Genomic DNA, 144,179 nt, shown 5'->3' on the forward strand with positions numbered 1-144,179 from the left:
ACATCGGTGCCATTCTTTGCGAGGCATTGAAAAACTTCCCTGGTATTTGTGGTTGAATCCATGCTTGAAACTCACTACTCAATGGAGGGAATTTACAGATAAAATTATCTGTGGGATACAGCGATGGGGTAGTTATTCAAAAATCATGTTAACCACTATTATTGAACATGGAATACGAACATGCAACTTATTATGTGATTTGTTAATTAAGCAAAAAAAAAAACGTTTTACTGCTGAACTTACATGTTTAATTAATTTAAAACCTCTCTGGGATATGTGGGACGCGTCCCACCTGGCCAAAAGCCAGTGAAAATGCAGAGCACCAAATTCAAATAAATTACTATAAAAATAAAACTTTCATGAAATCACACACGCAATATAGCAAATTAAAGCTACACGTGTTGTGAATCCAGCCAACATGTCAGATTTCAAAAAGGCTTTTCGGCAAAAGAAAACAATGCTATTATCTGAGAGTAGCACCTCTGTAAACAAAGAGAGAAATTGGGAGAGGGTGTGGTGATTGCCATCTAAGAGCTAACATCATTTTTGCGGCATTGCTGATTGATTGAGAGATTCAAGGAGTAACATCATTAAAACTTGTTAGGGATAGGGGGCAGTATTTTCACTTTGGATGAATTGCGTGCCCATAGTGAACTGCATCCTACTCTGTCCTAGATTGCTAATATATGCATATTATTATTACTATTGGATAGAAAACACTCTGACATTTCTAAAACTGTTTGAATTATGTCTGTGAGTATAACAGAACTCATAGGGCAGGCAATCTTCCAAACAGGAAGTGAAATTCTGAATACATGTCTATTTTCAAGTCATCGCCTATCCACTTCCAAATAAGATATGGATCTGGTAGCACTTCCTACGCCTTCCACTAGATGTCCTCATTCAGTAGAACGTGGAATGGAGCTTCTGGTGTGAACTTTTGTCTGTGGGTGTCACCATTGTTCCATTTGGCTGCAGATGAAAACGTATGCTCCGGTTGGAACGTTATTGGATATATATGAAAATAACATCCTGAAGATTGATTCTCTACTTAGTTTGACCAGTTTATTCGACCTGGAATATATATTTTTGAAGTTTTCGTCCGAGTTCTCCTGGACCAGCGTCAGCTTTTGGGCACGTGAGCTGAAAGTGCTAGCAAATGCAGCTAATTGGACACTAGTATTGGACATTATGGAACAAAACAACGATTTATTGTGGAACTAGGACTCCTTGCACTGCATTCTGATGAAAGAGCATCAAAGGTAAGGGAATATTTATGATGTAATTTCGTATTTCTGTTGACTCCAACATGGCGGAGAAATATATTTACGTCTGAGCGCTGTCTCAGATTATTGCATGATAGGCTTTTTTCATAACGTTTAAAAAAGATCTGACACAGCGGTTGCATTAAGAACCAGTGTATATTTAATTATATGTAGAACATGTATCTTTAGTCAAAGTTTATGATGAGTATTTCTGTTATCTGGCGTAGCTTTCTATAATTCCTCTGGATATTTTGGAGGCATTTCTGAACATGGCGTCAATGTAAACCGAGATTTGTGGATATAAATATGCATCTTATTGAACAAAACATAAATGTATTGTGTAACTTGTCATATGAGTGTCATCTGATGAAGATTTTCAAAAGGTCTTTGGCTGGGAATTTTTTCTTTTTTTTTTTCCTTTTGGTGGTGGTCTAACATAAATATATGTTGTGTTTTCGCTGTAAAACATTTTAAAAATCGGACATGATGGGTAGATGAACAAGATGTTTACCTTTCATTTTCTGTATTGGACTTGTTAATGTGTGAAAGTTAAATATTTCTAAAGAATATTTTTGAATTCCCTGCGCCACCTTTTCAGCTGAATGGGAGGGGGGGGGGGGGGGGGGGGGGAGTTCCCCTAGGGGATCACCTTGCTATAACAGGTTTTAAGTAACATAATAGATGCAAAGCATTGCATATTTACATTCATGTACTTCGAAATTACTTTTTTGCTTTGCCCCTGAAGCATTTAAATGCATGGCACTCCCACATCATATGAATGAATGTGCCTAGCCTACCTGATTTAGGGCACACAGTGAACAGTTGAGAGTTGCGATCAATTTAATTGGAAAACATTTTCTTGGTGTTAAATACAGTCTGTGAACAAACTTAAAATGTATACATTTATGGTTCGGATTATGGGATGCCAAGGTCTTATTTTAGAAATAGAAATTGTGTGAGCAATAATAGGACCAAAGAGTAGTTTACATTATTTAAGGGGTATATGACTGTGTCACGGACCCCTCTGGAACATTCATCACGCACACCTGTCCCCTATTCTCAATGATTAGTATATATGTTACCTTTGTTTTCCATGGTCTTGTCGGTTGTTGTTACAATGTCCGTTTGTGCGTGTGAATGCCTGTGCTGTGTGTTTTGGGCTTTCGTGCCCTTGTGGATTGCGCAGATGATTACGGATCTCGTCCCGTGCGTTAATCATTGTGCGCATGTCTATTTATTCGAGGAACTCCTCGCTCTTTAGTTTGCGTTTCAACCCTGTGTTTTGTGTACGTGTTTGTTTAGTCTTTGTCCCCGTGTCTTTACACGGTACGCCGTAATTTGGGCTGAATAAAAACCCTATTTCGCATTCCTTTGTCTGTCTCCCAAATCTCTGCATGCCAACATGACAGACTGAAGACCACCTCTAGGAGGTACCATTCTCTCTTTACTCAGCCAGGGGCAGAAGAATCATGTCTAAACCAATTTTGGATGGGGAGAAATGCTAGTGAAATGCTGGAAATGTCTGGAAATACAATTCAAAGTTTGGTGCAGATAGTCCTTCTACGTCTTTCTCTATGTGAGTTTGTACATTTTATCAGGAAACGTTTACTTTGCCCTATACATTTTAAAACCACACTATGAATTTTAGCCCAATAGCCAGATTTGGGAGCCATGGAAAGCATTGAGCTACAAAAATTCAGCTGTGGCAATATATTAGTATTGACAATAGATATTCTGCTGGTTAAAGCAACTGGTATATTATTTCATCTATCTTTCATCTACCAGGTGGCGTAGCGGGCAGCGGTTGTGAGTTGATGGGAGTAAATAGGTGGATCCAATGGGGTAGCGGAATCCTCCGACGACCAGGCGGGAATGGGGTAAATGATCCGGGTGAGTAACTGAAGACAGAACAAACGGAGGTAAGTTTAAGGCAAGCAATACGTAAAAAACAACAAAACAAATTCTATCCAACTTGAGGCTGATACTATGGCACAACATACTGTTCATGGCTAACGATCCGGCAGGGAATGGATGTCAGGTCAGAGCTTTTGAAGGGGAGAGGTGATGATCAGGACAGGTGTGCAGATTACTGATGGGATACAGGTGCGGGTGAACATCGATCTCCCAACAAGCTAATTCGCCCGGCAACCAGACAGGGTGCGTTCCAGGACACCGGAGACACACTCCAGGACAGAAACACAGGCAAACACAGACTCAGGAAGCGGGATTCGTGACAGGTACGACAGTTGAACTAAGCTCATGTGTCGTTTATAAGTTTATAAGTTATATTCATTAATGGGCGCATATCATTAATGTATAAGTCCAAAAATATATTTAGCAACACATTTAAATAGACCACACAGGCTGATATAGGAAATATGGCAACTAGACACAAACTGGCACCCAAGTCCTATTTTCCAGTCCACAAAAAAATCAAAAAATCATTACAAATATTCTCAAATTCAAATAGGTTCAAACTCCACAGAAAACAGTATATATCAGCCTTTGGTATAGAGTTTACAGTAAAACTCGGAAATGCTTAACATTAAATTATCATGCAATAAATAGAAGCTCTTCAATTGTCATGCAGTCAATAAAAGCTTCAATAATTATGCAATAAATAATCAAGTTATATGTGCTCTATGGAGTGGGCAAAGAAACAGTAACAGCGAGAAACCGGACTGTACTGTATGCCCTGGGCCAGTTTTCTACGAGCAGCACCACTCGCTAGTCTACAAGCAACACCAAAGAAGAAAACAAAAACAAAGTAAAGCTAAAGCATTTACAAAATAGCTTTGATGCATATATCCTAGTGTCCTCCTGCAGGCTGGACCGAAGTTTCCAATATTCCACGGCCTTAGCAGTCCATTGTTCTCAGATGCGCATGACCCCGTCTCTCTCCTGAGAGAGGACGAAGTGAGGGAGAGACCACACTGCTGCAACTAGACCCTAGGAGAAGCGGAAAAGACCACAGGATGAGTGCCATTGTCTGGATGAATACTAGTAACTCACTCACTCCAAAATTGTAGGTAATCTGAAGATCGTCCCTTAATAGTACGGCTATAGAGGGTTGTCTGGAAGGCTGTAGTCACGGGTAGTATTGGCATCGAAGATTCGAGGTGAAGATGCTCTACTTGGAGCTTCCGGTGTCTGGGCTGGGAGAAGCGGTCAGGTTTCTCCTCCCCGGAGTTGCTTGGCTCTGTTTTGAATCGCTACTTTTTTATGCAGGTAACCAGCCAATGTAGAAACGCCAGGTGGAGGTCAGCTAACAATACTTCTGTGTCGAAACCTGCAGAGGGGAAAAGTTCTCCAAACAATAGCACAAGCACTATACCTCAATCATTCATAGGAGTCTATGCTCAGTTCATAGTAGGTGATTGTTTGTTAATCAGTTCATGTCAGATCAATCAGGCCTGGGTACGGTTAGAGTGTTGGGCCAGTAACTGAAAGGTCGCTCGTTCAAATCCCCGAGCCGACATGATATAACAATCTGTCAATCTGCTCTTGGGCAAGGCACTTAAGTCTAATTGCTCCAGGGTCACTGTTGATAATGGTTGACATTGGCTGTGACCCCACTCTCCAAGGGTGTATAAGGGGGAGTTGGGATATGCAATAAACACACACCAAATGATTATCAGTTCCATTCATTCTCAGTCTATGCATTACCCACTGAGCAAAAACTGTTTGAATCAACATTGTTTCCACATCATTTCAACACAAAAATGTAATGCGATAACGTAGGGGGATTTCGTCTTTTTTTTACCCAACCTTTAAACCTACATTAATGACATGGTAAAATGTTTTGTTGATTTCACGTTGAATTCACGTTGGTTGACAACTCAACCAAATGTAAATTAAAACTAAACGTTGAACTGAAGTCTGTGCCAATGTAACAGGGTTGGTTATGTTTCCACTTGCCTCTAAAGAAATGTTTATTTAATGTTCAAGCATTCAACTCTGATGACAATAAGGTGTGTTGTGATTGGCCCCGCTTGCAGATAGGGGGAGATCGTGAACGTCAGGTCTTCCCAGTATGAAAATGTGATGCAAGGGGTAGGTCACGTTCTGAATACTGTTTTCTATTTTCTATTTTACAATGTGTACAAGTTTGCTGTACGTTACTGATTTATACATGTGTGGGCATATGGTACCTGTTAGGGATTGAGGGGCTTTCTGGGATGTGCTTTGGCATATGATTGCTGTAAATAAGTGTGTTAGCTAGCGTACACTGATGTAATGGTCACATAAGCCACTGCTAACACAGTTGTCTTCATGCTACAGATTTGGCCATCGACAGCCATCAATACCGTTAAGCCCTGCACAACTAATGTGCTGTTTCCCATTTAACAACAGGTATTTACACACGTTATATTTTGTATTGTATTTTTGTATTTTGTTCGCCCAGTATGAAAATGTGATGCAAGGGATTTTGCCATCGACAGCCATCAATACCGTTAAGCCCTGCACAACTAACGTGCTGTTTCCCATTTAACAACAGCAGAAATAAATTATGCTCAACTGGGACCACTGGTCGAAGTGATTTATTTTGAGAAAACACAACGCATGGAGAGTACATATACATCTGTTACACCCAGTGGGTAGTTGATCACATTAGTTGATCTTTCATGTCTAAAGCGTAACGGCGCATACCAAAGTAGCACCAGAGCTTGGACCTCCTGATCCTCTTCAAACTCTGGGGTGTGACTCAACTCAGACCCTGACCCTTCTGACACAGACCCCACCTGTGGAACTCAACCTCCCAGGCCTATGTGGCTTAGCTACGGGATGTGTGCAGGCTGGCTCAGGAGAGGCAGAGGTTACAGAGGGCCCTACTGGAGGCACTATAAAGGAACCTCCAGGGGGCGCTATAGTCAGTGCTACAGGTGAGATTGCTACAGATGGCCCTACACAGGGTGCTAAAGGGGGCCTTACAGGGGGCTCTACAGTTGATGGTACAGGTGGCCCTACACAGGGTGCTAAAGGGGGCCTTACAGGGGGCTCTACAGTTGATGGTACAGGTGGCCCTACAGGGGATGCAAGAGCAGGAAGTGTGGCAAGTGGCAGCTCCCTAACAGCAGGTCCTGGTGGAGGCAGTACTAGGAAAGGAAGTGCAGTGGTACAGGTAACTGGCAAAATAATGGGAACAATCGAGTAACTGAGATATCCAAAGTATATTGAAAGCAGGTTTTTCCACATAGGTGTGGTTCCTGAGTGAATTAAGCAATTAACATCCCATCATGCTTATGTATAGAAATGCTGGGCAAGCCATTATTTTGGCTACGCCCCATAGGAAGGCAATGCCCCTATCCACAAAGCACGAGTGGTCACTGAATGGTTTGATGAGCAGGAAAATGATGTAAACTATATGCCATGGCCATCTGAGTCACCGGAGGTCAACCAAATTGAACATTTATGGGATATTCTTGAGCGGCGCCTGAGACATTGCATTTTCCATCACCATCAACAAAACACCAAATTATGGAATTTCTCGTGGAAGAAAGGTGTCCATCCCTCCAATAGAGCTCCAGACACTTGTAGATATGCCAAGGTGCATTGAAGCTGTTCTGGATTGTGGTGGCTCAACGCCTTATTAGGACACTTTATGCTGGCGTTTCCTTTATTTTGGCAGTTACCTGTACCTGTTCCTGAAGGACAGTGATGCTGTCTCATTGCAACCTGATGGGGCTCCACTGGTTCAGCTGGCAGATGTTCTACTTCAGCATAACATGGGCGGAGATTGTTGCGATGGATGGTACCGGTCCGACCCTCCCTCCCTTCAGGGCGAAGTGTATAGCAAGCACTATACCTCAATCATTCATAATAGAGTCTTTGCTCAGTTCATAGTAGGTGATTGTTCGTTAATCAGTTTGTCAAGTTAATCAGTTCTATTCATTCTCAGCCTATGCAAATTAGTTAATCTTTCATATCAGACGGTGAGAGCAAAACAGTAGATGTCATTTGATAAGTATTGTTGATTTACCAAAATAGATTTCAATTGCAATATTTATAGTATTTTTTTATGACCACTGTGGAATTTCTTCTGATAATTGGGTATATTCCGCTGGAAGGTGACTTCCATGTATTTCTGATCACGGAAACAATCAAGTATTTTTTGGTGAGGTGGGGAGATACACTTTTTCTATGGGTTTTCCTTAAATATGGGTATGAGTGATCATCAATCATGCAATAGTCCATTTGTCCAGTAATTTAATGGTCCAAAAATTACTAATCGATTGTATTCATTAGGTTGTGTAATAATTACATAGTTTCCATGTTTATGTGTTTCCACTTTTATGTGTCCAGCATTCCTGGATTAGTAATAATTGTTGATTAGAATGTGTGTGTGTGCGCGTGCTTGCACTTCACTTCAGACAAACTCCTCATGAGGGCGCCAAATAACTACAGAGCGCCAAACTACCATGGCTGACCCTGTAAAACAACACATTTCATACCACCTCATACTACCAGACTGTAGCATGGCTATACCACACAACCCAAACAAGTGCATTACTCATGCAATGTACTGTCCATGTTATGATGGCCCACATTTCTTCAAAAACAATCATCTACATTGTGTACATCTACATTTTATCTTGGAATGTTTGTCAAATTCGATTGTGATCCATCATTAGATTAGATTCAAAATGTATACGGTAGAGGCAGACGTTCTAGTCTTGAAACACATCTGAGAAGCAATCCATTCTGTATCCATGATTGAGAACTACTTTGTTCGGCATTATAAACTTAGTACGGTATGTAAATAAAAAACATGTCAAGGTAAAGGAAACTAATAATCAACTGTTGATTGACAGATGAACAGCCCACCTTTTCTGCATAATCCATCACATGTGATCCATCCAGTACATATACTGTAAGATATGGGAGTCTGGTTCCACTTCCAGCACAGTGGTCTACTCTGTCTGAACTGAGGAACGCCACATAATATAGTATTTATTAGGATCCTCTGACTCTGTCTTTACTAGCTCACAGCTCATTTCAACTAAGTAAGAGCAAATCATAACGGTAAGTTAGGAAGCAGACATTTTATATACATGCATTTTGATATATTGTTTTTAAATGCTTCTCTCGGATTCTCCAGTGAATTTTACAGATGATAACACACAATAGATGGGGATTTATGTGACATTGCTGTTGTTTGCTTTTACTTGAGTTGAGTGCAACACATATCTATGTCATTTCACATTCTGGATTGTTTGGTGCAATCTTTATTATGCTGCGCTAAATGTGAATGTAGAGATAACAATTTCATTGCAAATGTGGTCGAACTATCAAAAATTCCTAGAATTGCATTCATATAACTGAACATATAAATCCTATAATTGCATGTGTGGTTGAACTATCATATAATACGTATATGATGATGCCTCAATTAGAGTGTTATGTATTTTCTTCCTACCTCGTATGATTCTTGTTATTTGTTGCACTGCACCTTTTCCCCCCATTCTCCTTAAAGTGATCAGGTAAAAACAGTTTGAGAAACCATGAAAGGTCAAACTATTTAGAAAGCATTAGCTGAAGGAGATGATATGGTAAATCACACTATTGTTTTTTTACCACACAGTAGAATTGTATGGGTTGATAATACAACCATGCTCCTTCGTTGAGCAAGGGTTTTATTTCACTCACAGTGTCAGTCGTGTCAAGCGTTAGCATATAGTTGTCTAGTACAATTTTGAAATGAGGAATTATTACGCACACCCAGATGGGTGACACACCCTGTGTGTTACTATCTTCACAATACATACCTGTGTGTTACTATCTTTACAATACATGCCTGTGTGTTACTATCTTTACTATACATACCTGTGTGTTACTATCTTTACAATACATACCTGTGTGTTACTATCTTTACAATACATACCTGTGTGTTACTATCTTTACAATACATACCTGTGTGTTACTATCTTTACTATACATACTGTACCTGGGTGATACTATCTTTACAATACATACCTGTGTGTTACTATCTTTACAATACATACCTGTGTGTTACTATCTTTACTATACATACTGTACCTGGGTGATACTATCTTTACAATACATACCTGTGTGTTACTATCTTTACAATACATACCTGTGTGTTACTATCTTCACAATACATACCTGTGTGTTACTATCTTCACAATACATACCTGTGTGTTACTATCTTTACAATACATACCTGTGTGTTACTATCTTTACTATAGATACCTGTGTGTTACTATCTTTACTATACATACTGTACCTGGGTGATACTATCTTTACAATACATGCCTGTGTGATACTATCTTTACTATACATGCCTCTTGTGGCTTGATTATACCACCGAGTCGATGATGAGGCTGCTTTAAGATACTTGAGGAGGTTGTTGTTGACCTTCTGTCTTGTCGCGGTGTTCTTGTTCTTTTGTTTTCCTGTTGCCTGGGCCCTAATTCTATCACCAGAAGGTTGGAGAGTCAAGCATCTACTGTGTCTTCACTGAAGGTTGTGATGCGTGTGTGTGTGTGTGTGTGTGTAAGAGAGGGAGAGAGGAAGTGTGTGTGTGCACGCACACATATATGTGTGTTAGAGACCATCTACCAGGTGCATAGGATTAGGCTCTTGGCAGCCATTCAAAAATGATTAAATCAGCGTTTTGCTTAATTGCTAATTAACTCAACTAGGCTTACTTTGTGCAGGGCACTTGAGTCCAAGCCGGGTCTTTGTGGGGTTATTAGAGGTTGTGTTGTAAGTCATTGGGATCATGCTAACTAAGGTGGCAGTCCAATTGACTGGCAAGTACATGTCCTTCAAGGTGTAATATTTCAAAGGTATCAATCTACTAACCATGTTGAATAGGTCATGTTTATCTTCTGAGGTGGTTAGCATACAAGATTTGCTATTGTCCTAGGTTTGAATTAGACATTGACTGTCGGACGTACTAATGGACTGAACCAATGCTAACCCACTCACGGGGTGCCGGCGCTAATACTCTGATATTTGTTGGGTTTCTGTCATTGGTCATTCACTTTGTGAATGCCTATCCCCCCTGAAATAAGTTTTAATACTGATGTTTTAATTTGGTTTCATTACGATAGGAAAGAATGAAAGTCGACTATCTACAGAACGTGCCTTCATCAGATGCAACCAGAAGCTACACCTTCACCAGCAATGAGGGGAAGCGCTGTGTGGCATGGAGACGCTATGATGGGTCTATGTATTTCACTGCTGAGCCTGAAGAGTGAGTATGCCTCAACCTTACTATAGTATGTTCCCATATTACAGTATTTTAAGTACACCATAAAGGAGCAATCACCTAACCATGGATCTGTTAAAACTACCTCGACAACATCCGCTGAAAAGGCAGAGCGCCAAATTCAAAAATATTTTTGGGAAATATTTAACTTTCATACATTCACAAGTGCAATACACCAAATTAAAGCTTAACTTCTTGTTAATCTACCCATCGTGTCCGATTTCAAAAAGGCTTTACAGCAAAAGCACACCATATGATTATGTTAGGTCAGAGCCAAGTCACAAAAACACTTACAGCCATTTTCCAGCCAAAGAGAGGGGGGGGAAAAAGCAGAAATAGAGATAAAATTAATCACTAACCTTTGATGATCTTCATCAGATGACATCATAGAACTTCATGTTACACAATACATGTATGTTTTGTTTGATGAAGTTCATATTTATATCCAAAAATCTCAGTTTACATTGGCGCGTTATTTCCAGTAATGTTGTGCCTCGAAAACATCCGGCGAATTTGCAGAGAGCAACATCAATTTACAGGGGGCGGCAGGGTAGCCTAGTGGTTGGACGCGTAACCGAAAGGTTGCAAGTTCATATCCCCGAGCTGACAAGGTACAAATCTGTCGTTCTGCCTCTGAACAGGCAGTTAACCCACTGTTCCTAGGCCGTCATTGAAAATAAGAATTTGTTCTTAACTGACTTGCCTAGTTAAATAAAGGTTAAATAAAAAAAATAAAAAAATACTCATCATACACTTTGATAAAATATACAAGTGTTATGCACAGAATTATAGATATACTTCTCCTTAATGCAACCGCTGTATCAGATTTCAAAAAAGCTTTACGGAAAAAGCAAACCATGCTATAATCTGAGTACGGCACTCAGACACAAAAACAAGCCATACAGATACCCGCCATGTTGTGGAGTCAGTAAAAGTCAGAAATAGCATTATAAATATTAACTTACCTTTGATGATCTTCATCAGAATGCACTCCCAGGAATCCCAGTTCCACAACAAATGTTTATTTTACAGTTCTATTACAGTTCGTATGTCCAACGATGTATAGAATCAATCTTTAGAATGTTTTTAACATAAATCTTCAATTATGTTCCAACCGGAGAATTCCTTTGTCTTTAGAAATGCAACGGAACACAGGTCGCTCTCACGGGCGCACGGTCAGCTCATGGTCTTCTGCCAGACCTCTACAATCCTCAGATTTCCCACTTCCTGGTTGGATATTTCTCAGGTTTTCATCTGCCATATGAGTTCTGTTATACTCACAGACATCATTCAAACAGTTTTAGAAACTTCAGAGTGTTTTCTATCCAAATCTACTAACTACTAATATGCATATATTAGCTTCTGGGCCTGAGTAGCAGGCAGTTTACTCTGGGCGCGCTTTTTATCCGAACGTGAACGTGCTGCCCCCTGTCCCAAACAGGTTTTAACTGAAAGTTTCATAGCTACCATAGCACTTAACTCCTCTTGAATACCCAGCCCCACATCAGCAAGGGAGTAACAATTGTCAAATCAATGTTGACGGTCAATCGTCTGTGAACTGAAAAAACTGAACTGAACAAAATTAGCCAGATTAGGTACTTGGCTCTTCTATGAGTGTGAAAGTGTTTGTCTGTGTGCAAATGTCTATGTTCTATTCTTCGCATCACTTGTTATTGAATACAACTCAAGTAGAGAACCTGCACTTAATTTTCTCGATTCTCTTTGAGGCTGGTCGACCCGGTCGTCAAAGCCATTAAGGTTGGTGCTGTGGGTGCTCTGACGGAGATGGTGAAGACTGGGAGAAACCTGACGGAGAGGAATAAATTGGGGTGGCTGCCTCTGCACGAGGCCGCAACCCATGGGAAGAAGGAATGCCTTGATATCTTACTGGAAGGTGAGCCACAAAGTGTTGGGATTGTGCCAATCCCCATACCATCACACCCGATTAAATATCAAAACTGTTTTTGGAATTCCTGTTGCATCTGTTATTAGCCCCCTTCAACCAGGCATTGAATGTAAATAAATTAGCACTAGTGTCGAAAGAGACCTTTCACAATACTTACTGCATTAATTTCAAAACGACTTCTTGCTGAATACCCATGAGGGATAAGCTAGCGATAATGTATGAAGGTTTACTGTGCTAATAAAGTGCCATGCCAGGTTTTTGACTTGACACGGTCTGATTTCACAGTATCTTCTCAATTCTGCAACGTCTAAATGTCTAAATGCCATGTGATTCTTAAACACCCAACATTTTAAACTGTCATTATGATCACACTTGTTCATACAACTACTAATCCTGTCCTGTCATTGAATCCAGCCCACCCTGAGGTGATTAACAGGTGCACAATGAAGGGCCAGACTCCTCTCTTCCTAGCTGTGGTGGCTGAACATGTGTCCTGTGTCCAGTGCCTGCTGGAGAAAGGAGCTAACCCCGTCATCGCTGACAAGGACAGGGAAACCCCTCTATATAAAGGTACATACTGTACCTATGCATAAAGGACACCCGCATGCCATTCTTTGAGACAATGATTGCAAGTTTGGGTAATGTGAAGTTATTTTGTCACATAACCAAATCTTACAGTGTCCATATTAAGACAGCATCAATCTAGCTCATTTAGTTTTTTAACATTCAGATTTATAGCCATAGGATGATCGGGCTGTATTCAACAAAACATGTGTTCACTGTTTCTCTCCCTCTCTCTAACAATCCATCCATATGTCCCGTTCAAAGCTTGCGAGGGAGAGAATGTTGAGATCGTGGCAATGCTTTTGGGCTTCGGGGCCGGGGTGAACAAGCATTGTATTCAGGGCTGGACCGCCCTCCACGAGGCTGTGATCCGCAACAACATGGAGATATGTGTGCTGCTGATGAAGGCGGGGGCCAAGCTCAGTCCAGTCAACATGTATGGTATCACTCCCCTGTTCGCTGCAGCCCAGACTGGACATGCTGAAGTACTGAACTTCCTCATCACCAATGGTAACCAGTATGCTGGCTTGGGCGTTGATTTGTGTGTTGATTGGCTTAAGTGCAGATAAAAGCTTTTGTCATCAGCTTTATTAGATATGTGATTCCTATCACATTCCAGGTTGAATTTATTATATTTTTCAAAGTATTTTTTCTCCCGCAAGACAATGTGATTGTGTTAATTAAACCGAACGGCATGCCACTGAAGTCGTACATCCTAAATGCTAAAGAAAGTTCCTAGTGACATTTGTCTCGTGTAAAAAGTCTGTGTGGGCCCTTTGATGATACAGGTGCAGACGTTAACAGCCAGGCGAACGATGGGGCAACACCGCTCTATGAAGCCTGTAAGAATGGACATGGGGAGATCGTGGAGCTCCTGCTGTCTCAGAAAGCAGATGCCAACAAACCCACCAAAGCTGGACTTCTGCCCATTCATATCGCTGCCCAACGTGGATATGATGAGTAGGTGGAAATATCATACATTCTCATACAATAACTACATTGTTACGACAATATGAATGGATTTGATGACAATGAAATCTTCATTCAAAGATTTTGTGGGAGTAAAGGTATCTATTCTGGTCTCCATTTTCACTTTATGGTGTTATGTGTAACGTCACTAACGTTTGTGAGGAAAGACCACACCTTGAAACATTTACATCTCCTCCCCTCTCGACAATCAATGGCTGTATATATATATACCACAGTTTACCCATTATATAACCAGATACTCTAGTGGCCGCTCTAACAATGAAAATAAATGTCTTCAAAAATGGAAGGCAGACGGGAGGCAAGGTCAAGTGGGAACAACAGGCACTATGGTTTTCACTAGTTACCACAGCAACAAAGTCAAAATGGACTATATCCTAAAAATGTATGAAAACAAAAATGTGCTTTTTGGTTTTAATTTAAGGTTAGGGTTAGGCATAAGGTTTGCAGTGTAGTTAGGGTTAGGTTTAGAAATCACAGAAATTGTAGAATCAGGTCAGGTTTATGACTTTATGACCAGGCACAATTCTGATATAAAGTGTTATTTCTCAAAGTTGCCACGATGTCACGTTTCCTACTGATATCAGTATACTCGTACTTGTAAGCTAATGCACTTCTTAACATAGTAACAACCAAAACATCACAAAACTTATATTCGATCAAATCAAATCAAACTTGATTTGTCACATGCGCCGAATACAACAAGGTGTAGACCTTACCGTAAAATGCTTACTTACAAGCCGATAACCAACAGTGCAGTTCAAGAAGAGCTAAGAAAATATTTAATAAACTAAAGTAAAAAAATAATAAAAAGTAACACAATAACATAACAATAACGAGGCAATATACAGGGGGTACCGTGAGGTAATTTTTACATGTAGGTAGGGGTGAAGTGACTATGCATAAATAATAAACAGCGAGTAGCAGCAGTGTACAAAACAAATGTAATAGTACAGTGGCCATTTGATTCATTGTTCAGCAGTCTTATGGCTGGGGGGTAAGCCAAACGTAGCAAATCAGCCATTACATTTTATGTTAACTAAATTCGACACCCTCATGAACATCCATACAAAAACTTGTTTAAATGGAAAGAAAACGTATCGTACTGGAGAAGACATATTTTGGGTTGAGATATCTTGGGATTCATGCTTTACAGTTTTATTTTGGTTCGTTTGCTACCTTCAGGCTCTTTAACCTCTCATTTCACGATTTACTCTTCGGCTCAGGGAGTATGCAGCCCACTCTCAAGACCACGCTTTCCACGAGCACGTCTACCTACCGACACCTCCATAGCCCTGCTTCAACAAACACAAAAGATTATCTCCCGGCATCGTGCAAGCCTCACTCCTTGGTGGACACATGAAACTTTTCTGAAAACAGCATACAAGTCCCGGCAATTCATTTATAATTCATTTTTATATATTTATTTTTATTTCACCTTTATTTAACCAGGTTGAGAACAAGTTCTCATTTACAACTAGGACCTGGCCAAGATAAAGCAAAGCAGTGCGAAAAAAAAAAAAAAAAAAACAACAACACAGACTTACACATTAACAAACGTACAGTCGGGCCTCCCGGGTGGCGCAGTGGTTAAGGGCGCTGTACTGCAGCGCCAGCTGTGCCATCAGAGTCCCTGGGTTCGCGCCCAGGCTCTGTCGTAACCGGCCGCGACCGGGAGGTCCGTGGGGTGACGCACAATTGGCCTAGCGTAGTCCGAGATAGGGAGGGATTGGTCGGTAGGGATCTCCTTGTCTCATCGCGCACCAGCGACTCCTGTGGCGGGCCGGGCGCAGTGCGCGCTAGCCAAGGTTGCCAGGTGCACGGTGTAGCCTCCGACACATTGGTGCAGCTGGCTTCCGGGTTGGATGCGCTCTGTGTTAAGAAGCAGTACGGCTGGTTGGGGTGTGTATCGGAGGACGCATGACATTCAACCTTCGTCTCTCCCGTGTAAATGAGACAAGATAGTAGCTACTACAACAATTGGATACCATGAAATTGGGGAGAAAAAGGGGTAAAATAAAAAAAATAAAAAAAAAAATAATAATAATAATAATAATAAAACGTACAGTCAAGTGACACAATAGAAAAATATATGTACAGCGTGTGCAAATGTAGGAGAGTAGGGAGGAAAGGCAATAAATAGGCCACAAAGGCAAAATAATTACACTGGACACTGGAGTGATAGATGTGCAGATGTGCAGATGATGATGTGCAAGTAGAGATACTGGGATGCAAAAGAGTAAGAGGATAAGTAACAATATGGGGATGAGATAGTTTGGTGTGCTATTTACAGATTGGCTGTGTACAGGTACAGTGATCGGTAAGCTGCTCTGACAGCTGATGCTTAAAGTTAGAGAGGGAGATGTGGCTTCAGTGATTTTTGCAATTCGTTCCAGTCACCATTGCCGCTTGTTATTGACAGCAGAAAACTGGAAGGAAAGGTGGCCATCCGTTTTGTTTGAAAAAGCTAGCCTTAGCCTAACTGTCTGAGTATATTGGTTCCTGACTTCCCTGAAAAGTTGCATATCGTGGGGGCTATTCGATGATAATGCAGAACGCCACAGGATGTTTTTGTGCCTGTCAAGGGCAGTCACGTCTGGGGGGAACCAAGTTTTTAATTTTTTTTGAATGGGGCATGCTTATTTAAGATGGTGAAGAAAGCACTTTTGATGAGCAACCAGGCATCCCCTACTGACTGGATGAGGTCAATATCCTTCCAAGATACCCGGACCAGTTTGATTAGAAAGACCTGCTCGATGAAGTGATTTAGGGAGCTTTTGACAGTGATTAGGGGTAGTTGTTTGACCCGCGGACCCATTACGCATGCAGGCAATGAGGCAGTGATCGCTGAGATCCTGGTTGAAGACAGCAGAAGTGTATTTGAAGGGCAAGTTGGTCAGGATGATATCTAAGAGGGTGCCCATGGTTACAGATTTAGGGTTGTATCTGGCAGGTTCCTTGATCATTCGTGTGAGATTGAGGGCATCTATCTTAGATTGTAGGACGGCCGAGGTGTTAAGCATGTCCCAGTTTAGGTCACCTAACAGTACGAAATCTGAAGATAAATTGAGGGCTATCAATTCACATATGGTGTCCAGGGCACAGCTGGGGGCTGAAGGGGGTCTATAACAAGCGGCAATGGTGAGAGACTTGTTTCTGGAAAGGTGGATTTTTAAAAGTAGACACTCAAATGGTTTTGGCACAGACCTGGATAGTATGACAGAACTCTGCAGTAGATTGCAACTCCGCCCCCTTTGGCAGTTCTATCTTGTCGGAAAAAGTTATAGTTAGGAATGGAAATGTCAGGATATTTGGTGGCCTTCCTAAGCCAGGATTCAGACACAGCTAAAGCAGTGAATAAAACAAACTTAGGGAGGAGGCTTATAATGTTAACATGCATGACACCAAGGGTTTTACAGTTACAGAAGTAAAAAAAATGAGAGCGCCTAGGGAATGGGAGTGATGCTGGGGGCTTCAGGGCCTGGGTTAACCTCTACATCACCAGAGGAACAGAGGAGGAGTAGGATAAGGGTACGGCTAAAGGCTATAAGAACTGGCCGTCTAGTGTGTTCGGAACAGAGAGTAAAAGGAGCAGATTTCTGGTCGCGGAAGAATAGATTAAAGGCATAATGTACAGACAAGGGTATGGTAGGATGTGAGTACAGTTAAGACAGACCTAGGCATTGAGTGACGATGAGAAAGTTTTTTTCATCTCGGGAAAGTGTGCAGTAATTAGTCTCAAAGCAGTCCCTGTTCCACATTCTCCTCTGTGTTAACTCCATAGTTATTTTATATATTATGGGCTGACATCAAAAACCATACAGCTGCTAGGCTACACTCTCAGGAAAAAGGGTTCCAAAAAGGTTATTCAACTGTCACTGTGGGAGAATTCTTTGAAAAAAAACATTTGGATTTCCACGTAGAAAAAGGATTCTACCTGGAACCAAAAAGGGTTCTCCCACAGGGACTGCAGAAGAACCATTTTATGTCCTGGATGTCACATTGTGCCGTTTAAGGCAAGAATCTCATCGTTCTAAGCATTCTCCCTTCAATCCCGTTTTACCTTCATTCATGTTGTGTCATTGTGGACAGTGGTGTAAAGTAGTAAAAAGTAACAATAATTAAAATGACTACTTAAGTAGTTTTTGGGGGTACCTGTACTTTACTTTGTTATTAATACTTTTGACAGCTTTACTTTACTTTTACTGCACTTGTCACGCCCTGACCTTAGAGAGCCTTTTTATTTCTCTATTTGGCCGGGTATGGTTCCAATCAGAGCATCAAGCCCTCTGACATGTTCACGTTCTCGGACATCTCGGGAGTCCTGACCCTTCCTCTTTGGGGATTAACTCTGGGCCGAGAAGCAGAGACCACCAGGACTCTGTCTTCATCTCTCCCTCCCGATCCTTTAATGACCAAGTAAGCAACAACCTGAACCATAAAGCTCCTTCAACCATCCTTAACCATCAAGCTCCATCGACCAACCTGAACCATCAAGATCCTTCAAAAATCCTGAAACTTCAAGTTCCTTCCACCATCCCGATCTATCAAGATCCTTCAACCACCCTGAATCATCAAGCTCCATCAACCATCCTGAACCATCAAGCTCCTTCAACAATCCTGAACGTTCAAGATCCTTCCACCATCCGGTCTATCAAGATCCTTCAACCATGCTGAACCATCAAGCTTCGTCAACCATCCAAAACTGTCATGCTCGTTCAGTCATCCAGAGTCGTCCTCCAATCATGCGACAGCACCTCTTATGACACCTACCAAGAAGCTTTCATTCTACAACCACCTAAAAATCATCTAACCTCATTTCGAAGCCTGCATGACGTCATTCCACATTCATACCTTGTAACCTTTTCCTGCATTAAAATATCTCAAACATATTTATGTTGAAGATGTGGTCTGTACCTAAAGTAGTGAACTAAAAGTTATTGTTAGACAAAGCAGAATGTGCTGTAGATCGTCACCTAACCACACTAGGATTCTTTGAACCTCTTCGCTAATCTCCTATCCCGTCAACTATTCCCTATGCTTTTCCTATTCAGGATCGTGTCCAGACTGATCCAAGTCACCAGCAAGTCCAGAGTGCGACGCAGTGGCATCAGTCCCCTCCATCTTGCCGCCGAACACAACAAAGACAACACCCTGGAGGTTCTGATCGAGGCAGACTTCGACGTCAATGCCAAGCTGTCCAGCGACCGCTCTTCCATATACCAGGATCGACGAACCACTGCACTCTATTTTGCAGTCACCAACAGCAACGTTGATGCTGCTGCCATGCTTCTTGAGGCCGGCGCAAACCCCAACCTGGACATCTTCAACCCGCTACTGGTGGCTGTGAAGCAGGGTTGTGTCCAAATGGTGTGCTTACTGGTGGAGCACAGGGCAGACGTCAATGTTAAAATCCCAACTCACCCCACCTCGTTCCCGGCAAGTGTCATGTTCTGTATGAAGTATCTATCTCTGCTCAAGTACCTCTTGGACAATGGCTGTGACGCCCTATCCTGTTTCAAGTGTGAGCATGGCACCAAACCACACCCACCGATGAGGAATGTATACAAGGATGACCTGGGTCTCTGCCATGAGGAGCCAGGTGTGCAGGTAGGTGGGATTAGCAGAAAGATGGTTATTTTGTGGTTTGAGAGAAAATATGTTTGGGCAAGAGTTAGAAGGAAATTACGTGCTAGGTGGTTGGTTGGGGGTGGTCGACATGGGAATGTCAATAGTTTGAATCCAGGCATATTTCGTTTTTTACTGTTTTGTTTTCTAACCCTTACCTTAACCACTTGTTTGCATGCCAAAGTAGAACCTTACCCTAACCACTCACCAGCATGCCTCAACATAACCTGTTCACCTTGCATGTACATTTCTGTCATTTTGAGATTCAGAGAATGAGCGATTCTCAGGCTCTTAGAATTCTGTGTTTGTTGTGAGATCAAGTTGGCCACTCGTTTATTTAAATTTGATGGTAACGGTAACCACTGCACTGGCCCCCCAAAACCAGAGACTAGGGAGCAGTTTTACCACAGAATTTAAATAACTTAGTTGCAGTTACGTTTGCGGCATCTTGTGGCATGATGCTTCTAAATGCATTATGTATAGCATTACTTGATTCTGTCAAGGCTCAGGAGAAGACCCAGATGCAGACAGTTTCGAAGTAACAAAAGTTTAATACAAACACAGGGGGGCAGGCAAACGACAGGTCAAGAGCTGGCAGAGGTCAGTAGTCTAGAGCAGAGTCCAAAAGGTACAAAACAGCAGGCAGGCTCAGGGTCAGGGTCAGGGCAGGCAGAATGGTAAAAAAATGGGAAAGCTAGAAAACAGGACCTAGAGACACAAAGAGGAGCATTGGGAAAAAAACGCTGGTTGGGTTGATGAAACAAAACGAACTGGCAACAGACAAACACAGGTATAAATACACTGGGGATAATGAGGAAGATGGGCGACACCTGGAGGGGGTGGAGACAAGCACAAAGACAGGTGAAACAGATCAGGGTGTGACAGATTCCTTTTTCTACTCTACTGTCAGTTCTGTGACATTATCTCCAGTCCCTCAATACGTCATTGGGCAGGACCCATCATAGATGCACTTCTAGACTACGTCGGTAATGTGCAGCTGTGCTCCAGACTCATTGAACATCTGGACAGCTACGAGGCCTGGGCCTGTATCAAGGAGAAATCGAGTGAGTACCTTCTTCCTCAGGGTCCAACTGTCTAAACAGGTTAGATATAGTTACACAAGTTTGCAACAACCTTCAAATGTGTCAAAAAGGACATTTAAGGGTGACATTTTCCTAAAGTTCCCCCTCACAGAAATTGTTAGAACAAAGTCATAACATACATTGCGTTGCAGACTATAATTTCACATAGTTTACAGCGCAGGTGGCTTTGCGACAAGACAATGTTGCCCTAAGACATTTCCTAGTGAGTACAGGATTTTCCTTCTTCCATATGCTTTTATAACACTGTAACTAAAGATTATTTTATGGAGAACCTATACTTGTGCATGCCAATCCTTTATTCAACAGTACCCCCACGGAGCCTTTTGCAGTTGTGCAGGCTGAAGATCCGACATCGGGTGGGAGTCCACAGACTGAGGCAGATCAGCACCTTACCCCTACCGGGAAGACTTGTCAACTTTCTGAACCATGAGGAGTGATCCATAGCACAATAAGGACACTGGCATGGAATTCAATACTGTAGAGTTGCTAACATTCTGTTTATGCATGTGATTGTGTCTGGTTAAAGGTCAATTCTATATGCATACAGCTAATTGTAATATAAGGATTGACAAAGCTCATATGAGTTTACCACATTCTGAATCAATGCAGATTTAATCATTATTCTTTTACATTTTGGTTTACACACAAACATTTAGGAAACAATGTGGTAAGCCACCGAACGTTCCAAACAAACCCCTTCATTCAAAGAAAATTGAAGGAGCATGACAGGCCTGGCATTCTATTTCAATGCAGAGCGTGCAATCCGGACTTGTTTGAACAGGAAATCTTGCATTTTGTTACAATGGTGCTCTTACTTGATTTCACCCTTTATGAAAAAATGTTTTTTAATCTTGTTGCTTTTATTTCTTCAAGTAGAAGTGAAAAATGTACGTATCAGTATTTTGTTTTTATGTATGGAGTGAAACTTATATTCAATACTTATTGTGTGAATGCACATGCCTAATAAGCTCCCACCTTTATTTGTCTATCCATGTTACATGTACACAGTGTCACGTTATACATTTGATTTTTGTTGTGTTGTTCATAAGTTACTGTTGAATGGCTTGCAGCTTTAAGACTTTTGGTGTAATCAACCTTGGGAAGTTACATATTCATAGGAAATAAATTAACTAACACACACATACATCCCCCTTAAGCTCTACAGCCCCCTCTCCATTCCATTTTCGCAACAGAGCCCAGTGTTTTGAACACAACACTCCCTGCGCCCTTTGACCACCAGCACTTTCATGTCCCCTGCACCTGCCTCCCCTAGCCAGTGTCTCTCAGACGGTCAAAGGGACTATGAGGCTCACAGTAGATGGCAGCAGCGGCGGATATGCTGGCTTTGCATATCATTGTGTTCCCCCATGAGGACGGCTAAAAATACATGGGCCACTATAACCACCACCTGCTAGAAGAGGCCGGACCGCTGGATCAGGGTCAGATATTATCTTTAATCCTCCTGATGGTTAAAGTTAGGATTTGTGGTTTGATCATCTGATCCTGGATCTGTGGTTAAAGGAGACTTCTACCTCGAGCGAGTGAGTTTTTGGTACTGATGGGGAGCACAGAAGGGATAGTTCGGAGCTCTCTCTAGAACTGAAGCAGTAAGAGAATCTGTACGAACAGAGTTTGTCAATGACAGTCCTGGGTTCCCAATGAGTATGCATGGAGTATGCCTTTTATGGAAGGGGATTGCTAGTTCAAATCCCAGGTCTGATGGGGAAAATCAGGCAGAATGTAATCAGCTTCCCTCAAACTAAAACACTTTCTTAGGGCTAAAAACCAAAACTTTGTGATTTGTGGACATGGACCACTTCATCATAACGGCTTGAATGGTTGGATCATAGTGCTTATACAACTAGCGTGAGGGTTATGGGTCTGAAGATAATTGTGGTTAGACTTGTACTGCTTTTTAAATTGTTATGTATGGATTATGAATGTGTAAAGAAGTCCTTATGTTGGTACCATTCATTAAACTGTTACCCAACATGGAACATGGTATGTGTTAACTTTAAATCACTGTGAATTAAAGTTTCTGCTAAATGTACCAAGTAACACCACTGATTCCCTACACTTGGGCTGCCCAAACCTCTTCCTGGTGATCTACCATCCTACAGCTTTTCAGTACAGCTGATTCTACATATTAGCAGCTCACCAAGACCTTAGCTAGCTGAATCAGATATGTTAGGTTAGGGTTGGACTGAACACCTACAGGATGCTAGATCTCCAGGAAGAGGAATGGACAGCTCTGTGCTACACCAAGGGAAAACAACCACATGTAGACCTTACTGAATATCTACACGCCACTAGGTGGTAATATAGCTCCACTGCATTTCACAGAGACCAGCAGGAGCATTCAAATTGCTAACTAACAGAACAATATTCAGTCTTATATCTGCAAGTTGTGTCGAAATTTAAATTGTTCCTTTTTCCTGATGCTATCTTGATCTATGTTTTAGAAATGAACACTTGGGATGACGAAGTACATAGGCCTAGACCATTCTGGAAATATTGCATTCTTGGATGGCATATAAGCCTTTGCACCTCGTCAAATTAACTATAAATTAAGCCTTTGCCAATTTCATTTGACATATTTTTATGACATAAGGGCACTGGAAGAAATAAAACCAAATCAAATGCAACTTTATTTAGGGCTCTAATCAATCCGCATTGCTTCAGCATGCTTCAGCAATACAGGTTGAATAGATCTCATAAGGAGCATATCAACACACTTTACATACATTTACACTTTAAATAAAACCAAATCAAATGCAACTTTATTTAGGGCTCTAATCAATCCGCATTGCTTCAGCATGCTTCAGCAATACAGGTTGAATAGATCTCATAAGGAGCATATCAACACACTTTACATTCAAATTAACAAAGTAACACATATATTTTTAAATAAGACAAACTGTTTAGTTGTAAAAAAGACAGAAAAATTATATAATAAACAACGAAAGAAGACAGTTTGTTTTGGTTCAATTAGCCAGATGTGGAAACTCCTTTTGGCACTCGGTTCAACTGGCCAATCATCTCACAATTCAAAACTGTAGGCTGCAGTCCCTGTGTGTCCCAAATGACACCCTATTCTCTCTATAGTGCTCTATAGTCCCAACTCCCAGTTGCCATTTGGGACACAGTCCCAACTCCCAGTTAGTCACTTATGAAGTTGGGCCTGTGTCAGAGAGGTCAAGAAAGAACATGAATTATCTCCAAACCAGTGGTTAGGACGAGGCTGGGTTTATTACCCTTTGTTTTGGGAAAAAGTCTGGAGTGGACAAATAATGCTGACCAAAGGCAGTCTACTGGTTCCACTTTCAATGAGCCACTTTTTTTTGTAATGCATTAAAGATTATACATACTTAAGGATTTATATGGAATGCGCCCGAAATGCATCAATTTCCCTTCATAGTGCACTACTTTTGACATGGGCCCACAGTCCCCACCTCGAGGACAAAATATTTTAGTGGCCCCTCTTGGTGGAGGAGAGAAATTGTGCTGCAATTTTACACATTTTGCCATGTGGCGTAGAGAAAATGTTGCAGTTTTTAAGACAATTGTCTGCAATTCTACACATTTTTCCATGGGGCAGAGAGAACATTATTTCAGGTGATTCTACTCATTTTGCCATGGGATGGAGAAAATGTGCGTAATCTGTGTATAATGTAGGTAGAGGAGCCTCTGATCTTATCTGTAGGGAGCCTCTTTGAACTCACGGCCCCAACTGTTCGCCACCTCTGTCACACAATTCCCCCGTCAGCCACACATGACGGAAAAAACACCCTTGCTAGGGAACATTCAGCACCCTGTCTCTTTCTTGCTTTTTCACACCCGTCCTTGTAACAGAACGACGGATGACAAGTGAATTGACAACATGGGGTCTTTCTCTTCTTACACTCAGGAAAAGCCCTCCTTTCTTTCACCCGTCAGCCACACATGACGGACAAAACACCCTCGCTCGGGAATATTCTGCACCTCTGTATCTTTCTCACTTTCTCACACCCGTCCTTTTAAAAGACCGACGGATGACATGTGAATTGACAAAATGCGGGCTTTCTCTTCTTATAATCAGGAAAACCCCTCCTTTCTGCATGTGTTTTTGGTTGTTTTTGCTGTCTTTTGTTTAAATATGGATGCCGACTTCTGTTGGTTTGGGGTGTGTGGTGTATTGGGGGCCGCAAAGGGACCCCCTGTCAGTTGTGACTACTCTGTGGTAGAGTGAGGTAGTGTGGACTGTCAGACTTTGAAAAGTGGCCCGACACCCATTTGACTTATTCACTGACCCGGGCACACGGCCCACTGCTTCCATGCTGTCAATCACAGGAAGGTGAAATAAGGCTGTATTTTGAGCTACCAAGGCTCTCTCACAAACACGTACTGTATGTATTAGGTATCAGCATACATGTTGATGTGAACATTGAAATTCAATACTATAGAGTTAAAATTTGAATACAAACCCTGCGTGGGAATGTGTCACGTGACATCAAAATGATGTCATTTCCTGGTTGTAAACTATTTTGGGGGTTTCTTTTGCAAACAGCTAAAGATGTATTTTCATGATGCAATTAAAGTTCCAGTTCTCTGCCCCTTCCACTTGGAATAAGTTACAAAAGAACATACAATGACAGGAGCTTTGGTTTACAATGGAGTAATGAAGCAACACAAACATAGGCACAGACACATGCATACACACACATGATAACATATGCGCTATACACACACGTACACATGGATGTTGTGTTGTAGTTATGTGGTAGTGGAGTAGGGGCCTGAAATCTGTTATAAATGTATTGTAATGTTTTAAAAATGGTATAACTGACTTAATTTTGCCAGACCACAGGAAGATAAAACCTGATAAAATTCAAAAGTTAAATAAAAAATTCTAGTTGTTATCTGGTCTGACAACCATATAAGAAAATACAGTGCATTTAGAAATTATTCAGAAACATTTTGTTACGTTACAGCCTTATTCTAATCAATCTACACACAATACCCCATAACGACAAAGCAAAAACAAGTTTATAGAAATGTTTCCAAATGGATATAAAAAAAAAGGAAATATCAAATTCACATAAGTATTCAGACCCTTCACTCAGAACTTTGTTGAAGCAACTTTGGAAGCGATTACAGCATTGAGTCTTCTTGAGTATGACGCTACAAGCTTGGCACACCTGTATTTGGGGAGATTTTCCCATTCTTCTCTGCAGAACCTCTCAAGCTCAGTCAGGTTGGATGGGGAGCGTCGCTGCACAGCTGCGTTCGATCGGGTTCAAGTCTGGGCTCTGGCTGGGACACTCAAGAACATTCAGATACTTGTCCCGAAGCCACCCCTGCGTTGTCTTACCTGTGTGCTTAGGGTCGTTGTCCTGTTGGAAGGCGAACCTCTGCCCCAGTCTGAGGTCCTGAGCGCTCTGGAGCAGGTTTTCATCAAGGATCTCTCTGTACTTTGCTCCCGTCATCTTTCCCTCGATCCTGACTAGTCTCCCAGTTCCTGCCGCTGAAAAACATCCCCACAGCATGATGCTGCCACCACCATGCTTCACCATAGGGATGGTGCCAGGTTTCCTCCAGACGTGACACTTGGCATTCAGGCCAAAGAGTTCAATCTTGGTTTCATCAGACCAGAGAATCTTGCCTTTGGCAAACTCCAAGTGGGCTGTCATGTGCTTTTTACTGAGGAGTGGCTTCCGTCTGGCCATTCTACCATAAAGTCCTGATTGGTAGAGTGCTGCAGAGATGGTTGTCCTTCTAGAAGGTTCTCCCATCTCCACAGAGGAACTCTGGAGCACTGTCAGTGTGACTATTGGTTTCTTGGTCACCTCCCTGACCAAGGCCCTTCTCCCCCTGATTGCTCAGTTTGGCAGGGCAGCCAGTTCTAGGAGTCTTGGTGGTTCCAAACTTCTTCCATGTAAGAATTATGGAGTCCACTGTGTTCTTGGGGACCTTCAAGGCTGCAGAAATGTTTTACCCTTCCCCAGATCTGTGCCTCGACACAATCCTGTCTCAGAGCTCTACAGACAATTCTATCGACCTCATGGCTTAGTTTTTGCTCTGACATGCCCTCTCAACTGTGGGACCTTATATAGACAGGTGTCTAATCATGTCCAATCATTTGAATTTACCACAGGTGGACTCCAGTCAAGTTGTAGAAACTTCTCAAGGATGATCAATGTAAACAGGATGCACCTGAGCTCAATTTCGAGTCGGATAGCAAAAGGTTTGAATAACTGAATGTGGAAAAGGGGAAGGGGTCTGAATACTTTCCGAATGCACTGTATGTAATTTTCTTGTTGCAAAAAATATGTTTACAAAACGTCCTGTTACAACTTTGACATCATTGCAGCCATTTTTACCAACTGCGGCTGGGAACAGAAAAAATGAAATTGAAAAAGTAGTGATTTCATCCTGCACTGAAGACTGGAAGACTAAACATGTAAAAACTCCACATATTGATGTGAAATACCAAACAAACTCTTCAGCCATAACACCCCACATGAAAGAAATACTATGGTATATTTATATACTATAATATTCACTATAGTGTTTTTGCAGACAATACTGTAGTATTCTATAGTATATGCAGTTTACTACGGTATAAATACTGTAGTATTTCTGTAGTTTTTGCAGACTTGAGAAATCTTATTTGACATAGAAGTGGGGTCTTTCTCCTTGAGGAAACCTACTGGACAAACACGTTTGATACCGGAGCTCCGAGGCATGCATCGAAGCAGCTAACTTCGAAGTAGTGTGCCGGTGCGTGTATCACTTTAATGGAAGTTCTGTTCTGTGAAGGGAGCAATACACAGCGTTGTACGAGATCTTCCGTTTCTAGGAAATTTCTCGCAAGGAATAGCCTTCCTTTCTCAGAACAAGAATAGACTGACGAGTTCCAGAAGAAAGTGATTTGTTTCTGGACATTTTGAGCCTGTAATCAAACCCACAAATGCTGATGCTCCAACTAGTCTAAAGAAGGCCAGTTTTATTGCTTCTTTAATCAGCACTACAGTTTTCAGCTGTGCTAACATAATTGCAAAGGGGTTTTCTAATGATCAATTAGCCTTTTAAAACAATAAACTTGGATTAGCTAACACAACGTGCCATTGGAACACAGGAGTTTTGGTTGTTGATAATACACCTATGTAGATATTCCATTAAAAAAATGCCATTTCCAGCTACAATAGTCATTTACAACACTAACACTGTCTACACTGTATTTCTTATCAATTTCATGTTATTTTCAAGGACAAAAAATGTGCTTTTCTCTCTAATACAGGGACATTTTTAAGTGACCCCAAACTTTTGAACAGTAGTGTATGTCATCAAAGCTTTGTTTGATTACATCCTTTTTCAAACCGTGTGTTGCAAAATCCCACTGATTTTTCTGTGGTCCAGGTGCTTTCACCGTAGGTATAATTAGGATTTTATATTAAAAGCTTCTCCTGGTAGCTTAGTAAGTACAGTAGGGAACTACGGAACATTCATGGATGTGAGGGTATGAGGTAGAATCCCGTTGAAGACCCGAAGTTTTGGAAAAGATTGATGTGAAACCACACTTTCTGCACTGTTGTTCAAATGATTTGCTTTATTTAGTATAGTATAAGCTTTCATATCCCCTCCTCTCCCCTGTAACTATTCCCCAGGTCATTGCTGTAAATGAGAATGCGTTCTCAGTCAACTTACCTGGTAAAATAAGGGTACAATTAAACATTTACAAATTCTGTCTTAAGCATCCTAAATAATGCCATAGATTCAGTTTTTGAAAAATATTAAACTGAAGGCAAAAAATGGAAGCATGATGTAAGATGCGAACCTACTCTAGCCTTCCAACTGAATATAGGCTACTAAAGCCAACGACTTACTGCTGCACTACATAGTTTTTCTGAAAACAGTGTATCTGAAAATCACACACCGCTATTTATTGCTGACAAGCAGATGTCACTAATTAAGCTCAAATTAGCCCCAACGCCTTGGTAATCCTATCACTAACAAATACTCAAAGAACACATTTCCCATAACCTGTAGGTAAGTCTGGCATCTGAACAGAGAGTTCAGTACTTCTGCTTTTTTCTATAACCTGTAGGGAACACACTATATGGTCTATATTTGGGATGTAGGTTTCTCACTAATGGGTGGGACAAATTGGGATGATGGGGATGGGTGGGAATATGCAAAATGTAATACTGTACTGTTAGTATAGTTTTAAAAAACAATTTTGCGGGACACTGTGGTGTATTTTCAGACTTTAGTTTAGTATTTACAACAGTATTTCTTTCCGGATAAAACTCTAGTATTTACTATAGTATTCTACAGTATTCTACAAAATTCAATGGTAACTACTACACAAGATCGAAGGATACCACAGTGTGTGGTATAGTGTTCTACAGTATCCTAAAGTTAACTACCAAATTCTATAGCAAGTACTATAGTATTCGATAGTACACTGTAGTATTGTTTCATGTGGAACAGTGTGGGGATGGCTTAAAGTGCTATTTGCTGAAGTTGTTAAAGTTGTTGTTGTTGATGACTCACCCTGACCAATAAGTTGACCACAACAAACATTTGTGCATTTCTTTTGGTCGGGAACTAGGGGACTGAGATCACACAGATATCCTGCAGATTATTTTGAAAGGGAATTACCTGATGACCATGCTTCAAAGGGGGAAAAATGTCTATAACATCATCATTTGTAAGTGGAGGTTCCTCCAGGTAGGAAATCGAGGGTGGTTCTCCTTAGCCCCCACTCAAGTGCGTACATTATGCTGTACACTCACAGACCATCATGCATGTACACACACAGACACACACACACACACAGTTGTATTTGCCTGCATCAGGACATCGTTCCCCTCCTTTTTGGAGCTTCTTTAGATACCTCCCATCGTAGGCTGGAGCTATTTCAGTTGGGTCATCCAGACGACTAGACAAGGGTCTCCCTCTCCCTGCTTCCCTCGGCCGATTTAAAGGCTGTCACTTCCCCTTTGGTTCCCGCGCCCATTCAGCCTCCTTGGCAGTGCGACCGATGCATGAGTGTTCAAAATGGCCCAGACCGTCTAATCGCATTATCTTCAAATTGCACATCTGAGTCGAAGAGGTTGGAGCATGGTTCAGAGCATTGCTCATTTGCATTCTTTGGTCGCTCTTGTTCTCTACTGTAACCCCCCCATCCATCCCTTCATCCCTCTCTCCCTCCCTTCCTGACTCTATCACCACTTGCACATATTTTGTACACTGACTGTGTCACTTGTGTGGTGATAACTTATGCAGTACATCACGTGTGCTTGGTCTGCTTCACCTGATATCAGATATGTGTGGATCATACATTTCTGAAATGTATGACAAAGGTCAGTAAATAAAATTACTTCCTGGGTATGATACATTTGTTCCTATTTCCTTCTCTGGTATTGGCTGACTTAGTATAAGTCCATACAATACATGGGTGGGACATACATTTGAAATCCTATTCAAAATCAGTCCTAGGCTAAAAGTTAGCTTTCATTTTAGAGGGATCCTGGTACACACAGACTTTTGATTGGCACGTAGACTCGCAGCTGTCAGTTTAATTGACCTGCGGCGGCCCGTAACAACAAACCATCTTCTTGCCGAAGGCAGCCACATGATTGACAGCGAAGCTCTCCTTCCACTGAGGAAGGAGCTGCGGGTATGACCGAGCAATCCATCAGCACTCCACGACTTTTGGGGGAAAGCCACAACGACTAATGAGGACGTGAATATTAAGTCTGGGGTCGGTTCACGTTGTTGACACTTTGCTGATAGGATGCTTGATTTGTTGTGCGAGGCGCAAAGCAGAAACACTGGCTTGGTGTAATTCAAAACTGCATTGCTGTCTCTATTGCTTTGACACAGCTAAATAAAAAAAATCCTTTACATCTAGGGAGTCCTGAATAAAAAAAAATGATTTGCCAGTTTTGACCAAAGGCGCGTTGGAGGAAGGAGTGTGTTTTGGTTGAGACCAATGGAAGTGAGAACATGGAATGTGCCATTTCCCACAGCATTAAACTATTCTTTCAAATCTAAAAGTATACAGTCATGTCCCCTGTTTACCCTGCTGAAACATACAGCATAGACCAGTATAGGCTGGTGAGCAGCCTTCATTGTGTTTTTACTGGTGACCAGCCTTCATTGTGTTTTCACTGGTGACCAGCCTTCATTGTGTTTTAGCTGGTAACCAGCCTTCGTTGTGTTTTTGCTGGTAACCAGTCTTCGTTGTGTTTTCGCTGGTAACCATCCTTCGTTGTGTTTTCGCTAGTGACAAGCCTTTGCTGTGCTTTTGCTGGAGACCAGCCTTCACTGTGTTCTGGACACTAGGGACCAGTACAAGCTGGTCACCAGCGTACCAGCATATACTGGTCACCCGCAAAACCAGCATCAAGCTGGCTTACAAAGTGATGTCTAATTCCTATTGGAATCCAGCCTGAGTGGGGTAGTGACGTGCAGCTTATGAACGATTTGTTCTTTTTGAACTACTCTTTTTACTGACTCGAGAGCCATGATTCGTTTTTTCTGAGTGACACATTTTTGTCATTTTTTTGACCTGCTGGCTGCAATCCTCCACACCGGAGATGTATTCCGACCAATACCTGTCATATATGCTCTCAAGCAAAATAGATAATGCTGCAGGGAGTATAGAGGAGAAAAATACATGTTCAGAACTGATAATAGATCTCATTCACTAATGTAATTCATGTATTATTGAGTGTTATGATGGAAACATCTTTGTAGAACCAACTAGTCCAGTTGCGGCCACAACTGTTTTTTTTTTTTTTTTACCGTTATTTTACCAGGTAAGTTGACTGAGAACACGTTCTCATTTACAGCAACGACCTGGGGAATAGTTACAGGGGAGAGGAGGGGGGATGAATGAGCCAATTGTAAGTAATCGTTAAGGACTGGAGAGTTTTTCAGGAGAAAAAAAAAACTGAATGGAGCTAAGCACATGCAAAATTCTAGCTTTCCACCAGACACTTGGAGATTAATTCACCATTCAGCAGGACAGTAACCTAAAATACAAGGTCAAATCGACACTGGAATTGCTTACCAAGAAATGGCTGAGTTACAGTTTTGACTAAAGTCTACTTGAAAATCTATAGCAAGACCTGAAAATGGTCATCTAGCAATGATGAACTACCAATTTGACAGAGCTTAAAGTATTTGTAAAAGTCTAATGGGCAAATGTTTGGCCGCCTTTTCTTCCAGTTCTCTGCTGCCAATAACTGGAACGAACTGTAAAAATCACTAAAGCTGGAGACTCATATCTCCCTCACTAACTTTAAGCACCAGCTGTCAGAGCAGCTCACAGATCACTGCACCTGTAAATAGCCTATCTGTAAAATAGCCCATCCAACTACCTCATCCTCATACTGTTATTATTTATTTATTTTTTGCTCCTTTGCACCCCAGTATCTCTACTTGCACGCTCATCTTCTGCACATTTATCACTCCAGTGTTTAATAGCTATATTGTAACTATTTCGCCATTATGGCCTATATATTGCCTTACCTCCCTTATCCTTCCTCTTTTGCACACACTGTATATAGACTTTTTCTATTTTATTATTGACTGTATGTTTGTTAATTCCATGTGTAACTCTTTGTTGTTGTTTGTGTTGCACTGCTTTACTTTCTCTTGGCCAGGTCGCAGATTGAAATGAGAACTTGTTCTCAACTCTGGACGGCTCTGATTTTTACCCGCACCCTCCCGCCCGCCTAGCATCACTTCTCTGGACGGTTCTGACTTAGAATATGTGGACAACTACAAATACCTAGGTGTCTGGTTAGACTGTAAACGCTCCTTCCAGACTCACATCTCCAATCCAAAGTTAAATCTAGAATTGGCCTCCTATTTCGCAAACAAAGCATCCTTCACTCATGCTGCCAAATATACCCTTGTAAAACTGACCATCCTACCAATCCTCGACTTCGGCGATGTCATTTACAAACAAATTGGATGCAGTCTATCACAGTGCCATCCGTTTTGTCACCAAAGCCCCATATACTACCCACCACTGTGACCTGTACGCTCTCGTTGGCTGGCCCTCGCTTCATACTTCGCCACCATGGCCTTTTTTTGCCTTTACCTCCCTTATCTCACCTCACTTGCTCACATTGTATATAGACTTGTTTTTCTACTGTATTATTGACTGTATGTTTGTTTTACTCCATGTGTAACTCTGTGTTGTTGTATGTGTCGAACTGCTTTGCTTTATCTTGGCCAGGTCGCAATTGTAAATGAGAACTTGTTCTCAACTTGCCTAAAAAAAAACTAGCCTACCTGATTTAATAAAGGTGAAATAAAATAAGAGAAAAGAAATGTTGCACATTCCAATGACTTACCTAGAAAGACTCACAGCTGTAATTACTGCCAAAGGTACTTCTACAAAATATTGACTCAGGGGTGTGAATACTTATGTAAATGATATATTTCTGTATATAATTTTCAATACATTTGCAAAAATTATATATAATTTGTTTCACTTTGTTATTCGCGGATATTTTGTATAGATGGGTGATAGAAAAAAATATATTTTATCCATTTTGAATTCAGGCTGTAACACTACCAAATGTGGAATAAGTCAAGGGGTATGAATACTTTCTAAAGGCACACACACTCAAAATTTGGGAATGGTTAGGGTACTTTGTTTTAGACCATGCCGCCAAATATGCTAATGTGAAAAATACAGTATTTTTACTGCAACTCAGTAGCTGGTAACTTACTGTCAAATTACAGGTAATTGTTTACCGTGTCTGCCATACGCACATATACTATATACTATAAGTATAACTGTAGAACCTGTCTACCTGGAACCAGGGGTTCTCCGTGACAGGGTTGGAACTCAAAAGGCTTCCCCTACATGGACAAATCAAAGGGTTCTACATGGATCCCCAAAAGGTTCCTCCATTCGGGACAAATTACATAACTCTGTAACCAGAGAGTTCTTCATGACAGGGTTCTATGTAGAACCCAAAAGGGTTCCCCTACAGGGACAAAATGAAGAACCCACGAGGGTTCCTTGGGAGAGAGTTCTAAAAAAAAATCAAAGGGTTCTACGTGACACCCAAAAGGGTTCCCAAATAGGGACAAATGAGGGAATATCTGTAGGTTCTAATCTTTAATAATCTTTATTATACTCTCCAGTGGTGTATCAGGAAATTCAGTTTACTGGCAACAGAGGTTGTGAGGTTGGCTCCCAAATAGTCCGAAATTTGCTGGTCTGCAAAGCCACGGCCATCATTATGTGAACAGGAGCTGAGAAACATGATTTATTCCTTTCATAATCTTAAGAGAATGCGATTGAGCGTTTAGGGACCTGTTGTGTAGCCTAAACATGCAATTTCTTTCAGCAACATAAAAGCTGACAGTATATCATTTTCAACCACATAAAATACACCTTCCTAATATTGAGTTACACCCTCTTTGCCCTCAGAACCGCCGGGGGCCCTAATCGGCCGCTTATGTTGCTTATGCCTGGAGCCAGCCCAGATTATACTATATTTAGAAAGCATACAGTAGAAGTCATTCCAAGCCTTATTCATACAGTTTTGTTGAATAGGAAATACATCAAATGAAATATTTTTTCATCATATACAACTTTCACCATATACAACTGTGTACTTGAACTTGTGTCCTCTAAAGTGACGACACCTCAGCAATTTATATTTTAAAAAATGGCCAGAAAGTTTTAAACCTTTCTTAGAGTATGCAGCATTACTAGTTATTGTTTACTGCCTCTCATGATAAATAATTACTTTTGGGGATGACGTACATTACATTTTAGATTACATTTAGTTACATTTAACTGGTTAACTCCTGCGACCTGTACAGGTTTCTTTGAAGTGTGTTAATGCAATCAGTCGTAAAGCAATACAAAGCCTATATTGTACTATGCAAAGGAATAAAGCACACATAGAAAGCCTGATGCAATAAATCCCTGTATATAGAGGTCCTTGAGGACTAAAAGTAAGTACCCACTGGGCACACACTGGCTGAATAAATGTTGTTTCCATGTCATTTGAATGAAGTTATATTGAACAAACGGGGAATAGACGTTGAATTGACTGTCTTGCCCTTCCAATGTTGTGTTCATCAAGTTTTTCAGGGCCAAATCCCAATTTGAGATTTTTGGGGGGTTTATTAAATCATGCATTGACATCAGTGAGAAATGTGCACCATGTGTTTTCAAAGGGTTGATCCCTGATTGATTGGCAACAGTACAATCCCTCCAACAACGATCCACACAGTCTTGGATTCATTGAGGAAGCAATATGGAACAAACTGACAATAGATCATATTCAATAGTACAATTTTATTGAAAACTAAAAAAAAGTCAGCAGGTTGCAATTTAAATTAGTTCAATGCACAATATATATATGTATATATTTATTGTTTTGGTATGTGATGCATACATTGTGCAACAACCTTTAATTACTCAAATATACATGAATGGCTTGTTCCAGACACACAACAACATTGACTCAACTCAGACTGGTAGCATTTCAACATCTTGTTTCTTAATATTTTATCCTATAAACGTACAGTATGTTATTTACTCTGTACACACGAGAAACAGTCAAGAAGACAAGTCTTAAATACTGATATTTACATTCATGCTATTTTTGTTATACTTATTTTGTACATTATAATACACCACTATGTTCATGTAGTGGAGTTAACTGTAGGTATAGACTGTATGGGCTGTAGGTATAGACTATGCAAAGATTGTGTCCAGTATGATTTCTTTTGTAGCATGAAATGAAGAAGGACGGACAGCTTGGACATACAGACAGTTACCTTTGTGTGCAAGATGATGATCTATGAGCTCTGTTATCATTGTATTTTACTCTTCTTCTGATGTGAATAAATGTTTGATTTTAATGTATGTTGAATTTCAGCATGTTAACCCATTATGACCCACTTCCCTACAGCCCACTAAAGCTGTGTATCCTTAGAGAGAGGGGGATTGGAAGAATCACTCTTCAGAAGAAATATCACTTTTTGATCTAACCACAGGCAGATCATTCGGCAAAAAAAAAAAAAAAGGATACACGTCAAAATGTTCCCAATGTTTACGTAGATTAAAGGGATAGTACAACCAAATTACAAAATGACATGTTTGTTTCCTAACCTTCCTAACCGTAATCAGTTTGCTTATGCATCTACTGACCACTATCGGCTTACAGCATTTTCCAATCAAATGCAATATTAGCAATGGCTTCTAACCAGGTCAATGACTTCTCACCAAGTCACATTTCTACACAATCCCTTTTGGAGACTTTGGGATGATTTGAGCATGACATTTAATTCATGATGATATCGGGTACATTGACTTGGAGAATCAACCATGTTAGCTACAATGCTTTTAGGAAACACACCTTGAAAACAATGCAGTACCAGACATATTGTAGGTGGAGTAATTTACTGCGGTAGCTATTAGGGACTGTTCGAAAATTACTGCATGGGAGGGGGGGTTCCAACTCGAGACGTCATTAAAAAAACGTTTAAAATGCACCCCCCTCCCCAACGTAAAACATATTTTCACATGACCCTCCCCTTGTAATTGAAAATAATTAAATACCCTCCCCCTTCATTGACTTAACTCAAAATAATGATTACAACCACAGTAATAGTGATAAAGTAGGCCTACCTCCTAAATACCATCAGGGGGTGCATATTTGCAGGTCAGATAAAAAAAGTACCTTTTATAAACACATACCATGCAATTCTAGTCAATGTACATGACTGAAGATATTAGCTAAAAAAAATAAAAATTATATCGTTTTTTCTGAGCTAATAGTCGTCGGGCCAGAACATAATATAATAGCAGCCCGATTCATAGGCCTACACTATTTTGAACACCATTTTGAACACAAAATGTTTAGTACATCACTAATTCAATGACAATAACATACTTGTTGTAGATAAACGGCTCTACTCAATCTACAACGTGGAAGTTGAGCTTTACATCGTGATTGAAATGTAAAGGCAATGTTCACGGTAAACTCTGCATTCGTCAGCTCAATCGGAAAATACCTTGACATTTCTATCTCAGGATCTGTCTCAGGATCTATCTCAGGATCTGTCTCAGGATCTATCTCAGGATCTGTCTCAGGATCTGTCTCAGGATCTATCTCAGGATCTGTCTCAGGATCTGTCACGCTTCAGCGTTACAGATGGAATAGAGACCAAAATGTCTCTAGGTGAATTCGTTTTGTAGCTTATGTCTATTTATCTGTGCGCTGATTGGGGAAAAACAGGCAGCCTACCCTACTTTTTATTACCTCAAAACAATCCGCTTGGTTGCAAGAGAAACTGTCGCTCCCAAAATGTCCCAAAAGAAAGGCCGATTTAGAAAATAGAAGTTTCAGCGAAGAATGAACAGAGAGATATGTATTAATTTTACCACATTTCTCCGATGCTAAACCAGTGTGTCTTGTTTGCAACCAAACTGTCGCTGTTTGCAAATAATTAAATCTAAGATGTTATATGATTCTAAGCATTGTAGCCTACTTGCCACCCCAGACAGAAGCCCGACGCAGAAAAATGTAAGCTTTAACTGCTGGCTGCTCTTCCATGGCTTAACCCAACAAGAGACGGTCACAAGCGCATTCCTAAAAACTGCCTGGGTTTAAAAATCTTCCCTTTTAGAGAAAGTGAATAGCTCAATTGGTAGCGACAGAGTTACACATTGTAGGCCTATTAGATTACTTCCCAAGCAATGTTTTTTTTTATATTCTCGGCTATAAAACTTCATAGCTTAACCTCTGAATGACAGAGACAAACCAAAGATATTCCCCATATGCATCTGAGTTGCGTCTCTGGGCATTTTGCAGCTTGTTTCTAGCATAAAGCATCGGGGAGAAAAACATTGTTATAAAGTCACTTTATATATGCAGAATCCGTTTTAATTTCTTCAAAATCTTAACCTAACAAGGGGTATGATTTTGCCAGTTTCTTTAACAAGAAAGTAGGCTATGGCATATCCTCACATAGGCCTACTCCTTCAATTCGAGCACTGGTTTTAACTTAACAGACCAAGCCATTCACGGACACAGAGGTATTTAAGGAGTGGTGACACTATTGGACGAATTGGCCAACAAATCTATGGATAGCCTTTCATTTCTTAAATAGGAAGAAATCGGCTTCAACACATAGATCTGTTGTTGTTAGTCAATTAGCATAATTTCATCCTCATGTGCTGTCCACCTCCTGATTGATTACACCGTGGCTTTCGCTTCACGTTTCTGCACCACAAAGCTTTCATGGAAGCACTCGAAATCTGGCTTATTCTGAAAAACATGTTGTTTTGTGGCCTTTGGAGTGGCAAATATCAAAGGTACGAGTGTGACAAATATGAGCCCAGAGCCGTCGGCGGCAACCAATGTGGGTACTGTGGCATAGGCTAGTGTATAAGGTAGGCCCATGCAAGCAGATGGGTAAAGTTGGCTAGGATGGAATAAATTATATAGGAAAACCTGCAAAACAGCAAATATAAACCAGGGGGAAAATGCAATACCCTCCCCTTTGCCCAATAAAAATCGACACAATCCTCCCCAAAGCACACCCCTCCCTTATTTTGGAGCGCCCCTCCTGCGCAGTAATTTTACAACTGTCTTTTAGATATGTATCCAGTAGACTATTAGGGTAGAAACTGCAGGTTAGCCATTAATGAAATGCTGAACCCTGGCTTTGTTAAGGGTGGAAAGCCCATAGGCAATGCTAACATCCAAAGTTTTCAGTGCATTTAAGGTGTAGGTCATTAACCCAAATCCAGAAGACTGAATCCTGGAGCCAAACTTTACAATAGAGACTTTGACAAAAGAGTACAGAATGCAATTTTGGAATGCATTTTTTGGGGAAACATATACTTACAAATAAAAATAAAAAGGTTAATTATACCTTTCTTAAAGGTAGACTCAGCAATATTGTATCATCATACACAGCGGGGCAATAACAAATGAACAAACTTGAAAGACTGCCGCTATTGGCTCTTCCCAATTTGAGCCCCCTCTTGAGGCATGCCCACATTTCTGTAAGCAGGAAGTTGCTCCGCTGTGCATCATGATGTAATTTTGCTAAATCCACACTGAATATAGCCCCTGTAAAAACTCTTTGAGTCACATATGTGTATTTCTATGGGCTGAGTTCTCTCATTGATTAATACACATTGTAGTACACATACTACAGAAATTCAAATGCAGATCTGCGTCGGAAAGCACTAAACAGGATTCATAACTGGTCGGCATTGGATACTCTCATGCCCTATTTTCATAATAAGGAAACAACCCTTGGGAACATATCTCATATCCTTTCAAATTGCATAGTCAGAGACCAAAAGCAATACATTGAACTCTTCACGATGACAGTTCTTCTTTTGTCATATTTTGGTGTACAGACCACTGCAATCCTTGTCCATCAACATGATTTTGTGTTTCAAGTAGAATGTCAATTAACAAAAGGCGTCATCAAGGAACCTTCAGAGGCAGGAGAGGAAGGGGAAGGGGGGGGACAAGACAATGAAACGTGGAGGGTTGCGGGAAGTGCAGAAAGAGAAAGACAGAAATCATTGCATTCAACAGAAAGTGCATGCGATTTTTTATCCTCTGTATTTCGTGTCGCTTCTGTCCACTTAGGGGTCTCCAAGGTGATGTATGGACTTACAGATTTGGCCAATGTGCTGGCAGCTGTTATCGAGTGCCCGCTAGACATCGAGTCCACACTAGACGAGCCATCCCGTTAAGGCTTCCAGTGTTAAGCCCTCAAGCCCTGCGTGTGAAGGAGTCAGCTACTGAGTTCCAAACCCGGATTAATATATTTATCAATGCTATTCTCTTTCACAGACCTACGGCCAAGCTCTCTTTCATATGGTCCCACAATGGTCTGAAGCATGATTTGCTGTTGGGTTGCAAGTTCATACTCTCCCTCCTACCAGCCCCCCTGCCTTCTCAAAGTCAAGGAGGGCTTCTTGTCATTTCTAGTGGTTTGGGGTTGTGGTTGCCGTGATCCTTCTATCTGGGCACTTCCTACACCCCTGTGTTGTTGGTGTCCACCGTCTTCTTGCTGCGCGAGCTCATGGCGTACTCCCCTCGGCTTGTTCCATTCTCCTCCTTCCGTAGGGGTTTCCTATGACACAGGTGACAAAAATAATCAGATGTCAACATGTGAACAGTACTGCTCCTGTGACTACATCTGATGCATACAGTTGTTCTATGTCTTGCGCCTGTGTCCTTTAACTCCCTAGTTAGTTCATTTGAAATCAATTCACTCTGAAGAGTATATCCACATTCATGGTAGAGAAGACAAGCATTGACCAATCTGTCGCAAGTCAAAAGTGAAATGTGCATGCACCCTCCACAAGATAAAAAGCATTTATGCTTGCGACACAAGTGGGGAGAATATTATTTTGACTGCAGATGGATACAATGAAGCTAGCAATCTAGCTAGATAGATAGGTTCAAATTGTTTACAATTACTTATAGCTATTAGCTTACTATTACTTCAGCTACAGCAGCTAGCTAGCCTGCCAACTTAGAGACATTACTGTGCAGCCGTCTTCATCGACCTGGCTAAGGCTTTCGACTCTGTCAATCACAACATTCTTATTGGCAGACTCAACAGCCTTGGTTTCTCAAATGATTGCCTCGCCTGGTTCACCAACTACTTCTCTGATAGAGTTCAGTATGTCAAATCGGATGGCCTGTTGTCCGGACCTCTGGCAGTCTCTATGGGTGTGCCACAAGGTTCAATTCTCGGGCCGACTCTCTTCTCTGTATACATCAATGATGTCGCTCTTGCTGCTGGTGATACTTTGATCCACCTCTACGCAGACGACACCATTCTGTATACCTCTGGCCCTTCTTTCACTGTGTTAACTAACCTCCAGATGAGCTTCAATGCCATACAAATCTCCTTCTGTGGCCTCCAACTGCTCTTAAAACTTCTTAGGGCTGAGATCCCGCTAACGGGATTGATATGACAACAGCCAGTGAAAGTGCAGTCAAATTCAAAACAACAGAAATCCCATAATTAAAATTCCTCAAACATAGAAGTATTTCACACCATTTTAAAGATACGCTTCTTGTTAATCCCACCATAGTGTTCGATTTCAAATAGGCTTTACAGCAAAAGCACCACAAACGATTATGTTAGGTCAGAGCCAAGTCACAGAAAAACACAGCCATTTATCCAGCCAAAGAGAGGAGTCACAAAAAGCAGAAATAGAGATAAAATTAATCACTAACCTTTGATGATCTTCATCAGATGACACTCATAGGACTTCATGTTACACAATACATATATGTTTTGTTAAAAAAAATCTCAATATACATTGGCGCGTTATGTTCAGTAGTTCCAAAAACATCCGGTGATTTTGCAGAGAGCCACATCAATTTACAGAAATACTCATTATAAATGTTGATGAAAATACAAGTGTTATGCATGGAACTTTAGATACACTTCTCCTTAATGCAACCGCTGTGTCAGATTTCAAAAAAGCTTTACGGAAAAAGCAAACCATGCTATAATCTGAGTACAGTGCTCAGACACAAAAACAAGCCGTACAGATACCCGCCATATTGTGCAGTCAACATTAGTCAAAAATAGCTTTATAAATATTCACTTTGATGATCTTCATCAGAATGCACGCCCAGGAATCCCAGTTCCACAATAAATGTTTGTTCTGTTCAATAATGTCCATAATTTATGTCCAAATAGCTACTTTTGTTAGCGCGTTTTGTAAACAAATCCAAAGTCACGAAGCGCGTTCACTAGGAGCAGACAAAATGTCAAAAAGTTCTGTTACAGTCCGTAGAAACATGTCAAACGATGTATAGAATCAATCTTTAGGATGTTTTTAACATAAATCTTCAATAATATTCCAACCGGAGAACTCCTTTGTCTGTAGAAAAGCAATGGAACAGAGATCGTGCTCACGTGAACGAGCATCACGAGCTCAAAGCATTCTGCCAGACCTCTGACTCATTCCCCTCTCATTCGCCCCCACTTCACAGTAGAAGCATCAAACTAGGTTCTTAAGACTGTTGACATCTAGTGGAAGCCTTTGGAAGTGCAACATGACCAATATCCCACTATCTTCAATAGGGAATGAGTTGAAAAACGACCAACCTCAGATTTCCCACTTCCTGGTTGGATTTTTTTCTCATGTTTTTGCCTGCCATATGAGTTCTGTTATACCCACAGACATCATTCAAAAAGTTTTAGAAACTTCTGAGTGTTTTCTATCCAAATATACTAATAATATGCATTAATTAACAACTGGGACTGAGTAGCAGACAGTTTACTCTGGGTACCTCTGGGCACTGCAAAAATCATTAAAGCTGGAGACTCTTACCTCCCTCACTAGCTTTAAGCACCAGATGTCAGAGAAGCTCACAGATCACTGCACCTGTACATAGCTCATCTGTATATAGCCAATCCAATCTACCTCATCCCCATACTGTATTTATTTATTTATCTTGCTCCTTTGCAATGCAGTATCTCAACTTGCACATTCATCTTCTGCACATTCTACCATTCCAGTGTTGAATTGCTATAGAGTAATTACTTCACCACCATGGCCTATTTATTGCCTTACCTCTCTTATCCTACCTCCTTTGCACATGCTGTATATATATATTATATATATATATATATATATTCTACTGTATTATTGATTGTATGTTTGTTAATTCCATGTGTAATTCTGTGTTGCTGTATGTGTCAAACTGCTTTGCTTTATCTTGGCCAGGTCGCAGTTGCAAATGAGAACTTGTTCTTAACTAGCCTACCTGGTAAAATAAAGGTGAAATAAAAACTAGACAAGGCTAGCTAGTTGGCTAGCCATGCACAGAATACTACATATTGCCTATCAAGCCATTAGCATTCTAACAAATGCTAGCAAGGAAAGTAGCCAAACTGGATGGAAGTGAGCAAACCTCAGTCAACCAATCATACCATCTGATACTCATTTCATGAGGAGGTGTGTAACATCTTCCATTGCCCTCCACGGAAGCCAATGCGTACATCACTTGTCTTTTCTGCCAAAAATCTGTCTTAAGCATAGGTCAAAGATCTGAAGATCTTGAGATCAATAGTTAATAGACTCCAAGCTACTGTATACCTACTATTATGTTGAAAAGCACTGTGATTAAAAGAAAAAGCACACAGGAGTTGGTTACGAAAGCCATTTGATATTATGATTGTAGAGGAAGGCCTATCTAAACCATAAACATACTATTGGGGAAGTTACTGGCTACACACAAGGATTTAGTCAGAGTTTAATGCATGTGACACATTAAACTCATCTAATAAAAAAATAAGAAGAATGGAATCTAAATGGAAAATGTGACACTTCTCCGAAGAGGTATACTTCCCTACAAATAGATAAGACGTAAATCCACACAACAGCTTTAATTTGTAATTGTGAATAAAAAATGGCCACCAGCGTTTAAGAGCTTAGACCGGGAGAGAGCTGGGCCTGGTATAATGCAGCCAGTGAGCAGTGTATTGCAGTGGCTGATTCACAGCTGCTGAGGGTCATCAAAGTGAGTTATCCTGTTCTCCAAATGACTTTCTGCTGCCTTTAATGGCCCCGTGAGCGAACACAGTGGCCTCCTTCCCTAACTCAACCTACCCATCCTGTCGCTCCCCTAATTAAGAGATCCAAGATATGTGACCCTTTCAGGCAAGGACCCAAATAACTCAATTATGGGTCCCTGCAGGGATGGCAAGACTGGGCTTGATCAATGTGTCCAGGAGGTCCTGGGAGGGCTCTGTGTTCGTTCTCCCCATAATGTCACTTTTAGATGATGTGGACCGTCGTGCTGTGTCCATAATGGTAACAGACAAATAAGATGGACATACAGATCTCACTATAAGATCTCTTGGATTTTTCAACCAGAATAAAGTCTGGATATGCTGTCTGCTTTTTCAGGGAAAGATACTGAAAATGGCTATATGCTCCTCATACGTAGCTGTAGTGTGAGACAATCCCCTTTGTTGGCATTATCCTTTTTCGCCCCATACTTAATCAGCATATCAGCATATGAGGTATCTCAACTTTGCATGGTGACGGTTTTGGGATACAAGGCCTCTGTCTGTCTGAAACTCTTAAAAACAAACAAATGGGAAACTTTCTCAGTTCTGAAGCCACTCAGCCCATACACATTAATCCAGTCACTTTCCCCAGAGCCACCTCTCTCAAAGTTTCAGCAATGGTCGGGAATGCTTTTGCTCATTTGTCGTGATACTGTAAAAACAATCTGGGTCCCTCAAAGATGGGTGGATGAGACACGTCCTGTAGCCAGGCCATCTGTCCTCCAAACATGATTTTGATTGAATATGGCCCATCCTCAAGGACTTGAGGATGTGCACTCATGAGGGGCATAGTACCATTTTCTGTTTATCATCGAACATCACATTCGAGTAATATGCTCACATCCCGACATCAACAAGCTCTGTAGCAGGATAGCTAATGCTGGGACCTTGACAAACTTAACAGTGAGCGAGTGATGACCATGAAAACATGCAAAACTGATGGCTATAGCTATGTTCAACAATTATATTATTCTTCTATTACTCTATTTGTGATATTTCACTTTGCCTCGCTGGATTTCCAGGTAATCAATCCTCTGATGACATCTGTAATGTTGTAGACGATAAGCATGTGATTACGTGTTTGTTAACTTGCACGAGCTGCATTTGAAATGTGCATGTGATCGTATCCACTGCTAGGTACACAAAGAGGTTTCGGAGGTGCGCATGGAACTTTTCATGATACGGACAGGAGATGGGTCTGTACGAAAGAGCAGACCCATTTTGTTCAAATGCAGTAAGCTCAGTCAGCCATTTAAAAGGTCAAATCTTTTGTGAGGAGACAATCTTTGCAGACCGCAACAGCCTCCTACCCTTCGCGCCCTTCTTCACACACCGATTGAAGGCATGGTACAGTACCAGAGACTGACGTTCACAGCAAAGAAATTCACAGCACACGAATTGAGGGCCCCAGATGCTTTCAAACATAGTCTGCTGCTACAGGCTACCATGCCATGCAAGGGTCATTACCATAATACATACAGTACACCAGGGTCTATCAGAGAAGACAACATGGATCATTGCTGAATATGAGTCAGGGCACCAAACTCCCAGTCTTTCATTGTCAAGGCTAACGCTAATTCCTTATGCTGACCATATAGTCATTCAGTGGCAGAGGAGTCAGTGACACAACCACAGAATAAATATTCTCAAGTAGAAGCCATGGGTCTGTGATTAATTTACTATAATCACACCATCACTCCTGTCCCTCTGCTAGTGAGCCCTCTGTCTTTTTCAAGGAGTCATCCTGAGCAAGTGAGTGACTGAGAACTATCAAGCCCCAAAATGGCTGCTGCGGGGGCCAAAAGCCACTCCTCTATTGGTTGTCCCCTCTTCAGTTACAAAGTAGTGAGTCAAATGTTGTAGGGCCTATATCATAAGTTGAAAGTCACTGTGCCTCTGTTAGAAGTAGACTAAACTGCCTGATCTGTTTCAAAAGAAGCCATGTATGATCCAAGTTCCTTCTCAAGATGAGTAGGCTATAGGCAGCAGTAGAAGTTATGTAGTTATTTTGATGGCTGTAGTAGTCCTTGTTGTTTTGGCCACTGGTCAAGCCGTACTCATTGTAACTGGCAGCTCTGTGGTAGCTCTCTGCTCAGGGCCTTGGGGCCTTACATAACGTGCCAGGGGGAGAGTGAAGAAATTAGCTTTCAGCAGAGTCGCTGTGTCACTCCATTCATTTGGGCTGACTCAGCTGACAAACACACACAAACACGCGCACACGCGCACACACACACTCAAACCTTCCTCTCCTCCTTCTCCTGACGGACAGCAAAACCTTGAGACTGAGGTCCTAGCAGCGACCAGACCCTTTCCCATGGTCCTTAAGAGGACTTGGCGACTGCCTGGGTTGACTGTGTGTGTGTGTGTGTGTGTGTGTTTGTTTGTGTGTGTGTGTGTCTTCACAGGGAAGTGGTAAGGCAAACATGTCTTCCAGTCACAGCAGTGACTTCAATCACCATTACCATCAAATGGAGATCAAGTAAACATTTACAAGTACAGCACTTCTTATCTCTATGTACACAATGATACACTATGCAGTAAATACTACTGTGACCCAAAACAGAGACTAATGTTTCCTGGAGCTTGAATGTATAAACATTTTCATTAATTAAACAGATGCAACTTTGAGCGTTACTCAAATATATATTTTATTTACAGCAGCATAAAAAAAAGAAGCATAAAAAAACCTGACAGCATGACACATTCAGGATAATAATTGAAATGTAATCTTGGTTAACCCAGAACTAAAGTCTTGTGTAATTGGTCAGATGCTCAATTAAATTCTGGGTCCATATGTGTTAAGAGAAGAGGAACCGTAACGAAGAGCACCACCCTCTCTCTTTGCGATTCACGGGCAAGTCTATGGGCCAAATGTCCCCTCCCCTTCCCGAAACTCAAAAGATGCTAACACCTGTGAAATCGTGATTTGTCCAAAGCACCGGAACTAATGCTGCTCGTTATCACACGCATCCCGTTGTATCATGACAGATCTACGGTACCATTTATGTACTGTAGGACGTCCACCAGAGATGAGCTGAAATTCAAATTGGGATATTGATATGGGTGAACTGTAAAACACCTCTCAAAGTATGAGTTCAGAAAACGTTCAGGAGTTCAGCAGCATGTTTTTTGCAATGTAATGGTAAGTTCCCATGGTTCTGGTAAATTCCAGAACTTCCAGATGAACTTTTATGACGTGGGTGTCCACATTTAAATACATTATTGAGCAGACAAATCTGTGAAAATGCTGTTCGTCCAAATTTTGCACAAACTGTTTAAGATGGTTTTCTTGTTGAGAAGACACAATATAATCATATTACAACCAACTTTACCAACCAACCAGGGAAATATGTAATATTATGGTTGTCTATTTTGATCAACCAAAAATGACATCAATAAGACGTGTCAGATTTGCCTATTGGGCTAGATCCCTACCTGTCTTGACCTGGGCTCAAACCAGGTGGCTCGAAACAACAACACTTCATACGCAGTACAGTCCTACCACTGACCTAGAAAACCCAGTGAACTTCTAGGTCTCAGGGCGGGTGACGTCGTCACCACACAATGTCTGCTACTAACGCACACACCGCTAACTACAGATAACTGCCAAAATAAAGGAAACACTTGATTAAATGAGGGATAAAAAGAATACAGTACCAGTCAAAAGTTTGGACACAGCTGCTCATTCAAGGGTTTTCCATTATTTGTACTATTGTAGAATAATAGTGAAGACATCAAAACTATTAAATAACACACATGGAATCCTGTAGTAACAAAAAAAGTGTTAAACAAATCTAAATATATTTCCTATTTGATATTCTTCAAAGTAACCACCCTTTGCCTTAATGACAGCTTTGCACACTCTTGGCATTCTCTCAACTAGCTTCACGTCCAACTCATCCCAAACCATCTCAGTTGGGTTGAGATCAGGTGATTGTGGAGACTAGGTTATCTGATGCAGCACTCCATCACTCTCCTTCTTGGTCAAATAGCCCTTACTCGGCCTGGATGTGTGTTGGGTCATTTTCCTGTTGAAAAACAAATGATAGTCCCACTAAGCGCAAACCAGATGGGATGGCGTAACTCTGCAGAATGTTGTGGTAGCCATGCTGGTTAAGTGTGCCTTGAATTCTAAAAAAAATACAGACAGTGTCACCAGCAAAGCACCCCTACACCATCACACCCCCTCCTCCATGCTTCACGGTGGGAACCACACATGTGGAGATCATCCGTTCACCTACACTGCGTCTCACAATGACACGGCAGCTGGAACCAAAAATCTCTCATTTGGACTCATCAGATCAAAGGACAGATTTCCACTGGTCTAATGTCCATTGCTCATGTTTCTTGAACCAAGCAAGTCTCTTCTTCTTATTGGTGTCCTTTAGTAGTGGTTTCTTTGCAGCAATTCGACCATGAAGACCTGAGTCTCTTCTAAACAGTTGATATTGAGATGTGTCTGTTACTTGAACTCTGTGAAGCATTTATTTGGACTGCAATCTTAGGTGCAGGTAACTCTAATGAATTATCCTCTGCAGCAGAGGTAACTCTGGGTCTTTATTTCCTGTGGCGGTCCTCATGAGAGCCAGTTTCATCATAGCGCTTGATGGTTTTTGTGACTGCACATGAAGAAACTTTCAACGTTCTTGAAATTTTCCACATTGACTGACCTTCATGTTTTAAAGTAATGATGGACTGTTGTTTCTCTTCGCTTATTTGAGCTGTTCTTGCCATAATATGGACATCGTATTTGACCAAATAGGGCTATCTTTTGTGTACCAACCCTACCTTGTCACAACACAACTGATTGGCTCAAACGAATTAAGAAGGAAAGAAATTCCACAAATTAACAAGGCACACCTGTTAATTGGGGCAGCAGGTAGCCTAGCGTTGGGCCAGTAATCGAAAGGTTGCTAGATCGAATCCCTGAGCTGACAAGGTAAAAATCTGTTCTGCCCCTGAACAAGGCAGTTAACCCAGGCCATCATTGTAATTAAGAATTTATTTTTAACTGACTTGCCTAGTGAAATAAAAAATGTAAATGCATTCCATCATGAAGCTGGTTGAGAGAATGCCAAGATGTGCAAAGCTGTTATCAAGGTGGCTACTTTGAAGAACCTCAAATATGTTCGCACACTTTACTATATGATACCATAAGTGTTATTTCATAGTTTTAATGTATTCACTATTATTCTACAATGTAGAAAATACTAAAAATAAAGAAAAACCCTTGAATGAGTAGGTGTGTCCAAAGCTTTGACTGGTACTGTATATTGTAGAAAGCAGGTGCTTCCACACAGGTGTGGTTCCTGAGTTAATTAAGCAATTAACATCCCATCATGTAGTGTATAAAAATGCCCAGTTTCCCAATAGAGATCCAGACACTTGAAGAATCTATGCAAAGGCGCATTGAAGCGGTTCTGAAGGCTAGTGGTGGCCCAACGCCCTATTAAGAGACTTTATGTGGGTGTTTATTTTATTCACCTGTAGCTAGCAATTATAGTTAGTGAGTTTCTTCCTGCCCTTTAAGTCTGTAATTTACTGTGTGGGTGTACACTCACATTTCACATTACCTACAGAGTATCCCTGGACAGGGAACTCCTAACCAATAAGGCCACTCTAGTATTTATATTTACATGTCCCCCATCCTAGCCTGGCCCAGTTTGGAATGTGCTGTGCTAGCTCTTCCCCTTCTCTTTAGAAATGTATTTGCTAGCACCTGCAATCCCCATCCATCCACATAAGACTTGGAGTGTGTGTGTGTGTGTGTGTGTTGTATGGTAGAGCGTTGTGCGCGCATGGTGGCACCATGGGATGTTTCATTGCGGAGCTGAGTTCCGGGAGAAAAATAACCCAGCTGCCACCAGCTGCCATTTGTTTTTTTACATTTGCAAAAGTACTGTCTTTGGCGGTTGCTCCGGTAACAAGCAAGCACACATTAAATAAGTACTACAGTTTACTATAGAATACTATAGTACTTACTATATAATTATATAGTACTCTGCAGTAAACTGTAGTATACTGTAGAAAACTATACTACACACTGCAGTATCCCTGGATTGCGTAGTGCTTATCAATGTTTTTGTAGTATACTGTAGAATACTATACTCACACTGTAGTATCCCTCTATCGTGTAGTACTTACTATATAATTTTGTAGTATACTGTAGAATACACTACACACTGTAGTACCTTTCAGTCAATACCGTTTTTCTCAATCGCGTACAAGCAATCTGTGGATCTTTGTTGAAGCGTATCTATAGCAGAACAGCACTGTTCAAATGCTCAAATACATTTACAGAACTTCTGATACTTTTCTTGCATTAGTGAATACAAAAATCACTGTTAATTAAGTGTTCTGTTCAACGAATATAACACATCGCTTTCATCAAAAGAGAAAGATGTGCCATTGTGATCAATGCTACAGAAAATCAGTAAAATATTACTGCACAACATTCTAAATCATTACTGCACAACATTCTAAATCATTACTGCACAACATTCTAAATCATTACTGCACAACATTCTAAATCCTTATATCAGTGTCATACCATGTACAATATATGGAAAGAGGGGATTGTCACTGTTATGATTTTATACAATATTGCGGAAATGCTGAGATGCAGAGAATGCAGTTGGTCACTTCTAAGTAACTTTGGATTACTCCTAAGTCATCATCTTCAACATTGTGGGTACTGTTGCTGTGCACCAATGGAAAGTCTAAAGAACAATGAGCAAACCAGCCCTTGTATTGAATATATGGAATAGGATTGTGATGATACCGATGAATGAATCCTGCAGACAATGTGCTTTTAATTTTTTTAAATGATCAGGAACACAACTTCATTTGATGTGTATGAAATTGTTTGTTTGACTCTGCATAAAAGGAGAGTAATTGCCCATAATTCTGTACCTTTGGACAGTTATTCTTCCAATTATGATCATCATGATTTAGTGACTGCAAAGAAAATGTATTCAACTACTGGAAAGTTTGTCTGCTTGAACTCAAGAGATAAGCCTGATTGCATTCATCTTTTCGCAGGCAGTCATGTTATTTTGTTAAATCTATTTGTACGTTTGATGGTATAATGTCGTTTTGATGAATGTATTTATGTTTCGAGAAGGCAAAAACATTTTTGAAAACGCATTTACTGTTTTGCAAAAGGCCACAGAATTCTGTGTCTTGTGGACTCTGTTTTGAAAATTGACAACATTGTTCCAAAAATAATGCTTGTACCCAATTGTGAAAAACTGTAATACCACTAACTTAATATAGCATTTTGTACTACACTGCAATAGACTGTCTTATAAGACATTTTACCATAGCGTACTATAGCACATACTTTAGTTTACCGTAGTATACCATGGTGCGTACAAGGTAGGTCTACTAATAAATGTCTGACATTATTGACACCCTTGATAAAGATGAGCAATAATGACTGTATAAAATACATAATTCAATACTGAGCTATATTGTATGCTGAAAAATATTAGGAAATTATATTATTTTATAGTAATACAAGTGCTAACATGATTACGGATAATCCTGAATAAATCCTGAATAATGATACAGCGGGTCAAAATCATACCCCCAAGACATTCTATCCTCCCCTGTTATTGGTAATGGTGAGAGGTTAGCATGTCTTGGGAGTATGATCGTTGTCCCTGATTGTTGTCCCTCTGTAACTTTCTCACTCATCATTATTCACAATTTATTCAGGATTATCCGTCATCATGGTTACATCCACATTCATGTAGAAGTGTTTGAAACATATTATGTACAGTACTTATTTACAATGAAAGTGACTCCAAAATGATTTATTTTTCCCTCTACCTTTTTGAGAGAAAAAATATTACTTGTTAAACAACATCTCTTTCTCTGAGCTGTTGTATTAGTGCACTCTATCAATACTCTTACACAAATGCTTGTGTAGCTTTGGTTGAAAAGCATATTTTGAAAATCTGAGATGACAGTGTTGTTAACAAAAGGCTAAGCTTGTGTTTTGAATATATTTATTTCATTTCATTTGCGATTTTCATGAATAGGAAACGTTGCGTTATGGTAATGAGCTTGAGGCTATGCTTATGCTCCCGGGTATGGGATTGCTCGACGCTAGAGGTTAAACATCTCCAATCCAAAATTAAATCTAGAATCGGCTTCCTATTTCGCAACAAAGCATCCTTCACCCATGCTGCCAAACATACCCTCGTAAAACTGACCATCCTACCAATCCTCAACTTTGGCGATGTCATTTACAAAATAGCCTCCAACACTCTACTCAACAAATTGGAATCAGTCTATCACAGTGTCATCCGTTTTGTCACTAAAGCTCCATACACTACCCACCACTGCGACCTGTACGCTCTCGTTGGCTGGCCCTCGCTACATACTCGTCGCCAAACCCACTGGCTCCAGGTAATCTACAAGTCTTTGCTAGGTAATGCCACGCCTTATCTCAGCTCACTGGTCACCATAAAAGCACCCACCCGTAGCACGTGCTCCAGCAGGTATATCTCACTGGTCACCCCCAAAGCAAATGCCTCCTTTGGCCGCCTTCCAGTTCTCTGCTGCCAATGACTGGAATGAACTGCAAAAATCACTGAAGCTGGAGACTCATATTTCCCTCACTAGCTTTAAGCACCAGCTGTCAGAGCAGCTCACAGATCAGGGAACCTGTACATAGCTCATCTGTAAATAGCCCATCCAACTACCTCATCCCCATACTGTATTTATTTACTTATCTTGCTCCTTTGCACCCCAGTATCTCTACTTGCACATTCATCCCCTGCACATTCTACCATTCCAGTGTTTAATTGCTATATTGTAACTACTTCGTCACCATGGCCTATTTATTGCCTTACCTCCCCTATCCTACCTCATTTGCACATGCTGTATATAGACTTTTCTACTGTATTATTGATTGTATGTTTGTTTATTCCAAGTATAACTCTGTGTTATTGTATGTGTCGAACTGCTTTGCTTTATCTTGGCCAGGTCGCAGTTGCAAATCAGAACTTGTTCTCAACTAGCCTACCTGGTTAAATAAAGGTGAAATAAAAAATGAATAAAAGAGCCACCTGCCAGGTGAGAAATACTGTAGAGTATTTAATATGTCAACTAAGCCTGGAAGTAGTATCCAGCAGAAGTCAAAGCTTTGTACGTCATTTATCATGTAGTAACTGCTTGTCAACTTTGGGTTTAAAATAAACGGTTTCGAATCACTTTTACATATTACCAAAACACTTTGGATCAATAATGTGATAACTAGGGACTGTACGTTATTTACAGTGCCTTCAGAAAGTAATCAGACCCCTTTACTTTTTCCACATTTTTGTTACGTTACAGCCTTATTTAAAATTTATTGAAGATTTGTTTCCCTCATCAATCTACACACAATACCACATACTGACAAAGCAAAAATAGATTTGTAGAACTGTTTGTTCATAAAATGAAATATCAGATTTACATAAGTATTCAGACCCTTGGCACACCTGTTTTGGGGAGTTTCTCCCATTATTCTCTGCAGATCCTCTCAAGCTCTGTCAGGTTGGATGGAGAGCGTTGCTGCAGAGCTATTTTCAGGTCTCTCCAGAGATGTTCCATCGGGTTCAAGTCCGGGCTCTGGCTGGGCCACTCAAGAACATTCAGAGACTTGTCCCGAAGCCACTCCTTCTTGGCTGTGTGCTTAGGGTCGTTGTCCTGTTGGAAGGTGAACCCTCACCCCAGTCTGAGGTCCTGAGCACTCTGGAGCAGGTTTTCATCAAGGATCTCGCTGTACTTTGCTCCGTTCATCTTTGTCACCTCCCTGACCAAGGCCCTTCTCCCCCAATTTGCTCAGTTTGGCCGGGAGGCCAGCTCTAGGAAGTTTTGGTGGTTCCAAACTTCTTCCATTTAAGAATGATGTAGGCCACTGTGTTCTTCGGGACCTTCAATGCTGCAGAAATGTTTTGATACCCTTCCCCAGATCTGTGCCTCGACACAATCCTGTCTCTGAGCTCTACGGACAATTCCTTCAACATCATAGCTTGGTTTTTGCTCTGACATGCACTGTCAACTGTGGGACCTTATACAGACAGGTGTGTGCCTTTCCAAATCATGTCCAATCAGTTGAATTTACCACAGTTGGACTCCAATCAAGTTGTAGAAACATCTCAAGGATGATCAATGGATACAGGATGCACCTGAGCTAAATTTCTAGTCTCATAGCAAAGGGTCTGAATACTTATGTAAGTAAGGTATCATTTTAAAATGTTCAATACATTTGCAAAAAATTCTAAAAACCTGTTTTTTTTATTTAATCCATTTTAGAATAAGGCTGTAACTTAACAACATTTGGAAAAAGTGAAGGGCTCTGAATACTTTCCGAAGGCACTGTGTAATGTGTGATACCTGGAGAAAATCAGACCTCTCTGAAATAAAAATGGATAGCCCTCCCTTCAGTAAAATATATTTTTTACCTGATACTCCCTGAACGCTTGAAATAAACAAGTCACCCTCCCCTATACCCAAAATAAGAATTAAAACAAAGTGGATAACAGAGAACATGCTTAACGTTTACCCTCACTCCTAGGACAGACCAGATCCTTAGATATGCAGTTTTAGAAACGGTTCTTCGTTTTGTAAGCACCACAGACAATGATAGTGGAGAAAAGATATAAAGGCACTGCATGAATCTATAATCTAATTTGCGCTCCGAGAAAATATAATTTAATCTGTCAAATAGGTAGGCCTACCTCTTATTTCTTGAATAGGAAGAAATAGCCTCCAACACAAAAATAAACATATCCAGGTGTTAGAATGGCCAAGTCAAAGTCCAGACCTGAATCCAATCGAGAATCTGTGGAAAGAACTGAAAACTGCTGTTCACAAATGCTCTCCATCCAACCTCACTGAGCTCGAGCTGTTTTGCAAGGAGGAATGGGAAAAAATGTCAGTCTCTCGATGTGCAAAACTGATAGAGACATACCCCAAGCGACTTACAGCTGTAATCGCAGCAAAAGGTGGCGCTACAAAGTATTAACTTAAGGGGGCTGAATAATTTTGCACGCCCAATTTTTCAGTTTTTGATTTGTTAAAAAAGTTTGAAATATCCAATAAATGTCGTTCCACTTCATGATTGTGTCCCACTTGTTGTTGATTCTTCACAAAAAAAGACAGTTTTATATCTTTATGTTTGAAGCCTGAAATGTGGCAAAAGGTCGCAAAGTTCAAGGGGGCCGAATACTTTCGCAAGGCACTGTACAAGGGGCGGAGATGCCTTGTTAGAATTTGAGATCTATCTTACCAACGGGACATGAAAAACTGTAATATCTTTTGTTTCACTGAGTCGGGGCTGAACAACGACACAGATAATATACATTTGGCTGGGCGTGGCTACTTTGATGAATCTCAAATATAAAATATATTTTGATTGTTTGACACTTTTTTGGTTACTACATGATTCCATATGTGTTATTTCATAGTTTTGATGTCTTCACTATTATTCTACAATGTAGAAAATAGTCCAAATAAAGTAAAACCCTTGAATGAGTAGGTGTGTCCAAACTTTTGACTGGTACTGTATTTACTAGGCGGTGTCAGAGGAAGAATTGTCAAAGACTCCACTCACGTGTCATAGACTGTTCTCTCTGCTACCGCACAGCAAGCGGTACCGGAGCGCCAAGTCTACGTCCAAAAGGCTCCTTAACAGCTTCTACCCCCAAGCCATAAGACTACTGAGCATTTTACAATTTACATTGACACCTCCCTTTTTGTTTTTACACTGCTGCTACTTGCTATATTTATCTATGCATAGTCACTTTAGCCCAACCTACATGTACAAATTATCTTGACTAACCTGTACCCCCGCACATTGACTCGGTACCGGTAGCCCCTGTATACAGCCTCGTTATTTTATTGTGTTACTTTTTCTTTTCTTTTTTACTTTAGTTTATTTTTTAAAATATTTTCTTAACTCTATTTCTTGAACTGTGCTAGCATGCTCTTTCATATATCCTAGGCCTACAGACTATAGTATAGGCTACGGATCATTTCATTGAGACCACACTAGGCACACTTGATGTTACATGACCCTCCTCCATTTTCCTCCAGGTAACAATTATGTACATTTTGACCGCTCCATTAACAATAACAACTACTAGAGCTGTTTCATTTACAATCACTGTTGGAGAAAGAAAAAACATCTAAATACGATCTCTCAGGAGTCGATACTAGAGTGCTGCGGATTTCCGGACAGATTACTCCTCCTTGTGACAAAAAGCTTCCAGCAGAGGCCGGCGCTCTGTTACAAGTTCGACACCTGTCAGATGGTGATGTGAATTGTTACTTTGATGCAAGCATTGATACGTTGTGTCAAATCAGTAGTGCTTTGAAAACTGCATCAGCGTGTCGGAGCTCTGGTATCAATCATCCCATCACTAGTGAATACTATAGTTAATAAATATATTAATACTACAGTATTTATACCATAGACAGTAATTATACAATAGTATTATTTTTTGTGCGAGAGTATCTCCAAATACCTTGATCAACATAGATGCTTAGATCATGGGTTCAATTACCTCTAGGGCCATCCATATGAAACCTGTATGCATGACTGTAAGGAGCTTTGGATAAAAGCAACTGCTAAATTACAAATATTTGAAAAAAACATGTGAAAGGTTTGACTGGTTTAACCATGTATTAACGAAACCATAACCCTATCCAAATCAGGCATGGGCAATCCCTGCGAGATCAGGGATCGAATGTACTTGTCCTCTTGCTCAGTTGTGCACCGGAGCCTCCCACTCCTCTTTCTATTCTAGTTAGAGCCAGTTTGCGCAGTTCGGTGAAAGGAGTAGTACACAACGTTGTACGAGATCTTCACTTTCTTCACAATTTCTCGCATGGAATAGTCTTCCTTTCTCAGAACAAGAATAGACTGACGAGTTTCAGAAGAAAATTCTTTGTTTCTGGCCATTTTGAGGTGGTAATCGAACCCACAAATGCTGATGCTCCAGATACTCAACTAGTCTAAAGAAGGCCAGTTTTATTTCTTCTTTAAATCAGCAGAACATTTTTCAGCTGTGCAAACATAATTGCAAAAGGGTTTTCTAATGATCAATTAGCCTTTAAAAATGATAAAATTGGATTAGCTAACAACGTGCCATTGGAACACAGGAATGATGGTTGCTGATAATGTGCCTCTGTACGCCCATGTAGATATTCCATTAAAAATCTGCCGTTTCCAGCGACAGTCATTTACAACATTAACAATGTCTACACTGTATTTCTGATCAATTTGACGTTATTTTAATGGACAAAAAATTGCTTTTCTTTCCAAATCAAGGTCATTTCTAAGTGACCCCAAACTTTTGAAAGGTAGTGTATATTTCTTTCCTTGTACTTCCATCTCCAGTCAGCAACAACTATCCATCATGTTGTTCATCTGCAATTTCACTGAATTCTGCAAAGCAAAGGTGACCAGCGCAGGGACAGAAGGACAGAGCAGCATTGACTCATTCTTAACCACCATAGGAGTCCATGTGCACAGCCAGGGCCCCCCCAGGCAGAAGGCCATAACAGAGGCTATACTGCAAGACCTATTAATTACCTGCAACCTGCCTATGTCCTTAGTGGACAACCCTCACTTTAGGCATTTCATGTCAGTGGTAGACGACAAATATAGACCAGCAAGTAGGGCCACATTGACCAGGCGCCTGCATGACTTAACACCGAACACAAAGGCGACAATAAAAGTGCCCTAGAGAAAACAGAATCAGTGTCTGTCACTGTAGATACAGTGGCAAGAAAAAGCATGTACAAATATTTTTGCATCTTCAAATAATATTTTAGCAGGAATCTCCTTGCGAATGATTTTGCAGAAGATTGTATCTGAAAAGTATCTTCAAATAATATTTTAGCAGGAATCTAAAATCTCAAGGTCACAACAATAGACAAACACAGTCTGCAATCAATTATACGTTTTGATGTCTTTATTGAACACACCGTATAAATATTCACAGTGCAGGGTGGGAAAAGTATGTGAACCCTTGGATTTAATAAATGGTTGACCCTCCTTTGGCAGCAATAACCTCCCAATGTTTTCTGTAGTTGCGGATCAGACAGTTTTGGTGTGAACTGCTCTCTTGAGGTCATGCCACAGCATCTAAATCGGGTTGAGGTCAGGACTCTGACTGGGCCACTCCAGAAGGCGTATTTTCTTCTGTTGAAGCCATTCTGTTGTTGATATACTTCTCTGTTTTGGGTCATTGTCCTGTTGCATCACCCAACTTCTGCTGAACTTCAATTGGTGGACAGACAGCCTAACATTCTCCTGCAAAATGTCTTGATAAACTTGGGAATTCATTTTTCCGTCGATGATAGAAAGCTATCTAGACCCTGAGGCAGCAAAGCAGCACCAAACCATGATGCTCACTCCACCTTACTTTACAGTTGGGATGAGGTTTTGATGTTGGTGTCCTGTGCCTTTTTTTCTCCACACAGTGTTGTGTGTTCCTTCCAAACAACTCAACTGTAGTTTCATCTGTCCATAGAATATTTTGCCAGTAGCGCTGTGGAACATCCAGGTGCACTTTTGCAGACTTCAGACGTGTAGCAATGTTTTTTTGGACATCAGCGGCTTCTTCCGTGGTGTCCTCCCATGAACACCATTCATGTTTAGTGTTTTACTTATCGTAGACTAGTCAACAGAGATGTTAGCATGCTCCAGAGAGTTCTGTAAGTCTTTAGCTGACACTCTAGGATTCTTCTTAACCTCATTGAGCATTCTGCGCTGTGCTCTTGCAGTCATCTTTGCAGGGCCGCCACTCCTAGGGAGAGTAGCAACAGTGCTGAACTTTCTCCATTTCTATAATTTTTTTTCTTACTGTGGACTGATGCACATCAAGGCTTTTAGAGATACTTTTGTAATCCTTTCCAGCTTTATTCAAGTCAACAGTTCTTAATCTTAGGTCTTCTGAGATTTCTGTTGTTCGAGGCATGGTTCACATCAGGCAATGTTTCTTGTGAATAGCACATTTTTTATAGGGCAAGGCAGCTATAACCAACATCTCCAATCTCGTCTCATTGATTGGACTCCAGGTAGCTGACTCCTGACTCCAATTAGCTTTTGGAGAAGTCATTAGCCTAGGGCAGGGCTGCGCAACCCTCTTCCTGGAGATCTACTGTCCTGTAGGTTTTCAGTCCAACTTAATTTAGGGTATCTGATTCAGATAGTTAAGGTCTTGTTGAGCAGCTAATTAGTAGAATCAGGTGTGTTAAATTAGGGTTGGACTGAAAATGCCAGGCCCGTAGATCTCCAGGAAAAGGGTTGGGCAGCCCTGGCCTAGGGGTTCACATACTTTTCCCAACTTAAATTATTTATTCAATATATTCAAGAAAAATACAATAATTTGTGTGTTATTAGTTTAAGCACACTATGTTTGTCTATTGTTGTGACTGATGAATATCAGATCAAAATTGATGTCCAATTTATGCAGAAATCCAGGTAATTCCAAAGGGTTCACATACTTTTTCTTGCCACTGTAAATGGACTGACAGGGCCATGAGGGGCTTCATGGGAGTAACGGCTCATTACATGGTCCATGGAAGAGAAAAAACTTCCAGACTGGAGTCAGTTCTGTTGAGCTGTTATACTGGGGAAAGAATCAGTGATGCATGTGAAGTAATCTGTGATAATGTTGGCATAATACATACATTTGATTATATCATATGTGATAACGTTGCAAATTTGAAAAAGGCCTTCACAGTTTGTTTCCCCAAAGCAAGCAATGACCATGATGATGATGATGATGTGGATTAACCCAGCCTATGGGAAGAAATAGGTGAAGACTACAATGCTGGTGTAGAAGCTATCCAAACCAACTGCAGGAAACAGTGCTTACAGTGCTTTGCCCATTCATTACAACTGTGATTTAGAGATGGACTAAAGGAAACAAAAATCAAACTGTGTGATGGCTAAGGTAACTAAACTTTGCAGCTTACTACATACTACCTGTGGTCTGAAAGAAGCATGTGAAGCTGAGTTCGGAGCCAATCGTAGTATCCCTGCTGTTGTGTCTACCAGATGGAATTCCATCCTCCAGCTTGTTAAAGCAGTCACCAATCTGAATCAACAAAGCCTCAATACTCTACTTGAGGCCCAAGGACACAAGGAGCTCTGCTTATCACCAAGGGTATGGAGACAGCTATTGGATCTAGTGGACATTTTGGACCCTTTTTGTCCAGGCCACCGACTTTACTCGGGGGGAGAAAGTGGTGACTCAGTGCTGCCCTTCCTTGTGTACTGTCACTCAACTATCATCTGCAAAGTATACTGAGCACAAGTCGTCACCTAGTCAGTCTAGTAAAAGCACTGCAGTAGTCACTCAAACGCCGATTCCAGGGGGTGTTTGTGAATGTCAGAATGGTACACTTGGATGAACAGGCATCAAAACTTCCATTTGGTGACAAATGTACACTACCGTTCAAAAGTTAGAAATTACCTTGTTTTTGAAAGAAAAGCACATTTTTTGTCCATTAAAATAACATAAAATTGATCAGAAATACAATGTGGACATTGTTAATGTTGTAGCTGGAAACGGCTGATTTTTAATGGAATATCTACATAGGTGTACAGAGGCCCATTATCAGCAACCATCACCATCACTTTGAGAAACAGACGCCTCACAAGTCCTCAACTGGCAGCTTCATTAAATAGTACCTAGTGCCTAGAAGACCAGCATCCCGGAGTCGCCCCTTCACTGTTGACGTTGAGACTGGTGTTTTGCGGGTACTCTTTAATGAAGTTGCCATTTGAGGACTTATGAGGCGTCTGTTTCTCAAACTAGACACTGTAATGTACTTGTCCTCTTGCTCAGTTGTGCACCGGGGCCTCTCACTCCTCTTTCTATTCTGGTTAGAGCCAGTTTGCTCTGTTCTGTGAAGGGAGGAGTACTCAGCATTGTATGAGATTGCAAATGGGTTTTCTAATGATCAATTAGCCTTTTAAAATTATAAACTTGGTTTAGCTAACATAACATGCCTTTGGAACACAGGAGTGATGGTTACTGATAATGGGCCTCTGTACACCTATGTAGATATTCCATAAAAAATAGTCATTTACAACATTAACAATGTCTACACTGTATTTCTGATCAATTTGATGTTATTTTAATGTACAAAACATTTGCTGTTCTTTCAAAAACAAGGACATTTCTAAGTGACCCCAAACTTTTGAACGGTAGTGTATACATAATGGCTGCACTGTTGGACTCATCTTTTGCCTGTTCTGGCTTAATCATGATGTCTGCATACCACATGAAGATAAAGCTGAATTGAAGGAGAGTCTGATTGGTAGGTACAATGCATTGCAAAATGCAACGTTTTCTATGTCACTTGCATTCAAATAATAATGTTTTTTTCATGTATAATGTGTACTGTTATATTCTTGATCATATACATATATTTTTTTACATTTTCAGTCCTTGTTTTGGCTGAGGCACGGAAAGTCACCGTTACGGAGAGCAGCAGTGGAGAAGAAGAACAACAACCTGCCAAAACCTCCAGAATATTCTCTGGCTACCGCAACAAGATCAGCAAGAAGAAAGGAGACATAAAGTCATCTGTCAGAGCAGAGATTTTTAGTTACACTGAAGTATCTTCTGATGAAAATGAAGTTGAGCGCTTGGATTTTTGGAGAATACATGCAAAAGACTGTTCAAGCCTCAACCAGGTAGCAATGACCGTGTTGGCTGTACCTGCCACCAATGCCCCAGTGGAGAGAGTGTTCAGTCATGGAGGCCTCATCATGCGCCCTCATCGTGCCAGGCTCAGTGCAAGAATGCTGACAAACTTGATATTTCTGAAATGTAACCTGTCGGCAACAGAAATGTTCTCTGTCTTAGGGCACAGCATGTAATTTGCTACTTGTTACAGGAAATTGTATTTCTGTTAAGTGTCCAGGTCAGTAAGTATATTTTAGGGATATAGGTCATTACTTTTGATATGTAGGACATTTTAGTAGTGTAGTTATTGAACAGTTGTCAGTCATTTTGGTTTACATTCATGCTTGTCATTTAACTTCCCTCACCTACAGATGACGTGAAATATACACGTCTGCTACAAAATACCATGCACTTTAAAATGTTATGTCTGCTTTTTTTTCATATCCGGTACAATTACTTTTATTAATGTAAACTGTCTACATTTTAAAATGACATTTATTTTGATTTAAATAGTGCCTGATGTGCTTTATTTCATTCAAGTGTGAACCAATGAAAAAGGGAGACTCTTCAAATAATTTACAAGGTTTATAGACCTAACCCACAGCAGGAAGAAAGCCATTGCCAAAAGACTTGACTTAGACTTGGTCCTAAAAGACTTGAGACTTGAGTTGTGAACATCTCTGGCCTCTAGGCACACCCCTGTTCAAAAGTTTAAAAAAATGTCTTGGCACTCCTGTGTCCCTTTTCTATCTCTCTCCTATCCCTCAACCTCTTTCAATGAAACATAAGTCAACGACAGCACAACAACAACTGCTTTTCAGAAGGGGGGTGGGGGCGGCAGCGATTGTTTATGCCCAAGACCACTGCCTGCCAACAAGAGGGATGCCCTAATGTTCGGCACCCTTTGGACATATTTTATTTGTGCTGATATCAGTCTTCCAGGAGCAAGCGTCTCTACCCTCCACCCCCCTCCCATCTACCTATCATCACCCCATCCCCATTCCATCTATCCCCCCCTCCCACACACCCCCAACCCAACCTCTTTGTCTCTCTAGCAAATGATGTAGAGGTATACTTTCTAATAAAAACCTATCCCTTCTCCTTCCCTTCTTCCTCCTCTGTGTCATCTTTGCCCTCCATCAGGACAGGAGTCTCTCCCTCAGGCACCCTGACAAGGCGATAGCCAAGTACACTTTTAAAGCCCATGGTTGACACTTCTGCAGAGTTATATAACTCCGTTATTTCTCCCATGGCCAAACCTTTCACATATTGTTATTGATTGAGCCAATCCATATGACTGGCCCAATACAATTACAGAGGGTAGGACACAAACTATACATTCAATGCCACACGCACATGCACGCACACACACACACACACCCACACTGTTTTTGATAGCCAAATGCCCTGGTGCTAGCCTCCCAATAAGGAAGTGTCTCACCAAAACAAACAATGGACCACTGACCAGCACTTCCAGATTCATGATTCAATCATTCTCATGTCACAACAACACAGTGCAAGCCTTCCCCCCAAGGCTGCCTCTGCTCTCTCTCACCAGTCAGCATTTCCTTTAATGGCATGTCGTTACCGTAGCGGTTCTCCTAAGCTTTTAGAGTATGGAGGCCGTAAAACGGTGATAAGGTAAATGGTCGGTGTGTTTTTTGAGATGGTGTGCTCTTTGTGGGAGAGACTGAGCCCCGTGGTACTGTTTTTATTCCACTGTTCACTGAGCGTCACTGAATAATGGGTCTAAATGCCCACAAAGAAAGACATAAAAAAAATAAAAAAACTGACTCTGCTAACTTAGCATGCTCATTAGGGAGAAAATTGCTGCCAGCTGGGGTTCCCATCCTGAGTTTATTTGCCCCCACTCAAATTCTCAGGCACAGAGAAAGAGAGAGAACAAGAGGGGGAGGGGAGGAGGGGCAGACTGCACATGGGAAATGAGTACACCCTGGCACATTTCCAGGAATGCCACTACAGGCGTGACAACAAAATATACAGTTTATTTACAGTAGCCATACAAATTGGATATATTGTATATTGCATACTGGGGCAGCAGGGTAGCCTAGAGGTTAGAGCGGTGGACTAGTAACCGGAAGGTTGCAAGTTCAAACCTCTGAGCTGACAAGGTACAAATCTGTTGTTCTGCCCCTGAACAGGCAGTTAACCCACTGGGCCATCATTGAAAATAAGAATTTGTTCTTAACTGACTTGCCTAGTTAAATAAAGGTAAAATAAAATTCTGGATATCAAGTGCCATAATTCAGGAGTAATACTTCTAATAAACCTGTTTCAGTGCTGGTCAGATAACATGTATTGTGAAAATTTATTCAAATTGACCATTTATGACAAAAAGTTAGATTTTTGGTTCCAACCGCTGTGTCTTTGAGAGACGCAGAGTAGGTGAACGGATGATCCCCGCATGTGTAATTCCCACTGTGAAGCATGGAGGAGGAGGTGTGATGGTTTGGGGGTGCTTTTCTGGTAACACTGTCAGTGATTTATTTAGAGTTCAAGGCACACTTAACCAGCATGGCTACCACAACATCCTGCAGCGATACGCCATCCCATCTGGTTCGCGCTTAGTGGAACTATCATTTGTTTTTCCATATGACAATAACCCAACACACCTCCAGGCTGTGTAAGGGCTATTTGACCAAGAAGTAGAGTGATGGAGTGCGGCATCAGGTAACTTGGCCTCCACAATCACCCAACCTCAACCCAATTGAGATTGCTTGGGATGAGTTGGACTGCAGAGTGAAGGAAAAGCAGCCAACAAGTGGTCATTATATGTACGAACTCCTTCAAGACTATTGGAAAAGCATCCCAGGAGAAGCTGGTTGAGAGAATGAGTGTGCAAAGCTGTCATCAAGGCAAAGGGTGGCTACTTTGAACAATCTCAAATATAAAATATATTTTGATTTGTTTGACACTTTTTTGGTTACTACATGATTCCATATGTGTTATTTCATAGTTTTGATGTCTTCATTATTATTCTACAATGTAGAAAATAGTAAAAATGAAGAAAAACTCTTGAATGAGTAGGTGTGTCCAAACCTTTGATTGGTCTGTATATCCCAAATATATAGCTTGTATGCATTTTCTCAATTTCAGGTGCTTCCACTATGTTGTTGTGAGAAAAGTGCAGCAAGTTTGCAATCCAAAAACTGTGGCCTACTACAGTACATCAAACAGGATGCTAAAAATATCAACATAAATCTACTTTGAGTCTGCCGAGACCTAGAGAAAGGAGATATATTTAGAATCCTCCTGACCCTTTATGGGAGGAACAAGCCTATGACTAACCATTACAAGCCACAGTAGTAGGTACCCTGTCACTGGATGACTCAATCATTGGAAAGTAAAATGAGCCCAAAACACATTATACACAAAGGTTTACTTAGAGGATGTTTCTCGAGGAAATATTATCAAGAGAAAAGTTTGGCAGAGGACAAAGATAGTTAGAAAAGCGTGAGTGGTGTGATATCTTCTTTTTTTTGGGGGGGGGGGTTCTTAAAACTGCATTGTTGGTTAAGGGATTGTAAGTACGCATTTCACTGTAAGGTCTACTACACCTGTCGTATTCGGTGCATGTGACAAATAAAATTGGATTTTGTCTTTTATTTCTCTTCATTTCCTTTCTATGTGTGCCTCCCTCTATTTATTCCCCCTGTTCCCTCCAGTCTGTCACAACCTCATTGTTTGCCTCTGAGGGAACACAACAAATCAGATACCCTTCTCACAAATAAGATACCCTTCTCACTCCATTTCCCTGAACTATGGCATTGCCTCAGAAAGAGAGAGAGTGGGAAAGATAGAGAGAGAGAGGGGAGGAGGGGGGTGGAGAGAAGGGGTGTGGAGAGAGAGGTGGGGGAAAGACAGGTGAGACAGGTAAAAGAGAGAGAGAAAGAAAGATGGCGGGATGGAGAAAAGGAGGGGGGGTGACCGAGGGAGAAAGGGATAGAGGGATTTGATAAGAAAAATATATTTGCCAGGCCTGAATATTTGGGATAATAAAATCAAGTGATGTGGTGATATGGGGACAGCAGCCAATTCCAAAAAGCTCCAGTGGATTCCTGGGGAAAGCCTTAAAACTGGCACATACCTTTCTGGTTCTGTGCGAATGAATGAATCCGTCTGTCCTCCGATCAGCCAACTTCTATGCCTGAGCAGATCAGGCATACATAATAACGCACTCAATCCAAATCCCAGGAGTCTCCTTCGATTTTGACTGCTCTGATGCATCTGTTTGGGGCCATTTCCCTTGAAGCTCTTTTTTTGGAAAGTCTTTTATCTACTTCCCTAACGGTAACAGTATGTCAATGTTAGCTAGACTCAAGTGCAGCTCAGGACACATAGGCACTGACACACACACACTACTCTTCTGGCTCCTAGCTCACCTCAAAGAGTAGCTGGATCAGGCTGACATACTGTAGCTGGATCAGGCTGACATACTGTAGCTGGATAAGGATAACATACAGTAGCTGAATCAGGCTAACATACAGTAGCTGAATCAGGCTGACATACTGTAGCTGGATCAGGCTGACATACTGTAGCTGGATCAGGCTGACATACTGTAGCTGGATCAGGCTAACATACTGAAGCTAAATCAGGCTGGCATACTGGAGCTGGATCAGGCTGACATACAGTAGCTGAATCAGACTGACATACTGTAGCTGAATAAGCCTAACATACTGTAACTGAATCAGGCTAACATACTGAAGCTAAATCAGGCTGGCATACTATAGCTGGATCAGGCTGACATACTGTAGCTGGATCAGGCTGACATACTGTAGCTGGATCAGGCTGACATACTGTAGCTGGATAAGGCTAACATACTGTAGTTGGAACAGGCTGACATACTGTAGCTGGATCAGGCTGACATACTGTAGCTGGATCAGGCTGACATACTGTAGCTAAATCAGGCTGACATACTGTAGCTGGATCAGGCTGACATACTGTAACTGAATCAGGCTGACATACTGTAGCTTGATCAGGCTGACATACTGTAGCTGGATCAGGCTGACATACTGTTGCTGGATCAAGCTGACATACTGTAACTGAATCAGGCTGACATACTGTAGCTGGATCAGGCTGACATACTGTTGCTGGATCAGGCTGACATACTGTAGCTGGATCAGGCTGACATACTGTAGTTGGATCAGGCTGACATACTGTAGCTGGATCAGGCTGACATACTGTAGCTGGATCAGGCTGACATACTGTAGCTGGATCAGGCTAACATACTGAAGCTGGATCAGACTGACATACTGGAGCTGGATCAGGCTGACATACTGTAGCTGGATCAGGCTGACATTCTTCCCCAGCTGTCAGCTGTGATCTTTTCACCCATTTTGAGGATTGAAGGGGAAAATATTCTACTGGAGAGCTGCATTCACTGAGTTGATTGACATCCACTGAGGTTCGCTGACATTGAACTCATCTCCAACAGTTTGAGGTGTCAGCATGCTCACTTTGAAACTATCACTCTGATAACCATGTTAGGGCTAGCAACATGATAGGAATGGCTCTGAGTATGTCTTTGTAGTGTTGTATGTTGATATTAATTATTTTTTAAAGCCAAATATCAGGTTCAATACTGATCAAATCACAGGAGAATAAGTATTGGCAGGGGAAGAATGGACAAAGCTAACTATGGACCAATCACCCTCATGAAGGCTGATTATAAGATCTTTACAAAGGGTTTACAAATACTATATATAAGGGATTACCCACATGATCTGTGGAATCATGTTGTATTACACTAAGGCCCCTTCTATTGAAGTAGAAGACAATGTTACCTGGGTCAGACTGAACATAGATTATCCTAAATGTATCCCAACATGTTTGGCATGACAAGGAGTGGTAAGAAAAGGAATGTTAGCACTAACAGACTGGATTTCTCCAGACTATCAGGTTATAGATTGTGTCCTAAATGTTTACACAGTGTCTTTGTTCACAATCTCCTGCCAGTGCACACACACTTCTTCTGAAAACTTGAAGCATCAACCTGTGAGGTGGGTTTACCTGGTAGGATTATATATATATATATATATTAAGTATCATACTGTATCACTCATGTTTAACCATTCTGTAATTTTCTGTGATCATGGGAGGAAAGAGCTAATGCGTAAATAGCCCAATGGAAATTCAATGCAAGGGTATGTGTACGAGTCAGAAAGAGTGAGGCCTACCTCTTTATGGCCTTATAGCAGATGATGACCATCAACAGGAGGAAGGCAACCGAGGCACAGCCCACTGTCCCCAACACCACGATCTCCTTCCACCACGGCTTCATGGGAGGCACTGTGGAGGGAGCCACTGCAGAAAAAGGCAGAAGGGAGGAAGAAAAAGAGATGACCTTATTCAAGTTTAAGTTCATTTTCGTTCAAGTTCCATTTCACATCAAACACATGGAGGAGATAGTAGGACCCAGTGAGTCACATAACCAGTTTACAACCAACTGATCTCTGTTACAACCAGGTAAAGCTGGCATTTTTATGAGGAGATAAAGACATCATGGGGAAAGCCGTCCTATTTCGGTTGTTATCTGGTCAGTTAACAAGATCACAAACACATAAAGTTGCATTATATGATGAAAACAAAGATAGATGAGATAAAACAGTAGACAAAAATATGAAACAGCCAGATAGTCTAACAATAATAATAATAATAAAATCACCTGATGGCTTGCATGGCTCAATAGTAAAGACATGGCGCCCCACTCCAGATCATCCATCATGAATTACCCCGAGAGAGAAATTCTATAGGATCATTACACCACTAACTCAGCCAGCAACCTCTTAGCGCTATTGCGGGTCCTGGACATTGCCTGTGCCACTTCAAAGTTTGGATTAGTTTCTACTTTTTCAGTGTGGGGACATTATGAGCAGCAGTGTTTTATCGAGCATGGGTTTGAATGGAACCATAAAAGGCAGGATCATCCAGAAGGGGATGGCTCATTCACGGCTTAATCGCCCGGAAGCATCAGATGGGGGAGCAGCCTGTTCTGTGGGCCCACCAAGGGCCTTTCTGAATGGATGTATGGCGTGGTGTGCTAGCTGTGTTATTTTGTCTGTTCTCTGTGTGGCTTTGGGTCTCAAACTCAAGGTCTGGGGGCAACATCTGGCTTAAAACCAGGTGTCTTATGGCCCCGTACTGATATCTGAATCAATCTATCTACATACATACATACATACACACACACAAACACCTCCTGTTGTGCAGGAGCATACACACACACACACACACACACACACACACACACACACACACACACACACACACACACACACACACACACACACACACACACACACACACACACACACACACACACATAAATTCACACAAACAAACCATGTCTCAATTGTCTCAAGGCTTAAAAATCCTTCTTTGACCTGTCTCCTCCACTTCATCTAGACTGATTGAAATGGATTTAACAAGTGACATCAATAAGGGATCATAGCATTCAACTGGATTCACCTGTTCAGTCTGTGTCATGGAAAGAGCAGGTGTTGTTAACGTTCTGTATACAGTCTACAGTACAATCTATAGTATATGTTTCTTTCTTTTTTTAAATAATGTTTCCTTGCACTGTCCAACAATGAGTAAGGTGATACAAACGACAAGGCCAAAAATAACTTGAGTTGTCCTTGGGCCGTATTATAAATGTAGAATTTATTTGGGAGGGGGAATCTGAGATGGATAGCCAGATGATCCCCTACCCCCCTCCCCATTTGTGGTTAATTGTTTCCGGGAACACTCAAGCCTGGTTCTCCGGCTGATAAGCACTTCTCCGGATGGATAAGTAATGCATCTCTGTCTCCTCTGTGACAGCCGATAAGATTCCTCGGATAAACCGTCAAAAGGGAAATGGAGGGAACACCTTAATCGAGTCTGTGACGAGGCCTACCTGTTGTTCACTTGCGTCACACCACTCCAACTCCTGGCAGAGGCTTTTCAAAACTCTGTGGCTGATTTACTGTGGGATGTGTGTGTGTCTGCTCGCTCCATGTTGATTCCAGATCATTGCAACATTACATCATCTCCTGAGCATAAGACCCTGCACATCCCTGCAGGTCATCTTCAACAGAAGGTTTGAATGTTCCCATATTAGGAATGGTTTAAATAGCCAAAAATAAACAAAACTTTGCAACGGTAATAATTTTCAGACTAATATTATTATTGGGGGAGAGGGCAGTGCTTTTCAGTGTTTTCCCAAACTGCTACAACAGTGTAGCTCCATCAAGGGCATCAAATCTGTGATGCATTGAATGACGGGCTGATCTTCAAATAATAATGAGTAGTTATTTATCACGCAAGGTGATGTGTAAATCAGTCAGTGGACAGTCGCCGACTGCAATGCAGTCGATGTTAAACAAGCCCATAGACAGACCAAGGATGGATGCACAATGCTTCCATAACTTTCATTGAACCACCTATTGCACAATACTCAGGACGACACGATCTCTCTTAAGGCACCTGCATGATTCCCATCTGAAACAGTTCGGAACAGTTTGTGCATATAATATATATTATGACGACATTTTGTTCGTTTTTGCAAAGGTTTTTTCGGCAGTTTGTGCACACCAATTTTTCTTGAGGCAAGCCAAAGTTCGGAAGCCGAATTTTACGCCCCTTCGTCGGTTATTGGTCAGATTTTTCGATTAAGTGTTTGTTGTCATTCAATGATAGTTTTTATGCAAATTTTTTCACTTGCGAAATACTGCACCAAACATCTTAGTTAGATGTAAAACTGTGCAACTAAAATCTCCTCGGCAAAAACATCAACATTAATGACAGATTTCTTGAGTTATCTTAGATTAATTCGGAATATTTTGAGGAAGTGTATACTGGCTATGGCGTCTCAAGATGGACAAACAGTGCTACTGCCGCTTTTAAGGGAGTATGTGAGCACACTCATTCGGTTCGCCTAGCTGAGTTCGGCCTTTAGTGTAACAACGCATCCCCCCATTCCATCTGTATGAAGGAAATCACCAGATGGCTCTGATCCCAGGTGACTAAAACACACACATACCCAAACACAAGTACCACAAACACTCAAAAACACACACACAGGCCCACGTACACGCACACACCACACATACACTTACATGAGCATGCAAACACATACACACAATCATAGGCAACTGCACTCATAAGGTGCAGACACACTTATTAGGTAAGAAACCCCAAATTTGCACGACCCAAAGATAGGGAATGAATGGCCGGTATTTATTTCCAGCATTAGGCAGAGAGAGAGAGAAAGAGAGAGAGAGGGGGAGAGAGAGACAGACAGATACATAGAGAGGGGCAGTGGGGATGCCAAAAGGGAGAGTGCATGGGCTCGCTGAGCTCCCTGCCACCACATCCCCAGTCCCTTAGACAAGCAGGGATGTCACTGTCCATCTCATCCCTAGTGCTGACCAATAAAAACAACACCAATCCTCAATCACACACAAGCGTGCACAAACAGACTAACACGATCACACACACGGCACATGCACATTAAAACAAGCACACACATGCACACACGACCACACAATCACACACACACACAAGGACCCATAAAAAAATACTGTTTGATCCTTCCACAGCAACATTCTTCTGATGTTTGATTCTTACACTTATTTGGAGAGACTTGTGCATATTTTATGGCTGGGGTGAGGACGGACCCAGAGCGAGGACTGACGTGAATAATCTCTGGTTAACAAGGGTGTGAGGCCGAGGGCCCCTAAGGCTCCTGCTGCAGCCTCAGTCTGCTACAAACGACACGCAGCCTGTCCTCGGAAGACTCCTCAACCTCAACTGCCCCAACCAACGCAGTTTAGCTGCCGCCAAAGCAATATGTCTGCCTCCACAGTGCCCTGCAGGCCTCCGGGCTAAAGAACCCGATAATTGGACTGTCATACGTTTCCTGGGAGGGAAGTAACAAAAGGAGAGATACCAAGGGAGGAAGGGAAGAAAGTAGGGAAGAGAGGCACCCACTGTCACGGCTTCTTCAACGTCATTGTAATACATTGGTTAAACAGCTAGGATTACTGTCCCTGCTGTGCATTCAAACTATTTCATGTGTGTCAACATGAGTGTCTACGTACGAGTTGTACAGGGGGAAAAAAACACATGCAAACGCCATGCTCTACCAACTGAGCTACAGAGAACCACCCGAGTACCACCTTTGGACGAAACCAAAGACCATCAGCTTACTGGGTAACGACTGGTGAATCATTGGCATTTCAAAATGTTGCACTTACAATTACATCACTCACTATCTGACGCCGTTTCCTTTCCCTTCCCTATAGTGACTAACATAAAATGAGAGAGAAACGTTTCATTTCATAGCTAGAGATGAGAAAACAATAAATAGTACATTATTTCTTTGTTGAGCACAAAAAAAAAACTTGCTCTCTTGATTGCACTGTCATTTGCTTTTGTTTGGATAAGTCACTCAGTCCCTCTGTATAGGGACCAAGCTGGGGTCTGGCATGGCAATGCGATTCATCTATAGTTTTGCAAGGAATACAAAGGCCTCAGTCAGCGAGTAATAGGGATAAAGCTGTAATAGTCAAGGACCAGGATGTAGGACCTGTACTGTTGCAATATGATCTGTCTCATTTAACTATAACGTCACATGGGGTCAGAAGTGGGAACTGAACTATAGCCTCCACTTGACTCACATCGCTCTGCCTAAATCCATACAACTGTAACGTAACAAATAGCTGTGTAATAGGCTGTAAAAGGCTAGTTATGCAGTACTTATACATTTGTTGATGCTTTACTTGGAAAACAACATTAGCAGTGGTAAGAAGGGTTGCAAAGGGTCGGAAACCTTCCGGTAAATTTCCGGAATTGTTACAGACATTTTCGATGGGAAGTTAAGCCCGGGAATTTAGGGATTTTTGCTTAAATTCATCAAAAAAGTTAGCTTATAACAGTGAACCTTTTTTGTGGGATACACATAATGCAATTCTAGGTCTTGTGACATATTTTGGTTAAACTATCCCCAATTCAATGGAATTGCAACCCTCTGCATACACAGTGCACTCTTTCCATAACATGTACAGTTGATCCTCAAGATCTTGCACCCTAATGAGATCCTATTGAGCCCACACTACTACACTGTCTGAGCCAAGGACTACATGCTTGAATATATTTTATATGACATACATGATTTTTTTGTTAACTAGTTAATAGTAGCCTACAGTAAAGTGTGTTTAAATAATGTCTAAATTGTTAACAATTTCTGCTAGTTAGTTTTTGCTACCATGTGCGTTTTAGCTTGCTTGAATCTGCTACCTGAGGAGTGTTAATTCACCTGTCTCCATACAGGGTTCAGCTTTTATTTTCTTAGTCAACCTTGTGTTATTTTCCTTTGTTCTTGAGTTCAGTTCTATCTGTTTGTATAGTTGTGAGGTATTGTTTGTTTTTGTCTACCTGCCTGTGACCACGATTCCTGCCTTCTGCGAAGGTTTAATAAACATCTGCCACGCTCTGTGCGTGAATCTACACCTTTTTGTCCCTGGGTATTCATTACACTTTCATTTTAAAACATGTATCTTACAAAGGAGTTTTTTAATCTAACTACTTATCTGTACATGGAATTGTATTTGTGGTTTTGTACACATTTTCTTCTAATCTTTACAGGAAAATGCCTCGGCCCTATCTGATGTGTGGAGACATTTCAATGCAGCTAATGTGAAGAATGCAACAAAGATGCAGAATCATCTGGCCAAGTGCATAAAGTTCCCTCAGCGCTCACAACAAGCAACCTCTGACAAAAGTCCCTCTACTTCTATTCGAGGTGAAAATCATGAATCAGACACCTTATCGATAGCAACAGCTCATGGTCCTCCTGGAATCAGAGTTTTTTTTTACTCAATGGAGGAACGTAGTCAGAGAAATGCTGATGAATGTCTTGCTCAAGTTGCGTATGCAACTGGTTCACCTCTGGTGCTCACAGGCAATGTGTATTGGAAGAGATTTCTGAATGTTCTTCGCCCAGCAAACATCCCTCCAACAAGACATGCTTTATCTAGTAATTTGCTGGATGCAGAGTTCAACAGAGTTCAAGTGAAGGTCAAGCAAATCATAGAGAAAGCAGACTGTATTGCAATCATCTCTGATGGGTGGTCGAATGTTCGTGGGAAAGGAATAATTAACTACATCATCTCCACCCCTCAACCAGTATTCCACAAGAGCACAGACACAGACACACCGGGCTCTACATTGCAGATGAGCTGAAGGCATTCATCAATGACCTTGGACCACAGATGGTATTTGCACTGGGTGACAGACAATGCTGTGAACATGAAGGCTGCTTGGTCTAAAGTGGAGGAGTCCTACCCTCACATCACACCCATTGGCTGTGTTGCTCATGCATTGAATCTGCTCCTCAAGGACATCATTGGCGCTGAAAACAATGGATACACTCTACAAGAGAGCCAAGGAAATGGTTATGTATGTGAAGGGTCATCAAGTTATAGCAACAATCTACCTCACCAAGCAAAGTGAGAAGAATAAGAACACCACATTGAAGCTGCCCAGCAACACCCGTTGGGGTGGGTTGTCATCATGTTTGACAGTCTCCTGGAGGGGAAGGAGTCTCTCCAAGAAATGGCCATATCACAGTCTGCCGATATGGACAACCCCATCAAGAGGATCCTCATGGATGATGTATTTTGGGAGAGTGGTATGCAGCCTAAAACTCCTGAAACCTATAGCAGTAGCCATTGCATGGACTGAGGGAGACAATGCCATCCTGTCTGATGTTCAGAAGAAATCTGTACTGCCCTGCCCACTTCACTGTTGCTCCAAGCAGAGGAAACTGCAGTTCTGAAATGCACCAAAAAGCGTGAAGACTTCTACCTGAAGCCCATACATGCAGTAGTGTACATGTTGGACCCAAAGTATGCTGGCAAGAGCATCCTGTCTGGTGCAGAGATCAACCAGGCCTATGGTGTCATCACTACCGTGTCTCTCCACCTTGGCCTGGATGAGGGCAAGGTTCTTGGCAGTCTGGCGAAGTACACTTCCAAGCAAGGGCTTTGGGATGGAGCTGTAATATGGCAGTCGTGCCAACATATCTCATCAGCCACCTGGTGGAAGGGACTTTGTGGATCTGAGGCTCTTTCCCCTGTTGCCTCCATCATCCTCCAAATCTCACCAACATCAGCCTCCTCAGAGCACAACCGGTCCTTGTTTGGGAACACACACACCAAAGCACGCAACAGGCTGACCAATACAAAGGTTCAAAAATTGGTGGCCAGTCGGGCAAATTTTTGGCTTTTTGAGACTGACAACTAGTCATCCTCAACAAGGTTGGAAAGTGACAGTGAAGATGAGGCCTCAGAGTCTGATGTTCAAGAGGTGGACATTGAAGAGGTCTAGGGAGACGACATGGAATCCCTAGAGCAAGACAACCAAAGCTTTAGTTTCTAGACTATCATTTTAAGAACGTATGTTGAAAATGTTTTGGGAGATGCGATGGATCATTGGGGATCATTCAATATTCCCTTTCTTTTGTTGTTCAGTGAAATCATCCCATGTGAATAGTCAACTCATTTAACTAAAGTTCAATTCGTAACTAAATTGTTTTTAAAATTACTATTGGACGGATTTAATCATCTGCAATTATGTCTCCATATGATATGGTAAATATATTCAATGCAAAAAACATCTACATTTATATGGTATTAATAGGAATTTGCATATATTTCTGTTAATGCCCAGATATTCCCGTTAATTCCCACGGAATGTTTCCACCTCTGAATATTCCCCAAAACGTGCAACCCTAATGTTAAGTAGCACAACAGCATTCATACAGTAACTCCCTTCTTAAGTGTATTCCCTTATAGACTATAGTCTTCTTCTACTGCTGGCTGACAAGACAACCACAATTTCCCTCTCTGGTGATCAATAAAGTTTACTCAAAATTCGAATGTAATGCGTTGCCAGCAGTTCCTCTCATGAAAAGCTCTGAGGACATTACCAATCCCCGTGGGTCCATTCCAAGAAACCATGGTGTAAACACAGCTGAGAATTTCCTGTTAACGCTAGCTATCATCATGAGCCCTTTTACCCCGGAGCAAGACCCCAGAGACATTGACTGGTGAAAACAACATCCCAGAATACATAACCCATGGGACTTGACTTCACACTCCTGTGGGTTTGTTCAATGTTTGTAAAAGTGTGTTAGAGAGTGAGTGTGTGTGTACGAATGTGTGTTCCATGCATGAACCTGTGTGTGTGAGTATGTCTCTGGTAGCATCCATATCCATGAAGTATACTGTGTGTGTCTGTAGTGTGTGTGTGTGTGTGTGTGTGTGTGTGTGTGTGTGTGTGTGTGTGTGTGTGTGTGTGTGTGTGTGTGTGTGTGTGTGTGTGTGTGATTGTGTGTGTGTGTGATTTTGTGTGTGTGTATGCTTCTGCACAGCGAATACAGATTACATTCTTCACCGGGGATGACTGTGATAGATTACCGTATGTATACTTGTGTTGTTCCTGTGTGTGTGTGTGTGTGTATGCTCCTGCACAGCGAATACACATTACATACTTCACCGGGGATGACTGTGATAGATTCCCCCTCTTCTCTCTAAGACAGGAACAACACAAGTATACATACGGTAAGGAGCCAGGGCAGCACCATGACTTCAGCAAGGGAGCAGGGCTATTAGATTAGGCTATTTTTATACCTGCCCTGGACCTTAATGGAGTTATGAGGCTCTGCATTGCCAGGCCAAACTGATTGCAGAACTGAGGGAACTGATAGCATGCAGGATACAAAAACAAACAACAGTCCTCGGCCAACAAGGCTTTTTAAATTTTCAACATGGAATGCAAGGCCCTACTATTTCTTAATGTTGCTGTACCCCAGGAAGAGTATCTGCTGCCTTGGCAGCCACTAATGGGGATCCTTAATAAATAAAATACAAATGCACATTTCAAACTTGTCGTGTTTGGCCCGTTGTTCTAGTCCAACTCTGTCTGGCGAAGTTCTCTTTAAGACCGAAATATATTTGGATATTGACCAACAAAAAATGTATGAGCTGAAAAAAAAAGATCCCAGAAACATTTCCATATGCACAAAAACCTTATTTCTTTAAAATGATTTGCACAAATTTCTTTACATCCCTGTTAGTGAGCATTTCCCCTTTGCCAAGATACTCCATCCACCTTACAGGTGTGACATATCAAGAAGATGATTAAACAGCATGATCATGGGGCGGCAGGGTAACCTAGTGGTTAGAGCGTTGGACTAGTAACCGAAAGGTTGCAAGTTCAAACCCCTCGTTCTGCCCCTGAACAGGCAGTGTTCCTAGGCCGTCATTGAAAATAAGAATTTGTTCTTAACTGACTTGCCTGGTTAAATAAAGGTACAATTAAAAATAAAAAAATTACACAGGTGCACCTTTTGCTGGGGACAATAAAATGACACGCTAAACTGTGCAGTTTTGTCTAACACAATGCCACAGATGTTTTGAGGGAGTGTGCAATTGGCATACTGACTGCAGGAATTTCAACCAGAGCTGTTGTCAGAGAATTGAATGTTAATTTCTCTACCATAAGCTGCCTCCAAAGTAATTTTAAAGAATTTGCAGTATGCCAAACCGGCCTCAGAACCGCAGACCACGTGTAACCACGCCAGCACAGGACCTCCACATCCGGCTTCTTCCCCTGCGGGATTGTCTGAGACCAGCACCAGGACAGCTGATGAAACTGTGGGTTTGCACAACCGAATAATTTCTGTCAGAAACCATCTCAGAGAAGCTCATCTGCATGCTCTTCATCCTCACCAGGGTCTTGGCCTGACTGCAGTTCAGCATTGTAACCGACTTCAGTGGGCGAATTCTCACCTTCGATGGCCACTAGCATCGGAAGTGTGCTCTTCACGGATGAATCCCAGTTTCAACTGTATCAGGCAGTTGACAGACGGCCTGCATGGAGTCTTGTGGGCAAGCGATTTGCTGATGTCAACGTTGTGAACAGAGTGGCCCATGGTGGTGGTGGGGTTATGGTATGGGCAGGCATAAGCTATAGACAACGAACACAATTGTATTTTATTGATGGCAATTTGAATGCACAGAGATACCGTGACGAGATCCTGAGGCCCATTATCGTGCCATTCATCCGCTGCCATCACCTCATGTTTCAGCATGATAATGCATGGCCCCATTGTCACTAGGATCTGTACACAATTCCTGGAAGATGAAAATGTCCCAGTTCTTCCATGGCCTGCATACTCACCAGACATGTCACCCATTGAGCACGTTTGGGATCAACTCTATGCGAAGGAGATGTGTCGTGCTGCATGAGGCAAATGGTAGTCACACCAGATACTGACTGGTTTTCTGATCCACCCCCTTACCTTTTTTAAGGTATCTGTGACCAACAGCATATTTGTATTCCCAGTCATGTGAAATCATAGATTAGGGCCTAATGAATTTATTTCAATTGACTGATTTCCTTACACGAATTCTAACTCAGTAAAATCTTTGAAAGCATCACACAGTAGCTAAGTAGCTCAGTTTGTGGAGGTAGTGGCAACAATATCAAACATAATATATAATAATATATGCCATTTAGCAAATGCTTTTATCCAGAGCTATTTAAAGTCTTGCGTGTATACATTCTAGGTGGTCCCAGGAATGAAACCCACATCGCCATGCTTTACCATCGCCATGCTCTACCAACTGAGCTACAGAGGACCACCCGAGTACCACCTTTGGAGCAAACCAAAGACCATTAGCTTACTGGGTAACGATTGGTGAATCATTGGCATGAAGTAGCACCTCCCAGGCACTAGGAGCGCTGGTGAGCCGGTGGCAACCATTCATATTGGTGACAATTGAATATCAACAACTGAATATCAACGTTGCCCATCTGAGCGCCTAATCACAGAAGGCATGAGGGTGATTGGTTTCAATGCCAGTGCCATGTTGTTTGAAATAGGGGCTGTGACCGTTGAGATCCTATATGTAATTATATGGCTGCGACTGTCTGTCTGCCCTGGGGCTTTGGGGTGGACAGTGGAAGAGCTGGACTGGGCAGAATACGCACCCCAGTGGTCCCACTTGGCCATCCCAGAATCCCTTGCTGGGCTCTGGCTCCCTGGCTGAGACGGTTGCTCATCAAGCTGACAGGCCTCCAGCCCAGAGACTGAGTCACTGCCACAGGGGTGTGTGTGTGTGTGTGTGTGTGTGTGTGTGTGTGTGTGTGTGTGTCATCGGCCCAGTAAACAGAGGATGTTTGCTTAATATCAGGTATTATTCTCTTCAGTGGTTTATTTATTCCATTAATTTTCAATTCAGCCAATTCAGGAACTGAATTGAAATTGTAATACATTGCAATTCTAAAAGAATGAAACTTTCCTCATTGAAAATATAAATAGCTATTTTCAATGTGGAATTTCAATAAAAATGGAGTTTACCCGAACACAGTTACAAAGGTTATAGCGTAACATTAACAATGTTAACTAAAAAACATTCTGAGAACATTGTCAAACAGTTATGGTACCAGTACCAAGTCAATGTGCAGGGGTATGAGGAAATTGAAGTAGATATGTACATATAGATAGGGGTAAAGTGACTAGGCAACAAGATAGATAATAAACAGTAGCAGCAGCTGGTGTGGAAGCGTGTGTGGCGAATGTGTGCCTGTGTGTATTTGTGAGCGAGTGTATGTGTGAGTGTGTGGGTAGAGTCCAGTGTGTGTGCATAGTCAAAAAGTGTTAGTGCAAAAAGGGTCAATGCAGAAGGTCCGGCTAGCTATTTGGTTAACTATTCAGTAGTCTTATGGCTTGGGGGTAGAAGTTGTTCAGGAGCCTTTTGGTCCCAGACTTAGTGCTCCGGTATCGCCTGCTGTGTGGTAGAAGAGAGAACAGTCTATGACTTGGGTGGCTGGAGTCTTTAACAATTTTTAGGGCCTCCGCCTGGTATAGAGGTTCAGCCCCAGAGATGTACTGGGCTATACGCACTACCCTCTGTAGTGCCTTGCGGTCGGATGCCGAGCAGTTGCCATACCAAGCGGCGATGCAGCCAGTCAAGATGCTCTCAATGGCGCAGCTGTATAACTTTTTTAGGATCTGAAGGCCCATGGCAAATATCTTCTGCCTCCTGGGGGGTTGTGTTTGGACCATGATAGCTCCTTAGCAATGTGAGCCTATCCACTACAGCACCATCGATCCTTTTACTGTAGTCGACGATAAGCTCCGTTGTCTTGCCCACGTTGAGGGAGAGGTTGTTGTCCTGGCACCACACTGTCAAGTCTCTGACCTCCTCCCGATAGGCTGTCTCATCGTCATTGGTGATCTGGCTCACCGTCGTTGTGTCATCTGCAAACTTGATGATTGTGTTAGAGTCGTGCGCAGCCATGCAGTCGTGTGTGAACAGGGAGTACAGGAGGGGACTAAGCACGCACCCCTGAGGGGCCCCTGTGTTGAGGGTCAGTGTGGCGGATGTGTTGTTGGCTACCCTCAGAAAAGATAACTCGTTGTGTGACTGTGGTTCCCACATAACGGGGGGTTGGTATTGTCTCGTAGGTGGCTCATCCACATGCTCGCCTGCCAGCGTGCAGCAGCTTCAAAGGTCATCTCAGCACTCGCTGCTCCACAGCCAGCTAGCCTCCCCCAGTCCACACTCTCTTACTCATCACAGAGAGAATGAGAACAACTGGTTCGCGACTATCACCATCTCCACAATCCACCAACAGCAGCATAACATGAGCTGAGGCCATTTTCAACTCACATCAAAGACAGTGGTCCCCTCGGGACTAGGTTGGAGTTTTTCCTGGACCATCGATACAGTGTCAGATGTTTTGTCCTCCTGATAATGGTTAGAGTTAGGAATGGGAGTAGGGTAATCTGATCCGAGATCTGTGATTAGAGGTGACTTCAACCTGGAGCATCCTGGAACATCCTGTAGCATAAATCGAATTTGTCGAATCACGGCCAGCTTTTCTCATTAATGTTAAAGAAAGTTAAAATGAGCAAAATGGCAAAGAACTGAGGCAAAGAACAGAGAGCTGCCTATACATGGTGGAGGGAGGGGTGTATGTGTGTCTGTACTGGATGAGCAAAGACACAGAAGAGGTCTATATTGAGAGAAATATTAGCGTCTAGGCGCCTACCAATGTAACCAATGAAAGCTTCCTGGGGTGCCGTGGTTGGCTGGGGCAGCAGGAGAGAGATCTACAGTCGATGGCTCAGTCAAATCCCTGGCCCACCTCTTAAATCCTCCTTTAATTAAAGTGGAAGTGCTGGAGCAGGTCCAGAGAGGGAGCCTGCATACCAGAAGGATACTCGCACTGGTATCCTTTTAACCACAGATCTAGGATCAGGTTCCCCCACCACCGATACTAACCGTAATCATTAGGGGGATTAAAATATTTATGACCCTGGATCAGTGGTTAGGTTAGGAGAAATTCTGACCTGCTTTCATGGAGTTTCAGGAATGAGGTGAACACCTACAGTACACTACCCTCATTACGCCAGACAGTTAGAACACCAGGATTTCCCCCATTCCATCCCTTATCTCCCATCCTATGAGGTAGGTAGCTGAGGCAGGTCACAGTGCCATCAGGGCTGTGACAGTCATGGAATTTTGGATGACGGTTATTTGTCAGCAAAATGTTCGCTGTCACCATTATAGTCGTTTGAATAGCAAATATATATATTTTTAAACATAAACAATAACTGTATGTGCTGCTGTTGCTGCAGAGAGGGGGGGGGGCAGTTTTTCCACAACACCTTGCTGATACAAGGAGCAACAGCGTTTCATCATGTTGTACAGAGTCCTTGTTACAGCGGAAACGCGGACGTGCCATCTTTTTGAAAGCCCGACCATCACAAATCAAATCAAATGTTTATTTGTCACATGATTCATAAACAACAGGTGTAGACTAACAGTGAAATGCTTACTTCTGGGTCGCCCTTCACAATGACGCATAGAGAACAATAGAAAAATAATAACACAAGGAATGAGTAACGATAACTTGGCTATATCCAGTACACGTGGTACCAGTACCATCTTCAGTCAGCTGTTCTACAACACAAAATTCTAGAACTGGCTAGTTTGGCATCCTCTCATCTCTTCTTATGTCGTCTGTTAGATGTAAACCAGGCTTATTTACACTTTGCTGCTTTTGGGTAAAGTTTTTACGATTTGAATATGAAGTAGATTTTTTTAATGACAGTCTTCATCCATATTCGTAGGCTACATGAATATGAAATTACTGTGCCACCTAAGTGGCACACTTGTCCGTCCACACACACACACACACAGTAGGATTAATCAACAGATTGTAAACAAGTGGTTGACAAAGCCCTCACACTCATTCACATTATCAAGCTAATTAGCCTTAAATTAGCCAGCAAGTATGGGTACATAAAGAAATAATTTCACATTTCCAGACCCCTCACATTCGCTTAACCTGTCCTCCATTCACTCACTTACCGACTGACTTATTTACTTTCTTACTTATTGACTGACTGATAAAATGTACCTTTGCCAATAACTGCCAATCTTCTAATGCCCCACATTACTAACGGGTGCTGAATAACCTGGACCTGAGCTCAAGATCAATCTGGTGGTCCCATCAACAAGATTGGCTGCTGGATAAATCTGAACTCGAGGAAGTGTGCGTGTTTGTGTGTGTCTGTGTGTGGTGTGTGCATATGCCGTGGGGGTGGTTAGGCACTTCTATATTCCTCTGGCTATAATGTATTAGTTATACGCATTATGACAGTTTGTATTATCAAGATGTGTTCTCAATGACTTGTTCAAAGATGAAATACAGTGCCTTGCGAAAGTATTCGGCCCCCTTGAACTTTGCGACCTTTTGCCACATTTCAGGTTTCAAACATAAAGATATAAACCTGTATTTTTTTGTGAAGAATCAACAACAAGTGGGACACAATCATGAAGTGGAACGACATTTATTGGATATTTCAAACTTTTTTAACAAATCAAAAACTGAAAAATTGGGCGTGCAAAATTATTCAGCCCCTTTACTTTCAGTGCAGCAAACTCTCTCCAGAAGTTCAGTGAGGATCTCTGAATGATCCAATGTTGACCTAAATGACTAATGATGATAAATACAATCCACCTGTGTGTAATCAAGTCTCCGTATAAATGCACTTGCACTGTGATAGTCTCAGAGGTCCGTTAAAAGCGCAGAGAGCATCATGAAGAACAAGGAACACACCAGGCAGGTCCGAGATACTGTTGTGAAGAAGTTTAAAGCCGGATTTGGATACAAAAAGATTTCCCAAGCTTTAAACATCCCAAGGAGCACTGTGCAAGCGATAATATTGAAATAGAAGGAGTATCAAGTCTACCAAGACCTGGCCGTCCCTCTAAACTTTCAGCTCATACAAGGAGAAGACTGATCAGAGATGCAGCCAAGAGGCCCATGATCACTCTGGATGAACTGCAGAGATCTACAGCTGAGGTGGGAGACTCTGTCCATAGGACAACAATCAGTCGTATATTGCACAAATCTGGCCTTTATGGAAGAGTGGCAAGAAGAAAGACATTTCTTAAAGATATCCATAAAAAGTGTTGTTTAAAGTTTGCCACAAGTCACCTGGGAGACACACCAAACATGTGGAAGAAGGTGCTCTGGTCAGATGAAACCAAAATTGAACTTTTTGGCAACAATGCAAAATGTTATGTTTGGCGTAAAAGCAACACAGCTGAACACACCATCCCCACTGTCAAACATGGTGGTGTCAGCATCATGGTTTGGGCCTGCTTTTCTTCAGCAGGGACAGGGAAGATGGTTAAAATAGATGGGAAGATGGATGGAGCCAAATACAGGACCATTCTGGAAGAAAACCTGATGGAGTCTGCAAAAGACCTGAGACTGGGATGGAGATTTGTCTTCCAACAAGACAATGATCCAAAACATAAAGCAAAATCTACAATGGAATGGTTCAAAAATAAACATATCCAGGTGTTAGAATGGCCAAGTCAAAGTCCAGACCTGAATCCAATCGAGAATCTGTGGAAAGAACTGAAAACTGCTGTTCACAAATGCTCTCCATCCAACCTCACTGAGCTCGAGCTGTTTTGCAAGGAGGAATGGGAAAAAATGTCAGTCTCTCGATGTGCAAAACTGATAGAGACATACCCCAAGCGACTTACAGCTGTAATCGCAGCAAAAGGTGGCGCTACAAAGTATTAACTTAAGGGGGCTGAATAATTTTGCACGCCCAATTTTTCAGTTTTGATTTGTTAAAAAAAGTTTGAAATATCCAATAAATGTCGTTCCACTTCATGATTGTGTCCCACTTGTTGTTGATTATTCACAAAAAAATACAGTTTTATATCTTTATGTTTGAAGCCTGAAATGTGGCAAAAGGTCGCAAAGTTCAAGGGGGCCGAATACTTTCGCAAGGCACTGTAAATAAGCAAATGGGTTCTGCGATCAGTTTAGAGGGAAGGAGCCCAATCAGACAACTACTTTAGATAAGCACTTTAAAAACGTATTTGGCTACAAATGGAACCAATGCTACCAATACTATTACATGTTGCTGCACTTTTCTGTAGTTACTGCGCTTTTCAGTACTGCACTTATCAGCAGTAACTGGCAAATATAAATCAATAATACAGTGCTCTTTGTTGCGAAAACAACTACGATGCTACATATTGCAAGAGCAACTTAGTGCTAAGTGCTACTAACAAGCTAGTGTGGCACAACAATATCCTGGTACTGGGTAGTGGGTACTGTCTGACATGTTTTTCCCTTTATTTCAAATGACAGGTCTACGCTGAAGGCACAGAGACACTTGCTACCTTCCAAAAAGCTATTCCTCCCTATGGGCCCTGGTCTAAATTAGTGCATTATAAAAGGAATAGGGTGCCATTTGGAATGCAGACACTGTAGAAATAAGAGGCATCTAATGCCAACCGCAAACTAAACCCAGCACTATCAGAGATGGGTTACTTTTGTACACCTTAGGACTTATTATGCATTTATGTAACTTGGCCCGGGAGAGATGGAGAAGTTACTTTACACCTTGCTTTCAGCGGTGCTGCTATGAGAGACTTCTCATCATCAGTATGTACAGCTACATGGCACAGCCCACATCAGCTAACCACTTCAGTGTTGTGGGCGCCGCATGTCAACATACAGGCCTGGACTAGTAAGCCACGTGGGCTCACTTCAGCAAACACTCCAGTGCCGAAATACTTCACGATCTAACTTACACAGTTGTGTAACGCCACGCTGATGCAGCATTTAAGTGTGACGGTGTTAGCGTGTTATCTCCGGCAAATGCTAATGCGAGACCATTCCACTTCTGATTTCGCAATCTTTCCCACTTTGCCGCAGGTGGAGAAAGGAAACAGTATCGTTCCTGTACACGTTCCTGAATAATTAAACAAGGAGAATGATAGGGGTGGGGGGTTGGATACAGCACTCGGCATGTTCCAAATAGATTGTTTTATGTTCTGACCACGACATTCGGCAGCACCTGATTGATTCGGCTCGGAGACAGCAGGAGCCAAATGGCCCAACCCCCCCCCCCCCCAACTCTCTCTCTATGTATACTTGACCAAGTTGGCCATTGAGCCATGTGTTAATTATTATTTAATTGCCTCTCTCTCTCTCTCTCTCTCTCTCTCTCTCTCTCTCTCAATTCAAGGGGGTTTATTGGCATGGGAAACATGTGTTAACATTGCCAAAGCAAGTGAGGTAGATAATATACAAAAGTGAAATAAAAATAAAAATCTCTCTCCCTCCCTACATGAACCGGCTGCCTAATTACTCTTGACATGGTCTGAATTAGCATAAACAGGCGTATGAACTCTACGCTAGCTAGCACACTCACTCGCAAAGCCCCTGCGGATTGATAGCCCGGCATGCTCGATGGGCTCTCAGTCTTTCTCTCCCTCTCCCTTTATCTCTCTCCTCCCTCTCCTCTGTAACGTTGATTGGCAGGAGGGGGAGTCAAGCCGACAGGCCTCCAGGGAGGAAGCTGACACGTAAAGAAGAGCCCTTGTCATATCAAAGCGGCGCGCGTCACACCGTTACTTACTCACACGCGCACTTCAAACCTCATCATGTCTCGTCATGGACGAAGGGACGGGATTCAGTTTTTCGGATGGGTCCGAGACTAATTGAAAATGAACAAGGGCTGAATAGTCACCGGGCTTTTTTCAACAGCGGCTTTATTTAGCAAGGGTGAACAACAAACGCCCCAAGGAAAAGCCGGGGGGATAAATAAAGATAGCCTACATATCTGTTCACGGAACATCATTCATCTTCAAATTGCTGAAAAGATGAGAGCGATAATACTTTTGTGATCCGTGTACTTTGAGATAAATCTTTGCTCGTTAAGGAAAAGAACACCCTGGATTGAATATGGCTGTCTATTTATAACCTCGAAATCCGGGACTAAATCTTCCCAACAGGATAGTTTGATAAAACCCTGTTATTTAAGTAAATTCCTAAGTAAAGTCCTTGATGAATTAAGGTTGCTCAGACACCCAATGGTCCAAATGCCCACTGTATGTATGAATAATGACTCCTTATAGATATGACGATTGTTGCAATGGCTCAGTGGGTTAGAGCATGCTGCTGGCAATACCAGAGGGGTAAACTACAAATCTAGCTAGATGTACTCAGGCTTTTCTGAAATTAGCCAGCTTCAGTTACATTCCGGCTCAGGCTTCATCCATGTTACTAAGGTAGATTTTGGTTGTGTACCCGCCCCTTACTTGACCACTCGAGCCGGGCTTGTAATTGCGTGTTGGTGCCTCACTGCTTCCACTGAGCCGGGAAAGGGAGGTGGTGGGGGGGTTAGTGGGAGATGAGGTGGCCGCCACACGTTAGACCCACTCACGTTTGTTTGAGTCGGAGCGCTGCTGAGCTGAGGTTTCCCGTGGTCACCCAAGGGGATACACTCACTCTGGAGTCGGTGGTTCTCTCAGACCTCGTGCATGACAAGGCATCAGCAAGCGGGGCCTCACTGTGCTGCACCGGCAAGTCACTTTGGATGTTAAAATTTACTGCAGCCTGAGCCAAACTTCAGTTTTAATCCTCAGTTTTTGGGGATGGCTGTAGGCTTGAATAAAATCAGGGCTAAGTAGACCAGGTCGCTGAACGTTTAAAACGCCTTTTTTGTGGTTGAAGCTACTCTTTTTTTACGATTCTCTCTCCTTTAAATCTTTTATCACTCTCTCCCTCTCTGTACAGACAGGTGCAGGAGGCTTTGTTGGCCCCTAACTTTCTCATGCATATTTGAGGCATTCATTTTTAGATATACTTATGTTCTTACCCCTAAAAAGCCTACTAGATTTTCTCACCAAAAAGCCCTCAAGTCGAATCTTCACAACAATACCATTCAGGCCATATCATTCAACACACCCTCATTCCTAAATGCAGCCACACAAGCTTAGTGAGAAGTCATACTTCTGTGGAGGAGGTGTTTCGAGATGGTCTCACAGAACCATGTTTGTTTATGTCACAAAGTAGCAAGGCCTCAAAATCCCAGGTCATGTCAACAGAGTAAATCTGAACACCAGAAATTAATGTTTCCTTTTACTTACCAGAGAAATTGAATGAAAGACATGGTAGAGAGAGACATTTAGAGAGAAAGGGAGGATGATAAAAGCCCTCTTCTGACTGGAGCAAGGAACCAGACACACTATCAATAAAACAAACCCCAGCTTCTCCCTCACTTCTCACTGGCTTGTTTTCTTTTTCGCTCCATCCATCGCCCAAGGTTTAAACAAAAGCCTGGAACGAATAGCTGTCAAAAGCATTACAGCAGATTGATGGCGCAACCTTCACCGTGCCATACCCGCGAAGTATCACTGATCAATAGTCTCTCAGTGCATGAGGCCAGGCTAGCTAGAGGCTCAAAGACAGATCTAAGATATAAACTACTAGATGGGATGGAGCTGCCAGGCTGTCACCGCTAACAGCCTCATACTTTACGGCCAGGTCCACAATTCAAACCCAAGAGGCCAGTTCTAGGAAAATTTGAATTGCGTAAAGAAGGAAAGCAATTTGCTAATCTGTTGACTGGCCAAAATGTAGGTGCGTTCAATGCTATTCTATGGGTTTAGACCTTAGCTAATGTTGATGGTGATGGCTAACATTGGCAGGAGTGGAGGAAGGAATAGCTATGATATGAATACTTAGTGACTTAATTTAGTTATCTCCATTTTCAGAAAACCTGGTCATTCCTGAGTCGGATAACATATGGTGTATGTTACCTACATGTCGACTCAGTGACACTGGGCTGTGGGGCTGGACTCCTAGTTCAGTCAATTGTGGATAACGGAAACTGCACTGCGGGTTTAATCTCAGTGTTTACGCTGTGGGGCCAAGAACTTAGACTATGATCGTCTTTGGCCTATATCACAGACTGGGGAAAGGTGAATTCACTCCCCACAAGGAAACAGAGAGCCATGCTGTGGTTACACAGACAGTGCTGCTGGCTTCTGCTGGTTGACACCATCCTGCTCAGGTCCAGATTAGCATAAAATTGGGTATTTGGCATTTGAGCCTGAAAATACAGTATAGCATGCTAATAGGGTAACATTTCCATTGGTTTTTTTTTGGTTAGAAAATGACCTAAGCAGTTGATGGCATTGGTTTGTTTAACAAATTCAAAGTGTGAATTGCAGTCTCTCGTTGCCCATATAGTGCTTTAGAAGTAATGAAACAAGTACATTTGTAATTTGGCTGAACTATACATTTAAGCTGCCCATAGACCAAGCTGTGATAGTAGCATTTAGTATGCACAGCCACATTGACGCATAAGATTATATCTCATTCAGAACAAATGAGCATAGTCAAACAGGGGCCTTCTAGACATCCAGGGGTGAGATTACTTATCCGTTTCGCCTGCAATAACGATCTGCTATTGGTGAGGCAGTGTAGTTTGTGACCACAGGCAGTTCACAGCTCCAGTTCACGAATCGTCCTCACTTACTCATTTTCAATGAGTTCAACTGATAATTTACTTAAAAATATAAACATTGGCAAATGTTTGATGTTTTCAAACTTGAAAAAGGGTTTGTAGTTGAGACTAACCCCCATCCCAACCCATCTGTTGTGTAGCTCCATCCAGCTACCACTTGAACACTGAGTATGTGGTGGGTTGATTTGGGTGAGACTTGGCAACAACCTCTGACCCCCGCAGAAAAGTATCAAGGCTGGAAGCACCTCACGAGTCATGTCACCTTTCAGGAAGTGATACCAATGCTCTGCCTTGCGGTAGTAGGCTAGTAGGCTATCAATCAAGGCCAGTCATCTAATTGCTGAGGGTGGAGTGAGCGGGATGTTACTTTGCAAACCAATCAGGCCAATGGCAAAATCATCATATAGGAAAGTCCAATACTTACCAGTGAAGACCAGAAGTCTGGGGGGTGGAGGAGGTGGGGGCGGGGGTGGCAGGGGAGGGTAGGGTCTACATTGGCACGCCAGCTGGCAGCTCTCACCCGCCCTCTCTGCAACGTTCCGCGCACATGAACTCTGGGGCTCTCCCTGAGTGAACTGCACAGCAGAAGGAGAGAGAGTGGGAGAGGGAGAGAGAATGAGAGAGAATTCAAGCCAATTGGTAAGGCAACACCATAGTATAGCAGTGCTAATTTAACAAAAATAGTCATTAGTAAGTATTACGGAATTACCATATCACCATTTCATTCGTAAATAAAATGTAGGTAAATAGTAGCTAACAGGTGGACTGTTAAATTAAGGGTATCTATTGTCCTGGCTAGTCTAGGATAGCATGGATGGATGGGAGCAGGTTGAAACGGGGAGGAATCTCTTATGACGTTCAAGAATATGTATTTGGTGCCCTGGTTGGTGAGAATTCCACAAAATCCATACTTAAGATGGGTGCACTATAAAAGGTGCTTGGTGAAAGTCTACACACCCCTTGCACTGTTTTCACATTTTTCTGCCTTAAAATGAAATCTAAAAAGGATTACAATTTATTTTCCCTATGTATCTACACAAACTGCTGCACATTTTTAATGTGAAAGTAAAAATATATACATTTGTCTTAGTTAATACAACATTTAAAATGAAGATGTCTTGATTGCATATGTCTTTCACAACATTTAATTCACTCCACATTACTGGCCTGTATGACAAGGTGAAAAGAAGGAAGCCAGTGTTAAAGAATCCATTCCAAATCATCCATTATGTTTTCAACAAGGCCCTTCAGTAATACTGCAAGATAACATGACAAAAACATATTTGTTTTGTCTTAAATTTAAAACTTCAGGTTTGGGTCAAATCCAATACAACAAATCACAGATGTGTATCTTCAAGTATTGTTGTGACAGCGTCATGTTATGGGTATGCTTGTTATGCAGGGACGGGGGAGTTTGTCAGGATCAAAGTAAATATGAAAGGAGCAAAGCCAAAGCAAAAAGTTTCAGGAAAACTTGCCCCAGTCTTCTGAACACATAACCTAGTTTTATTTTTCAGCAGAACAATTACACACATTTAAATACCAAAGGCACACCAGAATGCCTTTTCAAGAGGTGTTGAGTGTTCCCGAGTGGTCCTGGCTTGAATCTGCTTCACAATCAGAGACGAGGCTTGAATATTGCTGTCCATCAATGATTCCCAACTAAATTTACTGAGCTTGAGCAATTTTGACAAAAACATTGGATATATAGTATGTTTCCCTAAGTTGTAGAAAGTTGTTAGAATCTTATTCATGATGTTTCACAACTGTAATTGCTGGCAGAGGTGCTTCCACCAAGTTTTCACTCTGTTGTGTGAAGACGTGCAATCAAGACATCTTTGGTGTATTTTTATTAGTTAAGTTACAGTACATTTCTATAATGTTTATTTCAATTTGAAAATGTTAAGCAGGTTGTGTAGGTATGTATGAAACAAATCTAATTCAATTCCTTTTTGGATACAGCTTCAAGAAAACAAAATGTGAAAACTGTGCAATGGGTGTGTAGACTTTCAATAGGCAGTGTACACTAAAATGACATGATGCTAGCATACCAACTTGTTTACATTGGGCAGGGAGTTCCTGGAAACCTCACTATACTGCAACACAGCACCCAGTACTTGGGTCCTAACAACGCTGATCAGGGTACCCTAACACCAAGAACTTCGATTTCCACTTTTCTAATGAGTGAAAACGAGTCTAGGAAATAGGACAAAATGGGAGAGACTAGTGCCCTTTTCACACGGAGCCAAGCCATGCAGAACTGAGCTATACTGTGCTTACCTCGTATATCAGTGATTTGCAGTCAGGGAGGCAGTACTTACCCAGTAATAATCTAATATGAAAAGCTTTTAAGAAAAATATATATGTACAAAATTGTCATTCTTTTTTGTTATCTAGTGTTTTTTTCTCAACGATTATGGTGTTTTTTTGCTCAAAATCTTATCCTGGGATAACCTTTCCATGCATTCAAATCCATTCAAACGTTGACCTGTGCGGCAGTTCCTGACTCCAGTTAATGGACAGGGTTAGCATATAGGGACCTATAGGCGTCGCTGCTTTGCGGCTTTGAACAGAGCTTGAAGTAGCTTCATTTGTTGCAGCTGAACAGTGAGTACTGGACTGTCCACTTGTCTAAAACATAATTACCAAATAATACTTTTTACCCAGACTTTTACACATCTTGGACATTTACAGTGCATTCGGAAAGTATTCAGACACCTTCACTGTTTCCACATTTTGTTACATTACAGCCTTATTCTAAAATTGTTCCTCATGAATCTACACATAATACCCCATAATGACAAAGCGAAAAACTGTTTTTTGGCAAATTTAGAAAACATTTAAAACATAAATACTTATTTACATAACTATTAGGACCCTTTGCTATGAGACTCGAAATTGAGCTCAGGTGTATCCTGTTTCCATTGATCGTCCTTGAGATGTTTCTACAACTTGATTGGAGTTCACCTGTGGTAAACTCAATAGATTGGACATGATTTGGAAAGGCACACACTTGTCTATATAAGGTCCCACAGTTGACAGTGCATGTCAGAGCCAAAAACCAAGCCAGGTGGTCGAAGGAATTGTCCGTAGACCTCTGAGACAGGATTGTGTCAAGCCACAGATCTGGGGAAGGGTACCAAAAAATGTCTGCAGCAGTGAAGGTCCCCAAGAACAATCATTCTTAAATGGAAGAAGTTTGGAACCACCAAGACTCTTCCTAGAGCTGGCCGCCCAGCCAAACTGAGCAAACGGGGGAGAAGGGCCTTGGTCAGGGAGGTGACCAAGAACCCAATGGTAACTCTGACAGAGCTCCAGAGTTCCTCTGTGGATATGGGAGAACCTTCCAGAAGGACAACCATCTATGCAGCACTCCACCAATCAGGCCTTTATGGTAGAGTGGTGAGATGGAAGCCACTCCTCAGTAAAAGGCACATGACAGCCACTTGGAGTTTGCCAAAAGGCACGTAAAGGACTCTCAGATCATGAGAACCCAGATTCTCTGGTCTGATGAAACCAAGATGGAACTCTTTGGCCTGAATGCCAAGCATGTCTGGATGAAACCAGGCATCGCTCATCACCTGGCCAATTCTATCCCTACTGTGAAGCATGGTGGGGGCAGCCTCATGCTATGGGGACGTTTTTAAATGGCAGGGACTGGGAGACTAGTCCGGATGGAGGGAAAGATGAACGAAGAAAATTACAGAGAGATCCTTGATGAAAACCTGCTATGGAGTGCTCACCTTCCAACAGGACAACGATACTAGAACATGAAAAAACAGTTTGGTACTGGAATTGCTGTTACTTTCGGTACTTCTGTCAAATGTGTCACACGTCATCTACTGATTGAGAGAAGATCAAATCTGTCTATCAGCGCAGCTTGCTCATTGCTTGCTTTAGCCTGCCATGAGGAACCACTGAACTCACTTGGAGTCTGGGCTGCATCACCATTTATGTCATGCTGCACAGAAGTTAACACACTTGAATAATCATCAAGATAATCTTTGCTCAAGCCTGGAATGGACTCTGTGTGTGAATGACCTCATGGTCATGGTCATGTGTGTGAATGACCTTAAAGAGAAGGCGCACACTTATATAAAATAAGAGATTGCTTCTTCTATGCAAATGATGTTGCTCAGAACAATAAAATAAGTCCCAAATGAAAGGTAAACAGATTGTTTTGCATCTGTCGACTCATGAAATCAGCCAAAACAAGCTCAAGAACTCAATGCATGCAAACACTCCTATTCAATACGCTTTCGCCTGTATTGTGGATAGGCCTAGGCTACATCTTGATTTACCCAGTTTATCAATAGAGATTTACCACTCAAATAAATTATAACCATTATGTTGTTATGTAGTTAGATTTGTTTTAAAAACGTATTGTATAATTGATTCATTAATGCATACATAAAATAATTCAATGTAATGATATTGAACTGAAAAGATCTGTCTGGATCAAGTGCCATTCTGTGACTTTGGCTATTATGCCTTCTTTTTTTGCCGTGGTATCATTTTCATATCATTTAGGTATCAGGTATCGTGATGGTATCGATTATCGTGCTACTAAACCTGGTATCGAAGTCCAAATTCTGGTATAGTGTGAGCTGCGTGGGAGAACTGTGCTACCAGCTACTGTTTGTGTGTCTGTGACTTTTTATGTGACAATGAAACCAAAGGAGACCTTGGGGATGCATCTCCCACACGACCATGGGCCTTCAGTGTGCATGCAGAATAAAATAATAGACATGGGGTTCTGCTGTGACTTCCTCAACGCTATCACAGAAAGGTTCACCCTGAAGGACAGACAAATGGACTAAGGTACAGTAGGCTAAATGCATTTTCCTTAACAATTTGTGGGTTAGACTACTGTTGAATGAACATTAGAAAAGACAACATCCGTTTGATACATTTGATTTATCAAGCTAGAATTTCATTTTGCTTAGAATTTCTATTATTTATTTTAAACTGTATTTTTCAGTCATTTCAATTGTTGATATGGACATTTCATTATAACCTTTTATTATGTGTGTGGGTGTAATAATATGGTTGGTTGTAACTGTGGATGCTACATCAGTCTATGGCTGAGCTGAGTTGAGCAGTGTGTCATTTTGTTGGAAGATATGAAATATTCCACAATCTGTGGCTACGTTGGTATTTACATTTGGTGGCTTACATTTTTTTTATATTTCAGTTATTAGCCCATGTCACTCTGGTGGAGCTATCTGTTGTATGGTGAACTTGGGCTTCACCAGGGTTTATTTGTGAGTAAATCTGGCTTTGATAATACCCAGTGCCTATCCTGCCACCGACCACACCGCACGTCACTGTCGTACATCAACCAAAAATGTATGCACAGGCATTGGATAAAAGCACCTGCTCAATAGCATTCTCTATACTTTTACATTCTATTATAACCATAGTTGCTGGAACTGCACCATTTGAAAAGAAACAGAACAGTATGGTTTGCGTTGTCATGATAGTATGAAAAGGGTATAAGATACCAAAGGCTCCATCCAGTATCTGAGACAGACGGCACTATGTGAAAAGACCCTAAGTCAGACTCTGATGGCGTTTCATTAGTATCCATAGGGCCCACTGTAGGAGATCCCATCCTCAGTGCAAGGCAGCCATGTGGCCAGCTTTCCACCACAGATGAGACTCCCACCTGAACCCCAAGGCCTCTCACACTCTCTGTTACACACTCATGCACATATTCTCAATCCCTCACACACACACATCTGCACACAGATATGCCTGGCAACCACCCAAATACTTAGTCCCACACACACATGCATGTATGCACAACATACACTCCATCACAGTTCACACACATGCATGCACGCAGGAACACATACACACACACACACTCTCGCTCCTCACACACTAATGATCGAGAGAAGAGATTCCCACCCACTTACAAGAAGGGTAGGAGAGAAGAAAAAGGATAAGGGCTCGTCTAGGAGAATGCCCACCCCCACTCCCTCCCTTCCCCACCCCCCGGAGGTGAACCCTGACACTGCCTCCCCCAGCAGTGAGCCTGGTGGGCAGCCCCGTGGACGGGAGAGGAGAGCGGAGCGCTGGAGAGCTCAGGGGCTCTGGAGTAGAGATCTAGTGCATGGTGGGTAGCAAAGCTCTTTGCCTGGGACACTTCAAGCTGAAGCTCCATCCTGCACCCACGCCTCTGAGTGAGCGCCTAGCATTAGCCACGCGCCCAGTTGAATGCGGCGTCTAAACGCATTAGCTCTCTCGCCACTGATCCAAATCCAAATACAATCGCCCGCACCCCTTCCCCCGCATTGTGCTTGTCATAACTGTGCACAGGAGCTAGGTATTCTACCAACGTGACCATTCCACTGAGTATCAAACTTGGATTGTCCTCGTAAATTATCCTTTATTAGCATGCTGAGTTTATGCCTAGGCATTAGCTCAGAGGCTAACAGGTCTCAAAGAATGTTACCTGTCACATAGTTTAGGAACACAGGATGCAGCTGAGGGGAGGACAGCTCATAATAATGTGAATGGCATGGCATCAAACACATGGTTTCCATGTGTTTGATGTATTTGATACCATCCTGCCTACTCTTCTTCAGTCATTACCACGAGCCTATCCTCCCCAATTAAGGTGCCACCAACCTCCTGTGTTCAGGAACCACCTCTGTTACACATCCTACATAGCATGATAACAGAGAACTTGTGACAATGGTATAGTGTGTATGTGTGTCTGAGAGAGAGAGAGAGAGAGAGAGAGAGAGAGAGAGAGAGAGAGAGAGAGAGACAGAGAGACAGAGAGACAGAGAGACAGAGAGACAGAGAGACAGAGAGACAGAGAGACAGAGAGACAGAGAGAGAGAGAGAGAGAGAGAGAGAGAGGCAATTAAATAATAATTAACACATGGCGGCTCAATGGCCAACTTGGTCAAGTATACATAAGCATATTTTGTCAGGTCCGGCAACCCCTCTCTACAGTGCCTATACCTTCTCTCACCCACCCACTCCCTTTCTCACAAACACCAAACACAGGCACTAACTCAAGAATACATGCACCCTAATTTACACATGTTAGGCATACACATTTCCAATTTACTCAGTGAGACAGTGGAGTTGCATCATCAATCAACTGACATTAATTACTTCCAGATTATCAACTCCAAAATTGGTAGCATGATAAGTGGCAGTCAACTGTAAAGCTACTATACTTTAACCACTGATGCAGAGTGTCTTGTCAGTACAATGTACCCACTCATTTCATGGTGCATGAACCGATAACTTGGCAATTTACCATCATTATTCCCATTACACAAACCCCCTTCCCAACATCACATAGACAACGCTTAGTGTTATAAGAATGGTGCGTAAACTAGTATGGTGTGCTACAATAGAAAATGTAATTAACCCACCTGGAAAAAAAGTAAAAACGACGTTAGAAAGCAGTGACCAAAAACAAAATGCGAAAAACCTAAAATGAGCAGCAATATCTCTCGGACAAGCATTCCTCCTTCGCTCTCACAGCCCTCGTGTAAAGGAAACAAGCATGAGACGCATAACACTCGTCTATTTTCAAGAACTTAATCCAGTGTCGACTCGACAACGAAATCTCTGTTGGACGTTTCCAAAAAAGTGATTCTGCCACATTCTTGCCCTGTTTCCACAATTGTTGGTGGCATGAGAGAGCTTGAACAACCATCCGTCCTGCATCCACAAACCTAGTTAATTTAATTAGGCCTCTCTAGAAAGTTGGAATCACCGCGCAAATGTGCAGCGCTTTTTGGTTGGTATCCACAGCTGAAAAGTCCAAAGTTCTCCAATATAAAATCAGCGGGCCGTGATGTTTTAGGTGGTAGTCGCAGTTTGGGAGTCATCCCTGCCCTTGCATTTAACTCGAATGACGGCCAGGGATGAGCCACGAAAGTTAGACATGCTGAGAATAAGCGCACACCGCCTATCCCTATAATTTATAATTCCGTGTACATGTGTACTGAGTGAGCTACGCGGCTGTTGGTAATATGTCTTGGTTTATTGAGGCAAAAATTGCGGAGGCATCTTCAGAAGCCTGAGAGTGAACATTGCCTGTACACATAGGCTACACTTGGGTTAAAGCGCATTAGGAAAAATACGTGCAACATTGGTCCCGCGCGAAATTCGGTGGTGAAAAAGCAACAATTCTGCCTATAACGGCTCTAATGCATTATCATCAAATCAATGCACATTCACTCTCTGCAAAGTGTCACTGAACATGTTAAAAATAACTGTGTAGAGAAGAGCGACGGTGCGCGAGTATCAATATCAACTCCGCCTGTAATGATGGGCATCAACAATTGCTTGGGTAAGTCACAGCGTAATTTCAGTCAGCAAACACACACACACACACACACACATTCAGCGATTTGAGCGAAACAGATAGATATGTTAAATGAAGAATATACTGTAAGACCGCGTTGGGGGAGTGAGAGAGATCTGTGTGTGTCTGTGAGAGAGAGAGAGTGAGAGAGAGAGAGAGAGACATTTATCATGTCTCTATATAGGGTTATCTTGGTTTTCTGCAGTTAGTGTGACATGTGCATGCTCCTTACATTTGCTCTTGTTTGTAATATTTATTTCGATGCATATAGTGTGTCAAGATAATGTCAATATATATTTGGTGCATCCTAGGAGCAGGCACAATTCATTTGAATAACAATTATTCTGGATTCAATTCATGATGAAAGTCCTGTGTGCATTACCATGTCTTGTATAGTTCTGTAAATACATAACTTGATAAGAGCAGAGAAGAAGAAGAAGAATCCCCTCCGCACTCTCCCATTACTAACAACAAGGCATGCTGACTGTCGACTGAGGTTTATTTATGTGTATTGTTAATGCCTGGTAATGCAAGTGTAGTGGAATTGCTAAGAAGGGGAGAGGAGAATGCACCACCCCAAAGTTCATGCAAGACAGAACTGTTTTATTTATTTTTATTTAACTAGGCAACCTTTATTTAACTTCTGTAACTACTAACTAGCACTAGGCCTATCCGTTGAATTTCCTTCCTGGACAAGTGTATGCTTTTGTAACAAGGTTGGTTATGTTTCCACTTGACAGTGCAGAAATATTCATTCAATATTTATGTATTTATATTGGTTGGTTCAAGTCATGACATGCAAGTGATAGGTCATGTTCTGAAATAGTGCATTCTATTTACGTATTTACAATGGGTATGAGTTCACCATGTACATTTCCAGATAGATAGATAGATAGATAGATATATAGATAGAGAGATAGAGAGATAGATAGATAGATAGATACTGGCGGCTTCCTGGGATGTCCTTTTGTATGTTACTGCGAGTTAGCTAGCCTGCTCTAATAGTATGTTATTGCTGTAAGAGCGCGTTAGCTACCCTGTTTTAATAGTATGTTATTGCTGTAAGAGCGAGTTAGCTAGCATGTTCTAATTGTACTGGCCGCATTAGCTCCATGCTAATTCACAGTTATTTCCATGCTAACAGAGGAATCTACAGCCATACTGTTGTCCGGCACATTTAATGTGGTTCCTTCTACCGTCAGAATAAACACCAATCAACTGGGATCGCATGCGGGGCAGTTCTTTATTTAAAAACACAACGCAAGAGTAGTACGAAGTACGATCACATCTGCTACACTGGTCTGAGACCCGTGTTCTTGTCTTTGTGGGATATCTGTTACACTTTGGTGTGTTTAAAACCCTACAATAAAACACAGATAAACAATATTTTGTTCTTACACATGTCAAACTGTGCGACCATCACATCACAAATTGTCTGGCATTACAGTGTGGTTACTACATGATATGGCCCTACAACTCACGTTACACACACTTCACATACTGGCTTGCTCCACTTGTAGGCACATCTAACTTGTAAAAAACAAGTGAGTCCAGGACAGGGTGTAGCCAACGAGTACCCTTGATGAGACTCTCACACTCAGAGAAGTTCATCATTCATATTGATGGTGGTAATAACAAAGCATTCTGAAAAGTATTCACAATTTGTTACATCAATGTACACTTTCAGAATGAGTGGCCCAGCATTTGAATTGAAAGTGTCCATATTATATTTTGTAGTGGTGTTAGTCTATAGGGCTCCTAGTGTCTCATTAGTGTAGTATAAGCTGTTGCCAGGAGAGGCGCTGTGGCTTTTCATCACTCTAAGGTGGCGCATGTTCCCCAACGTCCTCGTATGCCACAGATAATCTCCTGGAGCTGCCACAGCTGCAGGCCTGCAGCCATGAGCTAATTAAAGTATACACTTGCCAGCCCAAAGTATACACTTGCACACTGTCTATTTAGAAACGGTGGATAGTCCCTTCAGCCAATGTTTACAACAATCTTATGCTTTAAAACCCTCCATATACACCACACCATTTTTTTAAACAATGAGCCTTATCCCACTCTAGTAGTAAGTTGAGGTGAAGGGTCACTCACCGTCATTAGCCAATGGCATCCATGACGTAACGTTATGTTAGATCAGTGCTCAAAAGGAATACACGAGAAAAACAAGTGGTCCATACGTTACGATATCGGCTAACGATAAAAGTGCCAGGCATTTCTTTCTCGCTCTCGAATGGAATATTCATGGATTTAGTTAGCCAGAGAGATTTATCATAAGAAGGAGACCTCCCCCCACACATATTGCTGCCAAGGCACAGCGGCAGCGAGCTAATGTAGACAGCTGAAGTTTTACTGCACCGGGCAGGGCTGCAACCTGTTCCCCCTTTTATTTGAATTAGTCAGAGGCGCCCTTCAATGTGATTATCCCAGACGAGGTCTCTCCATTTAGATAGCAGTGGCGGTAAATCCTCTCAGGAAGACATATTATATAAATGCATTGGCCTTGTTCTACGGACCGAGCAGTGAAAGCTGCCTACACACACACCTAAAAGAAAAACATCTTGGGAATTGGTTGTTTCTGCGATCATTAAGGGATGGATTTACAACGGCTCCATGAGAAATTCACTTGCACCGGCTGCTCTGCTGGACAGAGTTGTCGAGACTATAGCCCCAAACTTAGACTCAGACTGAAGCAGTGGGGACAAATCATTTAGCACTATTCCCAAACTTGCCAAGGCTGGTCTAAGTGAGAAAGTTATTTTTGTTGTTGTTGGTTTCTGCTCTCTTCAAATGTAAAACGTCAAAGACACTAGACAACCTGCTTTGCTTTGCTTGGACCCTCCCCCCGGTGGAAGAATAAAGGGGAAGCTGCTGACCTTCATCAAGGCGAATGAGGGCCTGCCATTAGTGATAGGCAAGAGGCCGAGTCAATGCCATTTCATTAAGGGAGGCATGGGGGGACTCCGGGGGAGATTAAAAGCTGGCAGTCGAGGAGGGAGACGTAGAGGAGATGGGCAGCTTGGCGCTGCTCAAACGCTGCCAGGAACCCAAGACAAGCTTGGGTCTGCATCGAGGGCCCTTTTTTCTCAAGCTCTTCCTCCCACATTCCCTCCCTCTGTCTGGGGTGCTGACCCAGCTGAAAGAGTGGCATAATCTGATTGTACATTGAAACTGCAATATCTAACTTTTTGGGCAAGCTGACCAAATTCACATAGAATTTATCATTCACATAGAATTTGTCAGTTCAAGAAGCGGTAGATCTGTTCTATGTTCGCTATTTATAAGCTTCCCGTTTATAAGTTTTGTTTTGCATCTTTCATTTACGGTTTTATACACCAGATTCAAACAGCTTAAAATATATTTTTGTTTATGGAAAATATAGTTCACAGTAGGTTAGAAGGTACAATGATTCTCTACACAATGACTGCTTGTTTTGTCACATAAACTGAAATTAGGCGAAAATTTTACCAACCAGGAAATGGCAGAGCGATTTCTGCATATTGCACCTTTAAGGTAGATTTGACTGACAGTTCATTCAATTGAGTATAGACCATTAGGCCATGGCTCAATTACGATCGGCGTCTCTTTTCCTCTCATTCCTTCCTTCACCACTCTCTCTCTCTCTCTCTCTCTCTCCTGCTTGTCAATGTTGATACTTTATCTCCCTCTCTCTCCTTAAAATGTCCCTTGACATCCCTTGGAAGGTACGAGTTAGGTTTTCTCTAAAACCGATGATGGCGCAGAGGGGGACTCTAGCTGATACAGATGACGATGGGGAGAACTGTATGGCACCAATTAAGTATATGCGTGCCACGGCATTGGCGCCATCCTTATAGCTATAAAGCTGTCGGACAGACCTTTTAAATGTCTCCTCAGGTCTGTTTTATGAGAAAGAAGTCCAAATGAAATCATTGCCGTAACTCCTGTGATGACTGTCCTGAGACCATAACCGTCAACCATGTTTACAGACAGTAAATAAATCATTTTAATGACACTGATAATGCCAAAATGATGAGGTGAGAGAGAGAAGTGGATTTAAGGCGATTAAATATTTTTCACCGTCTCAATTGCTCCCCAGTGACATCATTAGCTGTAAATGAGGTCTGGTCGACCAAGATGTCTTTTAGTACACTATGGAGAAGTGGTTTGTCTTACGTTATAATAACGTTAGGAGGTATTTTCACATGACAACATTCAGTCGGACCTCTCTTTCACTGGACACTACTGTGGATATTACTGTTAGCTGACTCGTTATCTGCCGTGACTACATTACAGGAGAAGTTTCAATAGAGTAGTGTTGTCCAGATGTACTACCTGCCTACACCTGGCTGAGCACGCCTGTTTTTTAAGACTTGTTACAGGAAACTGAAATTGGACAGGTCTGACTGGTGCTATCAAGCTCTGCAGACTGCCTTTTGTTTTGATCAATATATGATATATAGAGTTCGTTTGGAAAGTGTTCAGACAACTTCCTTTTTCCAAATGTTGTTATGTTACAGCCTTATTCTAAAATTGATAATTTGTATTTATTTTTTAATCTACACACAATACCCCATAATGACAAAGTAAAAACAACAGGTTTTTCAAAAACAGAAATAACCTATTTACATAAGTATTCAGACCCTTTGCTATGAGACTCGAAATTGAGCTCAGGTGCATCCTGATTTCATTGATCATCCTTGAGATGTTTCTACAACTTGATTGGAGTCCACCTGTTCGATTGGACGTGATTTGGAAAGGCACACACCTGTCTATATAAGGTCCCACAGTTGACAGTGCATGTCAGAGCAAAAACTTGGCCATGATGTCGAAGGAATTGTTTGTAGAGCTCAGAGACAGGATTGTGTCGAGGCAGAGATCTGGGGAAGGGTACCTAAAGGACTCTCAGACCATGAGAAACAAGATTATCTGGTCTCATTAAACCAAGATAAAACTCTTTGGCCCGAATGCCAAGCGTCACGTCTGAAGGAAACCTGGCACCATCCCTACGGTGAAGCATGGTGGTGGCAGCATCATGCTGTGGGGGTGTTTTTCAGTGGCAGGGACTGGGAGACTAGTCAGGATCAAGGGAAAGATGAACAGAGCAAAGTACAAAAAGGTCCTTGATGAAAACCTGCTCCAGTGTGCTCAAGACCTCAGACTGGGCTGAAGGTTCCCCTTCATACCCAAGAAAACTCGAGGCTGTGATCGCTGCCAAAGGTGCTTCAACAAAGTACTGAGTGAAGGGTCTGAATACTTACGTAAAAATTATATTTCAGTTTATTTTGAATAAATTTGTAAAAAATTTAAAAACCTGTTTTTGCATTGTCATTATGGGGTATTGTGTGTAGTTAGATGAGGACAATAAACAATTGAATCCATTATAGAATATGGCTGGAAAGTAACAAAATGTGGAAAAAGCCAAGGGGTCTGAATAGTTTCCAAATGCACTGTTTGGTCCTGTGTGGATCAGTTGGTACGGTAGAGCATGGTGCTTGTAATACCAGGGTTGTGGGTTTGATACCCACGGGCGACCAGTATGAAAAAGTATGAAAATGCATTTATTCACAACTGTAAGTTGCTTTGGATAAGAGCGTTTGCTAAATGACTAAAATGTCAATGTAATCAATACTCCCACTCCGTGTCCACCTCGGCTACGGGTTGCCTCTCCTTACAGCTGGCCATGTCTGTAATGGAAGTATGGGCAGCTCAGGCCTTAAATGGCAATCTGATTTGCTGCTCTGTGAAAAGTAGGCTGCTGGAGGAAAAGAGTGCCATTTTAGGTGCTACTGAACTGCATTATAAAAAAATAACACACCTTTTCTGTCATAAATTGTCTCGCCAAACCAAACATTTGCGCATTATTTTGTCTTTGAAGAGCGTTTTTCTCTTCGACTCAAGCTTGTCCTGATGTGGAAGACAGAAAATGAAAGAAAGAAAGAAGCACCATGTTGATGCACACTAAGCTGGAATGCTGAGGAGAAATTACTTTATGTTATCACCTACACTCATACAATTGGTTTGACCACCCATGCAAGACTATTGCCAAGTCTTTCATTTTCTCTTTCTTCTCGGAATGAAATGTAATTAAAACTTGTCCGGTGCAAACTGGGAAGACTAGAAGAGAGCTTAATTTAGTCTGAGGACAAAGCAAGGCAGTTATCTATCAAACTCATCTTAAAAGGAGCAGCCAGACGTCGTGTGTAATTCTGAAGTGCAGTTAACTGGGAAACCAATTGTTAGAGACCTACGGTTCAATTTATGTTATTTATTACTTCGGGGTGCTGTCATAGGAGCCGGAGTGGACTCTGCTTCAGCATAATCGTTCCACGCTTGATAAGATTACACGTGCCTTTGGCAGTGCTACTCTCCACAGAAATGTTTTGCTTTTGCTCTCTGAGAAGAAGTAGAGAGGGGAGTTGGCTTTCAGTGGCTGCTGGGCTGTCTGAGCCCCTTCTGCTCTCACCTTGGTCGGAATCGATTGCCCGAATGAGGCCGTAAATCACAGAGCTGTTGACCTGCCGACTCACTCTTAAGTCCACGACTTGACAAAAAGCGTGTGAGAGAAACGAGGACCTGTCACAACACCATCTATCACCTTTCCTCCGGACATTTTCTCCCATCACAGCTCCTTCACTATCCTCTGAGGGTTTGCACAGTTGGCAGGGGCTCGCTGCCTCTACCCAGATAAGCTATGGGTCTCCGTGGGCCACGACAGGCCGTTCCATCAGTGAATAATGGAGTGTGCAGCTAAGACTTACAGCTGTATTTTGGTATCCATTACTAGAAGTGAAATCAGCTGACAGTTTTATGTACAGTGCCTTCGGAAAGTATTCTGACCTCTTGACATTTTCCACATTTTGGTAGTTTATAGCCTTATTCTAAAACTGATTATACAGATTTTTTTCTCCTCATCAATCTACACACAATACCCCTTAATGACAAAGCAAAAACAGGTTTTCGTAAATGTTGCTTATTTACTCAAAATAAAAAAACTGAAATATCGCATTTAGTTAAGTATTCAGACCCTTTACTCAGTACTTTGTTGAAGCACATTTAGCAGCGATTACAGCCTCGAGTCTTCTTGGGCATGACGCTACAAGCTTGGCACACCTGTATTTGGGAAGTTTCTCCCATTCTTCTCTGCAGATTCTCTCAAGCTCTCTCAAGTTTGATGGGGAGCATTGTTGCACAGCTATTTTCAAGCTACTCTAGAGCACGGTCAGAGTGACCATCGGGTTCTTGGTCACCTCCCTTCTCCCCCGATTGCTCTGTTTGCCCGGGCGGGCAGCTCTAGGAAGAGTCTTGGTGGTTCCAAACTTCTTCCATTTAAGAATGATGGAGGCCACTGTGTTATTGGGGACCTTCAATGCTGCAGCAATGTTTTGGTACCCTTCCCCAGATCTGTGCCTCGACACAATACTGTATTGGAGCTCTACGGACAATCCTTCCTCCTCATGGCTTGGTTTTTGTTCTGACATGCACTGTCAACTGTGGGACCTTATATAGACAGGTGTGTTCCTTTCCAAATCATGTCCAATCAATTGAATTTACCACAGGTGGACTCCAATCAAGTTGTAGAAACATCTCAAGGGATGATCAATGGAAACAGTGGATGGATGCACCTGAGCTAAATTTCGAGTCTCATATTAAAGGGTCTGAATACTAATATAAATACGGTATTTCTGTTTTATATTTTGAATAGATTTGCAAACATTTCAAAAACGTGTTTTCTCACGTCATTGTGGGGTATTGTATGTAGATTGCTGAGGATTATTATTTTATTTTTTAAAACATTTTATAATAAGCTGTAAGATAACAAAATGTGGAAACAGTCAAGGTGTCTGAATACTTTCCGAAGGCACTGTATCTCACTTCGTTTGCTCTCATAGTGGACGGGCGTCAATGGGAGTTATATACTCATAAAAACACATGAAGGTAGTAGTAGAATTTGGGGATTAAGTGTTATTCAAGGAAACAAAATACATGACTATAAAAACATATGTATGTCTCTTCTATAGCTCAGTGTGTTCCTCTGTAACTCAGTTGGTAGACCAATGCTCGGACAACACCAGGAAAGTAGGTTCAATTCCCAGCACCACCCATACATTAAAACTGTTAGTCTCTTTGGATAAAGTGTCTACTAAATGGCATATATAATTACAATTGAAGTTGGAAGTTTACATACACCTTAGCCAAATACATTTAAGCTCAGTTTTTCACAAGTACTGACATTTAATCGAATTAGAAATTCCCTGTCTTAGGCCAGTTAGGATCACCACTTTATTTTAAGAATGTGAAATGTCCGAATAATAGTAGAGAGAATTATTTATTTCAGCTTTTATTTCTTTCATCACATTCCCAGTGGGTCAGAAGTTTACATACATTCAATTAGTATTTGGTAGCGTTGCCTTTAAATTGTTTAACTTGTGTCAAACGTTTCGGGTAGCCTCCCGCAAGCTTCCCACAATAAATTGGGTGAATTTTGGCCCATTCCTCCTGACAGAGCTGGTGTAACTGAGTCAGGTTTGTAGGCCTCCTTGCTCACACACGCTTTTTCAGTTCTACCCACAAATGTTCTATAGGATTTAGGTCAGGGCTTTGTGATGGCCACACCAATACCTTGACTTTGTTGTCCTTAAGCCATTTTGCCATAACTTTGGAAGTATGCTTGGGGTCATTGTCATTAAAATATTTTGCTAAACATTTAAATACTCTCCCGCAACCCGCCTCACCCAATGTGGCATGGATCTGCTTTTTTTCCCTAAAGTATTTATATTTACTTCGGATCCGGAATCCCTCAACTGAAGCTAGCCAGATAACTAACTACCAGCTATCAGTCAGCAAACCATCCACATCAAATCAAATCAAATGTATTTATATAGCCCTTCGTACATCAGCTGATATCTCAAAGTGCTGTACAGAAACCCAGCCTAAAACCCCAAACAGCAAGCAATGCAGGTGTAGAAGCACGGTGGCTAGGAAAAACTCCCTAGAAAGGCCAAAACCTAGGAAGAAACCTAGAGAGGAACCAGGCTATGTGGGGTGGCCAGTCCTCTTCTGGCTGTGCCGGGTGGAGATTATAACAGAACATGGCCAAGATGTTCAAATGTTCATAAATGACCAGCATGGTCGAATAATAATAAGGCAGAACAGTTGAAACTGGAGCAGCAGCACGGTCAGGTGGACTGGGGACAGCAAGGAGTCATCATGTCAGTTAGTCCTGGAACATGGTCCTAGGGCTCAGGTCCTCCGAGAGAGAGAAAGAAAGAGAGAATTAGAGAGAGCATATGTGGGGTGGCCAGTCCTCTTCTGGCTGTGCCGGGTGGAGATTATAACAGAACATGGCCAATATGTTCAAATGTTCATAAATGACCAGCATGGTCGAATAATAATAAGGCAGAACAGTTGAAACTGGAGCAGCAGCACGGTCAGGTGGACTGGGGACAGCAAGGAGTCATCATGTCAGTTAGTCCTGGAGCATGGTCCTAGGGCTCAGGTCCTCCGAGAGAGAGAAAGAAAGAGAGAATTAGAGAGAGCATATGTGGGGTGGCCAGTCCTCTTCTGGCTGTGCCGGGTGGAGATTATAACAGAACATGGCCAAGATGTTCAAATGTTCATAAATGACCAGCATGGTCGAATAATAATAAGGCAGAACAGTTGAAACTGGAGCAGCAGCACGGTCAGGTGGACTGGGGACAGCAAGGAGTCATCATGTCAGTTAGTCCTGGAACATGGTCCTAGGGCTCAGGTCCTCCGAGAGAGAGAAAGAAAGAGAGAATTAGAGAGAGCATATGTGGGGTGGCCAGTCCTCTTCTGGCTGTGCCGGGTGGAGATTATAACAGAACATGGCCAATATGTTCAAATGTTCATAAATGACCAGCATGGTCGAATAATAATAAGGCAGAACAGTTGAAACTGGAGCAGCAGCACGGCCAGGTGGACTGGGGACAGCAAGGAGTCATCATGTCAGGTAGTCCTGGGGCATGGTCCTAGGGCTCAGGTCCTCCGAGAGAGAGAAAGAAAGAAAGAAGGAGAGAATTAGAGAACGCACACGTAGATTCACACAGGACACCGATTAGGACAGGAGAAGTACTCCAGATATAACAAACTGACCCTTGCCCCCCGACACATAAACTACTGCAGCATAAATACTGGAGGCTGAGACAGGAGGGGTCAGGAGACACTGTGGCCCCATCCGAGGACACCCCCGGACAGGGCCAAACAGGAAGGATATAATTGCCGGCGGTCATCAGCTAACCTTCAGCTCGGAAAGCTCTCGTCAGTTCGAACAACGTTACTCTAACCAGAGCATAACAGACCTGTTCATTTTATCCCTGGATTCCTACCGCAAACTGAATATTTTCATCTGGATCTTCACAACTAGCTAACCGCAATCCCGGATGACTACTCCTGGCTAGCGTTTCCATCCCAGAGCAAGCACCAATTAGCTTGAAGCTAGCCCGGCCAGGGTTCCTGTGCTACCACCGAAGTATACTCCTGGGCTACAATATCCGGACCCCTTCTACAGCCGGACGGGGCATGGAACCCCGCAGATCCCCTACGACCGGAATACCGACATAATCTGCCTGAGGACTCCAACAGACCCCTCAGGCGCGACGCCCGCTGAAGGCCCATTATGTTATCCAGCTAGGCCTGCTAGCTACCTAGAGCTTCTTGGAACCCTACTAATTCCACGACTGGTCTTTTGATGTCACCGCATGAAGAGGCAAAAACAGACTTACCCCCATCGTGACGTCCCCCAAAGGCTAGCTTTCTAGCCCCTGCTATCTGCTTGCTTGCTAACCCAGTCTGCTAACTGCTAGCTTGCCGGGCCCGGTCTGCTACCTGCTAGCTTGCCTGCCCGGTCTGCTAACTGCTAGCCCCTGCTAACTGCTTGCTAACCCGGCCTGCTAACTGCTAGCTTTCCCTGGTCTACTAACTGCTAGCTGCCGGCCCCGGCCTGCTAACTGCTAGCTTACCTTCCCTGTCTGTAACTGCTAGTCCATGCTAACTGCTTGCTTGCTAACCTGGCATGCTAACTGCTAGCTTGCCCCGGTCTACTAGCTGCTAGCTTGTTTAGCCCCGGCCTACTAACTGTTAGCTTGTTAGCCTGCTAACTGTCTGAATTGCCGTGTCCCCAGCCAGCCCAACCACTCACTGGACGCATATGTTCACCTGGCTACGCATGCCTCTCTCTAATATCAATATGCCTTGTCCATTACTGGACAAGGCTCTAGTCCTGCTCAATATGCCTTAACCAACCATGTTGTTCCACCTCCTACATATGCGATGACATCACCTGGTTTAAACATCTCTAGAGACTATATCTCTCTCTTCATTACTCAATTCCTAGGTTTACCTCCAATGTACTCACATCCTACCTTACCTTTGTCTGTACACTATGCCTTGAATCTATGCTATCGCGCCCAGAAACCTGCTCCTTTTACTCTCTGTTCTGAACGTGCTAGAAGGCCAGTTCGTATAGTCTTTAGCCGTACCCTTATCCTACTTCTCCTCTGTTCCTCTGGTGATTTGGAGGTTAATCCAGGTCCTACAGTGCCTAGCTCCACTCCCACCACCCAGGTGCTCTCATTTGTTGACTTCTGTAAATGTAAAAGCCTTGGTTTCATGCATGTTAACATTAGAAGCCTACTCCCTAAGTTTGTTTTACTCACTGCTTTAGCACACTCTGCCAACCCAGATGTCTTAGCCATGTATGAATCCTGGCTATAACGTTTTCCGCCAAGTTAGAACTGCCAAAGGGGGCGGTGTTGCAATCTACTGCAAAGATACAGAACTCTGCAGGCTATCTAAGTCTGTACCCAAACAATTTGAACTTTTACTTCTAAAAATTCACCTTTCCAGAAACAAGTCTCTCACCGTTGCCGCTTGCTATAGACCTCCCTCTGCCCCCAGCTGTGCCCTCGATACCATATGTGAATTGATTGCCCCCCATCTATCTTCGGAGCTCGTGCTACTAGGTGACCTAAACTGGGACATGCTTAACACCCCGGACATCCTACAAACTAAGCTTGATGCCCTCAATCTCACACAAATTATCAATGAACCTACCAGGTACAACCCCAAATCAGTAAACACGGGCACCCTCATAGATGTCTCCCTAACTAATTCGCTCTCCAAATACACCTCTGCTGTTTTCAATCAAGATCTCAGCGATCACTGCCTCATTGCCTGCATCCGTAATGGGTCTGCGACCAAACGACCACCCCTCATCACTGTCAAACGCTCCCTGAAACACTTCTGCGAGCAGGCCTTTCTAATTGACCTGGCCGGGGTATCCTGGAATAACATTGACCTCATCCCGTCAGTAGATGATGCCTGGCTATTCTTTAAAAGTGCCTTCCTCACCGTCTTAAATAAGCAAGCCCCTCTAAAAAAAAATTAGAACTAGGAATAGATATAGTCATTGGTTCACTCCAGACCTGTCTGCCCTTGACCAGCACAAAAACATCCTGTGGCATTCTGCATTAGCATCGAATAGTGATTTGCAACTTTTCAGGGAAGTCAGGAACAAATATACACAGGCAGATAGAAAAGCTAAGGCAAGCTTTTTCAAACAAAAATTTGCATCCTGTAGTACTAACTCAAAAAAGTTCTGGGACACTGTAAAGTCCATGGAGAATAAGAGCACCTCCTCCCAGCTGCCCACTGCTCTGAGGCTAGAAAAACTGTCACCACCGATAAATTCACTATAATTGAGAATTTCAATAAGCATTTCTCTACGGCTGGCCATGCTTTCCACATGGCTACCCCTACCCCGGTCAACTGCCCGGCACCCTCCACAGAAACCTGCAGAAGCCCCCACCATTTCTCCTTTACCCAAATCCAGATAGCTGATGTCCTGAAAGAGCTGCAAAATCTGGACCCCTACAAATCAGCCGGGCTAGACAATCTGGACCCTCTCTTTCTATAATTATCTGCCGAAATTGTTGCAACCCCTATTACTAGCCTGTTCAACCTCTCTTTCGTTTCGTCTGAGATTCCCAAAGATTGGAAAGCTGCCGCGGTCATCCCCCTCTTCAAAGGGGGTGACACTCTAGACCCAAACTGCTACAGACCTATATCTACTCTACCCTGTTTTTCTACGGTCTTCGAAAGCCAAGTTAACAAACAGATAACTTACCATTTCGAATCCCACCATACCTTCTCTGTTATGCAATCTGGTTTCAGAGCTGGTCATGGATGCACCTCAGCCACGCTCAAGGTTCTAAACGACATCATAACCACAATCGATAAGAGACATTACTGTGCAGCCATATTCATCGACCTGGCCCAAGCTTTCGACTCTGTCAATCACAACATTCTTATTGGCAGACTCGACAGCCTTGGTTTCTCAAATGATTGCCTCGCCTGGTTTACCAACTACTTCTCTGATAGAGTTCAGTGTGTCAAATCGGAGGGCCTGTTTGTCCGGACCTCTGACAGTCTCTATGGGTGTGCCACAGGGTTCAATTCTCGGGCCGACTCTCTTTTCTGTATACATCAATGATGTTGCTCTTGCTGCTGGTGATTCTCTGATCCACCTCTACGCAGACGACACCATTCTGTATACTTCTGGCCCTTCCTTGGACACTGTGTAAACTAACCTCCAGACGAGTTTCAATGCCATACAACTCTCCTTCCGTGGCCTCCAACTGTTCTTAAACGCAAATAAAACTAAATGCATGCTATTCAATCGATCACTGCCGGCACCTGCTCGCCCGTCCAGCATTACTACTCTGGACGGTTCTGACTTAGAATACGTGGACAGCTACAAATACCTGGGTGTCTGGTTAGACTGTAAACTCTCCTTCCAGACTCACATTAAGCATCTACAATCAAAAATGACATCTAGAATCGGCTTCCTATTTCTCAACAAAGGTTCCTTCACTCATGCTGCCAAACATACCCTCGTAAAACTGACCATCCTACCGGTCCTCGACTTCGGTGTTGTCATCTATAAAATAGTCTCCAACACTTTACTCAACAAACTGGATGCAGTCTATCACAGTGCCATCCGTTTTGTCACCAAAGCCCCATACACTACCCACCATTGCGACCTGTATGCTCTCGTTGGTTGGCCCTCACTTCATACTCGTCGCCAAACCCACTAGCTACAGGTTATCTGCAAGTCTCTGCTAGGTAAAGCCCGGCCTTATCTCAGCTCACTGGTCACCACAGCAGCACCCACTCGTAGCACGCACTCCAGCAGGTATATCTCACTGGTCACCCCCAAAGCCAATTCCTCCTTTGGTCGTCTTTCCTTCCAGTTCTCTGCTGCCCATGACTGGAGCAAATTGCAAAAATCTCTGAAGCTGGAGACTCACATCTCCTTCACTAGCTTTAAACACCAGCTGTCAGAGCAACTTACAGATCACTGCACATGTACATAGCCCATCTGTAAACAGCCCATCTATCTACCTACCTCATCCCCATACTGGTATTTATTTATTTATTTTGCTCCTTTGCACCCCAGTATCTCTACCTGCACATTCATCTTCTGCCGATCTACCATTCCAGTGTTTAATTGCTATATTGTAATTACGTCGCCACCATGGCCTATTTATTTCCGTAACCTACCTCATTTGCACTCACTGTATATAGACTTTTTGTTTTCTTTTGTTCTACTGTATTATTGACTGTATGTTTTGTTTATTCCATGTGTTGTTGTATGTGTCGAGTTGCTACGCTTTATCTTGGCCAGGTCGCAGTTGCAAATGAGAACTTGTTCTCAACTAGCCTAACTGGTTAAATAAAAAATAAAGAAAATTGTCCATTTGGAAGACCCACTTGCGACCAAGCTTTAACTTCCTGACTGATGTCTTGAGATGTTGCTTCAATATATCCACATCATTTTCATCCACATCATTTTCATCCTCATGATGCCATCTATTTTGTGAAGTGCACCAGTCCCTCCTGCAGCAAAGCATCCCCACAACATGATGCTGCCACCTCGTGCTTCACGGTTGGGATGGTGTTCTTCGGTATGTAAGCCTCCCCCTTTTTCCTCCAAACATAACAGTGGTCATTATGGCCAAACAGTTCTATTTTTGTTTCATCAGACCAGAGGACATTTCTACAAAAAGTACGATCTTTGTACCCATGTGCAGTTGCAAACCGTAGTCTTGCTTTTTTATGGCGGTTTTTGTGCAGTCATCCTTGATGAGCGGCCTTTCAGGTTATGCCGATATAGGACCCTGTGGCTATAGATACTTTTGTACCTGTTTCCTCCAGCATCTTCACAAGGTAATTTGCTGTTCTTCTGGGATTGATTTGAACTTTTTGCACCAAAGTACGTTCATCTCTAGGAGACAGAACGCTTCTCCTTCCTGAGTGGTATGATGGTTGCGTGGTCCCATGGCGTTTATACTTGCATACTATTGTTCGTACTTATGAACGTGGTACCTTCAGGCGTTTGGAAATTGCTCCCAAGGATGAACCAGACTTGTGGTCTCCTTTTTTTTTCCTGAGGTCTGTGTTGATTTCTTTTGATTTTCCCATGATGTCAAGCAAAGAGGCGCTGAGTTTTGAAGGTAGGCCTTGAAATACATCCACAGGTACACCTCCAATTGACTCAAGCCATGTCATCATTTTCTGGCATTTTTCAAGCTGTTTATAGGCACAGTCAACTTAGTGTATGTAAAATTTTAACCCAATGGAATTGTGATACAGTGAATCTGTTCGTAAACAATTGTTGGAAATATTACTTGTGTCATGCACAAAGTAGATCGACTTGCCAAAACTATAGTCTGTTAACAAGAAATGGAGTGGTTGAAAAACAAGTTTTAATGACTACAACCTAAGTGTATGTAAACTTCCGACTTCAACTGTATATAAATCTTCATGGTGGGCTTTAACTAGACCATCTTAGTTTTATGGACCAAACTGTGTCATGTCATTTGGTTTATTTTTACCCTTAGCTCCTCCTGAAATAATTTAAACAGGAGAGAAAGATAATAATATATTTTAATATATTAATACTAGTAATATTATCTCCCCCTCGCCGTTTCATCATCTCTCTGAAGTCTGAATTCATTACTCATCCCAGAAAGGTACCTAAAGCCACTGAAGTGAGCTATTTAAAAAAATTATCAAGCCTAGCCTCATTCCTCTCTCTTGCGCTGTGTAAAGTAAATGCAAGGATGCAAAGGGCCTGGAACATCAAAGTACCCCATCCAAATAGAATTAGGGGCCCTGGAAGTGAGACTGAGTTGCCGGAGGCTATGGGACAGTAACAGTGAACAAATCTGCTGACTGGATGGCTCCTTGGGGCGAAGATGGAGCATAAAGACTGGTGCAGGGGGAGCCTGGCCTGGGACACAGTTGAGCTTCAGGGCATTTAAAAGGGATAGTTCTTCCAAATTACAAATTGTGACAGTGGCCAATGCATGAATTACTGTCTTCCCTTGTCCATAGACTGCTTATGTAGTGGACGTCACGCTGCTTGCTTAGCGAGTACCGCTTCCTCCTGATTCAGCTCACATCGAGGCTCAAACCAGGACCTTTGCCTTGCTAGCATGTGATCACTCTCCCAAAGTGTCTTACCAATTTGCGCCACGTGAAAAGCTAGCTATTTGGCGGCGCAAGTGGGAACACTTCAGGCTGACACACATCCCCATGCGCCACATTCACCCACCAAACTTACTCGACAGCGACCCCAGCATTGTGCTGAGCGCAACTGCAGTCAAGGCACCATTTGTAACGGATGTAACGCTGCTTACTAAGCGAGGTCCACTTCCTCCTGATTCAGCTCCCACATCTCTTGTGAATATCCTGTGCAATGGCAACCTGCTCTTATACTGGCTTATGTACAGTTGTGGTTCTGCTTGTTGACTTTATTAAGCAATTACAGACTCTACTGAAGTGGGCCTATGCAGAGGATTTCTAAGGATTTGGGTTGCCCTTCAAACTGCCTGTCTCATCTGGGTGAATCCCTCCTGTCAGGTTATTATGCTCCCCTATATGAACACCGTGGCTAGGCCCTGGATTGGGTTTATCTATTTATTTAAGCTCCAATGTCATATTTAAATTACATCTGTGCAGAAAATGGCTTGCAAGTGCTGCCACTAAAGCCCTCCATGATCAAGTTGTGAACAAGAGACACAGATAATGGCTCTTTACTGACAATGGGGACCTGAGTGCTTTTAGAATTATTATGGGGGAGAAGGGTACCCACAACACTTTCCAGGCACCACCTCTCAAATCGAAGTCCTTACATACCTCACAGAGTGTAAATTATACTGGGACATTTGGGGGTCTCTATTTTTTTCACTGGACTTCCTATTTGTGCCCCCCCCCCAAAAATGGTCCTAATAGTAAAGATGTATTTTAACGGTAAACATGTATTACCTTTTAATGTGACATGAACCCCACCAGTCATTATGTTTTAATCTGATTGTCAAACAAATCACTTAAAAAAGCAGGCTACCTGCACACATTCGTCCACTCCAAAATAGGCCTAATTCCAGCATCCAAACAGTGCACTGTGCACCGGCAATTTGATGAAGAGAAAGACATTTGTTAAAAAACACCCCAAAATGTAATGACATTCTGCGATTGTCATTAGGCCTAAATGAATTGACGAGTCTTGCTGACAAATGGTAAGACATACGGGACACAAATGCAGCTGTGTTGGTCTTGAGCTCATGAAACTTTGTTGCAAGTTCGCTAGCGGGCTGAAACCAGTCGATACTATGTAGCAAGTTAGCTAGCGAAAGCTCAAGACAGACATAGTGCCTGTGCCCAAGAACACTAAGGTAACCTGCCTAAATTACTACCGACCCGTAGCAGTCACTTCTGTAGCCATGAAGTGCTTTGAAAGGCTGATCATGGCTCACATCAACACCATTAACCCAGAAACCATAGACCCACTCCAATTTGCATACCGCCCCAACAGATCCACAGATGATGCAATCTATATTGCACTCCACACTGCCCTTTCCCACCTGGACAAACGGAACACCTATGTGAGAATGCTTTTCATTGACCACAGCTCAGCGTTCAACACCATAGTGCCCTCAAAGCTCATCAATAAGCTAAGGACCCTGGGACTAAACACCTCCCTCTGCAACTGGATCCTGGACTTCCTGACAGGCCGCCCCCAGGTGGTAAGGGTAGGTAACAACACATCCGCCATGCTGATCCTCAACACAGGGGCTCCTCAGGGATGCGTGCTCAGTCTCCTCCTGTACTCCCTGTTCACTCATGACTGCACGGCCAGTCACGACTCCAACACCATCATTAAGTTTGCTAATGACACAACAGTGGTAGGCCTGATCACCAACAACGACGAGACAGCCTATAGGAAGGAGGTCAGAGACCTGGCCGTGTGGTGCCAGGACACAACCTCTCCCTCAACGTGATCAAGACAAAGGAGATGATTGTGGACTACAGGAAAAAGAGGACCAAGCACTCCCCCATATTCATTGACGGGGCTGCAGTGGAGCAGGTTGAGAGCTTCAAGTTCCTTGGTGTCCACATCACCAACAAACTAACATGGTCCAAGCACACCAAGACAGTCATGAAGAGGGCACAACAAAAACCTATTCCCTCTCAGGAGACTGAAAAGATTTGGCATGGGTCCTCAGATCCTCAAAAGGTTCTACAGCTGCACCATTGAGAGCATTCTGACTGGTATGGTATGGCAGCTGCTCAGCCTCCGACTGCAAGGCACTACAGAGGGTTGTGCGAACGGCCCAGTACATCACTGGGGCCAAGCTTCCTGCCATCCAGGACTTCTATACCAGGCGGTGTCATGGGAAGGTCCTAAAAAATTGTCAAAGACTTCAGCCACCCTAGTCATAGACTGTTCTCTCTGCTACAGCGCGGCAAGCGGTACCGGAGCGCCAAGTCTAGGTCCAAAAGGCTTCTTAACAGCTTCTACCCCCAAGCCATAAGACACCTGAACACCTAATCAAATGGCTACCCAGACTATTTGCATTGTCCCCCCCTTTTACACCACTGCCACTCTCTCTTGTTATCATCTATGCATAGTCACTTTAAAAACTCTACCTACATGTACATACCACAACTAACCACTCACATTGATCCTGTATATAGTATATAGTATATAGTCTCTCTATTGTTATTTTACTGCTACTCTTTAATTACATGTTACTTTTATTTCTTATTCTTATCTGTATTTTTTTAACAGCATTGTTGGTTAGGGGCTCATAAGTAAGCATTTCACTGTAAGTTGTATTACACCTGTTGTATTCACCGCATCTATCTACAGTGCCTTGCAAAAGTATTCGGCCCCCTTGAACTTTGCGACCTTTTGCCACATTTCAGGCTTCAAACATAAAGATATAAAACTGTATTTTTTTGTGAAGAATCAACAACAAGTGGGACACAATCATGAAGTGGAACGACATTTATTGGATATTTCAAACTTTTTTAACAAATCAAAAACTGAAAAATTGTGCGTGCAAAATTATTCAGCCCCTTTACTTTCAGTGCAGCAAACTCTCTCCAGAAGTTCAGTGAGGATCTCTGAATGATCCAATGTTGACCTAAATGACTAATGATGATAAATACAATCCACCTGTGTGTAATCAAGTCTCCGTATAAATGCACCTGCACTGTGATAGTCTCAGAGGTCTGTTAAAAGCGCAGAGAGCATCATGAAGAACAAGGAACACACCAGGCAGGTCCGAGATACTGTTGTGAAGAAGTTTAAAGCCGGATTTGGATACAAAAAGATTTTCCAAGCTTTAAACATCCCAAGGAGCACTGTGCAAGCGATAATATTGAAATGGAAGGAGTATCAGACCACTGCAAATCTACCAAGACCTGGCCGTCCCTCTAAACTTTCAGCTCATACAAGGAGAAGACTGATCAGAGATGCAGCCAAGAGGCCCATGATCACTCTGGATGAACTGCAGAGATCTACAGCTGAGGTGGGAGACTCTGTCCATAGGACAACAATCAGTCGTATATTGCACAACTCTGGCCTTTATGGAAGAGTGGCAAGAAGAAAGCCATTTCTTAAAGATATCCATAAAAAGTGTCGGTTAAAGTTTGCCACAAGCCACCTGGGAGACACACCAAACATTTGGAAGAAGGTGCTCTGGTCAGATGAAACCAAAATTGAACTTTTTGGCAACAATGCAAAACGTTATGTTTGGCGTAAAAGCAACACAGCTGAACACACCATCCCCACTGTCAAACATGGTGGTGGCAGCATCATGGTTTGGGCCTGCTTTTCTTCAGCAGGGACAGGGAAGATGGTTAAAATTGATGGGAAGATGGATGGAGCCAAATACAGGACCATTCTGGAAGAAAACCTGATGGAGTCTGCAAAAGACCTGAGACTGGGACGGAGATTTGTCTTCCAACAAGACAATGATCCAAAACATAAAGCAAAATCTACAATGGAATGGTTCAAAAATAAACATATCCAGGTGTTAGAATGGCCAAGTCAAAGTCCGGACCTGAATCCAATCGAGAATCTGTGGAAAGAACTGAAAACTGCTGTTCACAAATGCTCTCCATCCAACCTCACTGAGCTCGAGCTGTTTTGCAAGGAGGAATGGGAAAAAATTTCAGTCTCTCGATGTGCAAAACTGATGGAGACATACCCCAAGCGACTTACAGCTGTAATCGCAGCAAAAGGTGGCGCTACAAAGTATTAACTTAAGGGGGCTGAATAATTTTGCACGCCCAATTTTTCAGTTTTTGATTTGTTAAAAAAGTTTGAAATATCCAATAAATGTCGTTCCACTTCACGATTGTGTCCCACTTGTTGTTGATTCTTCACAAAAAAAAATACAGTTTTATATCTTTATGTTTGAAGCCTGAAATGTGGCAAAAGGTCGCAAAGTTCAAGGGGGCGGAATACTTTCGCAAGGCACTGTATTTTACTATGTCAACATGTCTTTGTTGTAACTGTTTTTGTGCCACCCTGGTTGCAGTTGTTAAAAAACGTCAATAGCTGGAAGAGTTGCAGAGGTAATTGAATATGATGCCATTTTTTATTAGATGCTTTTTTTCATTCATTTGGCTCTTTTCTCTTGAACCATATGTTCTATCCACTAGGAACTCATGGACAATATGGCCACAGATAATAATAATAATAATAATAATAATATTAATAGTACATGGGTCTTATATAGCACCTTTCAAGGACCCAAAGTCACTTTACAATTGTAGAAATGAAAACAAAAACAAAAAACATTAGTCAAAACAAAAAAATCTGACTAAACCAACAGATATAAAGATTAAGAACAAAATTGCATTTTATTCAACTACTTTTTTTGTTTGTTACTCAGATGTAAATTACCTAAATTACATAGGTTTCCATATAGGCCTATTACCTGTTTATTACCCCAATTCTGGTAACTTCGATAAATTACCGCTAGTTTTGCAACCCTAATGGCGACATCTGCTCAGCCAGAAAGCAAGATGAAGCTGTTACCAAAATGCTTAAACTTATCCAATCCTCTCAGATCTACAGGGTTACCTAGGACAAGGTGTCAATCAGCTACAAGTGGTGTTTCCACCATATTGCTTCCACCCATCCAGTCACCGCAGTGTAGAATTAGGATTTTGAATTAGCTTCCCCTTTAACTGTGACTCTGAAACACAATCTGTCAACGCTTCAACACTGTCTCGCATTACTTACCTTTTCATCGTTTTTTGACTTAATCTTTTCAATCTATACTTTATTTGTTGCATTTAATATTCTGTGCTTGTGAAGTGTCCTTGGTGTGCGTAAGGTGCTACATAAGGCTTAGTACAACTTAAATTCAAGAACAAAAAAATCAATTGGTATATATGTATACCTATGCAGCCGTATTCATTGACCTGGCCAAGGCTTTCGACTCTGTCAATCACCACATCCTTATCGGCAGACTCAACAGCCTTGGTTTCTTAAATGATTGCCTCCCCTTGTTCACCAACTACTTCTCCGATAGAGTTCAGTGTGTCAAATCGGAGGGCCTGTTGTCCTGACCTCTGGCAGTGTCTATGGGGGTGTCACAGGGTTCAATTGTTGGGCCGACTCTCTTCTCTCTATATATCAATGATGTTGCTCTTGCAGCTCTTGCAGCTCTTGCTGCTGGTGAGTCTTTGATCCACCTCTACGCAGACGACACAATTCTGTATACTTCTGGCCGTTCAGGGGCAGAACCACAGATTTTTACCTTGTCAGCTCAGGGATTAAATCTTGCAACCTTACGGTTAACTAGTCCAACGCTCTAACCACCTGCCTCATGAGGAGACCGCCTGTTATGCGAATGCAGTAAGAAGCCAAGGTAAGTTGCTAGCTAGCATTAAACGTAATCAATCATAATCACTAGTTATAACTACACATGGTTGATGATATTACTAGTTTATCTAGTGTGTCCTGCGTTGCATATAATCGATGCAGTGCGCATTCGCGAAAAAGGACTGGCGTTGCTCCAACGTGTATCTAACCATAAACACCAATGCCTTTCTTAAAATCAATACACAGAAGTATATATTTTTAAACCTGCAATTAGCTAAAAGAAATCCAGGTTAGCAGGCAATATTAACCAGGTGAAATTGTGTCACTTCTCTTGCGTTCATTGCACGCAGAGTCAGGGTATATGCAACAGTTTGGGCCGCCTGGCTCATTGCGAACTAATTTGCCAGAATTTTACGTAATTATGACATAACATTGAAGGTTGTGCAATGTAACAGGAATATTTAGACTGATGAATGCCACCCGTTAGATAAAATACGGAACGGTTCCGTATTTCACTGAAAGAATAAACGTCTTGTTTTCGAGATGATAGTTTCCGGATTCGACCATATTAATGACCTAAGGCTCGCATTTCTGTGTGTTATTATGTTATAATTAAGTCTATGATTTGATAGAGCAGTCTGACTGAGCGATGGTAGGCACCAGCAGGCTCATAAGCATTCATTCAAATAGCACTTTCATGCGTTTTGCCAGCAGCTCTGCTGTTTATGACTTCAAGCCTATCAACTCCCGAGATTAAGCTGGTGTAACGATGTGATGTGAAATGGCTAGCTAGTTAGCGGGGTGCGCGCTAATAGCATTTCAAACGTCACTCGCTCTGAGACTTGGAGTAGTTGTTCCCCTTGCTCTGCATGGGTAATGTTGCTTCGAGGGTGGCTGTTGTCGTTGTGTTCCTGGTTCGAGCCCAGGTGCAAGGAGAGGTATGGAAGCTATACTGTTACACTGGCAATACTAAAGTACCTATAAGAACATCCAATAGTCAAAGGTATATGAAATACAAATGGTATAGAGATAAATAGTCCTATAATTCCTATAATAACTACAACCTGAAACTTTTTACCTGGGAATATTGAAGACTCATGTTACAAGGAACCACCAGCTTTCATATGTTCTCATATTCTGTGCAAGGAACTTAAAAGTTAGCGTTCTTACATGGCACATAGTGCACTTTTACTTTCTTCTCCAACACTTTGTTTTTGCATTATTTAAACCAAATTGAACATGTTTCATTATTTATTTGAGGCTAAATTGATTTTATTGATGTATTATATTAAGTGTTTTAAAATAAGTGTTAATTCAGTTTTGTTGTAATTGTCATTATTACAAATACGGCGTTGAAAAATCATAATCGGTCCTCCTCTTCTCCAGACGAGCATCACTACTCTGGACGGTTCTGACTTAGAATATGTGGACAACTACAAATACCTAGGTGTCTGGTTAGACTGCAAACTCTCCTTCCAGACTCACATCAAACATCTCCAATCCAAAATTAAATCCAGAATTGGCTTCCTATTTCGCAACAAAGCATCCTTCACTAATGATACCAAACATACCCTCGTAAAACTGACCATCCTACCGATCCTCGACTTCGGCGATGTCATTTACAAAATAGCCTCCAACACTCTACTCAACAAATTGGATGCAGTCTATCATAGTGCCATCCGTTTTGTCACCAAAGCTCCATATACTACCCACCACTGCGACCTGTACGCTCTCGTTGGCTGGCCCTCGCTTCATATTCGTCGCCAAACCCACTGGCTCCAGGCTCCAGGTCAAGTCCCTGCTAGGTAAAGCCTCGCCTTATCTCAGCTCGCTGGTCACCATAGCAGCACCCACCCGTAGCACACGCTCCAGCAGGTATATCTCACTGGTCACCCCCAAAGCCAATTCCTCTTTTGGCCGCCTTTCCTTCCAGTTCTCTGCTGCCAATGACTGGAATGAACTATAAAAATCACTGAAACTGGAGACACTTATCTCCCTCACTAGCTTTAAGCACCAGCTGTCAGAGCAGCTCACAGATCACTGCACCTGTACATAGCCCATCTGTAAATAGCCCAACCAACTACCTCATCCCCTACTGTATTTATTTATTTATCTTGCTCCTTTGCACCCTAGTATTTCTACTTTGCACATTCATCTACTGCATATCTACCATTCCAGTGTTTAATTGCTATATTGTAATTACTTCTCTTGAGACACAATTTCAGCAAAAAACGTCCCGATAATTTGAGATTTAGTGTATAAGATGCTTGTGGAATGCACTTCACCATTGCCGTTGGCCTTCCCTGACTCAACACATTGTCAGCAGTGTGTGTGAGTGGAAAGGTCACAGACGAGAAAGGAGGTAGGCTGAGACACAGGAGTAATGTGCTGAAATGTCAAAGTGACCTGACCGCAAATAACTATACACCCTGGAGGACAGTAGAACTGATGCAAGACACACGCACACACCCACACAGTAAGGAGTCAAACACATACTCATGAATATCATTGGACACAAATACAGGCTACTTTTTATCTGCATATGCCTGCAAATTAACATACACTTCGATTTTAGTCTCTTATGTCAAGGTAAGAAAACAAATCATGAATGTACATTTGTAATTTGGGTGAACTATCCCTTTAAATGTGGACAGACTACCAATGACTTACAAAGAGCTAACCTTAGAACAGTGCGCCCAGCTGGCAAAACTGGTCGCAGTGACATCATTCTGACGTATTTTATGACATTAGAGGTGAGTTCAACAAGAGTTGTGTTTGCGACGAAAATGTTACTTAATAACAATTTCAGTTGAAGGATTTTATTGAAAATTCCTAAATGTTACAGTGAAGCACCAAATAGCTCCTTTCAGTATGCACCAGCACCAGCAGAATACCCGTAAAGTTGCTATAACGTCAGGAGACATAATAAGGTTTGGCACATCCTGACAGCCATTGTAAAACATAGCTGTCCTTATCACAAAGTAGAAGTTGCCCCACAGATCTAGGATCAGATTCCCTCCACCACAAACCTAACCATTAGGCGGAGGATAAATCTGACCATGGATCAGTGGTTAGAGGAAAGTACCTAATTCTTGTCATGGGGCTGCTGCTGTAACTTTAATGTATCCAGAGGATACTGGTGAAGCCAGTGCCATCCTGGATGACTGAAGCTTATGGTCCTCTCTCTCCTTTCCTCTTATTTGATCCTGTGGGTTCAAATCAACGAGAAACAAACCTTTTAACCGAAAGGCCGTCCAAGTTTTTGACGCAAGGCCAAAACGAAAGGAACCGCTGTGAGACATTTATATCCCCCTCAGTAAGACTTCAATGCAAAAGGACAGATTTGCTTGTTTGACGACGAGAACTCATGGAAGATGTCCACAAGTCCAGGTTCAGGATCAAAGCTCTATCCCTCTAATGTTTAAGGTTGTAAAATATTCTACCAATTAACTACCATTTGCATCACAGAGGAACAACAGAATCAATACATCATCCATCGCCAATTCATAAAACTGAAACCAAAACATCAAACCTTAGCTTCATTAACATTTAGATTAGGAACGGTCCAATTTCATTTTGAATTATGGTGCTATTATTCAAAGGTGTGACCCTTTTACTTGAATTAAATTATTCATTGGGGTTTGTCGTTTGTTCTCTTATTCAGAATAATAACCTTCAATCAATAGTTCTCTTTGGTGACAAGTAGCCTTGTCTAGGCCAGAACAACCTATAAAGCAGAAGCCTACAGTATCTCCTGTTTCTGTAGCGTGAGACATCTTGAAATACAAGTACATCCCCTGGACAGGACGCTAGTCTATCACAAGACATTGGGTGACACACACTAGCTAAATGCAGATGGACCAAACTTTTCTCCTAATGATGCTTTGTAATGAAGGACTCAGGTACTCCGACTTTGTATACCAATGCTGATGATAAGTATTTCATACATCTGATAATACATCTAGATAGCACTTTTTAGGAAGTCATGATTGGGAAAGCAGATACAGAGAAGACATGAAGGTAGTGATCACTGGGATCGAACTCTCTGCCGCTAATCTAGAGTTAGTCCGGAGTCTGCAGTGCTAACACTAAGGAAAATAATAAACAGAAAGGAATAAACTCCTCTTTTGTCACGCATGTCCCTCTGTTTCATCCATCCGTAGCTGGAAAAAGAGTGAGGTATGGTTAGTATAAGATCTCCTGTGTTCAAATAGTATTTCAAATCTTTCAAATACTTTGTGTGTTTGATTGGGCCTGCCTGAAGTACAAATGGGAAGACAAGTGAAGTGCCAAATTGCACCAGACAGGCAACCTCAATCAAGCACAGTTAAAGTGTGAACCCGGATCTGGCTGGTATTGTATAATAGAATAGATACAAATACATTGAAATTGATGACAGAATCTTCTAAAATTCCATATGTATGACGCCCCTGTATTCCTTTCGCCTTAATGGTTAGATTAGCAATCTCCCCTCCTTACTTAGCATTTCTTCTGAGTGATAGCACTGAGGGCAAAACTGCTTTTCTTCCTCATTCAGGCCGCCAACTTCCCCATTAACAATGATGGAGTGTGTTTTTGGAACAGATTGTGTTAATCATTCCAGAGTACCCCACTTCTCATTTGTTTGTGACAGGACAACAGGCCATAAGGCTCACACAGGGACAATGACAACCCACCGCCTCCACTTCATCACTTTGTCTTAATTTTGGTGTCTGCCGGGACCCGATCAATGAAACCCTGTATTGGGGAGGTAAATTACAGAACACACACACACGCACGCGCACACAGAAACACACACACACACACACACACACACACACACACACACACACACACACACACACACCATTGCTCTCCAGGGTCCAGGGGAGTTTACCTTGCATGGCCTAATATGAGAATTTATCAACATTTTCTCCCCCTTTGGATGGAGAGAGTGAGCACAGGCAAGAGGGAGGGGTAGAGAATTGTTACTGAAACAGAGAGATATGTCATTGTTAGCTGATGTGTACCACCCATCTCTCATCTCTCTTGCAAACACCATCATTGAGTTAAAATGGGGATCAAAAGTTATTGTTAACATTTCAGTCTTTTTACACATCTACATAAAATAATGACTTTTGTTATTCCAAAGCCTGCGTTGTCATGATGGAGATACAGTACTACTCTATGTTACCAGCAGCACAGCATTCTATAAATCCCTCAAACTCAACTGTGGAGCTCGAAGCCAGTTCCACTGCTATTTTTCATTATTCCCCTCTGGATTTAGGCCTGTCACACCAGCTGAGTGCAATTCATTATCAGGTAGAACAGAAAACTAGCAGGCTCCGGACCTCATAAAGTAAGAGTTAAATACCCATGCTATATACTGTAGCATCATTACATTTAAACTCTTTATGGTAATACATTCAATATTTAAGAAGGTCTTATTTTGAAGCCTAGTTTTACCCTAATACAGTGGCCTGAAACTCATGTTTTACAGAACACATCAGGCCTGCAAGTAGGGTTTCCAAATTCCCGTAACTCCCAAAACTCCCAGATTTTCAAGAAATACTAGTTGAAAGATTTCCTGCTTATTCCCTCCTATTTCCAGGAATCTTCCAACCAGGATTTCTGGAAAACTGGGAAATTTGGGAAAGTTACCTGAATTTTTCAAAACTACCTGCAAGTCACATTCTGCTGGTTTGCAAAGTGTAATTTCTATTGGAATCCAGCTAGAGTTTGGATATCCAACAACAGGAATTTGTATTCACCTGCAAACTGCATTTAGAATGACTGCCAGAGTTAGTAACATAGTGAGGAGACTACCTACTGGAAAAAACGGGTGCAATAAGTCAAACTAACTAATCGGGTGCAATAAGTCAAACTAACTAATCGGATTAGTTTAGATTTGTATTTATTTATCTTTGCAAAGCATGAGATGAATCAATCAATCAAAGTACATGCAAAAACACAGATATTAAAAACAATTGGACATTTTAGGGTACCAGCCCGGTGTCAAAGACATTAGTTCCTTTTAGGGGAAAAACATTCATCATTGTAACTTATGGTGGGTATTCAGGGCATTGAGGGTACACAAAATATGTTTGTACCCTGGGAAACAGAAATGTAACTTCGATCTGTACCTATTTTTTTGAGAGTGAGTATGTGATTATTGTACCTTTATGTTCAAAATATTGGGTACCATTATACCATGTGAAATCATTATGTGTACCTAATGAAGGTGCATCATATGTATTTTGATATTTTTGAACCCCAGGGAACAATACTGTACCCTAACCGTACCCTTATTTCTTAGAGTGAAGCACCAGCCACTCCCTAGAAAGGCAATGGGTCTCCACTAACATTTGACAGCTAGGTTATTGGAAAACACTTTACTGCTCTTTCTCAAATTCTATTTTAGTCCCAGTAATTTTTATTTATTTATTTATTTATTTCACTTTTATTTAACCAGGTAGGCAAGTTGAGAACAAGTTCTCATTTACAATTGCGACCTGGCCTTGATAAAGCAAAGCAGTTCGACACATACGACGACACAGAGTTACACATGGAGTAAAACAAACATACAGTCAATAATACAGTATAAACAAGTCTATATACGATGTGAGCAAATGAGGTGAGATAAGGGAGGTAAAGGCAAAAAGGCCATGGTGGCAAAGTAAATACAATATAGCAAGTAAAACACTGGAATGGTAGATTTGCAATGGGAGAATGTGCAAAGTAGAAATAAAAATAATGGGGTGCAAAGGAGGAAAATAAATTAATTAATTAAATACAGTAGGGAAAGAGGTAGTTGTTTAGGCTAAATTATAGGTGGGCTATGTACAGGTGCAGTAATCTGTGAGCTGCTCTGACAGTTAGTGCTTAAAGCTAGTGAGGGAGATAAGTGTTTCCAGTTTCAGAGATTTTTGTAGTTCGTTCCAGTCATTGGCAGCAGAGAACTGGAAGGAGAGGCGGCCAAAGAAAGAATTGGTTTTGGGGGTGACTAGAGAGATATACCTGCTGGAGCGTGTGCTACAGGTGGGAGATGCAATGGTGACCAGCGAGCTGAGATAAGGGGGGACTTTACCTAGCAGGGTCTTGTAGATGACATGGAGCCAGTGGGTTTGGCGACGAATATTAAGCGAGGGCCATCCAACGAGAGCGTACAGGTCGCAATGGTGGGTAGTATATGGGGCTTTGGTGACAAAACGGATTGCACTGTGATAGACTGCATCCAATTTGTTGAGTAGGGTATTGGAGGCTATTTTGTAAATGACATCGCCAAAGTCGAGGATTGGTAGGATGGTCAGTTTTACAAGGGTATGTTTGGCAGCATGAGTGAAGGATGCTTTGTTGCGAAATAGGAAGCCAATTCTAGATTTAACTTTGGATTGGAGATGTTTGATATGGGTCTGGAAGGAGAGTTTACAGTCTAACCAGACACCTAAGTATTTGTAGTTGTCCACGTATTCTAAGTCAGAGCCGTCCAGAGTAGTAATGTTGGACAGGCGGGTAGGTACAGGTAGCGATCGGTTGAAGAGCATGTATTTAGTTTTACTTGTATTTAAGAGCAATTGGAGGCCACGGAAGGAGAGTTGTATGGCATTGAAGCTTGCCTGGAGGGTTGTTAACACAGTGTCCAAAGAAGGGCCAGAAGTATACAGAATGGTGTCGTCTGCGTAGAGGTGGATCAGAGACTCACCAGCAGCAAGAGCGACCTCATTGATGTATACAGAGAAGAGAGTCGGTCCAAGAATTAAACCCTGTGGCACCCCCATAGAGACTGCCAGAGGTCCGGACAGCAGACCCTCCGATTTGACACACTGAACTCTATCAGAGAAGTAGTTGGTGAACCAGGCGAGGCAATAATTTGAGAAACCAAGGCTGTCGAGTCTGCCGATGAGGATGTGGTGATTGACAGAGTCGAAAGCCTTGGCCAGATCAATGAATACGGCTGCACAGTAATGTTTCTTATCGATGGCGGTTAAGATATAATTTAGGACCTTGAGCGTGGCTGAGGTGCACCCATGACCAGCTCTGAAACCAGATTGCATAGCAGAGAAGGTATAGTGAGATTCGAAATGGTCGGTAATCTGTTTGTTGACTTGGATTTCGAAGACCTTAGAAAGGCATGGTAGGATAGATATAGGTCTGTAGCAGTTTGGGTCAAGAGTGTCACCCCCTTTGAAGAGGGGGATGACCGCAGCTGCTTTCCAATCTTTGGGAATCTCAGACGACACGAAAGAGAGGTTGAACAGGCTAGTAATAGGGGTGGCAACAATATTGGCAGATAATTTTAGAAAGAAAGGGTCCAGATTGTCTAGCCCGGCTGATTTGTAGGGGTCCAGATTTTGCAGCTCATTCAGAACATCAGCTGAGCAGATTTGGGAGAAGGAGAAATGGGGAAGGCTTGGGCGAGTTGTTGTGGGGGGTGCAGTGCTGTTGACCGGGGTAGGAGTAGCCAGGTGGAAAGCATGGCCATCCGTAGAAAAATGCTTATTGAAATTCTCAATTATAGTGGATTTATCAGTGGTGACAGTGTTTCCTATCTTCAGTGCAGTGGGCAGCTAGGAGGAGGTGTTCTTATTCTCCATGGACTTTACAGTGTCCCAGAACTTTTTTTAGTTAGTGTTGCAGGAAGCAAATTTTTGTTTGAAAAAGCTAGCCTTGGCTTTTCTAACTGCCTGTGTATAATGGTTTCTCGCTTCCCTGAACAGCTGCATATCACGGGGGCTGTTCGATGCTAATGCAGAACGCCATAGGATGTTTTTGTGTTGGTTAAGGGCAGTCAGGTCTGGGGAGAACCAAGGGCTATGATCTGTTTCTGGTTCTAAATTTCTTGAATGGGGCATGTTTATTTAAGATGGTTAGGAAGGCATTTTTAAAAAATATCCAGGCATCCTCTACTGACGGGATGAGATCAATATCCTTCCAAGATACACCGGCCAGGTCGATTAGAAAGGCCTGCTCGCTGAAGTGTTTCACGGAGCGTTTTACAGTGACGAGTGGAGGTCGTTTGACCGCTGACCCATTACGGATGCAGGCAATGAGGCAGTGATCGCTGAGATCTTGGTTGAAAACAGCAGAGGTGTATTTAGAGGGCAAGTTGGTTAGGATGATATCTATGAGGGTGCCCGTGTTTAAGGCTTTGGGGAGGTACCTGGTAGGTTCATTGATCATTTGTGTGAGGTTGAGGGCATCAAGTTTAGATTGTAGGATGGCTGGGGTGTTAAGCATGTTCCAGTTTAGGTCGCCTAGCAGCACAAGCTCTGAAGATAGATGGGGGGCAATCAGTTCACATATGGTGTCCAGAGCACAGTTGGGGGCAGAGGGTGGTCTATAGCAGGCGGCAACGGTGAGAGACTTGTTTTTAGAGAGGTGGATTTTTAAAAGTAGAAGTTCAAATTGTTTGGGTACAGACCTGGATAGTAGGACAGAACTCTGCAGGCTATCTTTGCAGTAGATTGCAACACCGCCCCCTTTGGCAGTTCTATCTTGTCTGAAAATGTTGTAGTTTGGAATTAAAATGTCTAAATTTTTGGTGGTCTTCCTAAGCCAGGATTCAGACACAGCTAGAACATCCGGGTAGGCTGAGTGTGCTAAAGCAGTGAATAGAACAAACTTAGGGAGGAGGCTTCTAATGTTAACATGCATGAAACCAAGGCTATTACGGTTACAGAAGTCGTCAAAAGAGAGCGCCTGGGGAATAGGAGTGGAGCTAGGCACTGCAGGGCCTGGATTCACCTCTACATCGCCAGAGGAACAGAGTAGGAGTAGAATAAGGGTGCGGCTAAAAGCAACAAGAATTGGTCGTTTAGAACGTCTTGAACAGAGAGTAAAAGGAGGTTTCTGGGGGTGATAAAATAGCATCAAGGTATAATGTACAGACAAAGGTAAGGTAGGATGTGAATACAGTGGAGGTAAACCTAGGTATTGAGTGATGAAGAGAGAGATATTGTCTCTAGAAACATAATTGAAACCAGGAGATGTCATTGCATCTGTGGGTGGTGGAACTAATAGGTTGGATAAGGTATAATGAGCAGGACTAGAGGCTCTACAGTGAAATAAGCCAATAAACACTAACCAGAACAGCAATGGACAAGGCATATTGACATTAAGGAGAGGCATGCTCAGTCGAGTGATCAAAAGGGCCCAGTGAGCCGGACAATTCCCTCAGGTAGACAACAACGGCAGTCCAGCTGTGAAGGCCCGGTGGGGCCCCGCGTAGGCAGCAAAACGGGTCCGGATAGGTGACTGCAGCCCAGGAGTGATTGATGGAACTCTTCAGCTGGCTAGCTCCGGAACAATTGATGTTAGCTCCGGAATCGACGAAAGCCGATAGTCACACGGATAGCAGCTAGCTAGCTGTGAGATCCAGGTATGGATGTCCAGAGCCAGCGGCCGAAATCCAGGGACATGGAGAGAAAAATTTGTCCGGTATGTTCCGTTCCGAGCCGCGCTGCGCTGCACCGCGCCGTACAAAACTGCCGATAGATTCTCGAGCCAAAGGACAGCCGATGACCACAAACCGTGGTTAGCTGAGTACTAACGATTAGCCAGTAAATAAGCTAACTAGCTTCTGAACTAGCTTCTGAACCAGCTTCAGAGTAGCTTCTGGACCAGCTTCTGGCTAGCTCCCGGCTAGCTTCTGGCTAATTTCTGGCTAGCCTCTCGGAGGATTACAGATCTGAGGTAAATAATACTTTTTTATATAATTATAAATTGGTGAAGCAGATTGCAGGAGAGTGTTCTGAAGATGAGTTTTTGGAAAGTTAAAAATGTATGTGAAAAAAAAGTTGTAAATATATATATATACGGGACACGACAGGACGAGGACAAAAATACGTCTGAACTGCTATGCCATCTTGGGAATTGGTTAATTAGCAAATGAGACTCATAGAAAGAGCTGGACTCTTTTCTCAAGACTTCATTAACTTGCCATACTTAACTGCTGAGCAAATGAGGGGGAGAGTGAGAGTCGGCTTACCATAAAAATGGCTGCCCAAAACAAGAAAAAACAAGCCTTTTTTTCGTCTTTTCCTCCATATTGCTAACAGAACGTATTCCTACAGATTCCTACACTAACCTACACATTTTTATTTGATTTTTTCCCCTGCTGATGATGAGGATGCGTGGCCTTCGTTGTTTCAGTAAACCATTTTTTCTCAGGTGGTTTGTCCCCAGGCTGTGCTGTGTGAGCTAAAAAAGACAGCATCTCACTGTAGCCCCAGCCCTATCTGATTCTTAAAGGCCCCGTGCAGTCAAAAAAAATGTGATTTTCTGGGTTTTCGAAATATCTCCACACTGTGTTGTTGACTAATACTGGGAAATTGTTAAAAAAATTATGATAATGCCCTTTTAGTGTAAGAGCTGTTAGAAAAAACTGCCTGAAATTACAGCCTGTTTTGGTGGGATGCAGTAGTAAATTAGTTAATAGATTAATAAGAAAAGGAATTCCAAACTTCTCTGCCAATAACAGCTATTTTTCAGTTTTCCAAACCACTCCAAGACAGTCCTAATTAAATTCTTGCTTGAAAAATTGCACTTTGCTAAGAAGCTATTTTGGTTTCTTTTTTACTATTTTTATTGAAAACAATCACAGCAAGGTACTTAATTGTTACCCGGAAATGATTTGATATTGAAAAAAAATAAAGGCTGCATTGGACCATTGAACAACCAGGTGGAATAACCCTGGTGCCCAGTGCTTTCAGGTCCCCTTCAGTTATCTTGACAGTTTCAGCGGCTGCCAGTCTGACTGCCAGTCTGTCTACCACACTGTATACAGAGGAGGATGCAAGGGGGGTGGGTGGTCTGGGTGTTCAACAGGGGAGGGAGGAGTGCAGACAGAGTACCTCCCACGACATTGATTACATAAGATGCAGATTAATGAGCCTATGAGCAGATGCCACCTCAGCTTTGGGACCAGAGGACAGCCCAATGGATGGAGCAAAGAGCAAAGGCTGATGAGTACAGGAGGAGGGCTGTGCATGAGAGGCTGATGTCCTCTGGCATTATTAAAAACATAAGGTAAAAGTTCCTAACCACAGATCTAGGATCAGATTACTCGGCCCCAAATCCTGTGCTTCACCATTACAGGGATGGACCAGTGGTAACAGCTCAATTCTACCACCTTTTGATAAGACCTGAGTATCATGGGATAGGATGATGGAGATTGTGTATAGACACTGGGTGCATTCCAATTTTCTACCATTCTCCAGAAGGGTGCACTCATTCACTCCCCCTCAGGCATTTAAAAGCATCTGATCGATGCAAGCATGGCTGAAAGGAGTTTCCACCATATTCCACACAGCAACCCATTACTTTTAAATCCATGAGGGGGAGTGTAGAAGTATACACGTTGGGATAATGGGAACGTAGCCACTGATCTAAGGTCATTTTTGTATATCCCCCTAACGGTTAAAGGAGGGAGGGTTGAAGAGTAATCTTCTCATTATAAAATATTGTTGTACTTGTTGCAGTGATTTGGACAGCACTGGACTGTATCAGCCTGTTTCATATCCAATTAGAGATGTTGTTGTTGGACGTCTGGTTTATTGGTTTGGGGATATTTATGAAATTGAGTCACCGAAGCATGGCAAATAACAGAGATCAAATTCTGGGCCGGGTCTCTCTCGCAAGAAAATACGTTATCTAAAAAAACTCAACTGGATGAATAATGGTTAATAAATACAGAGAGACCTGGTAAAGGGCATCCACATTTGCCTTGGCTTATCTTCCATCTCCCTCTCTTCTTGTTAAATGTCACTGGGAATCATATTTGACAAACTCTCAAATTATATCTGTTGTCCATCCATCCATACAATAGGCAAAGAATGGAGAAGCACTCGGACAAAGCTTCAGCTTGCAAAAGGCCAGATCTGAAAGTCATCACCGATGGGCGGCAATGTCATGCAAATAGCAGCAGACAAGGGGAGAGGCATAACGAAATGAGGCCCAGATTCCATTCAATAGATATATAGCCTGGCCGGAATGTCTTCCTCCCTGGGCTACTCCTATCTAAATGAAATCTTACAAGCAGGTTTTATCAGGGCTAATGAAATCAGGCTCAGAAGTAATGGCGGCCTATGGTTTTATAACTGTTGCTGCAGCAGAGGGATGGAGGGATGGAGAGAGAGGCTGACAGGGCTGTCTTCTCACATTGTTTGTTTACCCAGCATCTGTCCTACTTATTGGGTTTATACTTGCCACCACTGTGGACCAGGGTAAGGTATATTATACAGAGAGAGGGTACGACAAGTATGCCCATTTTTATGTCCAATATTTTATGTCTAAATTCTTAATTGCAATTGTCGGATGCAATTAGGCCCTTGAGTAAATTTTAATAATGTATTCATAATCAAAAGATAAGCCATAGAGACCTTCAACAACAGCATTTTTCAAGTGTAATCCATTGCCCAAATTTAGATTTTGCCTGTTGTGGAGCAGACAATCCTATTTTTTTGAGTACTTTTTGGGGTGAATCCTTTGCAAAATAGGACATTGGACCCTGATCAAAAGTAGTGCACTTAATAGGGAATAATATGTCATTTGGGACATGTCCGTAATGCCTGTTCTGAATAATCTGATGACAACATCATTAGAACTGAGTTCACTATTAGATATTGAAACACATCTAGGCTAAAATTAGTAAGGGATTTGGTATCTGGTGTCTAGTTTGTTTGAAAATGCCAACTTTTGAAATACTCAAGGTATAGTTTATATAGATGTTCAACTGAAAGGCGTCTGTTTTCTTTGATAGTCAAAGTTTTTGAATATATGCAAGTTATTTGATGGCTGCCAAATATTTGATTAACTGCATCCAAAAACTACAACAGTTAGTTGAATTAGTCTAAATATATGATCATAAGCACATGGTTTGGAGGGCTCTTAGATATTAATCGTAATATATCCTGTAGCCTAGAATTAAATACATGACGGACATGGAATCACCTCAAAATTAGAGTAGAGTGGCAACAGACAAACAGAATAAACAGGAATAAATACCCTGGGAATAATGGGGAAAACGGGTGACACCTGGAATGTGGGTGGAGACAATCACAAAGACAGGTGAAACAAATCAGGGCGTGACAAACACATATACTAAGTACACAAAACATTAACATTTCCATTTCATAGACTGACCAGGTGAATCACTTTTTAAATCCACTTCAATCAGTGTAGATGAAGGGGAGGAGATTTAAGTGCCTTTGAACGGGGTGTGGTAGTAGGTGACGGGCGCACCGAGTTTGTGTCAAGAACTGCAACACTGCTGGGTTTTTCACTGTCAACAGTTTCCCATGTGAATGATCAAGAATGATCCATCCACCCATAGGACATCCAGCCATTTTAACACAACTGTGGGACGCATTGGAGTCAACATGAGCCAGCAGCCCTGTGGAACACTTTCGACACCTTGTAGAGTCCATGCCCTGACGAATATTGAGGATGTTCTGAGGGCAATAAAATGTTGATCCAAGAGTAATTACAGTTTTATTACACAGGCACAAGAGCTGTTGGTCCCGCTTTAAGTGAGGTGCAGCTTATAAAGGCTTCACAAAGCCTTCATAAACAGTACATAAATGTGTCACACATCCTCTATAACTGTATGTCATGCTCTATAAAGGGTTCATAAATTAGACATACCTGCATAACCCAATATGTCAAATATGACATAATCTGTGCTTTATAAAGGATGGCAAAAGCACCGCTCAATAAAGGCTTAATAAATCATATTAAATTGAGGCTTCACAAAGCATTTATAACCTTGTCATGCATATTCGTAGAGCATTGCAACGCAACGATAGTGGGTTCGATTGCTTTTTTTTCTTCCAAATTCCCTTTTCTCAGTTTTGTTTTTCCAGGTTACAGATTTCCCTTAATTTGTTTTCCCCCCAGTTTTATCACACGTCTATAATAGAAAAACAACCAAATGTGATGTTCTGTGTTTACAGAAATGCTTTAAGCACATCAGGGGATGCCTTTTGAGCTATGGGAAAAAGGGAGTGAAGTTGCCCTTTAATTGAATTGTTTGGTTAGTGGTGTTTCTGTTTCGCTAGCGCAGTATGCGCACATGTGATGAGTTTGCAAATCGAATGCCCACTTGTGGTGCCACTGGACAGAGAGAAATTGGTAAGTTAACCTTTATTTATTGAAATTGTAATTAATTTGTAGTAGTTACATGTTGAGTTAGATTACATAGCTACCTCAATCATTATTTCAAATACTTTTGGAGTCTTCACAGCAATCACAGGATATTGAAGATGGCGCCGACAGAGATAGTCGCCTCGCTTCAGGTCCTTAGAAAACTATGCAGTTATTAGATTTTTTTATGTATTATTTCATACATTGTTAGCCCAGAAAATCTTAAATGTTATTACATACAGCTGGGGAGCACTGTTGGATATAAAAGCGATGTCAACTTACCGTCATTATGACCAGGAATACGTCTTACCCGAAGCGGATCCTTTGTTCGGAACTCCACCCTAGACATGCGGTCTTATCTCAGAGGCCGACCCAAAACAGCGCGACGCAGCAGGAGATGCAGACGGAGCGGCCTACTGGTAAGACTCAGAAGGCGAGCACACCATCCACCGCTTCCGACCATATTACTCGCCAATGTCCAATCTCTAGATAACAAGGTGGATGAAATTAGGGCATGACTTGCCTTCCAGAGAGATATCAGAGATTGTAACGTTCTCTGTTTCAAGGAAACATGGCTCAATCGGGATATGTTGTCAGAGTCAGCACAGCCACCCGGTTTCTTCACGCATCGCGCCGACAGAAACAAACATCTCTCTGGTAAGAAGAAGGGCGGGGGTGTATGCCTTATGATTACCGACTCATGGTGTAATCACAACAACATACAGGAACTCAAGTCCTTTTGTTCACCCGACCTAGAAGTCCTTACAATCAAATGCCGACTGCATTATTTTCTAGGAGAATTATCTTTGATTATAGTCACAGCTGTGTATACCCCCCCCCCCCCCCCCAAAGCAGATCCCTCGTCGGCCCTGAAATAACTTCACTGGACTCTAAGTTAACTGGAAACCATACATCCTGAGGTTGCATTTATTGTAGCTGGGGATCTTAACAAAGCTAACCTAAGAGCCACACTTACTAAATTCTATCAGCATATTGAATGCACGACAAGAGCTGGTAGTTTTCTGGATCAGTCTCCATTTTTTTGCTCCAAGCCTATAGACAGAAACTAAAACAGGAAACGCCCGTGTTCAGCTCAATACCACGCTGGTCTGACCAATCAGATTCCTCGCTTCAAGATTGCTTCGATCACGTGGACTGGGAGCTGTTCCGGATAGCTTCAGACAATAACATTGACGTATACGCTGACTCGGTGAGCGAGTTTATTAGCAAGTGCATCGGAGATGTCGTTCCCTCTGTGACCATTAAAACCTTCCCTAACCAGAAACCGCTACCAAAGCCTGTGGGCTCTCCTTCTCCATGGCCAACGTGAGTAAAACATTTAAACGTGTTAACCCTCGCAAGGCTGCCGGCCCAGACGGCATCCCTAGTCGTGTCCTCAGTGCATGCGCAGACCAGCTGGCTTGTGTGTTTACGGACATTTTCAACCAATTCCTATCCCAGTATGTTGTCCCCACATGCTTCAAGATTGCCACCATTGTTCCTATTCCCAAGAAAGCTAAGGTAACTGAGCTAAATGACTATCGCCCCATTGCACTCACTTCTGTCATCATGAGGTGCTTTGAGAGACTAGTCAAGGACCATATCACCTCCACCCTACTCGATACCCTAGACCCACTCCAATTTGCTCACCGCCCCAATAGGTCCACTGACGATGTAGTCGCCATCACACTGCACACTGCCCTATCCCATCTGGACAAGAGGAATACCTATGTAAGTATGCTGTTCATTGACTACAGCTCAGCATTTAACACCATAGTACCCTCCAAACTCGTCATTAAGCTTGAGACCCCGGGTCTCGACCCCGCCCTGTGCAACTGTTTCCTAGACTTTCTGACAGGCCACCCCCAGTTGGTGAAGGTAGGAAACAACATCTCTACCCCGCTGATCCTCAACACTGGGGCCCCACAAGGGTGCGTTCTCAGCCCTCTCCTTCAAACTCAATCATCAAGTTGGTAGGACCAAAGGTGTCTCACTTCAAACAAAGTATTACAGGACACAACAGGAAGTGTCAATAAATAGGTTATTAACGTTTTGCTGATTTATGTAGGTTCTCTCATGAACCACAAGTTATTGTAGGGTGTGTGAGGTATTTAAATGGGTTGATGGACCTGCAAAGATTGTGTTTGTGTTTAGATGTGTGTGTGTGTCCGTGCGTGCGTGTGCGTGAGAGCCTGAGACTACCACACCAGGTATTCCTCTTCTGTTCCCATGCTGGAGACCAGGGATTGATTACTACCTGTTACAAGGATGCCCAGCACTCCATGGTATGACTTGTTATATTGTTGTGTCGAAGACCTGACTGGGCCCGCGCCGCGCCGTATAGTCCGTTATATTGTTGTGTTTGTTTACTGAGGAGCATGTAACTTGGTTCCAGAAGAAAGACACTTTCAATTTCCTTATGTTTGGAGCTTTCATCAAGGTAAGTGTGTCTTGGCATAATCTTGTCCCGAGGCTATTGTGCACACAGCACATATAAGCTTGGGAAATCAACCATTCAACATTGGCCTTAGTGGGAGTGGGCATAGAATTCTATGGTGTGACCTTACTGAGTAAGGTATTTGTCATCAGGCTGTCCTTTGCTAGCAAAAACATTCCCCATGGTAGTCACTAGTTAACACAGCCACAAAGTCATAATTGTGACCATGCACTTTTCAACCTAACCCTAACTAATGAAAGGCAAATTTGATGCATTGGTCCACCAGATCTTCCACGCATTTGGGCGGAAGTGTCTGGGAACAAGAATAGGTGTAATGTGACTAACAGGACTTCACTTTAGAGCACAACACGTCACCCTTTATAAAGCACATGTTTATTTCATATTCGACAAAGTAGCCTATGTCACATTTAACATTAGTGATTATGTCACACAGTTATGCCACACTTATGAACCCTTTATAAAGTATTACATACTGTTATAGATGCTTTGTAACACATGCATGTAGTGCTTATGAAGGCTTTATGAAGCCAATATGAGCTCAGGTGCATCCTGTTTCCATTGATCTTCCTTGAGATGATTCTCAAAACTTGATTGAAGTCCACCTGTGGTAAATTCAATTGCCTGGATAGGATTTGAAAAGGCACACACCTGTCTATATAAGGTCCCACAGTTGACAGTGCATGTCAGAGCAAAAACCAAGTAATGAGGTCGAAGGAATTGTCAGTAGAGCGCCGAGACAGAATTGTGTCGAAGCGCAGATCTGGGGAAGAGTACCAAAACATTACTGCGGCATTGAAGGTCCTCAAGAACACAGTGACCTCCATCATTCCTAACTGGAAGAAATTTGGAATCACCAAGACTCTTCCTAGAGCTGGCCGTCCAGCCAAACTGAGCAATCAGAGGGAAGGGCCTTGGTCAGGGAGGTGACCAAAAACCCAATGCTCACTCTGACAGAGCTCCAGAGTTCCTCTGTGGAGATGGGAGAATCTTCCAGAAGGACAACCATCTCTGCAGCACTCCACCAATCAGGGCTTTATGGTAGATGCCATTATTGCTTTTGTGCTGAGTTTCACTATTTATCAAGGCCACTTGATAGGCTACTGATGTTTTCATAATTTGACCGCAAGTCGTGACTATGTGTCTTGGTAGTCGTGGTGTTTTTATTTTATTTTGTCATTGTAAAAATAAGCTGTTACCGTGTTCCAACACATATGCTTTTGGTTTCATAATTGTAAGAAAGGCACTACACAGATAAAATTGATTGACAACAACCTCTCTCTCAACGTCAGCAAGACAAAGGAGCTCATTGTGGACTACAGGAGGAAACAGAGGACCAAGCCCGCCCCCATCCACATCGACGAGGCTGTAGTTGAGAGGGTCGAGAGCTTCAAGTTCGTCAGTGTCCACATCACTAAGGAATTATCATGGTCCACACCACCATATTCGTGAAGAAGGCATGACAAAGCCTCATCCCCCAGGAAGCTGAAAAGATTTGGAATGGGCACTCAGATCCTCAAAAGGTTCTACAGCTGCACCATGCTTGGCATCCAACCATAGACTGCTATTACTATTTATTATATATCCTGTTTCCTAGTAATTTTATCCCTATCTACCTCAATTACCTCTTACCCCTGCACATCAACTCATTACTGGTATCCCAAGTATATAGCCAAGTTATCGTTCCTCACTGTGTATTTATTCCTTGTGTTGTTATTTTTCTATTATTTACATCTTTCTCTCTCTGCATTGTTGGGAAGGGCCCGTAAGTAAGCATTTCACTGTTAGTCTACACCTGTTGTTTATGAAGCATGTGACAAATGCAATTTTATTTTATTAATTTAATGACCTGGCTCCTACCTTCCCCCACAGAGTGGCATAGTTCTGAAAGGATTGGATTGGTGAAAGCAAATGAGGGTAGCTCCACCTTGCTCTCTGATACGCTCAATGGAATTTTTGCCATGTTGCTTAACCTATTGAACCCTATCAGATCTATCAGAAAAATTGGTATTGGGCATCTAGGGTATCAGTCATGAAGACTGTGGCCCACAGTTAACACAACACAAGGCCCTTTACTAGACACATTTGAATTTGGAGAGCTCTCCTCTCCTCTCTCCTCCTCTTTGTATTGAGGGAACAGTAGGAAGTGTGCACCAGAAGTTGCCACAAAGATGTAGGATCAGGTAACTTTACCCTCAATTCCAACCCTGACATTTAATGGAATGACAAAATATCTGACCCTGTGTTAGTGTTTAGGTCAACGTCTACACAACTCACTTGTAAATAACCCAGCATTATACTGCCCTCTAGTGGGGCAATATAAGTACATTTCTTGTCCTGAGCTGAATTTACACTGAATGAGCATTCTGTATGTATTTGCCTATGGTTGATATTATTTTAATCTCTGGTGCAGAATTTGATGTCTTTACAGATTACAAAAATCAAACAAATATGGTCTGAACAAGTAGTCAGACGATGCAGATGCTATACAGGACTGTTATGCTAGCACAGACTGGAATATATTCCGGGATTCATTGAGGAGTATACCACCTCAGTCTAAGGCTTCATCAATAAATGCATCGACAACGTCGTCCCCACAGTGACCGTATGTACATACCCCAACCAGAAGCCATGGATTACAGGCAACATCTGCACTGAGCTAAAGGGTAGAACTGCCACTTTCAAGGAGCGGGACACTAATCCGGATACTTCGAAGAAATCCCGCTATGCCCTCAGACGAACCATCAAACAGGCAAAGCGTCAATACAGGACTAAGATTAAATCCTATTACACTGGCTGTGACACTAATCAGATGTGGCAGGGCTTGCAAACTATTATGGACAACAAATGTAAACCCAGACGCGAGCTGCCCAGTCGCGAGCTACAGTGGCAAGAAAAAGCATGTGTACCATTTGGAATTACCTGGATTTCTGCATAAATTGGTCATAACATTTGATCTGATCTTCATCTAAGTCACAACAATAGACAAAAACAGTCTGCTTAAACTAATAATGCACAAACAAGTATACGTTTTCATGCCTTTATTGAACACACTGTGTAAACATTCACAGTGCAGGGTGAAAAAAGTATGTAAACCCTTGGATTTAATAACTGGTTGACCCTCCTTTGGCAGCAAGAACCTCAACCAAATGTTTTCTGTAGTTGCGGATCAGACCTGCACAACGGTCAGGAGAAATGTTGGACCATTTCATCTTTACAAAACTGTTTCAGTTTAATAATATTCTCAGGATGTCTTGTGTGAACCGCTCTTGAGGTCATGCCACAGCATTTTAAATTGGGTTGAGGTCAGGACTCTGACTGGGCCACTCCAGGAGACGTATTTTCTTCTGTTGAAGCCATTCTGTTGTTGATTTACTTCTGTGTTTTGGGTCGTTGTCCTGTTGCATCACTCAACTTCTGTTGAGATTCAATTGGCGGACAGATAGCCTTACCTTCTCCTGCAAAATGCCCTGATAAACTTGGGAATTCATTTTTCCACCAATGATAGCAAGCTGTCCAGGCCCTGAGGCAGCAAAGCAGCTCCAAACCGTGATGCTCCCTCCACCATACTTTACAGTTGGGATGATGTTTTGATGTTGGTGTGCTGTGTCTTTTTTTCTTTTCTTTTTTTTCTCTTTTTTTTCTCACAGTGTTGTGTGTTCCTTCCAAACAAGTCAACTTTAGTTTAATCTGTACACAGAATATTTTGCCAGAAGCGCTTTAGAACATCCGGGTGCTCTTTTGCGAACTTCAGACATGCAGCAATGTTTTTTTAGACAGCAGTGACATCTCTCTAGTACAGTCGTGGCCAAAAGTTTTGAGAATGACACAAATATTCATATCCACAAAGTTTGCTGCTCCAGTGTCTAGTTATTTTTTGTCAAATGTTACTATGGAATACTGAAGTATAATTACAATCATTTCATAAGTGTCAAAGGCTTTTATGGACAATTACATGAAGTTGATGCAAAGAGTCAATATTGGCAGTGTTGCCCCATCTTTTTCAAGACCTCTGCAATCCACCCTGGCATGCTGTCAATTAACTTCTGGGCCACATCCTGACTGATGGCAGCCTATTCTTGCATAATCAATGCTTGGAGTTATTCAGAATTTGATGGTTTTTGTTTGTCCACCCGCCTCTTGAGGATTTACCACAAGTTCTCAATGGGATTACGGTCTGGGGAGTTTCCTGGCCATGGACCCAAAATATCAATGTTTTGTTCCCCGAGCCAATTGGTTATCACTTTTGCCTTAAGGCAAGGTGCTCCATCATGCTGGAAAAGACATTGTTCATTACCAACCTGTTCCTGGACGGTTGGGAGAAGTTGCTCTCGGAGGATGTGTTGGTACCATTCTTTATTCATGGCTGTGTTCTTAGGCAAAATTGTGAGTGAGCCCACTCCCTTGGCTGAGAAGCAACCCCACACATGAATGGTCTCAGGATGCTTTACTGTTGGCATGACACAGGACTGATGGTAGCACTCACCTTGTCTTCTCCAGACAAGCTGTTTTCCGGATGCCCAAACAATCGGAAGAAAACATCAGAGAAAATGACTTTACCTCAGTCCTCAGCAGTCCAATCCCTGTACCTTTTGCAGAATATCAGTCTGTCCCTGATGTTTTTCCTGGAGAGAAGTGGTTCTTTGCTGTCCTTCTTGACACCAAGCCATCCTCCAAAGGTCTTCGCCTAACTGTGCGTGCAGATGCACTCACACCTGCCTGCTGCCATTCCTGAGCAAGCTCTGTACTGGTGGTGCCCCGATCCCACAGCTGAATCAACTTTAGGAGACAGTCTTGGCGCTTGCTGGACTTTCTCTCGGCGCCCTGAAGCCTTCTTCACAACAATTGAACCGTTCTCCTTGAAGTTCTTGATGATCCGATAAATGGTTGATTTAGGTGCAATCTTACTGGCAGCAATATCCTTGCCTGTAAAGCCCTTTTTGTGCAAAGCAATGATGACTGCACATGTTTTCTTGCAGGTAACCAAGGTTGACAGAAGAAGAACAATGATTCAAGCACTAACCTCCTTTTGAAGATTCCAATTTGTTATTTGAACTCAATCAGCATGACAGAGTGATCTCCAGCCTTGTCCTCATCAACACTCACACCTGTGTTAACGAGAGAATCACTGACATGATGTCAGCTGGTCCTTTTGTGGCAGGGCTAAAATGCAGTGGAAATGTTTTTTTGAGATTCAGTTCATTTGCAGGTTTCATTTGTCCAGGTCATTCCAAAGGGTTCAGATACTTTTTCTTACCACTGTAAATGGCTTTTATGCTCACTTCGAGGCAAGCAACACTGAAGCATGCATGAGAGTACCAGCTGTTTCTGGATGACTATGTGATCACGCTTTCCATAGCTGATATGAAGCATGACCTTTAAACGGGTCAACATTCCCAAAGCCGCGGGGCCAGACGGATTACCAGGACGTGTACTCAAAGCATGCGCGGACCAACTGGCAAGTGTCTTCACTGACCTTTTCAACCTCTCCTTGACCGAGTCTGTAATACCTACATGTTTCAAGCGGACCACCATAGTCCATGTGCCCAAGAAAGCAACGTTAACCTGCTTAAATGATTACCGCCCCGTAGCACTCACGTCGGTAGCCATGAAGTGCTTTGAAAGGTTGGTCATGGCTCACATCAACACCATAATGCACGAAACCCTAGACCCACTCCAATTCGCATGCTGCCCCAACAGATGGCGCGATCTCAATCGCACTCCACACTGCCCTTTCCCACCTGGACAAAAGGAACACCTATGTGAGAATGCTGTTCATTGACTACATTCAACACCATAGTGCCCACAAAGCAAATCGCTAAGCTAATGACCCTGGGACTAAACACCTCCCTCTGCAACTGGACCTGGGCTTCCAGACTGGCTGACCCCAGGTGGTAAGGGTAGGCAACCATACATCTGCCACGCTGATCCTCAACACTGGGGCCCCTCGGTTGAGGGTGTTTAGTCCCCTCCAAAACTCCCTGTTCACCCACGACTGTGTGGCCAAGCACGACTCCAACACCATCATTAAGTTTGCTGACGACACAACAGTGGTAGGCCTGATCATCGACAACAACGATGAAACAGCCTATAGGGAGGAGTCTGGCAGAGACCTGGCAGTGTGGTGTCAGGAGAACAACCTCTCCCTCAATGTGAGTAAGACAAATGAGCTGATCACGGACTATAAGAAAAGGATGGCCGAACAGACCCCCATTAACATCGACGGGGCTGTAGTGGAGCGGGTCGAGAGTTTCAAGTTCCTTGGTGTCCACATCACCAACAAATGATCATGGTTCAAACACACCAAGACAGTTGTGAAGAGGGCACGACAACACCTTTTCCCCCTCAGGAGGCAAAAAAGTTTTGTCAGGGGTCCCCAGGTCCTCTGGCTGCATCGTCGCTTGGTATGGCAACTGCTCTGCATCTGACCGCAATGCGCTACAGAGGGTAGTGCGTATGGCCCAGTACATTACTGGGTCTGAACCTCTTTACAAGGCGGTGTCAGAGGGAGGTCCTAAATATTGTCAAAGGCTCCAGTCACCCATAGACTGTTCTCCTTGCTACAGCACGGTAAGCGGTACCAAAGCGCTAAGTCTAGGTCCAAAAGGCTCCTTAACAGCTTCTACCCCCAAGACATAAGACTACTGAACAATGAATCACATGGCCACCCGACTATTTACATTGACCTCCCCCCCTGTTTTTACACTGCTGCTACAAATACAATTTTATTTGATTTGAACTACAACCCCCGTTCAACCCACAGTCTTCTTTTCGAATACTTATGGATCCTTCCTTCCATCCATCCTTGAGGAAATGACTGGTCTGACAAGGTTTAATAGACAAAAGTAATACTTAATACATTGTTTAATATAGTAATAATACTATTAATAATAGCTGCTTTTGCTTAACACCTCTCATACACATTGCAGCCCAAAGTGCTACACAAATGATAAAACATATAGGTTAAATAATCAAAATGTGATAAAAGAACAAAATATAAAACAATATGATAAAACCACTTTAATAATGTAAATATTATATAAATACATTATGTAAAAATAAAAAGGAAATAATTATGAGAAAATCAACATATTTAACTTCCATTGTCCTACAAGAATTGCTGAATATCTTTCAGGCAAATTAAATCCAGACATGACTTTGTCTACCCAACAGCACAGTTTATCTAAAAATGCTAGTGGGAATCTATTGTTAGCTAGCTCTAAATTTAGCCTTCAGTACTGTATAAAACATCATAGAGCACTGTTCTTAAAATGCACTCTAAAAATAGGGATCTGAATGTTTGATAAACACAGGTACAAATCTGTATAAAAGGATCCTTCTACCGTAGGTTCAGATTATTTTTAATTAATCGCCTGATTCTCTCATTCTTTCTCTTTTCCACTCAATATAGTATAATATAAATGAATAGAATATAGCTTTATTTCAGAAGAAACTCCAGTTTTGGTAAGTGTGTTAAGATGTAAATAGATGTAGAAAACATATAACAGACACAAGTACTATTCAAGGTCACATAAATCACAAAAATGTCATTTTAATTTAAAAAAGCTCTCTTGTTTTGAGAGATAAAGACCATCTCTCCCACTTTCCCATAATGTTTTCCAACAGCAATTGCGTAGAACCACAATTGTAATTGGGTAATAATGCATGGCAACTTCTCCTGACCGACCTTAGCGCACTATGAACATTTTCTGCAAATCTCTTTTGTATTGTAGGTAGTAAAACACATCAGATGCAACTGAAAGGTGCTTAAAGTATAATAAGTCCATGCATCAAAATAGAGCTTCCAAATGTAAAAGTTAGGTGTAATATATAGACCGTCAAGTATCAAGTCAAGTCAAGTCATAATGTGCTCTTCACCAAATGTAATACCATTTCATATTTTTAACAAGAGTAATATTATATTAAATTTACACGAATCATGAATGCTTTTAAAAATATCAATATATTTATTACTTTCCAAATAAACTTTATATTTCCATGGAAATACATGGGTAGCCATGAGAAAGACACACCCCCCCAATAGTGATCGACTATCGAGGATCGCTATGGGGCGCAATCGGGCGATGTAGGCTTGTACACAATCGCCCAACCTTCACACACACACACTCTCT

At 42.1% G+C, this 144,179-nt stretch overlaps 2 protein-coding genes across 2 annotated transcripts; one reads left to right on the plus strand and one right to left on the minus strand.

Moving 5' to 3' along the window:
• Nucleotides 1-9,428: 9,428 nt before the first annotated feature.
• On the plus strand, nt 9,429-22,797 carry LOC110529738 (ankyrin repeat and SOCS box protein 2). Its single transcript, XM_021612211.2, has 8 exons — nt 9,429-10,485; nt 12,228-12,394; nt 12,821-12,976; nt 13,235-13,480; nt 13,759-13,930; nt 19,012-19,567; nt 20,496-20,649; nt 20,995-22,797. The coding sequence occupies exons 1-8, from the start codon at nt 10,349-10,351 to the stop codon at nt 21,123-21,125; spliced, it is 1,719 nt and encodes a 572-aa protein (XP_021467886.2). The 5' UTR covers nt 9,429-10,348; the 3' UTR covers nt 21,126-22,797.
• A 12,199-nt stretch (nt 22,798-34,996) lies between these two features.
• prima1 (proline rich membrane anchor 1) lies at nt 34,997-96,365 on the minus strand. Its single transcript, XM_021612212.2, has 4 exons — nt 95,340-96,365; nt 88,364-88,514; nt 67,202-67,328; nt 34,997-39,828 (listed from the first exon to the last, which is right to left on the minus strand). Exons 1-4 carry the CDS (start codon nt 95,430-95,432, stop codon nt 39,729-39,731), a joined length of 471 nt encoding a protein of 156 aa, XP_021467887.1. The 5' UTR covers nt 95,433-96,365; the 3' UTR covers nt 34,997-39,728.
• Nucleotides 96,366-144,179: the final 47,814 nt, after the last annotated feature.

Source organism: Oncorhynchus mykiss, chromosome 8 (genome assembly GCF_013265735.2).
Source record: "Oncorhynchus mykiss isolate Arlee chromosome 8, USDA_OmykA_1.1, whole genome shotgun sequence".
Lineage (NCBI taxonomy): Eukaryota > Metazoa > Chordata > Actinopteri > Salmoniformes > Salmonidae > Oncorhynchus > Oncorhynchus mykiss.

Coding starts and splice junctions, on each gene's coding strand:
- prima1 (XM_021612212.2), bottom strand. CDS start 95,432: ATGCTTGTCCGAGAGATATTGCTGCTCATTTTAGGTTTTTCGCATTTT. Junction 67,329..88,363: donor CAGACTTCTGGTCTTCACTG/GTAAGTATTGGA, acceptor CTTTTTCTGCAG/TGGCTCCCTCCACAGTGCCT. Junction 39,829..67,201: donor TGCTATAAGGCCATAAAGAG/GTAGGCCTCACT, acceptor CCTGTGTCATAG/GAAACCCCTACGGAAGGAGG.
- LOC110529738 (XM_021612211.2), top strand. CDS start 10,349: ATGAAAGTCGACTATCTACAGAACGTGCCTTCATCAGATGCAACCAGA. Junction 12,395..12,820: donor CCTTGATATCTTACTGGAAG/GTGAGCCACAAA, acceptor CATTGAATCCAG/CCCACCCTGAGGTGATTAAC. Junction 12,977..13,234: donor GGAAACCCCTCTATATAAAG/GTACATACTGTA, acceptor TCCCGTTCAAAG/CTTGCGAGGGAGAGAATGTT.